This window comes from Equus quagga, chromosome 13 (genome assembly GCF_021613505.1).
Source record: "Equus quagga isolate Etosha38 chromosome 13, UCLA_HA_Equagga_1.0, whole genome shotgun sequence".
NCBI lineage: Eukaryota > Metazoa > Chordata > Mammalia > Perissodactyla > Equidae > Equus > Equus quagga.
In genome coordinates, this window is record NC_060279.1 from 3,769,415 (window position 1) to 3,913,272 (window position 143,858).

Here is a 143,858-nt window from a genome sequence, read left to right on the forward strand (position 1 = left end):
CTGGATAAGAAGATATGGTATGTATATACAATGGAATACTACTCAGCCATAAAAAAGACAAAATTGTGCCATTTGCAACAAAATGGATGGACCTTGAGGGTATCATGCTAAGTGAAATAAGCCACACAGAGAAAGACAAACACCATATGATTTCACTCATATGTGGAAGATAAACAAACATATAGACAAAGAGCAAGATTAGTGGTTACCAGAGGGGAAGGGGGTTGGGGTGGGTGAAAGGGGTCAAGGGGCTCAGATGTATGGTAACAGATGAAAACTAGATTATTGGTGGTGAGCACAATGCAGTCTATACAGAAACTGATAAATAATAATCTACACCTGAAATCACACAATGTTATACACCAATATGACCGCAATAAAGTAGTTTTAAAAAGAACATGCTTGTAGAGTCTTCCACCATGAGGGCTGGAAGGTATCTCAAAGTATCTAGAGGACTAAGAGATGGCCTTGGGTGAGATATGGTGACATGAAATATTATTCATTCAACAAACATTTATCAAGTGTCAACATGTGCCTGGCCATTGATAAGATTCAGTTCCTATCCTCACAAATCTTACAGGCAGAAATAGACCATGGTAATGACAGTACCGTGTGACAGGCACTAGGACAGGTGGGAGCACAGGGCACCACGGGAAGGGACATGGAGGAGAGGACCTTGAACACATGGCAGGAGAGACAACGTGGAGTGGGGAGCAACTGTGGAGCATGCTGCTTTGGGAGGATGAGCCGCCTGTCCTCGCTGGCAGCTAGAACAGAGCGTTGCTTCCTCTGCTCTCAGGAGGGGCACCATTTTGGGTATAACTGGCAAGACACCTCTCCCATCTTCCTTGAAGCATGTGGACTGACTCCCAGGCCCGCCGTGGTCTTTCTGACAACTGCAGGCACCTGGAATATACCTCCACTGCCAGGTGGGGTCTATCCTGTCCCCAGCAACTGCTAGAGACATTGCCTGGCTTAGCATGGCCACAAGCAATGGGACCCACGGGATCTGACCCTCTACGCCCCTTGCTGGGCCCGTCACCTCACCTCTTCCAGGAAGCAAAAGGGCCCACAGCAGGTAGACACGAACCCATGAGCACAAGGTCTCCCTTGGCAGGAACAAAATCCACATTAAAAGAGACACAAGAATTTCCACTGACAATTTTATTATTACTGACAGCATTTTGAATGAAGCAAAGAATTTAACAAAATATATAAAATATATATATATTTTAAAAATCACAAACGGACAATAGATTTATAGAATTGCTTTTCTGATCATCCAGAAAAGACAACGATGTTTATTTAATAAACTGCTTTTGGGTGAGACAGGCACTGGGCCATGAGACCTAAGCTTCCATGACACTGCCTGAGTGTCAAGCATGAAAGAAATGATCCGCCAACAGGGCAGAGGCAGCACGTGACAGCAAAGCAGAGCCAGCAGCCCAGCCAGGACAGGCTAGGCAGGGCGGTGGCTAGGTATCAGGACCCCAGGGGCATGTCAGTTATCCTGGCCTGGAGAGGAACCACCATGACGTGAGCTTCCTGGACGAGCTGCCAGCAAGCTCTGCGTGTGTGCACACGTGTGTGTGTTCACTTAAATCAACTCATCCTTAACTCACTAAACTAGCCGATGGGTTGGGTGGGGTCATCCTTGTGTCTACCACCATATCAGGGAGACCAGAGCAGGGATGGCCCAACCTATCAAAGCGGTTCCCCAAATTAAGGTGGATTAAGCACCGGCTAGGAGGGCTACGGCCGCCAGGGCTCTGGGGACAGCAGGGGGAAAGCAGGGGGAGGAGGCCCAGGCCCTGCCCCGAGGAGCTCAGACTCTAACACGGGAAGAGACACACGCTGGGTAACTGTGCCATGTGACCCACGATGGGTGCGGCACAAAGTGACGAGCTTGTTCCTGTGTGTGTGGGAGATCAGGGTTGGTTACAGAGTTCACTAGGAGTTGAGAGGGGCTGGAGGCACAGGTGGGATGCTGACAGGCAGAGACGGAGGCTGCATGGGCATTCCCAGCCAGACAGAGGAAGCAAAAGCCCCAGGAGGGAATGTGCAGCGCAGCTGGAGGCGGCCTTCGCTGGGGGAGTCCGCAACATACAGGGAAGTGGTGGGAGATGAGGCTGGAAGGGGAGCTTGAGGCCAGGCCCACATGGGTCCCGAAGCAAGGAGCTCACACTTAAGTTGGATAATAATAGGGAGTCCTTCAGGTACTCATTTATTCTTTCATTCATTCAACAAAAACGTTATGCGTGCCGGGCGCTCCCCAAGGTGCGGGGCACAGGGGTGAGCAGGCGGCCCGCCCTCCGAGGCTGCACTGCCCGCTGAGCATCCGCCGCAGGAGTGCCCCATGCTCAGTCCTGAGCTGCAGGGAGCTCCTGCCAGGCACTGGGGAAGGTGGAGGCTGCCGCCGGTCCAGGCTGAGGGCTGGGCCCCCAGCGAGGCGTGGCAGTGGGGAGGGGTCACTCCGCAGGTGAGGGCAGTTGGCAGGGTCAGTCACCAGTGAGATCCCCTTGGCCACCAGGCCGAGCCAAGTGCTCCAGCAGCCGACGCAGGGGAGGAAGGATCCCATCAGTGACGGGGATGAGGGTAAGAAAATGCGGCTCGGAGAGGAGAGGGGAGGAAGGGGGCCAGCGGAGTGAACCCCAGCCCTCCCACCCCCACGCCCGCCTGCAGCAGGCCCCGGTCACTGGCCAGTGTGGTCAGGGTACTCGTGCCCATCGCTCCTCTGGTCTTCGTGCCTGGAGCCGTCCTCCTCGTCCTGCCCTCTGGAAAGCTCTCTCATCTGCTGCGCCGGCTGCTGGTAGGCCTCGCGCTTCCTGCGGCGTGAGGACAGGGCAAGGTTCGCCCCGGTTCGGCTCGGCCGGAGGGAGCTGGGCCCCGTGCTCACCCTCAGACCCGCCCTGCCCACCCGTCCAGCTGCACAGGGACACGAGGCTGAGGGCGGGCCCCGAGAGGACAGACGGTGGCGCAGACCAGCTCCACTCCTGAGCGGGGCCTCCCGGGCCGGGCTGGCTCCAGCAGACAAAGGAGGACGGCGACCGAGGCTCCACCGCGCTCAGCCCCGGGCCCCCAGGAGCCCCAGCCTGAGAGCAGGGACCGGGACCCACGGGCCTGGAGGCCCGGCCAGGGACTGCGACCCGCTTGGTGACCTCGGCGAGTCGCTGCCTGTCCTCAGCCGCCGCAGGCGGCGACCCCGGCGCCGGGGCATCTCCCAGCCTGCCCACCCGCCACTCACGGCCTGGCGTCCTCGGCGTCGGGCTCCTCGCTCTTCCCCCGGCAGCAGCAGCAGTAGACCAGCACGCCGAGGAAGATGAGGGCCGCCGCCACGCCCGCCGCCACGCCCGCGTACAGCGCCACGTTCATGGAGGCTGCGAGAGACGGAGCCGCTGCAGCCGCCGCGCGCCCGCCGCGCCCGCCGGCCGGACGCGAGCCCAGGCTCGGGGCGAGCCCAGCGGCGGCGGGAAGCCCCAGGGGCCTCCTCCCGGCCCGCCCGGGAGCAGCGGCCACCTGCTTCTGGCAGCATTCCATGAAAGGCATGGCCTTGTAGGAATGCCACCACACGGGCTGGGGATGCGCTTCAGGAGGGAGGCGGAGATGAGGACAGATGGGCCACCGGCTCTGCATCCCAACGCTCCCTGAGCTACCCAGGCTCCGAAAAGTCCTCAGCTGTCAGCCACGCCAGCTCCTACTCTAGCTTGCCCTGAGCTGGTTGGAGTGTCCACCCCAAAGGGATGGGGTCCAGACTCTGTGGCAATAGCTCTGAGCACTTCCCTCATGTCCACTGAGTGGTCCTAGGGGCAGGCCAGACTGAGCAGGTCTGCAGAAGCCAGTCCTAAGCGCTCTTCCAAAGAACCAAGGGACTGGACTGGCCTCCAGGCAAGGGGAGCCTGGGACAGGGGGTCTGGTCGAGGTCACCCCAGCCACCCTGCCAGGGGTGACCCTAAAGAGGCTGACCAATTCACCTCCACGGTGGTCTCTCTCGCCTGACTCTTTGGACCCCAGCCAGTCATCCTCTGGTCTTTGTCCTTTCCCCACCTCTCCTTCCCTCCCTCCTTTCCCCTCCCTCACCCTCCCCCATCCCTCCTACGCCCAACCTTCCACCCTCCCTCCCTCCAACCCCTAGGCTGCTCTCACGAGGTCTGACCGCCACGGTGATGTTGCAGGACTGCGACCCCATCTCGTTGCTGGAGGTGCAGATGTAGTAACCGGACATGTCTGTGGAGATGTTCTTCAGAGAAAAGGTCTGTCCTGTGACTGGGGAGGCAGAGCAGACAGGTGAGGTGGGCCCCGCGCTGGAGTGGAACAGCTAGGGATCCGGAGGCCTGGATTCCTGGAGGGGCCCCAGCCCCACCACTGAACTTCCCCGAGCCCCGTCTGTAACGTGGAGAAAACATCCACCCCCAGGCTGTAGGCAGATTAAAACGGGCAGGATGCACAAGTCTGAAGAGCTTAGAATTCAGTTAAGCTCCCTGAATCTGAAGCCTGCTTCTGCCGTTTATTAATTTTGTGGCTTTGGGCAAGAAACTCAGCTTCATTGAGCCTCCGTTTCTGTATTTATAAGTGGAAATAATAATAGTGCCTCACGGGACAACTGTGAGCATAAAATGACATGCTAATCCACATAAGCCCACAGCAGAAAGCCCGACGTGCAGTACGTGCCCAGGCGACATGATATATGTTACATGTTACATGACAAGGCTTTCTAACTAGAAGATATTATTATAACCACTTTTATGATCTTCAGAAACTGAATCCCTTAGCTTGTGCTCATGTGGAAGAAGGCTTTAGACATCAAGAACTCTGATCTCTGGATTTTCCTGCCGCGAGTGGTGTGTGTGTGAGTGTGTGTGTGTGTGAGTGTGTCTGGCGGGTGCGGTGGGGAGGAGACAGGCTGTCAGTCTAGACTCCTCCTCTTCCACCACTGAAGCCGGTTACCTTCTTTGAGCTATAGCTCCCTCATCTGGAAGTGGGGGTGAAGGCACCTGATCCTACTGAATTGGGGGATGGTCTGCATGTCCTCATGAGAGGCCTTCCTGCTAAATCGATGATCCTATGAAGTTCTTCACCTTGAAAGGGGGGGCTTTATGCTTCGACATGTTTATATGTCCTGTCTTCAAAGATGCTTCGTCGTAACTGCTATTTTGAGAGAAGAGTTAGAGACCTTTGTCGTCTAATGTGCTGCAGAGCCAGCCTCATACGGTGGTTACACATCATCCCAAGGAGACCCTCTAAATTGTAAACAGGATCCGGTCACTGCCCTGTGTGGACATTTCAGAGGCAGCCCATGAACTTCAGTAACACGGCCAGGCTTCTTAACACGGTCCCAGAGTCACAGAGCTGGCCTGGCAATTACTCCACCTTCCTCTCTTGCCAGTTCCTCTGGTGTCCAGCCCTGCCCCGCCCCACCTCCACTCTCTTGCAAGGCTGTATCTCTGTGTGGACTCTCCTCGTCTGGACATGCTACTCAGTTCACTTCCTCAAACACAGTGTCCTCTGCTTCTTCCAACAATCTTGTATGGCAGATGGAACAAATATTTCAGTCTTCAATGTCAGAGAGGTAAATGGAGGCTTAGAGAAGTCAAGTGACATGCCCAAGGTCACAAAATTAAGAAATGACAAAGCATAACAAAAATCCTGTTTTAGGTCCAAAACTCCCTGGAGTAGCTGGCAACTTTCTTTTTAAAAAAAATTATATTATAAAAGCCATGTATACTCATTATAAAGATTTATACATGACATAAAACTATTACTTCAATCCAATCCAGAAAATCTTTATATGCTGGTCACAGTAGCTCTAAACAAGATGAAGAGGTCCCTGTCCTCTTGGGGCACCCAGGCTGCCAGGGAAGACAGACAGGAAGCAGTAGCTATTACCAGGGTGATTTGAGTTCAGAGCGGAAGTGCCCTCTGAGTTTAGAGCAAGGGAATTTAATCTCACCCGCAGGGTCAGGGAAAGCCCCTGGAAAGGACAGAGGAGAAAATAAAAATCATCCATAATCTCACCAGCTAGAAATAACAGCTGGTGACTTGGGCTAATTTTTAACAACAGAACTCTGAGAGCTTCGAATATGCTAAAGAGCACGGGGCGTCTCTAACAGTGGTTATGGCATTTATGGTCTCATTCTGCAAACTGATTGTTTTATTTTTAAGAGGCATCGTGAAGGAACACACTTTAGGAAATGCTCTGACCCTGGACACACTTAGGGGGTGTGGAGCCCTTATCAGATTATCAGTACTGTAGCGTGTGAAACTCGGTCTGTGTCAGGTGTACACCGAACACCGCAGACAGATCGAGGACTGAAGACTCCAGACCGCCTCCGGGACCTTGTCGGTCATCAGAGCACAGCCCTGGGCTCCCGGCCTTGTTCACGGCAGGGGAACGCGTGGCGCCCTGGTCCAGAGTTAGCACTATCCTTCCCCGGTTCCTCGAAGCAAAGAGTGGACATCAGGAGCTGCTCCACGATTAACCCGAGCACGTCCAGTGCCACAAGACCTGCTCTGAGTCTGAAAAAGGACCTTATGGTTCCTGAAATCCGGCTAAAACTAGTTTCCGCCGCCGTGGCGACACCTTGTGGTGACGAAGGACAATGCACAGGCCCGTCGGCTCCCCCCTCCCTCGGCTGGGCGCGGGCGGTCGCCCCCAGGGCAGCTCTGGGCTCCCAGAGGCACCCACGCCAAGGTGACGAGACTGGACTTTCCTGCCGCCACCCTCCATCAACAACCAGGTCGAGCGGCCCCCTCTGGCCTTCGAGACCCTCCCTGGCTGCCGGGAGCAGGGCCCATGCCCACCCTTCAGAAGCCGCTGCCCTAAAGCGTCTGGGCCCCAGATATTCCCTCTCCCTCCGTCTTTCATACCCAAATTCCTACTCCGTCAGTGCATGAAGCTCAGCTGACTGCGACAGGGTTTAAAACGATGTTCAGGGCCATGACCCACGGGATCTCCTCTCACCCTCCTCCAGGCTTGCGGGGAAGGTAGTGTAACGACCATGCCAGTTTTTCGCATGAAGATACTAAGGATCAGAGAAGCTGTGACTGACAAGTGGAGGAGTCAGGACTCAAATCTAGTTTGCTGATTCCAGATTCCTTGTTCTTTTCACTGATGTAGTGCTTCCACCGATTACTAAGTCAAAGGAAGCAATCTCTAATGTGGGAAATTCTGTCTCCAGATGTAAGAAGGCGGAGGAATTCCGCTGTCCAAATCTTCTACTGTGGAGCGGAATGTTTTAAGTCAGATACGGGTTTGGACTGACCCCCAGAGGAAGAAGGCGTGATAGACCCTCCAGGGGCGTGGAGACCCAAGGCTTTGAGAAGCCATCAGGTGCCAGCTTGTGTTATTACACTAACCACACTTCCCCGGCCTCCCAGACGCCACCTCAACTCTGCACAAATCGGACCCCGAGGCGGGATAAAGCTTTTCCAGAGCAAGTAGCTGAATCCCCCTTTAACCTCCTCTCCTGTCCTCAGGTTTCTCCTCACTGAGACCCTAAGTCTGGGCTTGTAACAACCCGAGGAGGAGACTTTCCTGACAGAGGCAGGGGCTGTAAGCGGGGCGCCCACTTGCGATGCGATGCTCCCCGCAAGCCCGCGGCCCACGGGGCAGGCCGGCCTCCCCGCCCACACGCAGGCTCTGCAGTCCCTCGCCGCCTCGCCGGGCCTCCTGCGCGTGCGCGCTCCCGCGCCGCCACACCAACGGCTCACCCTTCCCGCCCTGTGCTCCACGCCTCGCCTGCTCATCCCTAAGGATCCAGCTCACATAACTGCAAGTAATGCCCAGCACTAATTGAGTGCTTACTGTCTACCTGGTCTCGGCCCTTTACGTGTACTTTTACTTGATCTTCACAACAACCCTATGAAGTAAATAACAGTTTAATGCCCATTTTACAGAGAGGCGCAGAGAGGCTAAGTAACGTGCCAAGGACACACAGCTAACAAGTGGCAGAGCCAGAATTTGAGCCCATGCCACACTCTCAGCCACCATGCTATACTGCCGGCTTAAATGCCCCCTCCCCGGAGAAGACTTCCTTGATCCCCTTTTCCATCCTCTGGGTTACACCACTGGGGATAAACTCCAGTAGCCTTCACCACCTTGTAACCTTCAGCTTTGGCCCCCCCTACACACACTTTACTGGAAGGAAGGTCTCACCAGTGTCCATGGCAGACCTTGGTGACCAGGCTGGAGTCCCTGGGTCCTTCCCAGGCCAGAGAGGGGAGGCCTAGTGCCAAGGGTGAGCTGCTAGATGGTTTCAATGAAAACGTGCCAACCAGAAGTATGTAAACAAAACTGGGAGCTTGCTGAAGTCCACAGGGCATCTTCCACTTTACATTAGATTAAGTGGGTTCTAGTAATCCCTTTTTTTTTTTTTTTTTTTTTTACTTTTAAAAGTTCTTGTTTTCCCCTCAAATGAGTGAAGGGCAGAGTGACAGAGGTCATCCCGGTTTGAGCGAAGCCTGGATCTGTGCATCCATCCCTCTGCCCTGGGCCTCCTGTCCTGTCTTCTCAGCACAGCTGTCCGCACCCCCTCCACTCTTCACCTCCCGCGTCCTTCTCACCCACACTGAGCCGAAGGATCTCCCACAAGTTAAACCAACAGTCACCCTCAGGCCTTGTCTTTCTCGGTCTCCAGGAGCGCTGGGTGCAGCTGGCCCAGAAGCCGGGGGGCACTCGGGCCAGGATGCCACCCGGTGTTCCCGCACAGTTGGCTCCAAGGCAATGACAGTGGGATGTTTATGTACCTTCTTGTTTCAGTTTGTTTCCTGACCAGAAGCTCAGTTACCCAGTTGCCCAAGACAAAACCGGTCTCCTGGCAGCTGTAGCTGAACCTACCGTCTCCTTCCCTGACAAGGAGGGGCCCTTCCAGCAGCCCGGTCATGGAGCTGCTGTGGCCATAAAGGGGGACACGTTTGGGGACTTGGGCTCAGTGGAGTCTGAGGTGGACCGACCTAGATAGGGACGGTGACAGGGAACTCCCCCCATGAGTGGAGCCACAGCGTTAGACCTGGGGCCTCAAATGTGTCCTCTAGGACATACTCATAACCAAACCAAAATCCCCTTGGTGCTTTCGCACAAAGTGGTTACCCACACACACTCATTCAAGGGAACTGAATTCCGGAGAGTGAAGAACACACGAGTTTTCCACTGCGGGCTTCCACTAAGCGCGTGACATGAGTCCCTTCCATTTCCCACGACAACCTGTGAGGTGGGTGTTATTACGAGGCAACATTGCTTAAAGAGAGGATCTGAGATATCCCAGTGCCACAGCAGTGGGGGGACAGGGAGGCCTTCAGGGGACCTGACGGTCAGCCCAGGGTCTCCCTTGGCAGTCCTTGACGTGGGGCCCGCCTCCCGCCGACCCGTACCTGCCGGGCCTGTCCGCTCCTTGTTCGTCTGGTCGTAGCTCCTCCAGCTGTACTGAGGGGCCGGGGAGCCCTCCTTTGATTGGCAGGTCAGCTGGATGTCATTGCCAATCACCGTCTCTCCCTGGATGCCGCAGTCTGGCTTGGAGGGTGGCACTGTGTAGGGGAGGGACCAAAGAGACCGTATGAATCAGGTGGGCCTTGGGGACAGCCACCTCCCACCAAACACATGCACGTACAGCCTTGTTTGTTCACAGGCAGAGAAATCCATGGCCTGGTGGTGAGAAGTAACATTAGAAGACCAGTCCACCCCAAAATATGTCCTCGGTCACCGTCACAGAGAAGCAGCCTCCTGAAGGCTGGTTTAGAGTCATCACCATTATAAAGATGGGGACCCTGTGGCCCAGAGAGGGCACTTGACAGGGGGCCTGGCCGAGCTGAGAGCAGATCCAGTGCTCGCTCCACCAGCCCATGGGCTTCCGTTTGACACTGACTTGTCTGTGCCATTTTAGGTAAATCCTTCAGTCCCTCAGTGTTCCCACCTGTAAAATGAGGGGACAACAGACTTTTTCTGTAAAGGGCCAAATGGTAACATCTTAGACTTTGCCGGCACCTTATGGTCTCTGTCACTGCTGCTGCTTTTTCAACACCCCTTTAGAAGTGCACAAACCATTCCCAGCTCACAGGCCGTGTAAAAACAGGCTGCTGGCGGGTTTGGCCGTAATCCACTACCCGTGCGTTAAAGCTCTCAACTCTGACGTCTCAGGAATGTTCCCTTCGGGTGAAGCTTTGCTGATAAAATGCAACTGCGAGAGTCCTGGGTGGGAGGAGAGACCCCAGGCAGCAGCAGAGATGCATGCTGGGTGGAGAATGAGGATGGAAGGGATGGGAGTAGACAGAGGGGCGGAGATACGGAAAGGGAAGCCCACAGAAAGGAGGTACGAAAATCAGGAGGCCCCTCAGCTCACAGTCCTAACCTGATCTCCCCGAATTCCCGAAGCCTGAAGCCATGCCTGTCTCTCAGCATCCTTAACCGACCACGGTGCAGAGCGGTCCATTCCACAGCCATTACTGGGCCTGCTGTTCACCTAACCCTGCTGGGCGCTGGGATAACACAGTGAGTGAGTTCCTGTGCCCAAGGAATCCACTGGGGGCAGGAGACAAGTAATTGGACCATGACAAGGCAGGAGGCGAGGCTGCTGGGACAGAGAAGGCACGACAATGGACAACGACCCAGTCACAGCGTGGGCTGTGACCTGAAGGAAGAGTGAGTAAAGGAGGCCAACAGTGGGGGTGGCGGTGGTGGTCAGAGAAAGAGAGCTGAGGGCATTCCAGGCAGAGGGAACAGCATGTGCAAAGGCTCTGAGGCAAGAAGCATAAAGTGTGCCTGGGACTTCAGGCAGTGTCCTCGGGGGTGGGAAGGGGAGGACACAGTGCAGTGGGCTATTACTGGAATCCCTCAGAGGCAGGCCTGTCCCCTCGCTCCTTTCTTTACCTGACCGCTGGGTGGTTTCCTTCCCCGATAAATAGTGCTGCCCACTCTACAGCCCAGATGGCAGGTGAGCGGTCAGGGATCGTGGAGAGTCAGTTCCTGTCTCTGCTGGGGGCAGGGGGCACCCAGAGTTGCCGGGGGAGTGGGGGAGCTGTCAAGGACGCAGCTCTCCCCTCTAGCCAGCAGCCCGCCGTACTTCCTCTCAGGAACAGGCATGTGGTTGCTGCGTGTGCCCAACACCCCCTCCTGTTTTAGTGGGTGTGGGGCGAGCAAGGGGCAAGACTGGAGGCATTCCCCCACTGCCACCCCCAGCTGGACAGTCCCTTAACCTAAGAGGCCCAAGGTTCAAGGACAGGCCTCAGGCATCCTGGCCCAGGCCCCCCGGAACGGGAAAACCTGGGGAGGGAGAGGCTGCTGCCCGCGGACATCGCTGACCAGCAGCCCCTGCCGGCTTCGCCGCTCGCAGGGACCTGGGGGCGGAGGGCTGGGGGGCCCCGCTTCCGCGCGGATCCGCTCTAAGTGAGGGGTGCTGAGCCAGCCTTTGTCTCCTGACCTCTCCAGAGGTACAGGAGCCCCGCTCTCCACCCCTGTTCCCGGCGTGCCTTCAGCACGGGGCGCAGCCTCTGGCCCCAGCGGGAGCGCTGGCCTGCCCTGTCACCCCCGCGGGGCCCGTGCGCACGCCGGCCGGGCGGCCTCCCGGCGCAGGCTGCTTGGGAGGCGAGCCAGAACCGGAGGCACCAGCCAGAGGCACCGAGCCCTGGAGAAGCACAGCAGAGGAGGCTGGCCATACCGAGACCAGCTGCGCGCGCTGAGCCATTTGCTAAGGGAAAGAGACTGAGAGCAAACCCTTCATTCGCGCCGTAGGCAGCGGGAGAGATCATGGCAGAGGAGGGGCCAGCCACCCCCAGGAGACCAGCCTCGTGGAGGAAGGGGTCAGGTTCCTCACCTCACCCCCTGCGCCCCTGCCCTCACGCTGTCCAGACCCTCCCTGAGGTGTCCCCTCAGCCCCAGCACCCACACCGCGCGGACCTGGAATCAGACAGCTCGAGTCCACGTGGCCCCTCGGCCCGCCGCGGGGACCGCGGACCTGCGGGACTCGTGGAGACGTCGAGTCCTCAGCTGGCTCGTCCTGCTTCCCAAACAGAATGCAGACGCTCCCGGGATATCTACTGAGGGCGGAGTGATGCGCGGGAGCAGGGGACCCGTGGGCTCCGAGGCCTCTCCAAAGCCTGCGACTCCAGCCGCAGCCGTCAGGGGGCGCCAGAGGCCGGGAGACAACCGATCCTGCTCGCCACCCGTCCGGGGTCCCAGGGCCACCTGCTGCCCCGGGTGACCAAGACGGCGCATGCTCCGCCTGTCCGCGAGCTCCCTGCTCGCCTCAGTTTGCTGTGAGGTCACCGAGCCCGAATGGGCGGCCCCGTGTAATTAAAGATCTCTGCCTAAAGATAGCCTAGCAGCAAAGCAGTTTGGAAAGAAAACTTTTTTTAAAAAGGTTTTTACTGGAATTGTTAACATGTAGTATAAAAAGATCTCTCTGTCTCCCTCTCCCTCTCTCTCTCCCTCAAAACAAAACATTGGTTTCACCGAGTTCCATAATCTCAGATTAAAGGTGTATCCTTTGCCCTTCGAGTTAACTAGTTCCTCTTAAAGTGCAGCTGACCTTGAGAGGGGAGGGGAATCAGACAGTCACATCTGAGTAGGGTCCTGCTGCCTTCCAGCTTGTTGCCAGAAGAAAATGGGAACTACTTAAGAGAAGCCAGAAGGAGACAGAATTAGCCAGAGAAGGACCAGGGGAGACAAGAGAGGGATTCAGCTGGGGTGGGGGGAGGGGGGGGACCATGGCAATGGAAGGAGGAGGAAGTGCAGCAGAGAAACAAGATAAAAATGCTCATTCTCTTGGCGTGGTAACATCTCTCCAAGGACCTAATGCAAATAAAAATTAAGTGCTATGCACATAAAACAATTTGTTGCAACATTATTTATAATAGCTTTAATGGGAAACTGCCTGAGTGTCCAGCCCAGGGCCAGGGGACTCTGCATCCACCAGCTGGAGTGGCATGGATCTTAAAGAACAGTAAGTGCTAAGGCAGCAGGAAGTGTTACGTGATGTGGAATGAAAAGAGAAAAGCACCAAGTTGCTGGACTACAAATTCAATTATGTGCATAAATAAGTATGTAGATGGGAGCTGGAAGAAACAGAGAAACAGAAAACCTGGTAATATGGGTGAATGTTTTCCTGTTTAGTTTCTTATTTTTTCTTTAATCAGTGTTTTTAAAGAGGCAAGGGATCACCAAACACAGCTGTTTGTTTATTTGTGTTTGGACTAAGGTTGCTACAGTGGGAGAAGGGAGAGCAGAGCAGAAATGGGCTCATTCTAACATCCTTCCGGGCATTAGAGATCTTGACTCAGGTGCCCTCCGCAGATAGGCAGGCCCCTTGATTCAACCAACCCGGGTAGAAAACCACATCACAGCACTCCACCTAGAAGCTTGGCAACAAGCACACAGCTGTGAAAACGCTGGAAGACGATAAAATGTGGTGGTGACAGCCTTGTCCATGAGATGACAGAGGGTGGAAATGTTCCTAAAGTGCTAAGACCATCAGAGCCCACCCGGGAAAACCCAGAAACAACTGTGCAGGCGCCCATAGGCTGGCGAGGCTCCAGCCTCCCACGCAGACCTCGGCATGGAAGAGCAGTTACAGAATCTCAGTTATCAGTGAGCCATGTGTCCGAGATGCGGGGTTCTGTGGACCAGTGAAGGCAAACGGGCACATCCAGGGCTGGTGTGGCTCTGCCCCTCCAACCTTCTGTCGTTGGCATGGGTGCAGGAAGGGCAAAACACAGATTAACACGGCGGCGAGATCAAACACAATTGGCAAGCTTACGTCGGCTACAGTGAAAGAGAAGGCACACTGAACAGTTAAGTAGATCTCGGAGTGGGGATGCTCCCGAAATGAAAGGATTGCTGGTTGGGCGTGGCAGGCTCGCAGGGCGGAGCGGGCGAAGGGCTTTGGATCCGGGCAGCCCTGCTTCCATCAACGCTTGGAGGCTTTCTAGTGCTCATTTAAGCTCTCGAGCCTCAGTGTTCCCCTCTGTTAAACATGGATGTTCGCACCCAGCTTCACGGATGGATTGCAAAGACTGAATGAGATCGTATCCCGAAGCACCTAGTGAGATGGCAGGCTCATAGCAGGTCCTCAGTAAATGGGAGTCATAATGATTATGAACTTGCTGTTACCTGTAACAACTCACACAGGCAAAGGGCATGCAAGTCGATGGTAGTTTTCTCTCTGTTTAAGACAAAGGCCCTCGGTTTGCAGAGCAGGAGGCCCAGAGAGACCAGCTATTGGGCTCCGTGGGCGGTGCAGGGTGTGTGTGGGGGGGGGGGGGGGGGGGGAGGTGGTTGGGGAGATAAAGCAGAAAAAAAAAAGGAAGATTGGCAACAGTTGTTAGCCCAGGTGCCAATCTTACAAAAAAAAAAAAAAATATATATATATATATTAACACTGACTATAAATATACTGTTATCGAAACCATATGATATCGGCATAGGAATAATCAAAAAGAAAATGAACAAAATAAGGAGTAAAGAAACCAACCATGTATATGTAAGAACCTAATATGTGACAAGGCTGGCATTCCAGTGTGAAAATAATTGTTTCTTTGGTACAATAATGATGCTGATGTAATTGGCTGTCCATTTGGAAGAAAACAAAGTTAGACTCCTAGCATCCTATGTACAAAAATAAATTCCAGATCACATAAAGGTCTAAGGGTAAAGAATAAGACTTACAGACACAAGAGAATAACATTAAGTTCATTTTTATAACCCCAAACGTGGTGGTGAGAGACCCCGTGCAAGACAAGAGACCAAAAATTCACAACAGAAAACATCAACAGGATCCGGAACAGGGCTTTCTCGTGCCTCAGTTTCTCCACTACAGCCTCCAGGGGGAGGACCCTGGATGGAAGCATCCTCAGTGCTGAGGAGAGGCATGAGAGGCACCCCCCAGCAGCCATCCCAAGAACAAATCCTCTGATTATCAGTTTCCCTCCTCCAGCTCGCAGAAGAGAAGGCTAGTGAATCACTGGGGAAGAGATTTCTTTGCAGAGGATTCTCAGGAATAGGGGTTCATGAATATTTCCCCTCCTTCTCTTGGGGGAAGGGAAGGAGGTATCTCCCCCATCTCAGGCCAAGCCAGGGAGGCACCAAGAGAATCCCACATGGAGACTGGGCTGGTCTTCTGTCGGGAGCTGGCTCTCTCTCCCTGGCTGAGACTTGCTGAGTGGCAGAAACCTGGAAGTTCTCACAGTGCCATTCCTGGATGTGATGATGGAAGGGCTTTATATGTGTCCCTGGGTATGTGGGGACCCACCCAAGGGCAGACTCTGGCTCTTGCCTCTCGCCCAGAGGGGCTGGCTGGAGCAGGCTGCAATGGCAGGGTGAGGAGCGAGTGCAGCAGTGGTGCAGGGCTTAGTGGGGTAAAGATCAGGCTCATTCATGTCACTCTGAAGGGACTCTGTCCCAGGGAGCTGCTTGATGGGCCAAGGGGAGTCAGAGGGGGTGGCAGAGAGCAGGAGCGAGTGGCCGTAAGCAGGGGCGGGGTGGGAAAGGACGGAGGATGTGAGAGTCCAGCCAGCAGGTGCACACGCCACCTGTGTCAGGCAGGGGTCCATGGGGGTTCTGAAGAACCTGCTAATGCACCCCCACAAAAGAAGCAGTAGTGGGATGTCCGCTGTGAGGACTATGTGATACCAGGAGGGAGCTGCGGGTGGCCTGGCCTTGCCTTTCCCCTTTACTTTCCCCTCCCGAGGCCGGCCGTGACCCCAGAGGAGCCAGAAATTGCGGGGAGCAGGGGCTAAGGAAAGTGAGCAAACAGAAGCGAGCCCTCAGTCCCCAGCGTTGGTCCCCGAGCTTTAGGGGTTAGGCCCAAGCTGGGGAGCGGCGTGAAGCTGACTGGGGATTCCATTAAAATTTTGATTTAGACTGCACTGAGTTTTTTCACCTGGCGAATTAACAAAATTTATAAAAGTTAAAACATTGATAGCATTCAGTACTGGTGAGGATATGGAAAAACAGGCATGCTCGTATAATGCTCATGGCAGTGTAAGTTGCTTCTGGGAAAGTAATTTGCCAGTATGGATGAACGTTTAATGAAGGTATAGTCTTTGACCTAGAAATCCTACTTTTAAGAATCTATCCAATAGAAAATAAAAACAACACAGTGAAAGAATATGTGTATATATATTTTTTATATGAACAATACGTGTGTGTATATATACATATATACATGTTTCAGTATTGTTCATACAAAAAAACAGAAACAGCCTGAATGTCCATCAGTATGGGACACTGGAATAAATCACAGGACATTCGTGTGACAGAATGTACGCTGTTATTAGGTAGATCTACATGTCTTGATCTGGAGAAACATCATTAAGAAAAAGGAAGTTGCAGAATGATCTTTATAATATGGTCTCTTTTCTTTAAAGGAAAGAAAGAAAAAGTGTGTGTGTGTGTGTGTGTGTTGAAAGGACGTGGAGAGAGTGTGCAGGAGCAGACACCAGGGTCCCCATCGACTACTTTGTTGGCAGTAGGGTGGAAGAAGAAGACAGTCAGATATTCTTCATTCAGGGCTCTACTGTTTGACACCCTGGAATGCTTCCGAAAGCCAGGCAGCCACCTTACGCAATTAAAAATAAAATTCCACTAAGTAGTGTAAAGGGAAAAAAATAAAGGAAAAATGGTCCACTGTTTTGCTTTAAAGTGCTGCTGCCGCCCAGGGGGGGCCATTTCCTGTTTTGGACAGGAAGCAGGTGCTCACTAAAGCTTGTCCAATGACCGTCGAGTCAGGTGCTGTTTTCTCCGGGCCTCTTCTGCAAAATGAAGGTACTAAAGTAGATGACCGGCCAGATCCTTCGAAAACTATAAACTCCAGTCAGAAGTTATTTGTAGGAAAAGAAGGTCGTCTTGGGACACATTGCAAAGGCAGTTTGGATCTGCTCAACAGCGTGTTGTTGGGGCCGAGGGGTGGGAGATGCTGATGTGAAGACCCTCCTCTGATTCACTGAATTTATGACACAGAAGGACGCACCACCTGCCAGAGTCACGCTTTGGCCCTCAACATCAAAGTAAGGCACAGTGAGGCTCTTTACAAGAGGATCCAGGATTTCCCTTTTTCTTCTCTTTAATAAGTTTGGCAAGAAAAAGAGAAGAGTTGGTGTGGGGGAAGGAGCACTGGACAGAGCATGGACAGAATCCTCAAGGCTGACCCCTAGGGACCACTCCAAATCGGCTTCTCCTCTGCCCTGGGGACACATGGCCCTTCCTCAAGAACTCAAATAGTCTTCAGCTCCAGAGGGAGGAGCAGCGCCCCTGCCCTGAGACAGCCTGGATCAGGGGAGGAATCTTAGCTCCTTGGCAGGCATTGCTGCCTCTGGTTTTATCTTGCCACCAGGGCGCTTCTCCTCCTTGCACCCCATCGCTGCCTACCCTCTTCCTACCACCCCAGGAAGGAGATGGAGACACTCACCGAGGACCAAGAGGCGGACACGGGACTTGGAGGTGCCGGTCAGGTCTGACACCAGAGAGACTGAGCACTCGTAGGTGCCGTTGTCATCCATGGTCAGCTGACTAATGGTGATGGAGGCATCTGACTGGTCGACTTTGCTTGATATGTTGACACGGTTCTCATAAAGCTCACCGTAGACGGTGCTTTTGGAAGAAAATATCCAGACAAGCACCCTTTCCTAGGAGGAAGAAGAAATGCCACTTGGTCTTCATCCTAAGGCCCCGGCATGGTGCTTCCAGCCCCTCCTGACCACGTGCATCCACCATTCCCAGGACCAGAGGTGCTGACACACCAACGTCTCAGAACAAACAGCTCTAATACGTGGTGCCCATTTGTGGATTCCTTTGATAATGTTTATATGTTTTCAATGAAAATACTGACAGACTGGGGCAGGCAGGCCATCCACACCACAGGAGCACATGTGGGTAAATGGGGCTTTCTCAGACCCCACCCGTTCACCTCTGGCACCTCTCTTACCCATTCCATTTCAGTCCATTGTCTGTTCTCACTCAATCAGTCAAGCAATATTTATTGGCCACCTACTGTGTGTCAGGTATTATGCTAGGCAGCCACCCTTGGCTTCCAAGCCCACTTTATTTACTTGACGCTTGCCTTTGGAATGTATTTATTCATTCACTGGTTCTCATTATTTATCAAACAGAACATGGTACTGGCTAACATCACTGCTTTGGAGCCAGCCTCAATTCAAATCCCAATTCTGCCACTTACTAGCTGTTTGACCGTGAGCAGAATGCTTGACCTCTCTGTGACTTTGCATCCTCTTCTACATAATAGACATAATAATAACAACTATCTCATAGGATTTTGTGAGATTAAACTAGATAATCTATGCAAAGCAGTTATGGTGTTGCTTGACATGGGAAATTTTCTGTAAGTGGTAGCCTTGATTATTACTGAGCATCCACTAAATGCCTGACATTCAAAGATGAATAACTCATGACTTCTGCCCTCAAAGAGGAATGAGGGTGACAGGCCACCCAACATTAAAACATCTTGTGATTAGCTATGAGACCCCAGAAAAGAGCATTACCTCTACCCTGGGAAGTCAGGAGAGGATTCCTGAGGGCTCTTGGAGGACAGTGCCTTGAATCCTGAGGGACAAATAAGAACCAGCTGGGCAAGGGGCTGGGGGGATTGGGGTGGCGAGTGTCGGAGTAGGATAAATGTATATGGCGTTTCAGGCAAAGGGACAACCAGAGGAGAGAGACAGAAGTGGGAAGCGACATGTCAACCCCAAGTGGCTCAGTGTGAGTGGAGGTGAGTGTGTGGTGAGGGACTGTGAAAGGTGAGCCTGGGCAGGTAGCAAAAAAGATCACAGCTGCTCTTTCCTGAGCGTGCGCTGTGTGCCGGGCACTCTCCTAAGCACTTTGTGTGTACCATCTCACAACATCCTCACAACATCCTCATGAAGTAAATATTACGATCACACCATTTCACACATGGGAAACCAAGGCGCCAAGACAGGGTTAAGGACCTGTCTCAAGTTCAGAAGGTTAGCGAGATGGCAGGGCTGGGACTCCAGTGGGGCATTCTGGATTCAGAGCCCGAGTTCTGGAGATTCTATGTTGCCAGATCACAGACACTGTGTATATGGGACTAAATAGTTTGCATGTTATCCTGAAAGCAGTAGAGAGTCATATATTTTAGGAAGTTATTTCTCAGCACAGGGTGAGAAATGAATTAGAAGGAAAAGGAAAACTAGTTAAGAAATCAGTTTAGCAGTTCAGGTGAAAAATGATGGATCTTTAGATAAGGCTGTGGCAATGCAGATAGGAAGAATGGAGTGAATTTGAGGACTGCGAAGGAGGCAGAAGCAGCGGGACCTGGAGATGGAGTCAACGTACGGAGGTCGGAAGGGGCAGGCCTCAAGGATGAGTTTTTTGGCCTGGATGTTTGGGTGAATGGTAGTGTCAATTCCAAGAGAGGAATCACCTAGAATGAGCATGTTTTACATGTGGTGAGCCTGAAGTGTCGATGGGACACCCAGGCAGAGGGGTTCTGTAGGAGCTGGACAGCTGAGTGCAACTGGAGGTGAAGGTTTGGGAGTCAACGACATGTTGATGTTAACTGAGCCATGGCTAGATGAAGCCATTCTAGGAAAATGAGGAGAGAATTTGCTTCATTCAGAAAGATCAAGGAGAGTCAGAGAGATAAGAGGAAAGCCAAGATGAGGCTGCTGAAAAGCCGAGGGAGGAAGAGTCCAGGATGGGAAAGTGGTTGATGGTGGGAAACGCTATTGAAAGAAGACATAAGATGAGGACTGAATGAGCATATCGAATTCAGCAAAAGAGAAGGTGCTGGTGATTTCAGCGGAGTGTGAAGGGTGGAAGGCAGACCATGCCGGGTAGAGAAGAGAGTGTGGAGACACAGAGGCCAGTCTGTCACCTGCACATGCCCTTTGTGCAAATTAGAAAAAGGTGCTCTGCTCTAGTTTTTGGACAGACACAGCCTGTGCCAGGTCACGCAAGTTGGCTAACAGAGTGCAGGCCCCCTGCTACCTTTGTGCAGGGCATAATCTGCCCCACCACATGCGACAGCCCTGGGAGGGACCAATAACCCTCAGGAAGCTTGGCTGAGGAGGGTCAGAGCAACAAGCTGGGAGATGAGGGGGCGTCTTGGACACTGGACCAGTCCGTGGATGCTGGTCTTTCCCAGCTCAGCTCCTGTCTGACCTGTGGGCTCTGCCCAGGACTCTCCTTGCCCCAACCCTCCTCCCAATCCCAGCTACCCTAAGGCTTCCGCCCTAGAGTGCCCCTGGCCACTCCCATTGCCAGGACCTGTCACAGTAATCTCCACGAGGGCACGGATTTAACCCCTTTCTCTGCACCCTTGCTTGCTCTCAAGGGGATTGCCCCAAATCATTTTGGAAGTGAAGGATCCATCAGTCAACAGAAGAGCTTCAGTATTGACCTCAGCACTTAGAAAAGTGCCTGGCAGAGACCTGACGTCTGGTTTGCTGAACACATGTGATGGTGAAAGATGTCCTTCAGTTTTGGCGGGCTAAAGGCCGCAGCTTCCCTCTCCAGGTTTTTACCCTGGGATTCTGGGAATAGACAGGACATGCGCCTGTGGCCCATCAGGGTCCCTCAGGCAACAAACAACAGGGTGCGTCAGGCCACGAGTTTCTCTTCTTCCTCACTCATCCTACTGTGCTGAGACTTGGGTGTCCCGGCCATTCCATCTTTCCTGGCAGGGGAAAAGCTAAAGGATTTCACTCTGAGTGTCCAGGGACCTAACACTTACCTCTACCGGGCATGCTTGCTCTTGAACAGTAGATCTTACTTTTAAACTGAAGAATAGATTCTCCACTTCTTATAGTTAAAGAAACGTGAATTTGATCAATCATGAGACACTTTTTTCACTTATCAAATTGGCAAATATCAAACAGTTTGAGAATACTCTGCGTTGGAGACATAGGTACCCTCACTGTTGCTAGTGAAAGTGAAGATTGGCATGACATCTAATGACAGCAACTTGACATTATTTATCTAAATTTCAAATTCACATATCCTTTGACCAAGAATTTCCATTTTTAATAATTTATTATCTCTATATACTGTATATATAAATCTCAACATATATAATATACACTCATATACCCAGAGGCATGCATTTGAAGACATTTACTGCAGCATTATTTGTAGCAGCCAGATACAGGAAACAAACCGAATGTTTCTCAGTGGTACGTACGGGACATTCATAAAATGGGATACATAGTGCAAATATTAACAAACAGAATGAGGTCGATATAAAGGTCCTGACATATAGAAAGAGCTCCTTGATATGTACTGCAAAGAGAAAAAAAATGCCAGTGCAAAACAGTGTGTATGTAGTGTATGTAAACATACATACTCATATATGTACTGTATAATAAAATTTATTGTATTAAATATTTATGGAGCACTTAATATGGTAAGGAATTTTAAGAATAAGATTAAATCAAGGTAAATAAGTGGAGAGTACTCCCAGGGGAGTTTATCCTGTATACATTTAACAGAAAAGGTGGGGAAAAGAGTGCAGCCACACCAGTCTCTCCCATCACATATACTCTTCTTAAATGTATTGAAGTAAAATTATAATAAAATATACTGGAAAATAAAATTTGGCTGGAGGCAGAGCTCTATGCTAATCAAAAGGAATTTGAGATCGGCCAACAGAAAGATATTCAGGGAAGGCAACTTCTTCAAAATGAAGGTGGCATAAGATGGCCTCCCTGGGTCCAGCGCTCAGCACTCCCTCCTCAGCCAGCCCAGCTGGTGCTACCATTTATTCCAGCTGCCATTTACTGAGAGACTTTGTCTTCCAAGAGGTCATGGGCAGGAGATACTCATTCCCATGAGGCCCCCAACCTTTTAAGGACCCTTACCGTATGAGTCATTAGAAGCTTGTCCCACTGTATAAGTCCCTGTCGCTCGGTGGCAGTGGTGAGGTAGGCGCATGGCAGGGTAACGCTCTTGCCCCGGGCAGCCCGAAGAACATCCGTTGGGGTTTGCACAGAGATGGCATTGACAGTCACCCAGACTGGAAAGAGAGCGGGAAGTGGGAAGGAGAAGTAAATGACATGGGCATACCCACGTGCTGCCCACAGGATCTCTGAGCGCATGCCCAATGACGTCCTCCCTCCTCCAGCCGCAGCTGGTCACACTACAACAGTAGCCTTGGCCATGGCACACCAGCTGTTCTCCTCCCAGGCTGGGGTGGAGACAAACACGTGTACCTGGGTCCACTCCATCTCAATCACAAAGAAGTTAAGTGCATTGTGGTGGCTAAAAGCCTGGCTTTCAGCCTCAGCCCCACCTCTTACCAGCTGTGTAAACTTTTCTCAGCCTCAGTTTTCTCATCCATAAAATAGGAACACTAGTACTTCCCAGAGTTGGTGGGAGAATTAAATGAGATAATATGTGTAAATACTTAGCGCCTGGCACATAGAAAGCTCTCGATAAATATTCCCCACCATTTTTTTGTTGTGATGATGATTTTATTGATCTATTTAGCAAATGTTTATGGAGCACTAAAATATGGTAAGGGATTTTATGAATAAGATTATATCAAGGTAAAGAATGGAGGGTACTCCCTGGGGAGTTTATCCTATATACATTTATCAGAAAAAGGTGAGAAAAAGAGTGTGGCCACACCAGTCTGTCACATCACATATACTCTCCCGAGAGTGTGATGCTGTTCCCATCCAGAGGTGGAGCCTGTGTTCCCTGTCCTTGAATCTGGGTGGGCAGGTGACTATAGTGTGAGTGTCGCCATGTGGCTTCTGAGGGAAGACATAGAGGCCATAAGCTTCACCTGGTCCTCGTGAGACCTCTTTGTGAGGAAGTGAAGCAGCCACCTGGAAAGGTCAGGGGTAGGTGTTGGGGATGCAGCCCCAGCTGAGGTCCCTTGGCACGGCCACCATCAACTCCCAGACACGTGGGTGAGCAAGCTCAGCTGTCTAGGGGAGCAGAGCTGAGCTCTCCCTGCAGAGCCTGCCCGTATTGAAGATTCATGAGCAAAATACATATTGGCATTGTTTTAAGCCACGAAGTTTAGGGTGGTTTGTTTCCCAGTAGTAGGTGGTTGGAACAGAGAGCTGTGTAGACGCCTGTGGCGAGAACTGTCCAGGCAGGGGCACAGCGAGGGCAAGGCCCGGAGGGTCTCAGGTTGCACCGGGCCTTGTAGCCTCCATTTAAGACCTTTTATTTTACTCTGAAGGAGAAGGCAAGCCCTTGGAGGGATTGAAGCAGAAGTAATATATTTAACATACATTTTTAAAAGATGGTTCTGGCTGAAGTGAGCTGAATAGACAGGAGGGGAGTGGGGAACAGAGTGGACGCGGGGAAACCATGCAAGAGGCTATTTCAAGAGTTCAGAAGAGCCTTGACGGCAGCTTGGGCGCGGGTCATGGAAGCGGACGTGGAGAGAAGTAGTCCAAGTGGGAATGTATGTAGGAAGTAGAGCCGCCGGGATCTGATCGCAGATTAGATTTGACACGTTAGAGGAAAAGAGGAGACAAGGACAGATACAAGGATTGAGCAACTGGAGGGATGGAACTGCCATCTACTGAGATGCCAAAGGCTGAGGGAGGCACGGGCTTCAGGGGGAAGGGTTTGTTTGTGGAAGCGTGGAGTTTGAGACGCTTATTAGACATCAACACGGAGCTGTTGAGGAGGCAGTTGTGTAAGTCTGGGGTTCCATGGAGAGGCCACATAAGGCCAGATCCTGGGCAGGGTCACCCAGGAAGTGCCTGAGGACAGGGAAGGTATCTGGGACCGAGCCCGGGGGCACTCCATTGCTTAGAGGTGGAGAAAATGAGGAGGAACCAGCAAGGAAAAAGGAAAACTGGCCGGGGAGATAGGAAGAGAACCAAGAGAAAGTGTTTCCCAGAGGCCACGCAGGACGAGTGCTTCCAGAAGACGGAGGGGGTCACTATTCTAATGCTGCTCATCTGTTGATTGGGGAGCTGGGGACCGAGAGACGACCCCTGGATGTGGTAATGTGGAGGCGGCCCTGGCATGAGCAGATGCTGTGGAGTGGTGAGGATGGAGCCTGCGCAGGATGGGTTCAAGTGCAAATCGGATGAGAGAAAGTGCACAGCTTTTGCCAGAAAGGGAAGACAGAAAAGGGGCTGTAAGAGCTAAAGATGTCAGTAGGGTCAAGAGAACTTTGTGCCTTTTTAAAAATATATGTTTGATGATTTAAAAAATGTTTTTGACACCATGTTGTTTGATGATCAGAATGAACCAAGAGAGAATGGGGACAGGAGTGATGTCCTTGTGGGGCAAATGAGGCCGTGGCCAGGGTGCCAGGGGAGGGCAGGCCTTAGAAAGAACCTGGGGCCATCCACCCACTGTAACAGAATGAGGCTGAAGATGCAGGTGGGTGGGTGGATTTGGTGGGTGGCGTGTGGGCTAGTTCTTTCAGAATGTTCCTACAATGAGGTTCCAGCAGAGACAAGGAAAAAGTCTTGCTGACGACCATCCTCCCTCACCCAGCCCGGAAGACTCCACTATCCAATCAAAGTTCCAGTTTGATCAACTCGTTTCTCTTTTCAAGTGCACACAGCTCCCAGGGAACAGTTCAAGTGTTCCAGTTGCTCATACTGCAGTGTGCAGGACTTCATTAGAACTTCATCGAGTGAAAATGAGCTGCCCTTCTAGCAGGGGCACTGTGCATTGAGGGCATTGTGAGCTCCCAGGGCTGGTTTGTAAAGTCAAACAGCACTGGATATTGGGACAGACAAGAACAGGAAGCTGTCAAAAGCCAGCTGTGCCCTCCCTGGTATTTGCATATATTCTGTATGGTGACCCCAGTGCCAGGAGCCACGGAGAATCAGTCCAAAGGCTGGCTTCTCTAGTTGCCCCTGCCTGCTCCAGAAGGTGCCTCCCGCATGGCCCAGGTCTTTCAGATGACCCTCAATATTCCCAGCGGTCTTTCCGCCACCCACATCTGTCAGAAAATATATTCAGCACAGTTCCTAACTAGTTACCCTTTGTGACTTGCGTGTTTGCCCGAGGTCCTCGGGTGCCATTTCCCCAGCTTCCAGCTGCAGCGCCCTGCCCTGTTCAGACAGCCCGTGTCTATATCGTCCTCCATATTCCTGGGGGTCCTCATGGCAACTGCCTCTGAGCCCACCTCACCTCGTCCATCCTCACCGGGAACAGGACGTTTCCCTGGAACCTGGCTCAAGCCTCATCCCTAAGCTGCCCCCTCTCCAGCCTCTCCACGACCTGTGTAATCTGATTGCCTTCTTGTCTTACACTCTACTCAGAGTTTGCCAATCAAGGGACTGTGGCTGCTGGCAGAGCCCCGACGCTGCAGCACATTCTGTCTGATGGCACTAATTCTCACCCTCAAATCAAAGAGGACCACCGAGGCATTCCTTCAGACAACCGAACGCCTAATCACCGGCTCACTCAGGACGAAAGAGGCTTGAAGCCAACAGTCAAGAGAAGGAAAATGAGCCAATATTTTGAGTCAATATTTCTCAGTTCCTGTTAGTCCCATGTTGTGTCAATTACAACTTGATGATACGGCACCATATAGGTAATTTGTAGGTATTTTCTCATTTATTCTCATATTCCCCTTTAGTAGACATTTGTATTATCCCTATTTTACCATGAAAAAATTGGGGGGTTCAGGGAAGTCTATCTGGATATGTGAGCTAACCAATGGCGGAGCTGCGGGAGAGTCTGTCTGATAGGGGCAGCCCCGAGGGTAGTGGGCTGCTGCCCACCCGTCAGGGCAACTGTTGCCTGTAGGGGCTGAGCGGGGCAGGTATTCTGACTGCCAACGAAATCCGTTTCCTGTCTAGTCCCTTATCCACATCCCACTCCTGACGGAAACTCTCCGATCCTTTCTCCAGCCCATCGACAAGTATTTAACACGTGCCTGGCATAGACGACCAGCTCCCTGCTCTGTCCTGGGAGATGACATAGATGCCCATGAAGTCATCTTCCTACCTGGGCGAGTTCCTGGACCGAGACTGGACTCACACACACGGTAATCTTCTGAACAGAACCTTAAGTACAGGATTTTCTCACAGAAGAGAACTCAACGTGGACTTCATACAGGAGGAGAGCTAGAGGTGGTAACTGCAGAGAAACAGCACACACTGTCTGCGGCACCTCACAGTTCCCAGGTGCTCCGCATCCCCAACAGAGCTGAGCCTCCGCCACGTGGAACAGGCCAGACCGGCTGGATTCAGAAGGTCTCCGAATATCCCCTTCCAGGAAGGCAATATATGTCAATCAACAGCCCAATCACCCACTCTTTTCCTCTCCCGACTCTCTTCTAATTCAGAAATGTCCTTTTGATCCTTTTATTCCCCTGTCTGTACCACTCTATGTCTAACGCGCACCCCCTCTACGCTGTCTCAGGAAGTCCCACGGCAGAGAGGGTGAGTGCGCAGGCTCCGTAGCTGGAATGCCGACGTGGGAATCTCAGATCCTTTATTTACTAAGTGTATGACCTTGAGCTCTCTGTGCCAGAGTTCTCACTTGAAAAATGAGAATGACATGAAATGTGTACTTCGTTTAGAATAGTTCCTCACCCACACTCAGTGTTGCAGAAATGATAGTTACTATTATATATATATTTTTGTCGTATTGAATCACTTCTACTTTCTCATCCCACAGTGTGCTGTTGAGGTGCATCCTTGGGTAGAAGTTAATCACAAGAGATAACCACCCCCCATCACCACCGGCGAAGTGTCAAAAAAGAATAATAATTGCTAACGATTACAGCTAAAGAATAAACCAATTTTAGAGATAATTACGACAGTGAGTTAAAATCATTTTATGTCAATAGATTTGTGAGAGAAGAGATTGTAATGAATGGATGAGAAAGAGTTCATAAAGAAAAGGAAAAAAAATTGAACAAATGTAGAGACTATTTAAATGCTATTTGTAAACCTGAGAAGGACCTTTAAAGGTTGATCCTGTGCCCTGGGGCACACTTACATTTTCCATAATCCTAGATGAGAAATTATCTTATGTTTAGAAACTTCATGCCAACAGCCAGGCTGGGAATCCTCCAGGGCTATCTGAATCCTCCCCGAGGCCGTCAGTACCCTCCTGTTCTGACATGCCTGGCAGCCATGACTCCGGGCGTATTTGCTCAGTTTCCCATGTGTACTCAGAGGCTTCTGCTGTTTGTAAGCACTAGCTTTCTCACCTCCATCTGGGATAAACCCGGCTCCTTGCACCTCTTTCCTCAGGCTTAATGGTTATTAGCTCTGCAGCCCTCATTCTTCTCTTCTACGGGATCTTTGCATCCCTACTCGGTTGGTGAGACAAAAGCACCGGATGGGACATCCCATCAGTGATCAGAAAACTAGAAAGTGGAAAAGTTCATTTCTAGGGCCTTCCAACTACCTCCCTTTCTACTTCCTCGTGTAGTCAACATTGGGTACCTTCTTTTGAGTTGCCCAGAATCCGCCCTCCCCCGAGCAGTCCTGTTGCCGCCTGAGAGCTGTCTCTTGTGCTCCAGAAGTCTTCTTTCTTCCCCCCTCACTCCCCTGCTCTCCTTTCTTCTTAAGGCCGAGCTCTTCTCGTGCTCAGAAGAGCATCTGTCTGATAAGCTAATTCAACATAAGGTGTTAATAACTAATAGTTCAGTATGCGTGAGCCTTCCCAGGTGTGCACAGTTGGAAGAGAAAGTGCATTCACCTGCAAGGAAGGGAGGACTCATGGACTCGTGCGGCCCTGAAGTGGGTTTGCTGAGAAAGACATTCTGAGTACGTATGTTGTCCTAGAGAAAATCTCCTAACTCTCCCAAGCAGAGCTGATTACTGTGTCCTTTTTGCCACCTACTACCCACGAGTACTCTCTCTCGTGAAAGTTTAGCACACAATATGGCAGAGTGGCCAAGAGCACAAACACTGGAGCCACACTGCCCAGGCTGGCATCCTCATTCTTACTCTTCCTTGCTGTGTATCCCTGGGCAACTTAATTAACCTCTCAGTGCCTCAGTGTCCTCAACCATAAAATGAGGCTAATAAAATCATCTAACTCGAGGTTGTTGTGAGGGTTGAATGACAACATAGTTAGCGTGCACGGCCTTTACCCAGGCACATAAGCGAGAACTATACCAGCGTTCTGTATGGCCATGTCTTTGTCCTCTGCTACCCCGTGTTGTTTTCATCTTCAGATCCCCAGTGCTCAGCAAAGTGCCTCACACATAGGAAGTGCTCAAATAAGAGCTCTTTGACAGCAAATGAATGAGGAGTTATAAAGAATTTAAGCTTAAAAGATGGGTAGGATTTATAACCAGAGAAACTTGGTTGAAAAACCTATCCCACATATTGCTAGAAAATGCCAAAAAATCAAATAAAGACCAAAGAAGCCCCAGAGAGGGGAAGCCGAGTCTGCAAGATGCCCCAGATGGAAATGGGAGAGGTCATTTAACCTCCCCAAGGGCCAGTGGTGGTGTGGAGACCCAGCTTGAAGCCTTGACGATTGCTTGTAAATAATTAAGATTTGTTAAGAAGATAATAAACCGTCTCTTGAGAGCTAACCGGAAAGTAATACATCCAAGGAGGCTAATGAAATGCTTGATGGAACTGGCTGCTTGAGGCATACACAGCGCATTATGGGAACCCTTGGGAAACTGGCAGTAATGCCTCCACTTAGGAAAATCCATTTGCTCAGAGAAACCACATTCTCAGTTAGGGGGGAGGTGCTAGAGGCCGAAGGGGCCTGTCCTGTCCCAGAACTAGCTGCACGCTCTGGTGTTGAGAAAGTGCCTGTCTCTAGGGAGAGAGGGCAGTTTACACATGCAGGTTGGCTTGTCCTGCCTGCCCAGGTGGGAAAGGCCTCTGTAATCTCTCAAACTGGCAGCTGGGGAGGGGGTCCAGAGGGATGGGGTGGGGTGAGAACTCAATGAATGTTTGTTGAACTGTTTGTAAGACATGGATCTTTGGGAATCCATAAATTCCGATCAATTATTCTGATCAATTCAATGAAGTTTTCCTAAGGCCCTAGTTTAGTGCAAGGCGCTGAGTAAATGATCAGAGGCTTGTTTATGCCTCACCTCCTCCCGAACCCACTGGGACCACCCCGACACTGATTGCTTGCTTGCTTTTCTGAGCCACTTCAGGCAGTGTATATTTCACACGCCCGTACCTAGTTCTCATGTTGATGTGGGTCTGTGCGTGCAGGCCCCCCCACCCCATGGCTGCTCCTTCTACCGGGGTCTGTGTCTTAGACTTCTCTTGAATCCACCACTTGCCAGTTCCCACCCCAAGGTGTCTACACAGAGCTGGGTGCTAACAAGACCTTGTTGATTGACTGGTTTGTGGCACACTCCCTACCCAGGGAGCAGTCAGAGGTCACTGCCAGCCAGAGTCCTAATGGAGCCTGGTTAAGTGTTAAATACAATGTTCAGGGAGAGAAGTGTTGGGGGAGGAGAGAGGACTGTGTTAGGACCCAGAAGAGGGGTTTTAATGGAAAGTCTTATTGAGGAGGTCGGACTTGAAATAGCCCCCAAAGAGTTCAGTTCAATATGTTGAGCTTGTGTAGAGAAGGTAATAAAGCAGGATGCAAAACTCTGTGTATACAACAGCTTCCCACTTCCACAGTCACAGAGAGAAAGCAAATTCTAGAAGAATAGATACCAAAATACAGTTTTAGTAACAGTTATCTCTGGATTCTGGGATCACTGGGCAATTTGGAGTTTCTTCTTCGCATACATTTATTTTCCAAATGTTCTGAACAAAAGTGCGGTGCTCTTGTCACCATAAAGCCGTGTTACAGTTCTGTAAGTCAAGTAGGAAGTGGAGAAGTACCAACAGTGGCAGCAGCCTATTTTGTCCAGAAGCTCACCTAACACAGGGAGATGAGAAAGCTGGACCCAGAAGGCCATGAAAGATGTTGAGAAGGTCTCTTTAGTCCCTTCTGGGGCAGAGGAAGATGGAGAGATCTGAGCGGGCTTGTAGGTTATGGGGAAGGAGCTCCTAGAAAGGAAGAGACTGAAAATAGAGGGGCCAGATGGAGCAAGACCCAGCCTGGCTGGGCAGAAGAGGGGAGGGGAGGAAGAGGCGGGTCAGGGCAAAGGTGGAGGGCTAGCCTTGCTCACAGCAAATGTCGCCTGTGCCCACGTGTGCAGAGCGAGATAAGTCAGTGAGCAGGTGCGCGGCAGTGAGCTCTGATCAGGGCCCTGCCCTCCATATTTTCTGCTTCTCTCCCTGTGAACTTTGTGACGGTCCTAAGTGAAAGCGCCTATCTGTTGCCCTGTTCTGCCCATGCCAGGTGTTTATGGCATCCCTGACTCACCCGGGCAGAAAACCAGAAAGAAGCCTAAAGGTCACTGGGTGGCAGAGGGGAGGGAGGCACCTCAGGAAGGAGATGGCCTCCAAGTGTGACAGTTGGTGCCCCAGGCAGAGAGGGCTGCTCCAGGGACAGGGTGCTCTGGGAACAGAGACAAGCTCAGCAGGCAGAGAAGAGACAGGACGAAACCCAAGCGCTGCCAACGTGGGGTGGTTTGAGGGGCAACTGCACTTGACCTCCATGTCGGATCCTGCGTCCCCCACCAGCTGTCTCAATCCCTAAATCCCCAGCACCGAGTAAAGATGCTGAGGCTCTCGCTAAGATGCAAGTGACAGGGGAGGCAGGGAAGGACTCTTGAGCGACTCTCTTCCTTTAACCTGCAGGACAAATCCATTTTCCTAATTAGTCCCTCTTATCCACTGAAACCCCCTAAAGGGACTCGGGATGGGTAAATTTCAATAGAAGCAAATGAAATGAGGAAGTTGGGACTTGGAGAGAAGCAGGTACTGCTTAGAGAGAGAGGGAAGGGAAGAAAGGCAGGAGAGGAGACAATGAAAGCAAACCAGCTCGCAGCCTGGTGAGGTGGAAAAGGGTAGGTAGGTACTCATTCATTAACACCCATCCAGCAAATGGCCAGTGGACGCCTGTACTCCAGGCACTGGGCTAGACTCTGAGGATAAAACGACGAGCAGAGACAGACGCAGTTCCTGCTCTTGCAGCGGTGGGTCCTCTGGGTGACTCAAACGGTAAAAATTAATAATCCCAGAGATAAATGTAAAACTACCATGGTAAGAAGTTTTACACCTTCAACGACAGGCTATAACAGAGGATTTGGGGACAAGGAGAGGCTGTCCTGAGGAAGGGCCTTTGGAGCTGACACTGGAGGATGAGCAGAAGCCCACCACGAGAAAATGGGAGACGAGGTGAGTGGGAGAGAGAAGAGCACTGTGCAGAGGTCAGGGCATGGGGGACGGGGGGCATGTTCCAGAAACTAAAACGGGCCAGTAGGTAGCAATGACACCAATGGGTTGGTTGGGGTGTGTGATTCCCGCTGTATGATCCTTTAGACTCTCACTGACTCCAAATAAACATACAGGCCCAGTACAAACAGCATACTTGTTCCTTCAGAGCAGTTTAGGACAAATCTGCTATCTGCCCTCTTTCCGCCAGATTGCCTCCCTTTGCCCGCTCAAGACTCCTACAAAGCAATTTTTGGGTTACACCACTGCCAGGGTGGCCAGAAATGTGGGATGGGCCCAAGTCTAACAGGCCATGATAACGATGAGTCTTTTTTTTTTTTTTTTGCTATCTACATTGATGGTTTATTTGAAACCGTTCTTCTGAGTATGAGGGTTCTTTCTTGCATCAAATCAGTGAGGACTCAAAGGGAGGAGGGAAATAAAGCTACTTGTCAGTTTGAAAGTCACAGCCCATCTTTCTACCATTAGATTAGGAGAAAAACGAAGAACCCCCTGACAGCAGGAAAAAGCAAGGGTCTTCCAGGGTCTGGCATGTGCCGAGATAGATACTCAGTCCCCGTGCATGGCCACCGTCTCTCCCTGTGGAACGTACTGCAGGGACCTGGGTACGCGCACGCCTGCAGCCGGGGTAGTCTCACCTTTCATGACTACCTTGTTGCCACAGCAGTTGGCCGTGCCCCAGACAAATAGGGTGCTGGTCTCTTCCCACAAATGTTCATCCCAGTCCTCATTGCAAGGAGGGCGCTGCCATGTGCTCTCAGCCAATATCCCTTGTCCGAGGTTCCTGGTTTGGTTGACAACATCCTACTCAACGCAACTTTTGTCGTTGCAGCTTGAGACGGGACTGAGGAACCCGGTAGCGAGCACTGAAGGGACAAGTAGCCAGTTTGTTTGCGACATCAGGATGATTTGTAAATTTCTACCACGTTGGAAATGAAGGAGCCGAATCCAAGCGCCCTGTGGAGATGTGCTGGCCCCATATCCGCCCCACCAACGCTCACTTCAGACCCCTGACGTTGGGGGTGAGGCCCACTTTCTGTGCTGTGGTGGGCCTCTGGCCAAAGCTTGGGGTTGTGAGGAAGCCCACGCTTTCCTGGGGCGAGATCCACAAAGAGAGGCACCAGAGTTAGCACCAGCTTGCCAGCCAGGCAGTGCACCATCTTGGAAGAAGATCTTCCAGTCCTGGTCATGTCATCCCACGCATGGAGCAGGGACAAGATGTCCAAATTGCAGATTTGTGAGCAAAATAAATGATTATTATTGTTTTAGGTCACTAAGTTTTGGGGTGGTTTATTACATAGCAATAGAAAACTGTAACAGATGACTGCTAGTTTCTGGCTTTTTTTCCTAGATGAATGGGGTGTCATTTATCGAGGTAGAGATCACTGAAAAAGACCCAGGTTTGGGGACAAAGATCATGAACTTGGTTTTCAGCTTGTGAGTCTGCAGTGCTCTGAGACATCTAAGTTGAGAAATCATGTGGGCTGTTGGATTTATGGGTCTATAACTCAGGAGAGAGGCTGAGTTTGAAGACAGAAATTTGTGAGTCAACTCCGAATGGGTGTCAACTAAAGACATGCTCATGGATGTGGATGTGGATGTAGAGTGAAAACAGAGGAAGGTCTGAGTGTGAGGAGCTCTGATATTTCATGCTGGCTGGAGGAGAATGCGGCTGCAATGAAGACATGAAAGGTTGAGGCCGGGGGTGCAGGAGGAGAACCAGGAGGGGGTGTCTCGCAGGAACTGACAGAAGAGAGTGTTTCAGGAAGGAGGGAGGGAGGGATTAGCAGGCTCAGGCACTGCCGGGAGTACAAGCACATGCTGAGACAGGCCTTTCCCCCAGGCCTCCTGGTGACCACCATCACAGCAAGGCTGCGTTACCAAGAAGGCCTGAGATGGGACTCAGAAGGGCAAAGGGAAGACGAGGATGGCACCCGTGCCCATGAACCAAGTTCTTCTCTGGAGCCTTATTTCTCAAACAGCAGTCCCTGGACCAGCAACATCATTACTTGGGAGTTTTTAGAAATGCAGAATCTCAGGCCTTGCCCTAAACCAACTGAATCAGTCTGCATTTTAACAAGATCCCCAGGTGACCCGTATGCACATAAAAGTAAGAGAATGCATGCACTTGGGCCCCCTGAGTTGAGGCACCAAATCAGAGGCTGGGCAGTAACTCAGGGAAGCAGCCAGATGGTGCAAAACTGAGCTGCAAGTCACACGCAGAGGATCAGCCCCGGTAACAGAGGCAACTGTTCATTAAACCTGCTTTTCCTCAGGTTCGGGTATGTAACCCTAAACCTAGACTGCACACCAGAATCACCTGGGAAACTTTTCCCAGAGAGAGAGAGATGCCCAGATTCTGTCCCTCAGGATTCTGATTCTGGGGGAGCTGAGCGCCTGTATTTTTACTCCCCAGGGGACTCTGACGAGCAGCCAGGGCTGAGAGCCACTGCCCTAAGCTGTCACTCCTCCCCCTGTGCACACACATGGCTCTCTAGGCTGGCCATGCATCGTGTCCTTCCCCTTTGAGGCAGGGCTGGGACTGGGGCATTTTAACGCTGATTGCTTCTCTGACAGGCACACAGTGTAGTTCCCCAGGCACAGGAGCCCTCCCTGCGAGTACCGGTTGGTTTCTGACTTGCGCCCAAGCACCAGCAGGTGGTGCCCAGGCCCCAGGTGGGAGCCAGGCCCTAGGGACTGGAGTGGCAACAGGGCTGAGCCACGGAGCAGATGATAGGCTGGCTGTCCATCTTGCAGGACACTTGCAGGCTGACACCACCGTGGCTCTGGCCTGGATACCACCCTCTCAGGGTTGAGATTAACCAGGCACAAGACCATTTTCTGATCTGATTCTCATCAGATGTGCATCTCTGACGCCGAGCCCCATAAACCTCACAGCCTCAGCCAGGACACTGCACAGAGCTTAGACATGCAAGTGACACTGAGCTCAGATATGCCACACTCTGACAGGGCAGCCTCCAGAGAGCTCCCCTAGCCTGTGTGACCAACAGAAACATGGTCCTTCAGAGTGGGCGAGTGTGAGGCACTTAGGGAAAATTATCCCGCAGGGGACTGTGGATCTAACAAAGACCCCGAGGGAAGGACTCTCAAACGGCATCATCAGCCTGGAAACGTCAGGGACTTGGAAACTTAGTTCCCACCAAAACCCATTTGGATGAAGCATCCATGAGTTTATTCCAGTTTTTTTTAGATGGAGGAAAAAAAATATATGTTCTCATCTAGTATATTTGGGGATGATGGATTCCTTTAGTTCTCTGTGTAAAGCAGTACTTTCCTGAGTTTTTCTAATTTAAGCTTCAAGGAGGTTTCCTCTAGGTCTAGGAAGGTGGGGCTTTTTTTTTTTTGTTTGTGTTTTTTATCAAGTCTTCAAAGATTTTAGCAACTCTGGGCAGAGCTGCTTAGGGACTTTTTCCCCTTGGTGGGTTCCTCTTTATGCATCTTTTTTCCTGCACCTGCACCTTCCATCACATCAAGTCTTTCCTGGAGTCTGGTGGCTGAATAAATTCCCAGAGTGGAAGAGCCTTGGGTTTTGTGCCCAATCTGGAGCATTTTCTCTAGTAGCCTTTGGGAGGGTGATGACATAGGGCTCATTCACAGTGACTCTCGTTCTTGGCACGTTCTTGGCATACATGGGTCAGATCAGGGCTTTCAGGCGACTGATTACCCGAGTCTAGTTAATTTCCTGTAACTTACACTTCACTACACAAATAATAGCAACAACAATAATAACTGGTATTTACTGAATGCTTTGTACATGCTAGGCACTGTTCCAAGATCTTTACATTTATAAACATTTAATATGCATAGCAACCCTACGAGAGGCACGATGGGCATTTTTACACATTATAGATTGCCCTATCCATTTCACAGATTAGGAAACTGAGGTTTATCGAGGTGAACTAATCTGCCCTATGCTAAAGCCAGTTAAGGAGACGGGCCGCCCTCTGGTGCCTGCGCAGGCAGCGGAGCACCACGATGGGACGGGTGAGAGCGTCTCCCCGGAAGGGAGACTCTTTGGTCACTGATGTTGTTTAGGATTGTCAGGCTGAATTTTAGTGCCGTTTTTAAATTTTATACTGCTCTGCCTTCTGTTTGTGTCTCCTCCATGTGACCTTTTGTGATATCTTCTGCCTCCCCAGGGTCCGATGAGTCCTGGGGCCTATTCTTTTCAGCTCTGTGTCACTCTGCCCAGAACATGAGCAAAATCTAAGTTATTACTGTGGAGGTTCAGATGGAGAAAGGAAGAAGGGCAAAGGCCAGTAGGTCCTCTGAAACCCAACACAAGCTCTACCTCCTCCAGGAAGCCCTCCCTAACTCACCCGCTCCTTCCTCTGGCGTCCTCTTCTGAAGCACAGTAGAGAGGGCCACCAGGTTGCTTTTAGTTTTGACCTTAGAAGGCCTGCATTGCTCACCTGCGCATGGCACTGGCTATTGCACCCCCAAATGTTTCCAGTTGGCAAACTGTCCATATGCTTCGAGCTGGCCACCGAGCCTGGCTTCCCTGCCCCACTGCTCCAGCCCCTCCCCCTTCACATAGGTATGGAGGCAAAGGTGGCGGGCACACGGCGCTGGGCTGGGCAGGCTGGGAGGGTGGAGGGAAGGGGGCGGGGGCAGAAGACACACTTCATCAGTGTCTAAACACACGCTCAAGAACTGGTTCCACTGGATGAGTTCACCTAGGGGTCACGGGCCTTCTCACAGGAAGAGGCAAAATGTGCTGCTCCCGGCAGTTCAGAGTTAAGGCCACTTTTCATTTTAGGGTGGGTGAGTGTTTTGTTTTGGGGTTTTTTTCCTAACCCAAAATCCCTTATTTTTATTCATGCATGGGTTGCAGCCGGACTACACATGCAGGGATGCGTCCTGGGCGGGGGGAGGAGGAGGTGGGGCGTGGGGCAGACTTCGGACTGGGAGAAGAGGATCAGAGCATCACTGGCCCAGCCCGGGAGGATGGTCATCTCCTTCCAGACTCCCTCCCCCGGGGCTTGAAGCTTCCTTCCCTTCTGGATCTAATGGCTGAGACATGTTCCCTCATAACTGCAGTCATTCCAGAACCCCACTCCTGCAGCACCTGCCCAAACTGTGTGCTCACTGAAGAGCTGTTTGGCTGAAGGGATAAGCCAGCCGGGCCCTCTCCCCTGATGATCAGGCCCCTGCGCCCCAGGCAGATGGAGCTCCTGGCAGGGCTTGAGTCAGCCTGAGCTAACCCATCTTTTCCAGGTCTACCTCTAAGCCCTGAGCCAGCCATTCCCCAGCACGGGCTGCCCTCCACCCAAGTGCCCAAGGCCAGGCAGTGAGAGATGGGGGTGGTGGGGGATCCCACCTGCGGACCTGGGGGGCGGCCCTGGGCTGGCAGCTCCCGCTGGTCCGTCACGCTGAACAGTGAGCCCTAAATCAGAGCCTCCTGGGCGAGCTTCCCAGGCCGCGGGCTCCCAGGTTTCCTGGTACAACTCCTCCCCTCCTCCCGATTCCTGCCAGCTCCCGGAAGCCCGCAACTGTTTCTAAAGTGCAAGCGGAGGGATTCCTCAGCGTGACCGGATACACTGAACTCAACGTTCTCCTAAAATTCCCGCAGGCCCCATCTCTCCACGTCCTTTCTCCGTCCTGTTCCTGCCGGTGCCCAGGCCCTAATGCCAAGGCGTCCATCCTAACTCTAGACACTCCCGGGTCCCCGCACGACTTATTTGGATTCAGCCGCTATATCCACGAACGGCTGGCTGCTCTTTTGTGGGTTCCCATCTCCCGCATTTTCAATGAACAGTACCAGAGGGCTGCGGAGGGTTGGCCTTTGGAAAGGGCCTTTCTGGTTTTGTGTGTGTGTGTGTGTGTGTGTTTGAAGGGTTTGAGTCTTCTCTTGCTCTAGGAATGATATTGGGTAAGTTGCATTGTGTCTCTGCCTCAGTTTCCCTATATGTGATACAGACGTTAACACATTGCCTCTCTTTCTGGTTTTAAGGCAATGGTTAAAATCCTAAGTAGTGAACATATCTAGATTCATATATCCTGGATTTTCCAGTCCGACCTCAATTTCAAATACTTCCTCCCTGTTGTCAGATCTTGTGGCTGATCCTATGATCTGAATTGGGATCAGAAAATATGATCTTGAGAATTCATGAATTCTTCATTCCAGAAATGGGCTGGAATTTTATTTACTAATATGCAAATAAAAGCCATTTTGATCCTAGGTGTTGGCCTGGAAGCCACTGCCTGAATGACAGAACGTGTCATTCTGCCCAACAGGAACACAGCTGTGTCACTGGCGACCCTCCCTGGGGAGGCTCTGGGAGACCCTCAGCACTCAGTCCCCTGTCTCGCGCACCCCCGGGCACTGGACGGGGGAGGGGCCTACTCACCTGCACAGAGAATCCACAGCACAGGCCGCATCTTCCCCGCCATGGGCTTGCTTCCTCTCCACCCCAAGCCCAACCTGGCTCCGGTGGGCCCCAGACAGGTCTGGGTTGACTGGTTCAAGCTACAACAGCCTCTGGCCTGGCCCAGCCTTCCACCCCCCTGGTTCCCTCTTCCGGTCCACCTCTGCCCAGCCCGGCCCCACACCCTGCCCCTCAGTGGGACTGGCAGGTGAGCTCGCCTATGGGCCTGGACTCGCGCTCCACCTGCTCCACCGGAGCCCCAACCGGAGCCCTCTTCACGTTCTCCTTGAAGCAGTCACCCCTCCGCCTTCGCTCCGGTAGCAGGTGTACAAAGTCCTGGGCTTCTCTATAACAGAAAGGAAACGCTGCCTCTTAATAAAAAGGGAAATGAGCTCAGAGGAAGGCTTCCAAAGCCAATAAAAGGAGGGTCTTGCCCACAATTGCTGAAACCTCCAAGGCACGCATGGTTCCCTCCCTCGTCTACAACCCCACCCCACTCCACGCTGGAGACCCGGTCATAGTACCCTCAGAGTTGGTAATCTGGTAATCTGGAAACACCGAAGACGGTTTTAGAACTACCGTGACCAACTCGTCCCAGTTTTAAAACAGAAGGTCCCATGTTTCGGAACCTCTCAGTCCCAGGCAAACGGGGGTGGTTGGTCGCCCTACTAAAGAGTGCTGGTGCTCTGAGAGACACAACTTGGGAAACGGAGCCGGGCAGGGCCAGGGGCCCACTTTAGGTTGGGTGGTCAGGACAGGCTGGGACATGAGCATTATGATTCTCTATTTTACAAACAGGGATCCGAGTCTCAGAGACATTAAATGAGTTCTCCGAGGTCACGCAGCCAGTAAGAGGTTTTCTGATTTCTAGTCCACTACTCTGGTGGCCCAGATGTGCCGTATGCAGGTGGCTGAGGGTACAGAGAAGACAGAGCCCTCTGTCCTCTCTCCTCCTAAGTGGTCCCCTCCTTATCTGTTGCCCTTCTTAAGGTGGGTGGCTCTCCATCTTTCCCTCTGCACCTCCCCTCCACCCTCTCTGTCCCTATGCTGGGGCTGTCATCTTGAGCCTTGCCCTGACTGATGCCACCTTCAGTCCTTCCCTGCCCCTTCCTGCCCTCTCTCCATCCATCCCTCCCTCATCTCTCTTCTCTCTCATACCACCTTTCATCTTCATGGAACCCTGAAGTCTACGGATGTGAACTGAAGCCCCATGTTTTCTCAGTTGTGGTCATTCTTCAGCAATCACTTACTGAGCCCTTATTATCACCCCCCCAGGATGGTGGCTTGGTGACTGGTCAGTGGTGGTGCCATGTGCCTCCTCAAAGCTGCCTTCCTTGACCACTCTCTCCAAAGGAGCCCCCACCCCAGCCCTGCCAATTCTCTGCCCCATGACCTGTTTGCTCTCTTCACAACTCCAACCACTATATGAAACTAATTTGCTACCTTGAAACTTCGTCCATGCCATCCCCTCTGGAATTTCCCCCCGCCTCCATCTGCTGTTATAATCCAACTTGTCCTTTAAAGCCAGTGAGGGCTCTCTCCCTCTTTGAACTCACACGGCACTCTGGATCTCCCTCAGGATACTAACTACATTCTGCCTGTGCTTGAGTTATTTTTGATCTGTATGTCTCATTCCTCCTAATAAACTGTGAGCTCATTCATTTATTCAGCCAATTTTGAATGATACTATGTGCCAGATACTGTTCCACTGAGCCACACGTAATGATGTGTCTTACTACCTTTGGTCAAGTATAGTGCCTCACGCATAGGAGGTAATCAGTAGATATTTGTGAATGGATAGACAGATGGATGGATGGATCGATGAATGGATGCAGGGGTACTTATAGAACGTGAGGGTTGAGGGGGTGAACTATTGGGCTGTTGGGCTTTGCTTTGAGCATAGTGATGGTGGGAGGTGGTGAACTGGAGTAGGGTGGGTTATGAGCTCATCTGAAGTTTATGAAGACTATAGAATTTTTATATCACCCAGAATTGCCAGTTGACCATCACCATGGGGTGTGAGTGTGGGGAAGGGATTGCAGAGGGGAGCACAACCACCCAGTTTACCATCCAGAGCCCTCTCTGTTAAAAGAAATGTAGCCCTGGCCGCAAGGTTAGTCACACCACAGTGCTCTCCCAGCTTCTATCAGAGGTCCCTCCCCATCTAAATAGCAGGTGTTTTTTTCCACCCCCTCTAAGCTGACTTGGGGCTGAGGTACAGTTGGTTTCATTCTTCTAGATCCTTGACTTTTGACTATGCCCTGGAGGGACTTTGAATAGGCAGCCCCAAGCAAGAGGTATGGAGAAGAGTGTGCCCTTCTCCCAGCCCTGCTGCCCAGTGTCAGTGTCCGAAGAGCCAGCCAGGAGGGAAAGCGTTAAGTGGGGCCTGCTCTCGGGCCTGGGTCCTGAGCCTGCATTCCTTCCTCCCAGAGATCTGCCAGGCCGTGGGGCCAGAGGCTAAATTTAGAAGGTAGCTAAGGTTTCCTGTTAACAGCTGTCCTGCCCCTCAGAGAAGAGGCACTGAAGAGAGGAGAGAGACTGGGCCCTCTCACTGGTCGGAGCTTCTGGCCATTTTGTCTGGGCCCCTCAGCCCTTGGGTGCCTGCCCCGTGGTGTGGAGACATAGGAAGATCAGCCACGGTGAGTGCTTCTCCCTTCATTTTGTCCTGTGAGCCCAGGACTTCAAGCAAAGGGGCAGCAGATCTGCCTGCGTGTTGGGGCCCAGCCATGTCTGGAACCAGCTCCTGGGGGATTTCACGTTCTTTAATAGGCTGTGGGATGGCGCCAGAGCCAAAGGCGACAACTCCTGTGGCCTTGGTTAGAGACACTGAAGGCGGCTAGCTGCACTTCCCCGAGTAGAGTCAAGAAGTGTATGCACATGTGCAGGTGGAGTGTGTGCTTACGTACGTGTACGCGTGTGCACAGGTGTGTGTGAGTGCGCATGCCAGGAGTTTCACCCGAAAGATCTTTCTGGTCTGGGGAATTCACCGTCTTTCAGCTGTTTTAGCCACAGTTAAGGTGAACTTCTGGTTCCCCTCATTGCTTCCTTGCTGTCATCTGTGGAAGGAGCCAAGTTGTCACTTCTTAAATATTGTGACTCCAAGGTGGACTGGTTACATGGCCAGGGTGTGTGTCTTGGTTCCTGGTGACAGTGGCTGGGCCGAGTCTGACTAGGTTTCCCCCGTGGGTCCTTCCCCACCAGGGTATTAGCATGTGGTGGCCTTCCCATTCCTAGCTGCACTGAGGTGACGTCACTGACACACCTCTTCCCCTGCAAAACCTCCAGAACCAAAGTCCCTAACTGCCTTTTTCATACCAAACTTACAGAGGCTGACAGGCTGTCATGGCGACAGGTGGGGACCCAGAGGAGGAGCAGGTAGTCCCAAGTGAAGAGGATGAAGCCGACGTGCGGTCCGTGCAGGCCCGGTACCTCCGGAGCCCCTCCCCAAGCCAGTAAGTGTGCCCTTGCTGAGTTCCACACCCCTCCAGCCATGGCGGGAGCGGGCTAGGGAGCATGATGAGGAGTGGGCCCAGGGAGCCTGCAGCCACCACCTTACATTCGAGTAACATTACCTAGTACTTTTTGTGTGTCATTCTTTCTGGAGGAGGCAAGCCTCCACACGGACTGCATTGCAGTGTGGCGTGGTAAGTGCTAGAATTAGTACTCCTGGGGTCTAGTGCGGGGTGGGCCAGGGAGAGGAGCTGGGTCAGAGGGTTGTAGGAGGCTCCCTGGAGGAGATGATGCCGGGTCTCAACCTCGAAGGATGAGGAGGAGTCTGGCAGGTCTACCTGATTGCCTGGGACTGAGGCCGGATAGGGGCGGTAGACCAGAGACTGTAGGAGAAGGCGTCGGGATAGGAGGCGGCCTGTAGCCAGGCCGTGGTACTGAGACAATTTCGCATCTGTGATCAGCTGTGTCTTTCAGACTGGGATCTGTACATGCCTGGGAATAAGTGGCAGCGTGCCCAGGGGCAGATAAACGTGATGCATCTTCCTGGAGAGTCCTCTTTATTTTATGACAGGTTATTTAAAACTTTCTTTTACATAAAATCACTGAGGATATATTATGATGTACAATAAAAAAATTGCATGAAATCTTAAGAAATACCACAGGACATCAAAGAGAAGCTTAACTTCCCGCTAAAGCAATGGTGTGTGTGCCCATCCATTTTCTTCTGCCATAAATAATAGTAGTGGACCCGACTTCTAATCTTAGCCCTGTCACCAAATTTATGTGAGAATCACTTTAACTTTTGAGCCTGTGTCTCCTCATCTATAAAAAGGGAAGGAAAGCCCCAGCCAGACTCTCTGAGGTAACTTTCCCTGCCGGGTCTCCTGGGGTCTCACAGGCTCCTGCCTCTCCGGGCTGGGGAGGCCTCCCCTCTGGAGTGAACTGGGAGCGCGGGCAGGTGCTCATCACTCACAGGCTGGGGCACTTTGTCCAAATGGAGCTCGGGGGCATTTCCTTGAAAATTCAGCAAAATGTTCCTACTTAGAAAAACTGTCAGGATTGAGAGGTTTAAAATACACCCCTCCCCCTCTATGCTCCCAGACAAGGCGGAGGCAATTTTCTGTGGTTGGGGTAGGTGACGGCTTTGTGTCATAGAGGGTATTTTTAGCTGCTATAGCAAATGGACTTTTCCTTCTCACTCAGATAAACGCCAAAACAGCTACCCGAGCAGGGATTCAGGAACTGAGGCTCCTTCTATCTTGTTGGTCCTCCATTTTGAGGCATTCTCTCCTTAGCCTCCCACCTGCTGGTCCGCCTTCTAGGCAAAAACAGGCTCAGCCCGAAAGCCCCACTATGTGGAATGGGTTGAGCGTCCTAAAAGCATGGTCCCACACCCAGAGCAAATTTTCTCCAGGTTCTCCGTGACTCCTGCTGAATCCTCTTGCTGCTGATACCCTTCTTGGTTTGCGCATACTCCTGAGCAATCAGTTTTTAGAAGCTCATCCCAAATCGGCTAGTCCTTTTCAGAAATTTTCAAAGAAGGCAAACATACGGTGACACTTCATAGACTATCCCGCCCTACAATGATCATCATAAAATCTGAGGTATAAACCATTACAGCCACACTGGCTTTGAGTTATCCTCCAGTCAACCTCACTGCATTACACAGAACAGCCCAGATGAATGACTCTAGGGTATCTTTAAAAATGAAAAGACAATCCACAGACTGGAAGAAAATTTACAAATCACATATCTGATAAAGAACTTGTATCCAGAATATATAGGAAAAACCCTAAAAACCCAATAAAAAGAAACAAACAACCCAATTAAAAAATGGACAAGAGATTTGAACAGATTCTTCACCAAAGAGATATGTGGACAGCAAATAAGCACGTGAAAAGACGCTCAAAATCCTTAATCATTAGGGAAATGCAGATCAAAACCACAACGAGATACCATTACATCCCTGTCAGAATATCTAAAGTTGAAAAGACTCACCATACCAAACGTTGGTGAGAATGTGGAGTACCCGGAAGTCCCACTGCTGGTGGGAACAGAAAATGGTACATTATAAAACTGTTTGTCAGTTTCCTAAAAAGTTAAACATACACCTATGCCTGTATAACCAGTCATTCCACTCCCAGGATTTACCCAAGAGAAATGAAAGCATATGTCCATCTGAAAACTTGTACACGAATGTTCACAGCAGCGTTACTTGCAACAGCCTAGAAACAACCCAAATGTCCACAACAAGTGAACGATAAGTACAGTGCGGTATACTTATACGCTGGAATACTATTCAGCAGTAAAAAGGAATGAGCTCTTGATTCATACAACAACACAGATGAATCTCAAGATAACTATGCTTAATGAAAGCAGTCAGACAAAAAAGAGTATATACCATATGATTTGATTTACATAAAATTCCAGAAAATGCAAATGAATCTCTCAAGTGACAGAAAGCAGATCAGGGGTTGCCTGGGGAGGATAGGGCAGGGAGGGGGCAGAGGGAGGGTTCAGAGAGGCCCTGAGGAAACTTTGGGGGACGATGGGTAAGTTCACAACCTTGATTGTGGTGATGGTTTCCCAGGTGTCCACATATGTCAAACCTCACCAATCTGGACATTTTAACTATGTGCAGTTTGATTAACAAGTGTACCTCAAATAAAGCTGTTATTTTTTTTTAAGCTATGAAAGGAGAAATAAGCTATGAAAGGAGAGGCAGTATGGTACTGTGGAAAGAACTAAATGGTGTAATTGAGGCCGAAATTGAGGTCAGGTCTGCTCTTCCACTTATTAGCCATGAGAGCTTGCATAAGTTACTTAATGATAAAATTGGAATACCAGTTTTACCCAGTGGTAGAAATGAAATAATATTACATATATTCTCGTCCCTTCTTCCCGAGAAGGATACTTGACAACCAATTCCTCTCAGTAACTCATGATGTCAAGATGCTTTTATTTAACCAGAGTCCCACATACTCCAGTTAAAACACCATGTTTCTCTAATTCTGCCAAAAGCAAAACTGTATTCTAAGCAACTGACCATCACCCATTGCTATTGGGCCCCAGCCTGAACAGTCTTCCCTGTACTTAACAAATGCCTGAAATTCCATCCTTCTTGTCTTATCTCTTTAGCTAAAGGCTTGAGCCTTTTTAAAATTAAATTATGCACTGAGTCAGCAAATACCCCACCGACGGATTCTCAATCCTAGTTTCCTAAGGCTGCTGTCACAAATTGCCACAAACTGGGTTACTTAAAAACAACACAAATATATTCTCTCACAGTTTGGGAAGCTGCAAGTCCGAAATCAAGGTGTTGGCAGGGACACCCTCCTTCCGAAGGCTCAAGGGGAGGCTCCTTCCTTGCCTCTTCCTAGCTCCTGTGGGCTCCAGGAGATCCTGGGCTTATGGCAGCATCACTCCAACCTCTGCCCCCATCTTCACATGGCCCTCTCTGCTGTCTCTTCTCTGTGTCCTTCTTAAGAACCTTTGCCATTGGATTGTGGGCTCACCCTAATCCAGGATGATCTCCTCTCAAGATCCTTAACTTAATTATATCTGCAAAGATCCTTTTCCAAAGAAGATTGCAATCACAGGTTCTAGGAGACATATCTTTTTGGGGGGGCCGCCATTCAACCCACCACAGCCTTAGATCCAGCCCCGGGAGACACAACTCTTTCCTATAGAACCAGGACAGAGCCTTGCAAAAGCCAGCCACTGCCAATCCACCAGAGTTCGCATGGGGATGAAGTCTGCTTGCCGTCCTGGCAGGGAGTCTTGACATTTCCAACTTCATCTGTACATCTCATCCCAGGGTGAATTAAGAACCCGAGAAAGGGGTGTAGACAGGGGATAGTAGCGTGAAGTCTTCATTTTTGCCTGACTCAGAGACTGACCTCAAACACCTTAAATTCAAACCTAGCCACTGTGATCACTCTCTCTAGAGGAAACCCTGTGGCTAGAGAATCACCCATCTCCCAGCGAGGCAAATTTCCCTAGGTAATTCATGAGTTAACTCTAAAACTTAAAACCCTCTGTGCAGTGGGGCAACTTGGTGTGGCCCTCCTGTACCTGTCATCTCCTCCCAGTCACCCAGATGAGCACACTCTGCTTGTGATGCAAACCAACCTCAAGACAGGCGTTCCCTGCCCTTCCTCGCGAGGAGACTGTCACGCCCAGGCCCTCCCATGCAGGTGACCTGGGGCCCACCTCTGCCTCTTCTCTTCTTCCTTTACTCTGACCAGTTTTCTCTTCCTTTCCAAATAAGGACCAGACTTCTTTATCCTTCACTTGTTCTGATTCGAAGAATATTTTTCTGTTTTCCTTTCTTTCTTTCCAAGTCAAAATCCATTTCTTGCTTTGGCTTTTTGGATCTGAATTTTTGAAGCCTCTGCAGTGGTTTAGAACTCCTTGGTGATCTGGTCAGACCGTCTCTCGTGGTGGCATTATCGCCCCCCACCTCCCACCTCCTTCAGAGATTTTCCGGAACGGTGTTCTGCTTGCCTTTCCTACAGTGAGGCCTGTGTGCCTGGTGGTGGCGGGGCATGCAGTGTCAGGTCTGCGTGTCTTTGGAAATGGCTCCTCCTAGCTACCTTTTCTCTTTTATGTTTCTTTTTCCGTGAAGATTTTTCTGCCTCAGGTCTTTCACGAGGGCAGCTGGAAGCAGCTTGCTAAAAATCGATTTGCTTTAGTTTACTGACTTCTCTCCTTCCTTGGAGCCTGCACTTTGCCTGTGTGGTCACTTTCTCAGAAACCTGTTTCTTTTTTGCAAAAGCCAAATGAGGACACCCCCTCCTGGGCCTCTGCTTCCATTCCGTCTCCAAGGGACTACTTGAAGGGAAGTGATCTGCTGTCAGGGGACCTGGGGGGAAGGACCTTAATTCCACTCCATTCTGGGTCTTGACAACTTGACAATTGGTTTAAAGTGTTGGCTTTCAAACTTTGCTGACCATAATCCACAGTAGGGCATACCATTTACATCTCAACCCAGACCATGTATAAGTATGTATAAATTTTTTTTTTAAGTTTCACGAAATTATACATATGCTTACAGTGGATGATGCTATTCTATTTTTCTCTTCTTTCTTCCTTTTTTTCCCCCAGATGCTGGGCACAACTCATTGAATTGATTTTATAATACACTAATGGGTCACAGTCTGCAATTTTGAAAAACACAGGTTTAAAGAAAGCTGCACCAGTCTCTTGCTCTTGCTTAGGAAGTCCATCAAACTCCGCTTTATTGTTTCTTTCAATTCACCCTCAGGGCTTTTTAGCTGCTTCTTCCTGATCCTATGATGAGGTGTGTATCGATCCCGGAGCCTCTCTTTCCCTGCCTGTCTTTTTGAGCAGCCAGCGCTCGCTGCGCGCTCGCTGCGCGCTCCGCTCGCTGCTTTCCAATCAGGACGTGTGTCGTCCCACCCCATCTCAGGTATGGAGGTGGAGGCACAGACGCCCGTGGCCATAAATCAAAACCAGCAGGGCCGCCGCCTCACTGACCTTGTAAATATAAACAGGGCCAGTTGTCCACGTTTCGCCCTCCTTCCTCCTTTCTTTTGGCAATCCAGCTTCTCCGTGGAAAATGAGGGACCAGCTCCTCAAAGCCTGGACGTTGTTCTCCACTTGGGTCCTTTCAGATCCTACCCCCGCACCTGCTTTATTAGACTTAGTAAACTGCGTCTGTGGCAAAACGATTTGGTGACTGTTAGGCTAACATCTCCTCTCATAGCGGTTAACTCCTAAAAGCGCCTGTAATTTACATCCTCCATTCGATGACAACGCTGGGTAACGCAGGGGCTGTGCTTCCTGTTGCTCGCATTTTTGTATCAGCAGCCAAGAACAGACACACTGTGACGATGCGGAGGGACTCTGTTCTTAACCCTCCTCTTTTCTCAATCATATAAGCACCAGCTTCTCAGAAGTGTACTGGGTTGAGTCTTCAAATGTGATTTCTCAAATTTGCTGACTCATTAGCCAAGTTCATCCTTTACCGCCCACAAGAAAGGTGGATGTTTTTCAGTCATTTCTTTTTCAAATTTTAATTTCAAATTTTCCCCGTCAAACCTTAGAATTTAGGTGTATTTAGGACAGATTGTCAGTTCCCAGTATTTGTCACTTAAAACCAAATCCACACCATCTGCAGTCAACGTTGTTTAGGGAAGGTAGCTTGACTGATCCAGGGCTCGCGGATAGATAGCACCAGGCCAGGATCCCGGGACACCCCCGCTGGGAGTCTCACAGGGCCTCTCTGCACACCTGACGGGTGAGGGCTCCTCTTGCGTCTCTTTTCAGTTTGCGCCCGCTGCTTGGAATACTGATCACAGATGTGAGAAAGCCTCTGCTGAACGCAGGCCTGCAGGCTGAGAGCAACAAAGAAAAGCGCCTGACGAGGTGGGAGAAAGGAGGCCTCGCAGGAGGAAGCCCTTCTTAGGCCCAGAGCAGCACAAGGGCTCTCAGCCAGTTACCCTGGCAGGGCTTTGTTTTGATTTTTTATCCCCAAACCTCATTTTACATAATACTGACCCTTAATAAGCAAAATGATTATTTTATTAATCAAAATATAAATAATATTATTAACAAATAAAAGGATAAAACTCCCTTAATCAATATTGTTGAAATGGAAATGGGACTTACATTTATATAAAATTTGAGGCTCTGACTTGAGTGTTATGAAATATTGCTATTTTAAAGCCGAGACTGCCCTGAGTCTGGGCCCAGCACGGCCACGGGGTCCAGCGTGGTGGCCGGGCTCTCTTGCGCATATTGGCATTACTTGTGTTACTTCCCAACTGCACACATTTGAGTCGATCGCTGATGCTTACCAGGTTCACTATCACTACTAGGAGAAGAGCGCCTAGGTGTTTGCTCAGAATTCCCTTCTTAGCCCTTGGAATGCCACTGTCCCGTTATCTATTGCTGCTCAACAAATTACCTCAAAACGTCATGACTTAAAACAATGATTTTCTTTTGCTCCCCTTTTGGTGGGTCAGGATTTGAACAGGACTCCACTAGGCAGCTTGTCGGTGCCTCACGTGGCGTCAGCTGGGGTGGCCTGACGGGTGGGAGGATCCACCCCTAAGAGGCTGGTCCACACAGCGGGCTGCTGGCCAGGAGCTCAGCAGGCACTGTTGACCAACAGCCTTTCCAATGTAGTGGTCCTGGGGTAGCGGGACTTATACGGCAGCTCAGGGCTTCCACAGAGAGAGCAACGAGAGCAGGAAGGGGAAGCGGTCCTCAGGGTGGCTCAGAGGATGGCACAGTGCCACTTCTATTGGTGAGAGCATCACAGAGACCATCCAGATTCAAGGGGAGTGGACATAGACCCTACCTCTCTGTGCAAGGGGTGCCACGGATCTGGGCCACATTTAACCCACCATAAGAAAAAACTGCTAATTGCCAACACAGGCCTTCCAAGATTGTGCCCATCTTGGCCTCAGGCCAGACTTTGTGCTAGATGCTGAGAACACAACAGTCAGCAAGGTACCTGCCATGGTCCCTGCCCTCAGGGAGGACATGGTCTAGCACAGGAGACAGATGTGTATCAAGTGATTTCATAAATAAATGTAAAATTGCATCTGATGGAAGTGCCATCAAGGAAAGGGGTATGGCACAATAGGAGGTGGAGATCAGGGAAGACTTCCCTAAAGAAGCAATGATCCCACTAAGATCTGGAAGATGTGTGAAGAGGGGGAGGACTGAACATCCAGGTATTGGAAATGGGCTTCTGCAAAGTTCCTGGACAGAAAGAAACTTGGTGAGGACGGGAAGCCAAAAGAAGACCAGTGGACTGGGAAGGAGTGAGCCAGAGGAAACCCAGGGCAAGCTGAGGCAGAGAGGAAGAAGGGGCCAGAGACTGCGGGGCCTTGGAGGCCATTGGGTTTGATCCCCAAGGTGGTATGTGGACACCTTGCCCAGTGCCTAGCATATTCCATCCATTCATCTAGCCATTCGTTTGTTCATCCATCTACTCATCATAGCCACCACCCACTTGATTAGTCATCAAACTCTGCCTGATCATTTTCCATGTGCTGGAAATACAGGGGTAAATAAGACTACCTAATCTGTACCTTTACAGAGCTCACCCCTCTCCCCAAGGTGTTCTAGTCTTTATTACCTTCAGCAAGCAATGAGATGTCTAAAGACTTCTCTAGTTCTAACATCCAAGGATAATGTCCCACAAACCTCACCCTTCATCCACCCCCACTCCCAGTCATGCTTATTAGAAAATGTATCTTCTGGTCACAAGGTGTACTCAGTGCTAGAACGGGAATGATTCAACACACTGCTCTCCGAAATCACTCAGGAACCACCAATGAGGGTGCGACATTGTGCTGTCCCTTATACTGCATGAGCAGGTCTAGCCACATTCTGGGTAGAGTAACAGGCAGCTCCTTTCTTGTGGCAAAGATATTTCTTTCTCCATAGCCTTGCTGGCCTGAGCACACCCAAGGGTGTGCTTCTCCCAAGGGTGGACTCTGATGTTGTGGATGTCCGCCACAAGAGAATTGTTCTGCTAATCATTTCAATTCAGCTAAACTTATTCTAGCTCAGGTTAGCTCCATTCAGTTCAGCTGGACGCAGGTCAACTCACCCCAGTCCATCCATCCATCTACGCATCCATGCTTTCAACAAGTATTTTTAAAGTACTTTTCTGTATCAAAGTCTCTACAGGGCCTGGGGATCCAGCTGGGGTTGCTCCCACCAACCGACCCACCTCCCCTTTCTAATCTGAATGGTGTCAGCATATCTTGGTGGGGAGAAGATTGGACTTAGAGCAGGATTGCTCTGTCTTTGCAATTTAGCCCTGCCACTTACTTACTGCCTTGGGCAATTCTGTTAACCACTCCAAGCTATAGTTTTCTTATCTTAAACAGGAATAATAATACCTACTTCGTGGAAGTTTTGTCATGATTAAATTCATAGAAGGCACTCAAAAATGGTATCCATTCCCAACACAACGGATGAAAATAGACCAAGGAACATCAACGTCAAATTTCTAAACACTGGGAACCAAAAAGAGATCCTGCAGGTTTCTGTAAAGATAAAATAGGTCAATTGCAGGGATCAGGAAACATATTGGTTCAGACTTTTAAAAGCAAAAAGACAATGGACAGAAGTTCCAGTTCTGTTAAGATGAAAAATGCACCCTCACGGACTCTCCCATGGATTGCCCTTATAAAACCTGGACAGACAGATACAGCAGCTGTTGAGGACTCTGAAAAGTAAACAGTAGCAGGCAGAGTGAGGAAGAAGACCAGAATCCAAAGTACCAGCAAACCAGCAGCGTGAGCATCATTTCGTCTTCTGGAATACCCAGCCTTGACTCAAGGCAGTGTGACAGTGATGGCAGCAATAGCCCGAGGTGCCTAAAAAGTGGAATATGACTCAGCAATAAGAAGGAACAAATTATTGATTCATGCAATAGAACAGATGACTCTTAGATGCATTTTGCTAAGTGAAATAAGCCAGATCCAAAAGATTCCATTTATAGGATTTCACTTATATAACATTCTGGAAAAGGCCACACTATAGGGACAGAAAACAGCAGTGGTTGCTAGGGGACAAGGTGCAGGGAGAGGTTGATTATAAAGGAGCAGCAAGAAGGAATTTTTGCGACAAAAAAATGGTATTCATTAAAGCCTCTCACTTTTTTCATCCTCTCTGGACCATAGGAAAGACTATGTCAAAAAGACCCAAAGCTCACCCCAACCCCTGGAAAGGAGGAGAGCCCCCTAGGGGCACCCACCGCTACAGTGGGGTCCTAACGCTTGTTTCTGCTCTTGATTCACCATGCTCCTCCAAGGTCCCTTTGGTCACCTGTGCTGAATTCTTTCTGGAAAATTGCCTTGACATGTACCTAAGTTACTTTATTGAATCCCTGGGCCCAGGCCGACCCTTGACTTCTTGTGTTCAGGATCAGGGTGGTGCATGTGAGCACATCTTCACGTTTCCCATGGCGCTGTCTGGCCTTTCATTCTTAGCCCACTCCCTCACAAGCAGGAAGAAGATGCTGAGCGTGGAGGGAATTGGGGCAGTGGACCCAGCCCAGCAAGGCCCAGAACCCAGTAGAGGTACAGTTAGGGACATCCTATAGTACTGATAGCAGAGGAACAGGGACAGGAGAAAAAAACTAGCAGCAGGTGGGAACACAAGGGTGGGAACACAGTAGAGAAAGTGAAGCCACATCAGGGTGAGTCCCCCAACCACAGACATATCCTCTTTCCTCCACAGCCTGGACTACCATGTTATTAACATCAACTCACATGGGGGCCAGCTCTGGTCTGAAAACAGATGGACGACTGAACCACAGGGACCCAGCATTCTGCATTCTCAGGTTGCCTAAACTTAGGAAGGCAGTCCCTGTGTCCCTCACTGTTTTTCAGTTGTGGTTAACCAGAGCCAGATTTCTAAAAAGAATGCCTTCCATTCAGATGCTGTCCAGAGTCATCTCACATGAATACTCCTTCTCTTAGGTACTCACTGGTCTCAGACGCAGAAACAGAAAGCATCTTCATGGAGCCCATTCACCTCTCCTCAGCTGTGGCAGCTAAACAGATCATCAATGAAGGTAATGCCGTCAGAAGCTGGGTGGGAGCAGGGAGAGTCCAAGGGTCATCTGGAGACCCTGGGAGGGAGCCCATGGTGTGTGTCGGGGGGGGGGGGGGGGGGGGGGGGGGGGGCGTGTGCTCCTCAGGTGTTGCCCATCACGCTAAGAGGAGCAGATCCAAAGAAGGCAGTTCTGCCCACGCATCTCATCAACTTCACGGGATGGGGTGGGAATCATTACGCATCCGTGTGAACAGTTCTCTAGAGTCCACAGCCAGGGAGGCAGGTCTGATCTGCCACGAGGGTCTCCCATTCAGTTTCTCAGCTAATCTCGGAGGCCTGGGCTGGCATATGCTAGAGACACAGACCTGAGAGCCCAACAAATGGCTAGGAGCATCCAAAGAGTTCTGTTCAAAGGGACGTCTGCATTTAGATCTGCGTTTCCATGAGTGCTTAAAGATGTTTTCAAACTGAAGTGTGTGGGGAGGAGGCAGGGAAAGGGGGTTGGGGAGAGATGTCAATATTTACACAGGAGATTTTGGAGTGGAAAACAGACTATATTTCATTCAAGGATACTCATCCTGATTGGATGGATTTTTTTCTAATCAATTTTGGGCAAATAATCTTTCACGATTTCTTTCCTCCCCTTTCTCCTCCCTTTGCCCTGGTGTCTCTCTCACTTCTGCTGGGGTGGGGTGGGATAAGGCAACGCTGCTGATGACACAGTGCCCAGCTTTGGGCTTGGCTTGGCCTCCACTGCTGGTGGCCATGATTCCTTCCCTGGCCTTCAGTCAGAGAACCACACGTGCTGCTCCTTGTCCATATAACTCGAGGTCTTTCTCAGTCCCCTGGCCTTTGGGTCCCCACCAGAGTCCCTGAGGACGTCCTGGTCTCCTATACACTCCATGAGGAAATAGAAATTCTGCCTGCTCTTGCTTGTTGATCTGGACATCCCAGGAGGCCCTATCTTCTCAAAGAACTCTCTAATTTTTTCCATTTTCTGTTACCACCATACCCACGCTCTCTGTTACCTTGCTCCAAGCAAGGCCAAGGTGTCTTCGCCCCTGTCTAGCTCTCTCTCAATTGCTCCCAGCACCACCCCAGCTCTGGAGGCTCTTTCCCCTCCTGTGTGGTTGGGAATTTCCTTTACCTTCCATCCTGCATCATCGCTGCTCTGCGCTTCACTCTCTGGACCCCTCTCCAGGCTTTGGTTCTTGATGAGTAAGAATCCAGCTTTAGGAGTTGAGAGAAAAACATTTGTTCTCTTTGAAAACTTCACTGTCAAGTCTGTAGGATGCTGTGGACATTCAATGTTTAGATTGAACCCTAAAGCTGAGCAAAGCCTTTTTTATTCTAGGTCTTCTCTACCCTCCGCTTCTTGGGGGCATTAAGCCCAAGTTTCATTAGTCTTGGTGGCCAAAGGGTGGGGGGGGGGAGGAAAAAAACAATATATTACAGAGAAAGAAAAACGATCAGGTGATATTTCTAAACGATGCCCTGCTCACTGGAGATCAGAAAGGTAAAAATTTGTGTTGAGCCCTCTGTTTCCATGAAAGTCTGCAGAGGCTACACCTGCAAGAATGCGGAGCAGACGTTGGGGTGCTCCTCTCTTGTGAAGAAACCCCAGGTGGTAGAAAGAGACTAGAGGAACTGATGCAGGGAGAGAGGTGGAACTGACAGAGGCTGAGGCGTGAGCCAGAGACCCAAGGAAAGCAGGAGCTGCCAGTGGGAGAGGGGACATTTATTTTAATCCGAAAGGGAGGAGACCGAAACCATTCTGTTATATAAACAGCTGAGGAAGACAATGGTTCCCGGAGTTTTATTTTTCACATGGAGTAAAGGGAAAATATGGACGGCGAGGGGCTTTTACGTTTGCTATGTCAGCCCCCGGGAGAGCAGGGAGCAAAGCGAGCAGGAGAGAAAATAGGAAGGCTTCATCTATTTTTAAACAGAACAGGAGCTCTGGGATTGCAAAGGCTTTCTCTTTCTGCTTTTGAAACAGAGATCAGAGAGCGTTTAGAGCTGAGACCTCATGCAGGGATGTGGCGGCCCATCAGGGGCTGTAGGCGGGGGAGAAGAGAGGAGCTCTAGGAAAATGGAGTCCTCAGGCCCGGAGAACCCAGGACCTCCGGGATCCGCAGGCCGGGAGCAGCAAGCCCGGCCCCCAGAGACCTGTCGGAGCTCCTTCCGGGAAGGGCCAGGCGGGTCTATTTGCCAAATGTGGTTGCGCTCTTCACCGGCCAGGGGAGGAGACGGTGCCAGCAAGAGGTTAGGGCCGGCGCAGAGGACACTCCTTTCCTAACTTCACTTCTTTCTTCTCTCTCTCTATTCAGTGTTTTGGGCTACTTTGTGGGAGGAAAGGTTTTGCTCTCTACTGCTCTTGTCTACCTTCTTGGAGAAAGGAAACATCTTACCACCCCCCCCCCCCCCCCCCCCCCCCCCCCCCACCATTTGATAAATTGGAGCAAATATATCAGGACAAGGAGATAGAAGTTCACGCGAGACATGGGTGAATGGAATTTGCATTCATTTGGAATTGAAGCTCTTCTGGCCTGTTGTCATAAAGGCCCTGAGTCCTGTGTTGAGACTGGCCTCGGAGCTCATGGCAAACCTTTGCCACCTGTCGGAGAGCTGGGAGGCTGACAGCCACAGGCGCTACGCTACACTCCAGGGGGAAGAAGCAGACAATAAATGAAACAAACAAGTAAATTAAATGTGTATTAGAACATGACCTTGCATAAATGACTGCAGAAAGTTTTACTTTTCCCAGCATTATTTGCATTCCATATGTAACGGAGTCAATGAAAGAATGCCATTTATTCATTTAGTAAATGCTTCTGAGCATCCACTTTGTACAGGCACTATGGGGGTTATAAGTATGAGTCAGGCTTATACCAGGTATAGACATAAGGACCTCAGGCTACAAAATGATCAGCCAGCTTTAGAGAAATACGGGAGGAAGTAAGGGAAACAGGCGTCCCTTTACCCACACCTATGCACCATGCTGCTGCTGATCCCGACCACAAAAGTCCAGGCAGCACAGGGCTCCTGGGCCCCATGAAGTCCTTCCTGGAGGCCCTGCTGGCATTTCACCCTATGCCCAGAGTCCTGGCAGCAAACTGGGCAAGAGTGGGTTCTCCCAGGGAGCAGGGAAGGCCACGGTATTCCTAATTCTTTGATGAGAATGCTGCCTGTCTCCTCTAGAACTCAAGCCTCCGGGGCTCAGAGCCGAGGCAGAGTGTCCAGGCATGCTGGAGTCTGCTGAGCAGTTGCTGGTGGAGGACCTGTACAACCGCGTCAGGGAGAAGATGGACGACACCAGCCTGTACAACACACCCTGCGTCCTGGACCTACAGCGGGCCTTGGTCCAAGACCGCCAAGAGACACCCTGGAATGAAGTGGATGAGGTCTGGCCCAACGTCTTCATAGCAGAGAAGTGAGTCTGACTGCTGGGTCATGACCCTTTGTCCTACCCCTCTGGATAGTGCCTGAGAGAGATGAAACTCCCCCAACTTCCATTAAAGGACCCAGTAGCTCCATCCAGCAAACTGAAGCTGCCTGACCACTCACCCAGCCCCTGCCTTGGAGAAAGGCCCCACTCACCCACCTGCACACAGAGATTCAGGCAAAACACTGGCACGATTGCTCATCCTCCCCCCTCCTGCCAGGCTCCTGTCATAGCCTTCCCCTCCAGGTGCCTGCTCTGGGCCTTCTTTCTTGCCGCAGAGACTTGCCAACACACACCCCACTATCGCCATCATCCCATGACATCTGTAACAACCAGATAATGGGACATCCGGAGCCATTGACAATCTTGATTTTTATATGTATTTGCCAAGTTATGAAAACGTTCACAATATAGTAAGAGGATAAATAGGTTACAAAACAACATATATACAGTATGATGCTAATTGAGTAATATTTGGATGTGTATACGTGTATGTGTGCATGTTTACAAAGAGAACAAATTAGAAACAAATGTGATAAAATGGTAACAGTAATCCTCTCTAGGAGGTGGTTCTACAAGTGATTTTATATTCTTCTTTTGGTTTCTTTGGAATTGTACAGATTTCCTAGAGTAAACATTTATTGTTTTTATAACCAGAAAAAAACGTCATTTTTAGAAAGTTTATCAGTGGTTTCCAGAACAAAACCCAAACAATCACTCACGTCCTCTTCCTTCAGGGTCTTGCCAGTGTGTACTTGGTACCAATAGGTTAGTTTGTGAACCTAATTTTGCAGATCCATTGACTAATTACTAAGACATTCTCCCAGTGTACTTACTAACACATCCAGAAGCAAAGGAGGGAATTCGGGCCCCAGGGCAGGCAGGCAGTTGAGAAAAGAGCTCGGACATCGGGTCTCATACTCCACCACGGAATAATCAGTTGCCCAGAACCTGATTCCTAGAGTGGGGCACCAAGTCCTGAGCGATCTCTAATTACCTCTGTTGACCCAGAAGCATTCACATGGTGGGTACCAGGGACCCCAGGCATCTCCAGATAAAGTCCTCGCTGCTTCTTGGGCAACCCTGGTCTCAGGGCCTCATCAAACTAAGCTCCACTTATTCCACTGCAGAAAAAAGAGCTCTGAACTAGAAACCAAAAATACCAGCTCTTGTTCAGAATCTTTTTCTCCTTTCAGTCTCAGAAAGTCACAAAAGCTCTCTGATTCATTTTTATAATCTTCAAATGGAAATAAAAATAGTTGCCCTATCTACCTCTTAAGTTTATTATTAGGGTAAAATAAAATAATGTATGTGAAAGGACTTCAAAAAATATAGCATGCCATATCAATGTGAAGCACACTTAATTTTATTATTATTTTTGTCTGCCACTTTTGGGTCTTTATGAATGTCCATTCCCAGGACATGGGATTTTAAACTAGAGATCTTTGGACTCTTTGAAGGTTTTCTTACACATCAGTCTTGTTCTCCTCTTCATCCTGCCCTCTCCTGCCTAGCTCCCCACCCCTTCTCTCTCTTGCTGTGGCCAAGTCACTGCACCCTTTTATAACCGTGTCTGCAGTGAGCACATGGGGGAGCGGAGAAGGAGGCCCTTGCCCAGCTGTGGCCCTCCTGACCCGGCCGAAGCAGGCTCCCAGTCTTGGTGGTAATGCCCCTTTCTAGCTCTGACCCTTGCAAAAATGTCCCTGCCTTTTTCCCCCCAGGAGTGTGGCTGTGAACAAGGGGAGGCTGAAGAGGCTGGGAATCACCCACATCCTGAATGCTGCCCATGGCACTGGCGTCTACACTGGGCCTGAATTCTACACTGGCATGGAGATCCAGTACCTGGGTGTGGAGGTGGATGACTTCCCCGAGGTGGACATCTCCCAGCATTTCCGGAGGGCTGCCGAGTTCCTCGATGAGGCCCTGCTGACCTATAGAGGTGAGGCTCTGCTTGGGGAGAAGCGACCAGGGAACATTGTGAAAACCTGCCCATTGTCTGCCGTGGCTGGAGGTTATCTGTCTTAAGAAGACTTCATCTCATTCTAAGAGGAGGGGAAAGGAAAGGACCATCATTCATCCAATAAGCAATTATTGAGGGCCTGAGACCTGCCAGGCCTGTTCTAGGCTCGGCGGTGAAAGAGATAGACACAGATTCAGCCTTTGCCTCTTACAATGTAGTGAAGGCAGAAAAAAAGAAAAGTCAAATTCTGATAAGTGTGAGGCAGAGATCGTAACTGGGACGATGCGTTAGAGTCACTGGCGAGCTCCTTGGAAAGGCTGGGTGAGAAGGCCTCTCTAAGAAGGGGACATTTAAGCTGAGTGACAAGAACTAGCCATGGACAAGTTGGAGGAAGAGCATTCCTGGCCAAGGGAAGTGCTGGTGCAAAGATCCTAAGATGGAATCATCCCGGTGCGCTCAGGAAGCCACGGCGAGCGTTCTAGGGCTGGGTTAGCACAGGGCGAAGGTTAGAGGGCAGGACCCCGACATGCAGGAAGTTTAAGGCCAAGGTAAAGGGCTTCAAGGCACCTTGATCTGATCTATGTTTTAGAAAACTCCCTCCCTGGACGTTAGAGACCTGTGAGGAGGTGAGAGCGGGAGTGAGGAGAGCAGGGCTGAGGCTGCGGCTGCAGTCCCACTACGAGAGGAGGACAGCAGTCCACAGAGCCGATGGGGCATCCAGTGAGGAGGGGCAGGTGGGCGTTCAGCACCTGGTCTCCAGGACCCTGGCCTTGAGGCCAGGATTTGCTGTGCTCTCTCTAGACCTGGGACCCTGGGCCTTTCCTTTGTCCGGGGGAACCTCAGTTTCCTTGCATGTAGAACAAAGATAAGGCGATCTAGTCCTCCTACAATTGCTGTGAGGATTAACATTTTAAAAACGCATGTAAGGGCTTTCTTAGCACAGCACCTGGCAAATAATAAATGTTTAAAAAGTTATAGCCATTACTATAATAAATAATATCGTTATTGATTCCTGGGAACGACATTGCCTGTCATCACCAGTGGCCATTGGTGATGACAATGGCCAATGGCCATTAGCCACCAAGGGTAACTTCTAATGGAAAAAGCCATGTATCTACAGAGAGGGAATATCTTTATACGTATAGATTTTTATTAAAATATAATTAATGAATTTATAAATTTCATGTATATGAACTTTATATATATGAAACATTTTTCTTCTGTTTTCAATGCTTAAAAAAACACCCTACTTTTAAAATGCGTCCCTCTGACCACGTGGCCTTGCGTGTGTCTGCCCCCGTCCGTGGGAGACGGGGCGCGAGCGCGGTGGGGACGCGCGCGGACTCGGGCGGCCGGCGGCCCCGGGCTCCCGGCGGCTGAGCGCTCGCAGAGCGGAAGCGCGTCCCCGGGGCGGGAGCAGGACCCGAGGGTGGAGGGTGCAGGGTGGAGGGTGGAGGGTGCAGGGTGGAGGGTGGAGGGTGCAGGGTGCAGGGTGGAGGGTGGAGGGTGGAGGGTGGCGGGTGGCGGAGAAGACGGCGCGGGGAGCGGGAAAGTTTCTTGACGGGTTGAGGAAGGCGGCAGCATCCCCTCTGGGACGCCCACGTCGGGCTGGGTCCCCCGCCAGCAGCGGTGCAGCAGGGCCTGCGGGCGAGTGCATCAGCTCCGCCCTCCCGGACGCTGGTGGGACCCAGTGAGGTCCCCGTCACCTGCAGCGTCCGTGCGCCCTGCAGGCCTGTCTCCTGTCCCCTTGCTGCCATCAGCTGCTTTCAGCCTCACCTTCCCTTTTCTCCGCACCCCGCGGGCAGGGGAAAGTCCGTGTCCTTTCTGTCGTTGTTCCCTTTTGGGTACTTCCTACTCGGCGGCAGAGAGCTGTCACCGCCCCTAGACTTACCCCCGGAGCCTGAGTTTCTGTGATTTCTCTACTCCAGGATGCTTCGGGGTCAGTTCTTAACTAGGAGGAAGGCGAAACTAACCCCAGGTGCTGGCGCCGTACACAGTTGTCGCAATGACCTCGGGAGAGAAGGTTATTTACATTTTACAAACGGGAAAATTGAGAAGGTTCAGTGACTTTGCCACGGTGTGATAAGGGAGGTTCTCTTGGTTGGTAGTTAGTAGACAGCATCTCAAACTACGTAGTGATTAGCAAAGGCATTAATTATAACAAAGATGAAGAAATGCAAAGACAGGAATGTGGTCCCAGGATGATTTAGAGCAAGGACTGGACGGCCTCAGGACTCCCTGTTTCCATCTTGTCTTCCTCTCTCTGCCTCGGAGAGCATGGCCCTCCACGGGCCTGAATAAACGGCTGACTTCCTGCCTCAGTCCCATTTCCAGATTCCCTAGGGAGAGAATTTGTCTGGCAGACTCCTGTCCTTTGTCTACCCTGAATTCTATCCGTGGGGGCGAGGGGGTGGCCTCTGGGCAAGTACTTCTTGTTTTCCTGGTGTGGAGAGGGGGACAGTTCTGAGGGAAAGGAGAATTACAAACAGGGAGGATACGACAAAAATGCCTGCCGTACAAAGGCATCCTGAGAATGGAGGCAGAACTTGAACCCGGTCTGCCTCAAGCCCCGTCGCTCTCTCCACCACCTGTACCCTTCAAGTTTTTTAAACAGAGGGACCACATCTAGATAGACCCCCTAAGCAGCCCGCTGCCAATAAAATAGTGACTGCGAATTGGAAAGAGACTACCTTCCTCAAGCCATTTTGCTGTTGGAAATTTGTTGTAAACGGAAAAAGTCTATTTTGCTTTCCACGGGGAAGGCGCCCCCTGGAGCTGTGCAGAGACACTGGGGAGGCCCGTGCCTAAAAGAGAGGATAGTGAGTCCTGTGGCCCAGACTCTCCCTTCTCCCTCAGGCTGCCCCTAGGCTTCTTGGAGGAACCCCAGGGTGCAAGGACCACAGCATAGGAAAGCCTGGCGCCCCAACCTGTCTCTGCCAGACAGAGTCCAAGGGGCATTTGCTGCCCTTATGAGGAAGCCCGGCTGCTTGTGTCCTGATGTGACTGGTCTGGTAACTCCACCTCTGAAGGAAGGGAGCGAGACTTTGGTAATAATTTACAGGGATGAATTATGGCCTGGTCGGTCTGCTAAGGGGAGGTCCTTGGTGAGGCACAGCTGGGCCGTGGGAGGAGAGAAGATGGCGAATCTGTAGATACTCCTTGAGCGGCTTTGATTCTGCCCACTTCCTTCCCTCCAGTGACTGCTGGCCCTTGGCAATACTGCCTTTCAGCATTACTAGGCCTCAGGTCCCCTCAAGTCTTGTCTTGGTCTCTGATCTGTGTGACACAGATGTGGTCTTCACTGGTGCAAAGATATACTAATAAAAGCCGCCCTCCCCATCCCATACTGTTAGATAGGACTCAACCGATTTAACAAACATCCCCAAAGATGGCGGCAAATCGAATGACAACAGCCTGGAGGGAGGTCTCCAGTGGTCCCCAGCTGCATTTGACACAGCCATTAGATGCAGGCATAGAGGGCATGTTTGTCACATTTATGGAGGAGGCAAAGCAGAGGGGGCCTAGGGGAGAACCCATCTACTGAACGGCAGAGTTGAGACTTGCAGAAATTTCTGCTGGGCTGTAACAAAAGGTTACATCTACCAAAAATGTTAATAGGAATTTGTAAAGTTATCCTTATGTTTAAAAAATGCTACAAGATAAGAAACATATGACTTAACGACAGTTTTTTAAAAAGCTTTATGGGTTTCAGTTGATATTAAAGATAATTTGAGGTCACTGTGTGACATGTCCACCTACACTGCAAGCTTAGATGGCATTGTTGAGGGCTCAGTGCCCAGACAGGGGGTGCTGAGGGGCCCACTCTTCTCTAGGTGGGTCAGTCCAAACCTGAAGTAGCTTGCTCCATCCTGACACAAACTCCTAAGAGAAAAACTGATAAATTAAAGTTTGACCTGGAAGAGAGTGGCTAGTGTGGTAATAGAACATGAAAAGACGTTCAAATAATGATTGAAAGACCCAGCATAACAAGGAAAAGAAAAAAATTAGCAAAGAATTTGACAGTTATCTTCTTAAAGATTTTTGTATGAAAGACCTGGTTCATACAGATGTGTTCATTATTGACCCCAGAATGTCAGAGCAGGAGCACTGGATGCCTGTTACAGAAAGTTACACGTTGGCCTAACGTGAAAAAGTTTTCTAAAAATTAGAGTGATCTAAATATGGAGTGAGGGGGTGTGTGTGTGTGCGCGCGTGTGCGTGGCTGAGATGCTGAACTCTCTATCACTGGAAGCATCCAGCAGAAGCTGGATGATGGATGATCCAGCACCAACGTTGTTGTTGGAAAGGGAATTCTCAAGTTTCAGCTGTGACTCGTGGTGTTTTCCAACACTGAGATTCCACGTCTCTGTGATTCATTCATCTTAGCCTCGTTTCTTTTCTCCTTTCTTCCTCCTTCCCCCATTCTTTTATTTCTCCTCTCTCTGGTGCTCGGTTTGGTGAGGAGAAAGTAGAAATACACTCTAGTGTTTCAAAAGTGGGGACAGTAGTCAGTTCTTTTTTCCCCACCCACTCCCCACTCCCTGACCAGGTTCAGGCAATGCAGAAAACGTTTCCACAAGCACAGGGCAGCCTCAGTGTTCTGTCTGAAATCTGTAACGTGGGGACAATGATGCCCATCCCTCACGGGACTTGAACATGGATGAATACCAGAGGCAATGTAAACATATTCAATCCAGCGCATCAAAACAGTGCTTAAAAAAAAACATACAAGGAAGCCACTGTAGTTACATCATTATCTCTTGTGCTTTCTTTCAGGGAAAGTCCTGGTCAGTAGTGAAATGGGCATCAGCCGGTCAGCAGCGCTGGTGGTGGCCTACCTGATGATCTTCCACCACATGGCCATCCTGGAGGCCTTGATGACTGTGCGTAAGAAACGGGCCATCTGCCCCAACGATGGCTTCCTGAAGCAGCTCCGGGAGCTCAACGAGAAGTTGATGGAGGAGAGAGAAGAGGAGGAGGGTGCAGACGAGGCTGAGGAGGGTGAGGATGTGGGGAGCACTGTCGGGGCCAGAGTACATGCTCTCACAGTGGAGGAGGAGGATGACACCACCAGCCACCTGAGTGGCTCCTCCTTGGGGAAGGCCAGCCAGGTCTCTAAGCCCCTCACCCTCATTGATGAAGACGAGGAGGAGAAACTATATGAGGAGTGGAAGAAGAGGCAGGGCCTCCCTACAGGCAAGGTCCCCCAGGGTGGAGAGGGCAGGCGCTCAGCCTCCTCTGGCCAGGGTGGGGAGGAGCCCGAGGATGAGGATGTGGAGAGGATCATCCGGGAGTGGCAGAGCCGAAATGAGAGGTACCAGGCAGAAGGGCACCGGAGTTGGAGTAGGGAGGAGGAAGTAGAGGAGGAGAGCAATGCTGGCTCCTTTGTGGGAAGAAGACGGAGGCACACCCTGAGCGAGAGCAGCACCTCAGAGAGTGTAACCAGCCGTGACATACGCATCCTGAAGCAGCAGCTGGAGATGAGCAGCCAGAACCAAGGTGGGAGACGCCGCTCTGACTCTGTGTCCACAGACAGCACCTGGGACATGTGGAACCAGAGGCTGCTGGAGATTGAGAAGGAAGCTTCCCGGAGGTACCACTCCAGGAGCAAGAGAGAGGAGGTGGACACAAGCTCAGAGGTGGGGAGCAGGGTGCGAGAGGATGATGAGGACAGTGTGTCCTCTGAGGCCAGCTCCTTCTATAACTTCTGCCACAGGAACAAGGACAAACTCACTGCCCTAGAAAGGTGGAAGATCAAGAGAATCCAATTTGGATTTCACAAGAAAGACTCAGAGGCAGGAGACAGCAGCAGTGAGCAAGGTGCAGAGGAGGCAGAAGGGGAGAAGAACCTCTCTGACGCCAGCCTGACGGCCTACCAGACCTGGAAGCTGAAACACCAGAAGAAGGTGGGCAGTGAGAACAAGGAGGAGGTGGTGGAGCTCAGCAAGGGAGAGGACACGGCCTCAGCCAAGAAGAGGCAACGACGGCTGGAGCTGCTGGAGAGAAGCAGGCAGACACTGGAGGAGAGCCAGTCCATGGCAAGCTGGGAGGCAGACAGCTCAGCTGCCAGCAGGAGCATCCCCCTGTCTGCATTCTGGTCTGCAGCCCCCTCGGTCAGTGCTGATGGGGACACAGCATCAGTACTCAGCGCCCAGAGCCACAGCTCCCACCCATCTCAGGCCGTAAGCAACGAGAGGGGATGCATGGCCTCCAACCCCACCACACCACTGCCTAACCTGCCAGTGGGGCCTGGAGACACAATTTCCATTGCCAGTATCCAGAACTGGATTGCCAATGTAGTCAGCGAAACTCTTGCCCAGAAGCAAAATGAATTGCTGTTGTTGTCCTGCTCGCCATCCGTTGCAAGCATAAAGGTAGCACCAGCAGTGGGCTGCCTGGGGGATGACCAAGTCTCCATGCTCAGTGGACAGAGCAGCTCCTCCCTGGGCAGCTGCCTGCTGCCTCAAAGCCAGCCAAGAGCCAGCTCTGACACACACTCCGTGCTGTCCTCCCACACTGCGCTGAGCTCGAGGACCGAAGGTACTGGGAGCAAAGTGAAGGGGACCAGCAAGCCTATCTATAGCCTCTTTGCTGACGATATTGACCTAAAGGAACTTGGCAGGAAGGAGCGGGAGATGCAGATGGAGCTGAGGGAGAAGATGTCTGAGTACAAAATGGAGAAGCTGGCCTCTGACAACAAACGCAGCTCCCTTTTCAAGAAGAAGAAGGTCAGGGAAGAAGAGGATGATGACGTGGGTGATAGGGACGAGGACACTGACAGCGCCATAGGGAGCTTCCAACATTCTTCCGGCAGTAATTCCCAAAAGCCTGAAACAGACACCTCCTCCTCCCTGGCTGTCTCTGATGGCTATGCAAGTGGCAGCAGAGCTGGCAAAGAGATGGATAGCAGTATTAACAGGTGGCTTAGTGGCCTCAGGACAGAGGACAAATCTCCTCCCCAAAGTGATTGGTCTGGAAGCTCCCGGGGGAGGTACACCAGATCTTCCCTGCTCCGGGAGACGGAGTCTAAATCTTGCAGTTACAAGTTCTCCAAATCCCGGTCAGAGGAACAGGACACCTCCTCCTACCACGAGGCCAATGGCGGCTCTGCAAGAAGCACCTCCCGGTTCTCTTCTTCCTCCACCAGAGAGGGGAGAGAGATGCACAAGTTCTCCAGGTCGAAGTTCAGTGAGACCTCAAGCTCCCGAGAGGAAAGCCCGGAGCCCTACTTCTTCCGCCGGAGCCCTGAGCCCTCGGAAGGGGAAGAGTCCCCGGAACCACGGCGTCCGAATTGGGCCAGGCCCAGGGATTGGGAAGATGTGGAAGAGTCGTCCAAGTCAGACTTTTCCGAATTTGGAGCCAAGAGGAAATTCACCCAGAGCTTCATGAGGTCTGAAGAGGAGGGAGAGAAAGAGAGGACGGAAAACAGAGAAGAAGGGAGGTTTGCTTCAGGGCGGCGGTCCCAGTATCGGAGAAGCACTGACAGGGAGGAAGAGGAAGAAATGGACGATGAAGCCATCATTGCTGCCTGGAGACGCCGGCAGGAAGAAACCAGGACTAAGCTGCAGAGAAGGAGGGAGGATTAAGCTGGGTCAGGTGGGCCTGGGCGAGACTGAGAACAAAGGAAGGAGCCATACAGCCCAGCACACGGCTCAGGGCACACATTGCCACTGCCCTTCGAGGGACAGGGATGTGGAAAGGGTCATCCAGAAGGGCAGAGCTGAAATGAGGGGTAGCAGGTAGAAGGGCACTGGAAGTAGGGTAGGGAGGAGGCCGTGGAGGAGAGCCATCCATGTGAGGTCTGCCTGTGGACTAGCTGACACGGTTTTCTGTTGCCCCACGTCCCCTAAGCTCTGGTGCTTCACTTGTGTATTTGAAAGCGTTCACCGCGCCCGGAGAGGTGAGCTTGCAAAGGCGCTAGAGCTTGTCCGAGACTCCAGCTCACCTGCAGGGAGGCTGGGAACACAGGCCATGGTGCTGTCTGTAGCAGTGTCATAATGAAACCCAGGAAATCTATCCTGTGGCAAGTCTCACCTCTCCTGGCAATGCTTGGTTCTGGTTGTTTCTTTGTAATGCTTGGATCTCCATTAAACTGGTATGTTGTCAACTGTTTCTTCTTCATTCTGGTCACTTTTAGCTCTTTGGATATTAGGAGAAACCCACTTTTAAAACACAGATGGAAAAATAAATAAATAAATAAAAACACAGATGGGTTATCACGAGCCAGCCTCACCTTGTTCCACAAGAGCTGTGCCTCCAGACAATACCACTATCATCTCATTATAAAAAATAATAATTGAGGGGCCGGCCCCAGGACCAAGTGGTTAAGTTTGCGTGCTCCACTTTGGCGGCCCAGGGTTTCGCTGGTTCGGATCCTGGGTGTGGACATGGCACTGCTCGTCAGGCCATGCTGAGGCGGCGTCCCACGTGCCACAACTAGAAGGACTCACAACTAAAATGTACAACTATATTTTACTATATATAATTTTACTAAATATACTAATATACAACTATGAATTGGGGGGGTTTGGGGAGAAAAAGCAAAAAAAAAGATTGGCAACAGTTGTTAGGTCAGGTGCCAATCTTAAAAAAATAATAATCATCATTGAGTATTTTGTCTATGATACAATGCAGTGGGAAGACACTAGGAAGACCCTTGAGAGTGACAGAGGGAACTAGAGAAAGAAGAGAGTTCACTGTGGTGAGCGTGGTGAGATGTGGATAGAGAGAGGCTCCCTCTGGGACGGCAGGAAAACAAAAGCAAACCATGAGAGAGAGAAGAAAAGAAGCCCAATACAAGGAGAGGGGGATGCAGCTTTATGAGATCTTGTGGTCGTTCTTGCTTTTCATTCCTTGGAGGATCCTTGGACAGAGCAGCGGGCAGTCACCCGAGCCTCGCCTGCACTCTGGATGGGCTCGGTGCGTGAGAATTCTTTCCCTTTTGTTCCTGAGAGTTTCTGCCCCTCCAACACATGAGTTGGGCTGCTGAAGCCAGCAGACATATTTGGAGCCCTGGTGGCCCGGTTCCTACAGCTCCTTCCGAGCTGCAGCACCTTGCAGGATTCTAGAACAGGCATGTGCCATGCAGGGGTCTGAGATGTCTTGATCAACCAAAAAGTCCAATTCAGGAGACACAATTGGCGATGAAATGATTAATGGGAGGGAAGAAGAATAAGGAGGAATCCACCAATGGGACCAGTGGTAAGTGACTGTTAATCACGTCATCACTTTTCATATAAACTGAGTTTCATGGGATGTGAAGATCCTGCAACCTTCCCGTGTGGATTAGTTCAGCATCACACATTTCAACGAGCACAAAGATAAAAATACCAACTCCAAAGGGAGTGGACTTGAGCTCAAACCCAGAACCTCTCATGGCTGCTGAATTAAGGTGAATTAATTCAAAGCTGCTGAATTAATGTGCTCGCCTTCCCGCTAGCACTTCAGTCCCCAGTTCAGTTGCTGGCGGTACTCATCTCCCCTGCACTGAGTGAGAGGAGAACGAGCTCTTGAAAAACTGCTCACCGTTGTCCCCTCCCCACCCATTCCTTCTTCCCTTGCTCATTTTGTTGTGGTCGGCCTCAGTCCCTAGTTTCCCATCTCGGTGGGTCATTCTCACCACACAAAGTGGTGTCATCCTAGTTCGGCCCACTGCGAGAAGGCGGTGGTGGCCCATTTTACCTTCTGGGCGAGCTCGAGTCTTCCTGTCTCACCTCACTCCTATGGGGAAGTTTCTGAGATGGGCGCAGACCATCAGTTGGGCATCCCTTCTAGAAGGTTGATCTTCTGGAGGGAAGAATGAAAACATCCCTAGGACAACAGCTCTCTTTCTTTTCCTGATCTTCTCACCTTGAATTATCTTACAGCTTGTGGGTAAATACTTAGAGAACCAAGCTGAGGGATGGATGATAGGCCACCAGACGATAGACCAGGGATGATGGACCAAATTAACTGACAGGCCAGCGGGGCAGCTGCCCCTAGTGCCCCTTGATAAGGAGCCAATGAACTCAGGCCTCTATGTACGTCTTTTGTTCTTTTTGTTAACATAACCGAAAAAGAAATAAATTGGTCTCAGTCATGTCAAGGTAGACAAGAAATTTTGACAAACCATTCCTAGTCAAGCCTAACTCATACCCCAAGGAATGGATGTCAGAGAAACATGCAAAGCATCTCGGTTGGAAGAATCACCTAGTCTTTCTCCAGCCCTGAATGTGAGCCTGGGGGAAACAGACCAGGGAGGCCCCCTGGTCTGCTTTTATGAGCTCATAGGCTAGAGGGGCAACATAGCCCTCACGGCCCACATGCAGACTAGCTCAGCTCATTGGAGGAGGAATCCAGAGAGGGGTCAAGGTCAAGACCTAGAGGAATGCCTTTCCTTGCTGAGTCTCCAGGGACAGCTCCTTTGGGATCCTGTACTCAGAGAGGTGTCTGCCTGAGAATTCAGGATTCTGAATTCAGCTTATTCCTGGCGTCTAGACTATATTTTGGGAAACCACAATAGAAATTTTATGTGATTTACGATGAACTTGAAGGAATAACTGGGATTTGAATGGTTAGGATCTCAAGTGTGGCTTGTGAATTAGACCCACCCTAGGATGATAGGCTCCACTCTAGCCCTGCAGTCTCTGAAAGGCGTTAAAAGGTATGTGTTGTGTCGGTAAAGTTCCCAGCAGGAAACAGATGGCACACCCAAGTGGTAACTGATGGCAGTTTAATGCAGGAAGTCTTTGCAGAGGCATGGGTGGGACTGAGGTAACAAGAAGGGATACTAAAGCTATTATTTGGGAGTGAAGCTCCCCAGGTATGAGCAACAGTGAGAAACTGAGGCCACCCTAGGACTGAAGGGACGAAGTGAGGGAGTTGTTTGCAGAGCCCAGCGAGAGCCATAAGCACGGGAGAAGGGCCACCTGGCAACCTGGCAGGGAGCGGGGCAGTGAACGCCCTGACCTCTCTCTCCTCCTGGTTTTTTATCTCATGCGAGTAAATTCTACAGGCCAAACCCAGCTGGAATCCAGCGAGTGGGAGAGCTGGGCTCCGTGGTGTGGAGAAGGACAGAAGTGGATCTGGAGGGGCAAACAGAATCACCAGCACAGAGGTGAATACACTTAAGTGAAAGCCCGTCTCCGGAGAGCTTTCCGATGATGTTGTTTTAAATGACTGAGAACGCTGCGCACCGACTCAAGATCGATCCACTCTTAGGAATTAATTAACGATTGGAATAGGGCTTTTGCTACACAAAACCAACTACTCGAGTCAATGATTTTGTTTCACAGGAAAGAAAAAGAAGAGACAGATCTGAATCTATGGGCTTTGTCTACTCCTGAATTATATAGAGTTCACTAGGAGAAAACTCCCAGGAGAGGAGAGAAGAGTGTACAGAAAGGGGTTCCAGGAGTGGAAATCCTGCACAGAATTCTGAGGTGACGGGTGAGAGGGAGAGGACAACAGATTTCTTTTTACCTTAAAGGTGAGGTTCTGGAGGGGAAATGAAAACTTGGAGGCTGTGAGGAAACAAGGTGGATCAGAAATGTCCCAGAGGGAAGCAGAAGGCCCACCCAAATTAGGGTAATCCAAAGGGGAGTTTCATAAAGGAGCCACTTACCAAGGTGTGGGCAGGAAGTAGAGGCTGGGGGCACATCCCCAGGCCTGAAGAGGCAAGAGCAGAGAGCTGCTCCTGGAACCTAGAGACAGAGGGCTGCGTGGAGGGGGCTGTCCTACAAGAGCCAAGACCTGTAGTCTACAGAGCCAGCCTGACAGGACCCCACAGGGAATGAGGCAGAAGACTTCAGCCTCCAGTCTCCTGCCCACCTCCCCACAAACCAAACTCCAGGGAGGAGGGAGCTGGTGCCTGCAGCCCACTCGGTCAGCCTCACAGGGTGCAGAGGGGGACGGGGAAGGGTGGACTGTGGATCCGGGAGGGTGAATGGAAGATTTCCAACAGCAGGGGCGAAATTTCAGGCCCGTGCGCCCTTCTCTTGTGACATGCTGTTGACACTGGGTTACGAGGACTCTGCTCTTGGTGTTTGGAATGTTACCAGAAGAGGGAGTGTGAACTCTGGACTCCCTGAGACTTTTATCCCTGGCGTTGCTTTGGAGAACCATTAGCCAAGGACAAATAACAACTTCTTGCCACAACCTGCCATAAAGCATGCTACACAGAGTTGCCCTTGTGAGAAGAATCTTGAGTACAAATTCATACTTAGCTTTAGGATCATCTCCTCTTAGGAGTTTTGAGTCAGAGCTGGTGTTTGAAAGCATCGTCTATTTCCTGTGTCAACTGCGACAAGTTTTCCCTCGGCTCCCGGCTCCCGCTGCTCTGCAGGATGCTTGCTGTCTGTTTCAGGCGCCAAACAGAAACCACCTCCCCATCCCCACACACACTTTCAAGTGAATTTCATGTAAAACCTGTATTTTAACCCATACCATCCCAAAAAAATCCCTCCAAAGTTAGTGTAAATCCATCCAGCCATTTTTCCATGTGAAGGTAATTAGCAACATGGTTTTATTTGTATAGGTTCTAAACATCCCAACAGTCATTTTTGGACATTGTGGCCCCTGCTAGCATCTGTGAGCAGGTGTGCATACAGACCAGCTGCCGCAGCAGCCAGGCCACCTGACCGCCAGCCATTGCATCACCTGGATCCTGGGTGGACATGGTCCTTCAGAGCAGGAAACAGATCCACTTGGTTTAGCTTCGTCTGTTTCTAGGCTCCTAAAGACAGAAGCTGGATTCAGCTTTGGAGATAACCAAGACAGCAGCCTCAACCAGCAGTTCAATTCAATTCAGTTCACTTGGATAAATGTTTCTTGAATGCCTACTTTGTACCAATACTGCCCCAGGGCACTGTGCTAGCAAGAGAACATGCCATGTGAAGTAATGGAAGAGAAAGGAAATCTCCAGTAAGACAAAGTTCCAAGTCCCTCATGAGAACAGCCTTTCGAAAACTTGTCTGAGTTAGAGAACTATCAAGCTCTCTGGGTTGAGCTTAGCAGTGTGCCCGGTGTGCCAGAAGAGCATCGCCCCCTGAAGCTTCACACCTCACCGCTGGGTTTGACACCTCCCTTTCCCTCTCCCTGCGCCGGGCCAGGTAATTCCGCCCACTGCATTTGTTCTCTTCATTCCATTCTCACCTTCCCCCAGCCAGGCCTCTTCTATCCAGCACCTGGCTATGGCAATAGCCTTCTTAACTAGTTCCAGCCTCATCTCCTTTCCAGACAGCGTAGAACAAAATTAATCTTCCCAAAGTTCACATTTCTGGTTCTTTTTATTCCTCTGCTTAAAAACTTTAATGGTTCCGTATTGTCTGTGAAATAAAGCTTAAATGTCTTCACCTGGCATTTGAGGGCCACCTTGCCCTCCATTTCCGGCCCTATCCTTACTCCCTTCACATATCATACCTTCCAGCCACGTGTGAACAGCACACTATTCCAAACACTCCTCTGTGCCCTTTCTCAGGTTTCCCCCTCTGCCTCTGGCTTCCCCTCCCACCGGCTGTCTCCAGGTGGTGAGCCCACCGCCCTCCCCGGCTCACCTCTGTTTCATTCTTCCAGCCACAGCAGTCTCTTCCTCCTCTGAAGTCACACGGCAGTGTGTCTGCTCCTGTCTTTGATGCCTACCACAGTCTGCCCTGTATTTTGGGAATTTGGTACATAAGGATAAAAATGTCTACATTTTAGGATTATTGTGTGGTTAAAATTAAATAAGATATTATTTTACTATGCCTACACAGTTCGTGGAATACAGTAGAATCTAGTGAGTAAATTGTACATTGTTATCTGTAATTCTATAATAATAATAATACATTATTATTGTTATAGTTATTATTATAGACACAATGTGGTCAAGTGGTTAAGAACACATCTTTGGATTCTAACTGAAAAACAACCAACATTTCATTAAGTTCCAGGCACTATGAGAAGAGCTTTAGCATGGATTGTCTACATTATTCTCTTTAAAGACTTATCTTTTACTTATTTACTCCAATTTTTTAAGCATATGATGTACTAAACAGCATGCTAGGCACTGGGAATTCAGAAGAAATCAAGAGAGTTGAGAACTTGCCCTCCAGGAGCTAATAATTGTACTGAGGGAGACGGGCAGTAAACAAGGAATTTGAATATTATTTATTACCTGCCTGCCTGTCCAGTTGTCTGTCCGCCGCTCCCACTAGAATGTGAGCCATGGGGTGGATGTAGTTCATTGCCATACCCCTCGCACCTAGAAGCCAAGCCCCTCACAAAGGGCACTTCCAACAAACATTTGTCGTGGCCGAAGACGACGGTGCTCTGAAATAGACAATGGCGGCTGGGGGTGGGGGGGGGGGGTAGTACCTTCTATAGAATGATCAGGGAAACATCTCTCAGAGTAGAGGATGGTTAAGCCGAAACCTGATGGATGAGAAGGCAAAGGCCCAGAGGAAAGGCAGCCCTCACAAAGAAACTGATGGGGACACTGAGGCTTAGAGCGTGAAACAATGAATTACCCAAGGCCATATGGCCACTCCATGTCAAAGCCAAAATTAAAATTGAGATGGTCTGATTTCAGAGCCCATCACCTTATGGGGTAAGTGACATCTGTTAAGTGCTTAGGGCAATGGCTAGCGCATAACAATTGCTCAATAAGCAATCCATTACATCCTCTACTGGCTTGTATATTTTTAAATCATTTTTGTTTTAAAAGCATGGAATTATTGACTAGCTAATTAATGATTCAGCATAGATCATTTTTAGGCTCCAAATAAGTCAGTTTGTGTCTGTTTAGTTGCAGAGTGATCTTTTTCCTTTTTTTTTTTTCTTTCTCTGATGAGCATGCAAGACTTTTAGGGTATAATGGGAGAGAGAATGTCACAGGACACTCGAGGTTGGAGGGAATTCCAAGCATCTGTGGGAGGCACAGCAGTTCAGCCAATCGCTTGGAAGAGCAGCCCTCACTTCACCCACACCGGCTGCCGGCTGCCGGGCCAGAGTTGCTGAAAGCGTTTCTCTCCAGGCCACGGTGACGGTGACGCTGCGAGCGCTTCAGCAGAGGCCGGTCTTGACGAACGTCCGTGCTCTCCAAGGCAGAGCAGCGGCTGGGGTCGGGGAGAAGGGAGGGGTCAGGAAGGGCGCTGCAGAGTCGTGACTGGTCCTGGCCCTGCTCTGTGCCCGCTGCAGCCAGCCCTCTGAGCTCCTTCACGTGGGGCGCTCAGAGCTGCTGTGGGAGAGCCAGGCGTTCCTCAAAGGAGCAAGAGCAACAGAGGCCCTGCAGCAGGCAGACGGGCAGACAGCAGGCGGGACTCACTGCCTTCTGTAGCACTTGGAGGACATGGGGCTTAAACGGATCATTGCCTTATTAACATTCTTGAACAAGAAGACAATGCAATGGCTTCCAGCTCCGGCCCTGTTGGCCCCAGAGAGAGGCATAGCAAGGGAGGCCCCCAGAGTCTGTCACTCTTCTTTTTGGAATTCCATTCAGAAAGGCGACTGACCACTATTCAGCCACATTCCGCTTAGCCTGCCAACCAGTGCAACTCTGCCAGGCTAGTGTTAATACCCCATTTTACAGATGGGAAAAGTCGGACTTGGAGGGGTTCAATGAAGTGCCCAGAATCGCAGTGTGAGCAGGGAAACAAGGATTTGAACCGAGGTGTGTCTGACTTTTAAAGCCACTTTTTCTGTGGCCCCATTTTGCCTTTCAGAAAGACCCACATCCAGGGAGGGATTAAAACCACAATTGCAGAGAAATCTGAACTCTGACTGCAGGGCTGCTGATGACTGGCCGTCAGAAGATACAGTCCCTGGACAATACAGAAGATACAGTCAGGCTGGCCTTCCTCCAGCGTCCGTGTCAGCTGTCTCCCTAATAACAGTCCAGTGCGAAAGGGTGTCAGGGAGATGGCAAGCGCAGAACCCCCAGGGACCGCACTGAAATAGGGGCTTTACTTACAGGATGGGGTGCTCAAAGAGGTTGAGATTTCCTCACGCTGTCTCTTCCTGACTCCCCGGAGACAAGCTTTCCTCCCAGGGAGTCACAATATTTGCGTGTCTTTCGGACAGCTTTCTCTTTTAAAGCTGCACAGCACAGGTAGTTATGTAGCTCTCAATTTGTTACAAAGGCTTCGGGGCAGATGGCAGAGAGCTGGAGGGTGTGTGTGTGAGAGAGAGAGGGAGAGAAACAGACAGAGACAGAGAAACAGAGACAGACAGAGATAGGCAAATCCCTCAGCCTTATAGTCTCTCAAACAGAGGAAAAGGCCCCCTATTTGATAGCAAGGGGGTCAGGATGAATGAGGACTTCAGATACAGCCAAAATTTAGGCACAATTTAGGCACATGTCTAATACTAGACCTATTCAGTTGACGTGTACTATAATATATTTATTAATTGACAATAATTGGGACCTGCCATAAAAGAGCTCCTTCGTTGGTTTCCCCCATTCATTCCTTCTTTCATTCCACAAGCTTTTACGAAGTACTTAGTCGGGGACAAGAGTGGCTCTGGGTGCTGGGAATGTAAAGATGAATGAAACACACGATGTCTTTCTCTGAAGAGTCTGAACACAAGCTAGTGAGTCCTTTCACAAAGCAAGGCACCTCGGAGCCCAGAGGCGACTTCGGCTTGAAATCTCGGCGTTAGACTCATTCCTTTGAGTTAAGGCACCGGCTACAGTGAAAATGTCTGTGAATTAGGGGTAACTCAGTGGCATGGATTAGCCAGTGTCTCTTTGAAATGAGACAGACACTGAGAGAGTAAATTTTGATGAGGAATGATATCAAAAGTTCACAGAGCCGATGAGTTGCATCAGAGGAATAATGAGGGCAACGCGAGGCAGTTTGCAAATCAAGAAGAGAGCCTCCTTTTCTGCCTTTCTTCTCTATTGTTTTAAGCCCCTTAAGACCGACATCTCTGCACAGGCTGCACTGAATCACAGCACAGAGCAGAGCTCTCTTTCGACATGCTGGCCTGCGACCACAAAAAAGTTTTCTCCTTTGTAAAGTCTGTGTGTCACCAGTTCAGCCAAGCCGATCAAGGCTTTTTATTTGGTCATGAAAACTGTGGAGTTATAGGTGCTAATGTTTACTGGACAACACACTGGAAACACAAAAATGGCGTTTCTGATATGATTGCAAACTGGGTGATTCTTTAAAATTGCATTTACTATAATAAAATATTTCCACCACCCCTAACAATAAACAATCTGAACCAGGCACTCTAAACTCTGGCCTTGCAGACCTGATTCTCAGTGAAATCTAAGCTTTGACTCAGTTTTGTCCAGACGAATGTCGTATGACTGTGAGTGGGTTGACCATCAGATCCCCCACAGGACCCCCTTGTCTCTGATAACACCTGGTGAAGCTAGCTACTACGGAAGGCAAGTGAGCAGAACAATTTAATTCCATGGAGAGCATTCAAAATTTCCTTCTCTTCAGCCCATAAAATGCCATTTCATTAACTTGTGCGTCTATCTATATAAGATGACTGTCATGCTGTGTTTATTTCATTATGATAAAGTCAGGAAGTGACCAAGAAAATTTTAGAATAAAATGACATCAGACATTCTACTTTCATCTTTTTGTTGTTAAATAAAATTATGTTTTTCCAAGTCTGAAGCTTTAAGTCAATTTTCAGAAATTTCCCCCTGGGTCCCTGAGGACTTAGCTGCATTGGTTGTGCCTGAAGCTTTCCCTCCATTTCTCCACAAAGTCTCCCAACTCACCATTGAGATGAGCATTCCATCCGGGTCTCCAGGACCCCCCAAGACCTCTTTGGAAGCTAAAGCCAGCACGTCTCAGCTTTTGTGACTTTGTAATCTCAGTGATAGAGCAACCACCAAAGGTAGGCATTTTAATCCCATTTTACAGATGGAAAAACAGGTTCGGCAGTTAAATAAATCACTCAAGTCAACCAACTAGGAAAGACAGAGCAGGGAATCCATCTTGTAACTTGAACCCTAGATCTCATGATTTCTCCCTGTGCCACCCTGATTGATTTCAGTTCTAGATCGAAAGCAAGATGCGAAGGCATTTCCATTTCTTAATTAAAAAATAATTTGTTAGTAAAGTGTGTCTATTACAACATCATAGACTCTTTTTTTAATGTTATGGGTCAGCAACATGATTTTCCACTTATTTTGCTTCCATGCCCACCCTCTAGCCATTAGGAACTTTCTAGAAAATTATCAATTTCTTTGGGGTTATTTTTAAAATTTTTTCTTTAAATGCAATTCTGGTTTTCCTCAAGAACATCTATAAAGTTTCTAGACAACACTTTTTTTCTCCCAAGCCTTTTCTGGGATGGTGATATCTTTTTGCCACATTTTGAGTGTGGACTTCAATGTGGAAGAGTTGAACTCAAGACTCCCATGAACACATGAGTGTCAGTTTGATTAGATACAGCTGCAGTGCATAGGCATCCCATGGTCTGAGCCAGGAGTCGTCTTAAACAAAAGTGCTCTGTTACTGTCTCCAGGAAGGCACTGGGTGCCTCTTTAAAGCACTCAGCCATTTGTGTGTGTTTGTTTATCAGTCTGTCTTGCTTCTCTCTATGGTATTGTGCAGGAGTTTCTGAACATTAGCAATAGTGTTCAGTGCCGCTGATGGTGGAATGTCTACAGACACTACACCAGATATTTTTTATACGTTCTTCTATTTCCTGTTCACCACAATCCTATGAGATAGATATTTCTGTATCCATTTTACAGATGAGGAAATGGGTTCAGAGAAGTTCGATTACTTTCTCAATGTCACACATCTAGATTGGCAGCACTGACCTTAAAACATGTTTCTACCTGACTCTGGAGCCAATACCCTCTCCCACACCCTATTTGGCCCCTCAATTACAAAATGCTCTAACAGGTATGGCATGGGATTTTGGAAGTCCACAGACTTTTCCAATGCCCTTAATTTATTTTGTCTACCATTCCCAGACCCCCAAATCAAGGACTAATATCATAAACAAACCCTGAGCACTCAGTTTTAATTCAATGGTTTATAATATTGATGTTTCCTCCGTTGGATGTCCTGATCATGTCTGGGGTTATTTTCTGTTTGTTTCTTTTTCATCTGGGGAGATATATTTGATCTCAGAGCATCTGTTATTTTCTGGAACAGCTTTCTCGTTGGCTTTAATCTAGCTCTAGGTATCGGATGTGCTTCCGCAGATTTGTTGGTGCTTGCCACAAATATTATTAATACCTATTACTTGAGAATGTTCGCGTAAAGTGAGAATGGCCTTTGTTGGTAATGCCACTATGAGCTTTCTTAATTAAGTTGCTGGTACTCGATGTCCTAGGTACTTTGCAGGAGACAGAAGAGAAGTGGAGTCCTTGTTAATGCTGTTCTCCTGCAGAGGTACACTCTTCACATTGCCAATAAAAAAGATGTGTACCCGTTGCAGACAGTCAGTTATTCCATTATGGAATTATAGGGGGCCTCAGCCAGAGGATGTTGGTGAGATTTAACTTCTGCTGTCACTGGGAGCAGACCCATTGTTTAAAGGGGGGTTCATTGCTCTAGTGGGAAAGAAACATTGAGAAAAGGGAACACCTCCATGTCAAAAGGGTTTCCTGGAAGATGCACAGTTTCCAGGTTGGAAAAGACAACACTAACACTCACTGATCAATTAGAGAATCAATTAGAGAATATTAAAAGAATAGATAATGAAGTATGAACTTGGGCAATATAGACCTTTATACCTTTTTCGATCACGTTATTGACTTTTTTCCTCCATTACCAAAAAAGGAAAAAGAATAGAAAAGAAAATTTTACCTAAGTAAATTTGAAACATACAGAAAAACACAAAAAGAAAAAAAGCAACTGTCATAATCATACTTTCTGGAGATATCACTTGATATTTTTCTATGCATCTATAAATATATACTTTTTATGTATTTGAGATCATATTATACAGACTTTTTTTTTTAAGGTATGCTTTTTGGTGAGGAAGATTGGCTCTGAGCTAACATCTGTTGCCAATCTTCCTTTTTTTTCCTCCCCAAAGCCCCAGTACGTGGTTGGACATGCTAGTTGTAAGTCCTTCTAGTCCTTCTATGTGGGACGCCGCCTCAGCATGGCCTGATGAGCGGTGCCATGTGGGCGCCCAGGATCCGAACCAGCGAATCCTGGGCCACTGAAGCAGAGCACGCAAACTTAACCACTCCGCCACAGGGCTGGCCCCCTATACGGACTATTTTTAAACTTAACTCTCAGTTAATATTTTTCCATATACAACATTTCACTACAACATGATTTTCAATAACTTTAAGTATTCTATCTTTGGGCCAACTAATTTATTATACCAATCCCTGTTATTGAACAATTATGTTTTCTAGTTTTTCCTACTGTAAACAATGAGATGAATCACATTAGACATACATGATTGTGTATTTGTTTAGTTATTTCTTCAGAATAAACTCCTATCAAGTTACAACCTCAATGCATACGTACTTAAAAAAACAAGAACAAAAACTTCCTTGTAACATATAGTCAATTTTCTTCTAGAAAGTTTATATAAATCCAGTATTACCTGATTCTCCACAGTCCTACCTGTGCTGGGTATTATCAAGTACACTCATCTTTGTCAATGCAGTAATGGGATGCTCATGATGTAGCTGAGGTTATTAAATGCTTGCTGTGTGCCAGGTGCTATGCTAGAATTTGTGGGAGTCTGTCATTTTGAGGTCCTCCATCAGCCCAACCAAGGAAGACTAACCTTCTAGTCCTGGCCCATGGTCCACTACTTTCAAAGAGACTGGAGACTAAAACCCCAATGCCTTTAATCCCTCTTTCATCTGAGAATGCTCAGGTGTCAGCCACCCTGGCCACGCCTCCTCTATACCATTATCCCCGGGATGCTCTGTACCTCCTTGCCTGTGCCTGCACACCCACTGCTCCTCACCTCCAAACCCTCCCTCTGCAAATGTTGTCTTAGAGCTAGTACTCCCTACAGATCCACTGTCTTCTCTGAGTGCCCCTATCCTCTTCTGGCCTTAACAGAAATCTGGCTCTTCATTCAGGACACAGCTTCAGTTGCAGATGTCTCAAGCAGTGGCTATTTATTTCCTTACTTGTCACCTACCTTAGGTTTGCATGTCATATTTGCTAGAAGAAACAGCTGAAAGCGGTTGTTCACAGAAGGCAGAAATCAGCAATGAGGAAACCAGAGGCAGGTGTCTGCTGATTTTTGTTAATAATATTTTATTATTTTTCATAATTTTATTTAACTTTAAAAATGACCTACATGCAAAACAACACACACGTATTACTTTGATAGAAATAGAAATTAAACTTTAAAGAAGAAAGAAAACAGGTATAGAAAGTATCAGTAGGGGCTGGCCCGGTGGCTGAGTGGTTAAGTTGGTGCACTCCGCTGCAGGCGGCCCAGTGTTTTGTTGGTTCGAATCCTGGGCGTGGACATGGCACTGCTCATCAAACCACGCTGAGGCAGCGTCCCACATGCCACAACTAGAAGGACCCACGGCGAAGAATATACAACTATGTACTGGGGGGCTTTGGGGAGAAAAAGTAAAAAATAAAATCTTAAACAAAAAAGAAAGTATCAGTAACTTGCCTAAAATCACAAAATAAAATATCTCATTTTCTGCATTTTTTGTATTACTGCTGAATTTGACGTTTTTCCTGTATGTTTACTGACTGTCAGTATTTCAGAATTTATAAGTTGCATCATTCACAGTTGCTAAGCTCTTTTCACTTGGGAGTGTTTATCTTTTGAGTAATTTATGTGCGCTTTAGTTACAATGTACTTTGACTCTGCCATATGTCTTGTAAATCATTTCCTCAGTTTATTTTCTTATAGTTTTATTAATGCTAATTTTCAGATATACGAAGTTTTATGTTTTCATATAGTCAAAAATTTCAGTCTTTTTCTTTATGGTTTCTGCTTTGAAAATCGTTTCCTATTCAGTAATTTATAGACATCCATTTATATTTATATACACAGTTGTACACACAGTTTTTCATAGTGTTCCTGTACAATCTTTTTTATTTCTGTAAGATTAGTAATGAGATCCCCTTTTTCAGTCTTGATTCAGCAATTTCTGTCTTCACTGTTTTTCTTCTTGCTCAGTCTAGCTAAAGATTTGTTACTTGAATTGATCTTTTCAAAGAACCAACTTTTTATTGAGTATCTGTTGTTTTTCTATTCTAGTTCATTTGTTTCTGCTCTAATATTTATTATTTCCTTCCTTCTACTTGCATTGTGTTTACTTTGCTCTTCTTCTTTACAGTTTCTTAAGGTGGAAGGTAAGGTTATTGACTTGAAGTCATTTGTTTTTAACATGCATTTGCGGTTATACATTTCCCTCTAAGAACTGCTTTGGCTGCATCCCATAAGTTTTGGTATGTTGTAGTTTTTATTTCCATTCATCTCAAAGTGTTTTCTAATATCCCTTGTGATTTTTTTCTTTGACCCATTGATTACTTAGCAGTGTTGTCTAATTTCCTTCTGTGTCCATCTGTTATCGATTTCTAATTTAATTCCATTTTGGCCAGAGAGCCTATTTTGTATGATTCCGATCTTTTTAAATTTGCTGTGTCTTGTTTTATGGGCTGGTCCATGGTCTATCCAGGAGATGTGCCCTTGGGAAGAATGTGTGTCCTGCTTTTGTTGGGTGCAGTGTTCTGCAGATGGCCATCAGGGCCAGCGGGCTTGCAGGGTTTCTCAAGCCTTCTGTCTCCTTGGTGGTTTTCTGTCTAGTTAATCTATGTAGTATTGAAAATTTATGGTCTTCCATAGGTTTTGGCTCATTATTTTGTCATCTTTTTGAGGTAATTTTAGTTGTTTATATTTTCCTAGAAACTTTATTTAATGCAAGTTTTCAGATTTATCGTGTGAAGCATACTTTTTATAAATCTTAAACATTTCTTCTGTATTTATGGCTATATTCTCTTTCTCATTCCTAATGTCTTATATTTGTGTATTCATTTTTATTTTAGATTAGATAGCAGATTATCTACTTCTTATATATTGTCAAAAAAAACCTGTAGTTTTACTAATGGCTTTCCAATTCATAAACGTCTTCCTTTATCTTTACTAATTCCCTCTTCCTACTTTCCTTGGGTTTGCTCTATTGTTCTTTTATTGACATCTTGAATAAAATGTTTAGTGCAGTTATTTCTCACTTGTATATATTTCACAATAAACATCTTCAAGGTCACAAATTTGACTCTGAGTATAACTTTGGCTATTTGTCATAAGTTTTGCTATTTACTATTCTTATTACTATGATTTCTAAGATATTTTACAATTGTAATTTTGATTTCCTCTTTGACGCAGGAATTACATAAGCGAGTATTTTAAAATTTCCAGTTGTTTGGGTGTTTTTTTTTTTTGTGGCTGAATATGTGGTCCAATTTTTGTAAATATTCAATATCTACAGGGTATAGAGCCGGAATCAGCAAACTAGAGCCAAATCCTGCCCACTGCCTATTTTTGTAAATAAAATTTTATTGAAACATATCCACACCAAGCACATTTATTCACTGCCTATGGCTATTTCATACTATGCTGCAGACTTGTGTAGTTTTGATACAGGCTGGATGGCCCACAAAGCCGAAAATGTTTTCTATCTGGTTCTTCACAGAAAAAGTTTGCTGATCAGTACGTAAGAGTAGAGTATGCAGGGTATAAAAACAAACAAGATAGTCTAAATAGAACATCTATTTTTCTAAATAAACATAAATTACTGCTATACAATATCGTTTAGTAAACAAATACAGCACAATGAAAGGATTTACCATCCGCAGAAGTGACCATGTTCTTGCAGGAAATCTTGGGAAGGGTCCTAATCCAGTCAAGGTGACCATTACTCAATAATACAAGGTAACAAGAGAGCTCAGACGGGATCAAGTATATCCTGGAAGTACACAAATAATGTGGAAAGTCACCCTTTCCAACTTCCTGGAATACCAATATTACTAGAAGCTTATTGAGTTAAAAATATTAATGTAAATACAGCAATGCCAAGGAGTAAAATGTAGAATTTGTACCCATTTTTAAGATAAAGCAAGTTACTAAATGATACTACCCTTGATTGCGGTGGATTGATTAAGCTGCGCCCCAGACCCCTAGGAAGACGCCTTCATTTACTCCGCCTGGGCAGGTTGCTGTGGAATTGTGGTATGAGAGTAATAATTACCGGTGTGTGTTGATGCGAAGCCAGCTCATCTCTGTCCATACCTAAGAGGCTGGCCCAGAAAGCATTAAGCTGAAAACATTCTGACGCTGAAGCAGAAATGGCAAACTGGATAGCAGCCAACGAAGATTCAATCTAATATGAAGTAAAAACTGCATGTCAAGTCAAAGTCCAAAGTATCGAAAAGGCAGGTGGAGCACCCCCCAGGACGAGCAGGAGCGACAGGTCCCCGTCCTGGGTGCAGAGTCAGGCTGCTGGGACCTGCAGCCTGGGCTTCTGCTGTCGCTTATATCATACTCCCCTCACCTGCGTGAGCAAAAGCTCTGAGCAGCTTCCCAATTTCCATCTCAAAGAACCACAGGAGTGTTCCTTTTGTCAGCTTTTCCCAGGAATCCAGAATTCTCCAGCACCTTCTCTTCCTCTTGGTATCCTTCTCTTCCCTATCTTCTCTGAGTCTCTGAGTTAAAGGTAGAGAAAAGAAAGGATAAAACTTCCTCAGAGAGTCACAAGCCTCTGCTTTTTTCTCTCCTTTCCTAGAGTGAAACTGTCAGCTAGAGAGGGAACATCAGAGCTTTCGTTAGTAACTCAATATTCTTTTTTTTTTTTTTGATGAAGATTAGCCCTGAGCTAACATCTGTTGCCAATCCTCTTCTTTTTGCTGAGGGAGACTGGCCCTGAGCTAGCATCCATGCCCATCTTCTTCTACTTTATATGTGGGATGTCTGCCACAGCATGGCTTGACAAGCAGTGCATAGGTCCACACCCGGGATCCAAACCAGTGAACCCTGGGCCACCAAAGTGGAACGTGTGAACTTAACCACTGCACCACTGCACCAGCCCCAACTCAACATTCTATTCACAACCAACAGGCGTATTTCAGTGGAAACATTTGAGCAGCAACAGCAGTGTAAGCTGATGAGTCCTACTGTAGCGTGGGCTGCAGGGACTGTGTGAAGGAAAGAGTGTTGCTAATACTCTATCAGTGTTTATTCAACCCCAGAAAAAGGAAATGGACACTGCATTCCAGGAACGAACACGCCTGGGTGGGGCTGGGTTGTTCATCAATCTTTTGCAAAGCTGGAATGAAATATCACTCAAGAGTATCTCATTGGCTAATCTCTGATTCTGCAGTTGCTATGAAATAGTCAATCCTGTTTCCCCCAAAATGGCAGAGATTGTTAGTTGTCTTCTGTGGGGGATCAGAATTTGCCACCTCAAGATGTGTCTCTTTGGCACGAGGATTATTTTTGGCTGAATATTTTTTTAAAAACTGCAGACATGGGGAAAGCTCTGAAAACCAAGTAGAAGGTACCCTTTGTAAGAGACATTTACATTTGTGAGGGAAATCTCCATTTGTAGAGATGTCTCCCTCTCTGTACCAGGAAGAGGGGGATGACCTTCTCTCTAGAAACTCTTACCAATGTGGAAAGCAAGCACTTAATCTGCATAATAACCTTACTCTTGTTTACTGTACTTTTTCTGGTAATCTCCCACAAGTGACTCCCCCCATCTCAAAAATCCTCCTTTGTCTTTGGTGAAGATGGTATTTAAGGCGGCGACCTCAGCCACTCTGGGGAGTTGCTCAGTTTTCCGGGGTCTCTCCCATGTATACGTGTTATAAAGCTTTGTTTGATTTTCTCCTGTTATTCTGTCTCATGTCAATTTAATTCCTAGCCCAGCCAGAAGGACCCAGAGGGTAGAGGGCTTGTCTTCCTCCCCTGCTCTACCCAATATTCATTCTCTCCCCTTCTTTATGACATAACTCTGATTTTGGGGGGAGGGGGAATGGTGAAATGCCTGGCTGAAAAACTGAACTTCCCAGGTCCTCTTACAGAGGTCGAGTAACTCTGTGATGAAGTTCTGGCTTCTAATACGTTGGGCCTTTGAGGAAAGCCCCTAAAAAAGGAGTGTTGAATCAGCTGGGAGTCCCCTTTGGCCTTCCCCTTCCTTTTCTTCCTGGATTGGAGATGCAATGTCCAACTTGTGACCCTGAAGTGACCTTACGAATGAAAGACACACAATAAGGATGGCTTCTTGAAGGAGTCAGGACCATTGATGACTCTACAAGGCCAGCATATCAATCCTTAATCCAAACTTCATTTACGTGAGAGAAAATAAACTTCTATCTTTGTTTTTTTTTTGGAGGAAGATTAGCCCTGAGCTAATCCTCTTTTTCTGAGGAAGCCTGGCCCTGAGCTAACATCCATGCCCATCTTCCTCTACTTTATACGTGGGACGCCTACCACAGTATGGCTTTTGCCAAGCGGTGCCATGTCCGCACCTGGGGTCCGAACCAGTGAACCCCGGGCCACCGAAGTGGAACATGCGCACTTAACTGCTGTGCCACTGGGCCGGCCCCAAATTCTATCTTTTTTAAGCTACCGTTATTTCAGAGCCCTGTGGCTCACAGTGGAGCACAACTCCTAACACCCTATATGCCAGGCAGGATGCCCTGAAGGCCGCTGGTTAGGTCTCTCTCTCTTTGCAAAGGAAAAATTGGTGACAGATTTATGCACCACTCTCCTGTCAGTTTGGTTAGAAGGAAACAAGCTTCTAAAGACTCTGTAATCCCAGTGAGGTACAAAATTAAATTTCTGGGTCCTGTGGTGAATGGAGAAGGAGATAAGAAGAAGCTTCTACTTAGGAGAGCAGTAAAGAAAACAGGTCCCTGAATTGGGATCGGCTTTTAGTTAAGGGAAAGTGGTAGAGAGAAGGTTCTGTGAAAAGTTTGAAGATGAAACAGAATTAACTCATGAAGATAGGAAGGTTCTAGATGACTAAGGCAGGAGGTATTTCAGCATTCTCCATGCAAATCCAGACTGCCATCCGCCCATCCCTCCACTACTGTATTTACATACCCCGTGAGCCGAGAATTCATTCACGGTTCCCAGCTGCAGGAGTCGGTAGCTCAGACACCACCGACTTCCCCAATGGGAAGTAAGTTTCCTTTCCTGCCACCAAAATCGACATTTGGTGTGTCTGAAGTAACCTGAGAGGCCACGCCTTCAGTCCTAGGACCAGACTGTTGTCCAATATGTAACCCGTGCTGGTAAATGTCAGTTGATTAATGGAGGACAGAAAAAGAATTACCAAATGTAAAGAGGGTGAAATTTCCAAGGGCAGGTGGAAAGGTTGAGGAGAACAGCACTTACAATAAATGCAGGAACCTGCAGTTAGGATTTGCGGTGGTAGTTGATGGAAGGTAAGGGAGAAGTCCCATGTAGGAATATTCTGTGGCTCTGACCCACGATATCATCACTTTGAAAGAAAGAGGGAGGGGCGTGGGGCTGAAAGGGGAAGCAAGAGGACACTGATGACCAATTTCCCTGAGCCACAAGTTTGCCCAAACCATGGCTTGACCATGGTGACCATTTCCCTCCTAGATGACCCCTCTCCAGTCCAGCTGCCCACTCTGTCCTGCTTCTGCCACCACTTCCTGGGCTCTCTTAAAGCCGAGCTAGTCCCATTTATTTGTTTATTCAGGGCAGGAGAGGAGTGGACCAGGATGTCCGAGGCACCAAATGCCTGTGGTTCCCTAAAGCGGGAGACCCAGGCCCAAGGTGACACAGGCAGTGACCACCTCAGAGCTCCACTCAAGGCCTGGCTGGTCCAGACCAAGCCCAGAGAAACCCGCTCTTCCAAAGTGACAGTCACCGGGGCTGTTTTAGCTGCTGAGCACCGCAGTGCTCCAAGTGCATTGGCTCATTTAACACCCCGACCCACTCTATGAAGTCAGTTCTATCATTATGCCCATTTTGCATTTGAGGAAACAAACTTAGACGGGTTAAGTCATTAGGCCCAGATCACGATTCCTCAGTGGCAGCTCTGGGACTCACGCCCAAGCGTGTGACTGACGAGCTAGACTCCAGCCAGCATAGTATGTACTTACCATTTTCTATGAAATATAGAAAAGGAAAAGGAAGAATAAAAATCCCCTCTGATTCCACCCACAGAGATAACTGTTTGTTTTACTTCTGGCTTGCTATCCTTATTGCAAACCCCCCTTTTATGTGGCAGAAATGTCAGCTTTCCAGGCGCAGTCCTGTGGGAAGTGGTCTCTCTTCTTCCCTGTCAGTGCATGTCTTGAGAGCAGCCTTTGACAATCCCCTGGCAAAGTCTGTGCCCCCCGACCCACCAGACTGGACCCAAGGCCTGACCCCCTCTCCCTTCCCCCACCAAGGCCCTGTTTCTGCGAAGGGCTGCCCTCTCGTGCATATGACCTGGCTAACCTAATAATCTCAGATAATAACGCTGACGCTTCAGCAGGCTACTCCTCACAGGTGTCACATTTCTAAACAGACAGGAATTTTTGAAAGATGCTGTAGTTTTTAGCTGAAATTCCAGTGTAGAGCTCCGTTGGGCTTGGCCGGGCTTTTGACGCCCTCTTAAAGCACACCCTCCTCCTTCGCTGCTTTCCCAGCGGGGGAGAAGGGTTTCCACAGCGAACCTCTGGCTGCCAAATTGTGATGGGGAGGTGTTGGGCGGGTGCGTGGTGAAGGGGAAGATGTTTCGTGTTGCAACACAGGAAGTCTCAGGCAGCCAATGACCTCGGAGCCCCTGAGGACTCTGGAGAGGTCAGTTCATCTGGGAGGTGGTTGTTTCCTGCCTGAAAGCCGTGGCTGACTACAAAGCTGCTTCCACCGCCAGAGCACAATCAGAGAGACAGAAAGTGGGGTGCCAGGACCTGGCGATGGAGCAGCGCAGGCAGAACGGAAGGCAAGGACAGCCCTCTCACACACAACACTTCCCTTTGACAAGGAATATTTCATGGTATCCCTTCTACCATTTTACCATTCCCATGGTATCTGGAAACGAAATTCTTAGACAATATAACCTATCTCCACATATATATCTTTTAAATCAATATAATGTCTTACCTATAATAGAAAGAAAAAGTAAAAGGAAAGTAATGGATAATAAAATAAAATACATTTAAATGTGTGAATACCAGCACACAACTACTTTAGAAGACACAGCAAGGACCCGGATGCTTGCACCTTTACTTACAATCATTGTGAACACAACAGCTACAAATACAGATCAGTACAGTTGTTGTTAAATTGGTGATTCAATATCACGAGAAGCATTGCTGTCAGAAACATGCATTTCCAGAATCGTGAACAACGTTTGGTAGAGTCCTAAACAAAACAAAATACCATCTTCCTTTGATTCACACACTTAAATTCTAGGCTCAGATAATTATCTGTAGGATTTTCAGCTACACAAATGTCTAGTGAGATTTTCCAAAGTCATATGAGACCCAGCACAGCTGTTGTTATTGGGAATTGCCTTGTGCGTTTCAGGAAGGGCAGCATCCTTCGTCTCCCTCCATAAAATGTCAGCTGTACCCTCCAGTCGTTGTGGCAAACTAAAATGCCCCCCAAAATTTCCAAAATACTCCCAGTGGCATGACCCTTATTGAGAATAAGTGTCTGGAGAGACCCCAGGAAACAATTTGCTGGAAGATTCCAAGTCCAGTTAGGTCAGGTATGGCATGAACAGTTCAGCAGCATGATGGAATCTGAGGCAAAATACTGATAAACAATACAGGTTGTGTTAGTGACATGTTTCCCAAGAAGTCAAAAATATGCTTGTCCTCAGAGTAAAGTATAAAATCAATATGGTAGAATTCAATGGGGGATTTGCTAAAGCATCTTAAAGAGCTGGGAATGCCTAAGACTAGAGATTTAATGCTTACCTAAGTAATGGTGGTAATAAATCCAAAGAACTTTAGAAAACTTGATGAAAATCAATTAGGCAAAGATCAATTTGCTAGAAGTCAGGTCACTAAACGACACATTCACCAAAAGCCAATGTGTTGAAAATAAATTTGCTGAATGATTAGTTCACCCCAAACTGCCAAATCCAGTACCTTAAACCAGGTCTAGAAGGGTTCACCATAGCCATTTCACTACAAGCCAGTTGGCTACAGTTGCGTCACTGAGGATGGCCAATTCCTGGTCTGTTTGGGACTTTGGCTCCAGTCATTAAGTAACAAGAGGATCTTGCGCATTTCAAATTTCATGCATTGCGCCCATCTCCAGTGTCAAGGATTTTATAAATAACAAGGTAGCTTTCTCTCTGCATTAAACTACATTTAGCCCACTGCCTTCCTATTACTTGTGAATAAGTTCAATCAAATAAATATTTAGTGCATGTTTCGAATTTCAGACTCCTTTCACTTCAGTGTCCATACGTCAAAGAAAGGTTTGCCGTTTAATCACAGTTTTGTACTTATTTGCTCTTCCCTATTTTTGTTGACTTTATCAGTCTTTTGAACAAAGATTGCTGTCTGCTTGTTAGTTTTACGTATCCACAACAAATGTGGAAACTGGTAAAATTCTTTTTCATGAAATGAGGTCTGTACACAAATTTAGGTGTGTGGCCTAGAAAATCCGTGTTAGGCATAAGGCCTCAAAACTAGAGAAGGCAACAATCCGTGTTTCACTTTAGAGAAGTGCAAGGAACTAAAAGGTGAAAACATAAAACAGACATTCGCCGGGCGGGCCTGGCAAAGTCAGGGAGAGCCGGGGTGGAGCAGCTCCCGTGAGCCACACCGGACACAGACTGAAAATCCATCCTCAGGACTATGCAGCAGCATCACACAGGCAATCTGTTATAAGCTCCATAAGTAGTTAATAGAAGCAAGGTTTTGGTGAATCAAGAATTTGATTAGTTGGTCATCTGGCAAATTGATGATCTGGTATGTTCCTTTTTAGCAAACTGGTATATTGGCTTTTGGAAGGGTGGTTTGCTTCCCTCAAGCGGTGATGTGACAGGCAGAAGGGGAGCTGGAAATAAAAGAGTGACAGAAGCAAGCACGGGAGGGCCCATTCTAACAGCCCATTAGTGATGATGTCCCATTCTCAGTGCTGACCTGCACGTGTGTCCCCGCTGTGGAGACGGAAGCCTCAGGCCAGCTCAGCCAGCTGCCAGTAACAGGTGATCATGTAACCAATTCTTCCTCTGATTCCACTCACCTGGAATGCTTCTGATTATGAGCTTCCCCGGTAGTTTTCCTTCAGAGAAAATTTGTAGGCCAAGGGTCAGGAGTACCTAGTCACCTCGGTGGATACAAATCTGAAGGTGCGTTAATAAATGGGTACCTTTGTTTTTACATCAGCATTTTATGAGCTTTGTAAGTGTGGATCAAGTCCACTGAGTCTGATCACCCCCGGGACCCTGGAAAGAGGCATTTTTCACAGCGTCTGTGAGTAATGCCGGGACCCAGGTCTGCTCTGAGTTCATCCATTTGGCTCTGCAGCTTTATCTTATATTTCTGTAATCTATAAAAACATAGTTGAGAGAGACTCTACATTTAAAGAGTGGACCTAAAATAATTGCCGACAGAGAGAGTAAAATATTTTGTGACGTGTTTTCTATAAAAGCCCTGAAGTGATAGCTTGTGTACCCACAGCCCCATCAGCCCGGAGTCTCAGACAGGGTCACACTCCCAGAAATAAACAGTGTGTCTCCGAATGTAGCTTTAACCTGCCATTGTGGGCCTTGCATCCTTCCATGCTTTACCCGCCCAGCCTCCGCCCGCCCCGCCCCCGGTTATTTAAGGGAGTTCCCAAGGGTTCTCGTGTGCTGATGAAGAGGTCCTCCGAGCTGTCCCTGCCATCGTCCTGCTCCGCGCCACTCCTGTCAATTCTATCTGCTGCTCAGGTCCTTCCTCGTGATGCCCACAGTTCGGGCTGGCACCAAAGGTCACCCTCCTTCTCTGGGCCTCTTCCAGCTGCTTCTCCGGCTGGAGCAGGAGCTGTGTGAACTGCCCCAGGTCCTCAGGCTCTCCTCACATGTTCTGCACTAAAGGGTGAGCGAGCAGTAACTTTTTCTTCTCCTTTGGATCCCAGGGGACACAGAGCTCTGCAGTGTCGCCTCATGTCTCCAAAGTGTTGCCACAACTGTCCACAGAGACTCAACTGAGGCTCATGCTAGGCCCAGCTGGGAGAGGGAGTGCCCACTGCTCTGCAGAAGTGGAACGTAAACAAGCTTGGGGGCAGCAGAGAATGAGGAAGCGATGCAGAACCACCCAACCTAGGGAGACAGAGGCCGTCAGCAACAGGGTGAAGGTGGGCCCTTGACGACCTCCGCCCTGTCCTGCCAATCTGAAGGGACATGAAAGTGAGGATGGCCATCAAAATCCCACTGAAGGACAGAGGTCACTTTTATAACCAAAAAAAGGGATAGCATTTCAAACCATTATTGTAATAAAAGGATACATTCATTTGTTCAGTTTGATGCTTAGAATCATGGATAGGAACCGTCAGCAGAAGTTCCCACAGTGTGGGGTTAGTCACTCTCAATGAATCAATTTAACGTCTCCATAAAGTCACAGGTGAACAAAACCCCTTAGTTGGTGTAGAAGGATACCAGCTAAGAGTTGTATCCAAGATTCCATTACCCTGTGTGGGCACGGCAGGTAAATAGCTTCCGACACACCTCTCCGTTTTCCTGCACCTTCGGAATGGGAGCTCGGTGGGGTTTGGTCTTGCCTGGGTCTGCCCAGCTTCCATTTCTGGTATCAAGGGCTTTTCAACCATGCCCTCTCTCGTCATGTATCTATGAATGATCATGAGCACACACACGTACACACACGTGCACACATTTTGCTCTTGACCCGGGTGATTTCCAAGGCTGCCGCTCAACCCTGGCGCTGGTTTCCTGTTAATAGTTACTCCATCCAGGCTTCACCTTGTAAACCTAGAGAATTTTCCCTGGTTCTGCTCTGCTGCTTCGGGAGGCAGAGAGCCTCTGAGCAGCCTGGAATCGCACCTTCCGAACATCCTTTCCTGACAGGATTCTTGGAGGACATCTGTGTCCTACGGGGAGTCTAAATTCTGCAGGTACCTCTCATTGATTTCAGCGTTCCCTTTCTTGTGAAATCTTTCTTTTATTGCTTGTGTCTTTCTCTCAGTCTCACCCTTCTTTCAAACCAAGATAGGAGAGGGACTCTGCTATTTGTGGGTGACCTTATCCTGTGTTTTCTAAGGTATGCTAAAGGATTTTCTCCCCACACCTGCCACTGGGTTTTAAAATTAATTTTAAAAGAGAACGCAATTGCTCAGGCTGTCCTTCCTTCAAGGACATTTTTTATTCCCTCTGCAGGATGTGTACTGGGGATTGGTCTACAGAAAAAAATTATTTCTGGGCCTCCGTTTTGCTTTATTCCTGGGGTTGTTTGGGGGACGGGTGACCTGGTGACACAACTAACAGGAAGGGAGCATCCTGACTGTTTGAGCTTAATTTACGACATAATCAGGGTTAGCAGTGGACACAGATCTTCCTGGACTTACAAAGGGGTTAGTCTGATAAACCCATCAGAAGTTGAAAATAACATAAGTCGAAATGCATTTAACACACCTAACTGTCCGAACACCATAGTTTAGCCTGGCCTCCCTTAAATGCGCTCGGAACACTTACGTTAGCCTACAGTTGGGCAGAATCATCCAACGCAAAGTCTGTTTTACAATAAAGTGTTGAAAACCTCATGTAATTTATTGAACACTGTCCTGACAGTGACAAACAGCATTGCTGTGGGTACAGAATGTTTCTGTTTATCGGCTGTTTACCCTCGTGATCGCGGGCTGACCGGGAGCTATGCTGCTGCCGCAGCCCACATCACGAGAGAGGATCTTACCGCACAACGCCAGCCTGGGGAAAGCCCAAAATTCAAAATTAGATTTCCACTGAATGCAAATCACTTTGCACTATCGTAAAGTCAAAAAATTGTTTAAGTGGAACCATTGCAAGTCAGGGACCATCCGTATTCTGAAACGCTAGAGCCCCTCTCTCCAAAAACATCCCCTGCCTCAGGCCGAGCCTGTTCGCCTTTGTGCTTACTCTAGCCAGCGTCTAGCATCTTGCTCTCAACTACTGCACTTGAGTGAGAAGAACACACAGGGGCTTGCTCTACACACACAGGCACACACACAGACTCTGGGAGACGCGCGCCTTCCGGAAGTGTTCCTCTTATTGCTGCCCAAACCTGAACCTCTTCCTCGAGGAGAGAAGGGCAAGACGAGAGAGAGTGCACGGTGATGTATGAACAGGTCCCCTCCGAGGGTAGGGCTGGGGCCCCTCCACCTCTCTGCTGGAGGTCCCGACTCAGAGTGGGAAGTGGTCAGAGGAGAGGAGACAGCTGTGTTGGAACCTGGCTGCCACAGGAGAAGCAGCTCACTTCCTCTCTGCGCCACAGTCCAGGCTAAAATCCCAGAGCGCACAGGTGGGAAGTGGAAATGGACAGTGCTGCCATCCTGTTGGGGATCTTTCTATATCCAAAACCAAAATATAGGACAGGGCCTCTCCGGGTTCATTCTAAAGAGGTGGCAGGACCATTTCTTCATGAAGATCCTCCTGGGTTGACTGTGAATCACGTTGATGTTGGTTTAAGGTGAACCTGACGTCGACAGGCGTGCTCCTGCGTTTGCTGCATTTCCTTCGCATCCCTCTCCTGCTCTTTGTCCTCTTGTTAACTTCACACTCGGCAGTCGTGGTAGGGGGAGGGGCGGTCATTCCCACTTACGACCAAGCACAAAGTGCAGAAGACTGAGTGCAGACCCCTCCTCAGTCACCAACCACTGCTTCTGTCTCACGGGGCTGTTCCAGGATGGGGGTCAAGATATCCATCACTCACAGTGACCCTCAGAAGGCCACCACTGTAAATATATGTGAGTATCTGACTATATTTTTGAAAGCAAATAAACTTAAAAAAAAAAAGACAAAAAACTTCAGGCCGGCTCCGTGGCCGAGTGATTAAGTTCCAGCGCTCTGCTTTGGCGGCCCCGGGTTTCGCTGATTCGGATCCTGGGCGCCAACATGGCACCGCGGGTCACGTCATGCTGAGGCAGCGTCCCACATGCCACAACTAGAATACACAACTACGCACTCGGGGACTTTGGGGAGAAGAAGAAAAAAAAGATTGGCAACAGATGTCCGCTCAGGTGCCAATCTTTAAAAAAAAGAAAAGCTTTAATTAGCTGGAATCCAACTAATCAGAACTCTTAATTAGGATTGTAAACTGTAAAGAAAACAAAGAAGCAAAATGATAACAAAAAGATAAAAATAATAGCTATTTATTGTGTCGCTTCCATGTGCCAGGAAGTTACTTTGTGTTATGTTCACACCCATGCTCGGGAAAGCTCAGTGTCGAGGAGATTAAGTAACCCAGCCAAGGTCACCCCACCACTTTGCAAATGGCAGAGTCAAAATTCAACCCCAGGTTCTATGCTCCAAATGGCTGTGCTGTATTTATCTTGTTTGTTATTGTGTACCTTTCTTGGTTTTTGTTTTTAAGCCCTAAATCATGCAGTAGGTAAGAATTTTACACCTAAAACTTTGTTAGTCATTAGTGCCGTTCGCCAAATATTGCCAGGTCTCCACCTTTTGGTTGCAGAAAGGAAAGCTCTTCCTGACCCTGCTGGTCGGGCGGCCCGCGACGGATCCAGGCCCGTGAGTTGTGAGTGGAAGTAACAGAAGTGCTGTGTGTCACCTCTGGACTGGGGCATCTAATCGTTGATGGGAGACCTCCCAGAGCTCTCTTTTCTTCTGTGAGTGGCCAAGTTCCAGCTCCATCAGCTGACCCAAGGCAGATGTGTTGCGTGCCTGAGATTTCGGGGTTATTTGGTACTGCGGCATAATCTAGGCTCCGCTGACCGATACAGTCGCAACCTAGAGACTGTGAAAATGTACCTTTCTTTCCTCTTAACTGAACTCAACTATGAAGTCCTCACTTCCACCACTGTAGATAACCTGGCCTCGCCTATTCCGCTCACTTTTGATGTAACGTTCGGCCATCGTCTGAGGAGGGGATACTTGGTCGACTCAGGGTTCTGCCCCTTAACTTCCTCGTCCAGGGGGACGTCGGGGCAGAACATTTGAGCTTTGGGTAATGGAGGAAGTAAGAAGAGCAGTTAAGTGCTCCATAGCAAGGGATGCACTGGAGGGGACCTTTGCCTCATGGCTGTCGTCTCATCTGCAGGCCATCACGGCCATGTGACTGTCTTCTCAACCTTTGTGGTGGATGTTCAGCACTGCCAAGGCCTCCGAATGCCAGAGGCACCACTCTGCGCCCTCCTCATCCCAACCCCAAGGGCTCTGGGGTCTAGTAGCCCTCTCACAACATTTCTCCCCCCTCCACACCTGATCTTTGGACCTCAAGGCCTTTAGGATGCTGTGAGGTCATCCTCAAGTAATTCGTTCAACTACAGTGACCACTGCTCTGACACCATGCCACATGGTGGGGGTGGGTCTTTTTCTAAGATCCTGGGCATCTCCCTAGGCTATACTTTGGGGAGCAAGGCACAAGTGTCCGCTTATCCCAGGCCCCATCCCCGAAACCTGTCCGAGGTTTCTATCAATCTTGTCCTACACCCAGTTGCTGGGATTAAGCCCAAAGCGGGGCTGGGGGGCTGGGGGTAGTCCAGGCTGTGAACATTCTTACAGGGCAGCGGAACAATGTGGTCCTCTCTTGCTCTCCTTCCCACTTCTCCCCTTCCTCATCCTCTGGGATGGAAAGCTATCTCTTGTGTCAGTGCTACACAAAGTGCTGGTGTGCAACAAGAGGAGGACGTTGTGCCAGCATGTAAATCAACACACTGCTCCTTCATCAAGAAAGTCTTGCCAGTCGTGAAATAAAAGTGCCGCCTGCATTAAGCGGTGTTGATCCTGATAAAGCTGATTTGTACTGTGCTCCGAGCCCTTCGTCTCAGTAATAAACAGCTCTCAGGACAGCCCATTTCGTCCTGCCTGCCGACCTATTCTGTGCTCTGGATAAATGTAATGCCCAGCTTCCTTCCGGCTTTGGCTTCTGATGTCCAAAGCCAACTTCTAGAATTTAAAAAACCTTTCCACTTTCTGGTACCTTGTCTTTTAAGACTACTGTTTCAGCTGTGAGTTTAAAACAACCCCATTCAACAATCCAATTGACTCCTTTGTGTCTGCCCTTATCCTGAGAATAGGTTTTAAGAAATTGTTGCCCAGAGACTGATGAGGAAAAGCTAATATTTCTACTGTTGTGCTGTATAGTTTTAAAATTATATTTCCTGTTTCCCAGGTTAGAACATTGCATGGTTTTTGAGGTAAAGACTTATTCTATAAACGAGAATTAATTCTAAGCATTCAGATTAATCAAAGTTTGCCTAGCTCTTTGTGTAGATGATTTCTTTTTATTATCAGTCATTTTGAATCTGTTCCCTTCTAACAACACACATAATCAGAAAGTTTCCTGATTAATGTGATGTTTACCAAGAATTTGTAATGATATGAATAAATGCTTCTTATAACATGAACTGAAAAACGCGCTTTATACTCTTGGGTTACAGTATGAGAATAACTGAAAATAACCCCCAAAAGGCTAGGAAAAAAACAATAGAAATAAGTACATTTATTCATATTTTTAATTTATATAGTATTCTTTAATAGAGAAAATAACTTTAATTTTTTAAAAAAGTCACCGAATTTCCCAACTGACCTGTAACTTGAGTAACACATTATTCTTGGTTACATTTTGCCTTATGTTGTCCTTTAGATGGTTTAGCTCCCCAGCATCTTTTCCAAGAATCTTTTCTGTGATATTTTAATAACCCTAGAAGGTAATCACACCCTTCAGTTGCGGTATGTTATTATCATCATCAACGCATTTGAAATGCCTCCCCTCATCCATCATCATTCTGACCCAGCTCTCAGGTACCCATCTTCACTACGTGTCTAGGAGTATGTATGTGTCTATCCCCACACGAGGCATATGCATTCTCTTACCTTGCTCATCTAAGGCAGCGTTTTGAAGATTTATCCCATCACTAAACACTTCTTGTTTCCTATCTCAGAGGACAGTTAGGCATCTCGGATCCCTTACACAGGCTATGCAGGGTCTGGAGTTAAACTGTGAGGTGACCCAGACCCTGGGATCATACTCAGGTATCCAGTGTGCAGAATTTTTTTACAGTTTTATTGAGATATATTTCACATAGTACAAAGTTCATCCATTTAACGTGCACAATTCAGTGGTTTTTTAGTGTATTCACAAGATTGTGCAACTATCACCACTATCTATATCCAGAACACTTTCATCACCCCGAAAAGAAACTCTGTACCCATTAACAGTCAGTCTCCAGTCCTCTCTCCCCCAGGATCTTGGCAACCACTAATGTACTCTCTGACTCTATGAATTTGCATACTTTGGACATTTCACGTAAGTGGGATCACACAATGTATTGTCATTTGTGGCTGGCTTCTTTCAGCTAGCATAATGTTTTCAAGGTTCATCCACGATGAAGCAGTATCACTTCTTTATTTCTTTTACTGGCTAAATAATATTCCATCGCATGGTATTCAGTATTTTGTTTATCCATTTGGCCTCTAGAATTTAAAGCACGTCACTTCTAGTACATAAACTACAATTTGGAAATTGTTGTATTATATATTTCCTGTCGATTAATTAGAATAAATTGTGTCTATTTTCAAAACAATTTAGGCATCTCAGCAAGATGAAGGGGAAAAAGGAGAGAAAAGATTTGGGGAAAAATAGGAAATTTCTGTGTTTTTCTATTCTTTCCAAAAAATGGAATTCTATCCAAACCAGAAATGTTTTCCCATTTTTTTCTGTGCCTACACATTTCTCTATACTTTCCTAAGCCCTGAAAACTCAGAGCACACAGTGCCACGCGGCTGCGTGCTGAGTCCCCAGTACGTGTTGAGTAAAGGGTGATGGAGAATGAAAGCCACCAGCTTGCTCTTTCTCTCTCCCTCTGACTCGCCAACCTCCACCAGGCGGGTCTTCCTTTTTGCTGTGCTTTGCTGTGCAGGTGTGAGTGGTTGAATAGGCCGTAGAGAGGAGAGCTGCAGGAGAGGTCAAGGGCTAAGCTCAATTACAAGACTGCTGTGGGAAAGGAGAGCAGATAAGATCAGTGAAAGGTTCTGAGGGACTTGGAAGGCAGCCCCTCTACAAATATAGGATTGGCTTTTATTGTCACTGCTGTTAATAAAACAGATGTTCTCAGAGCATTCCTCCAACCAGTGACAGGACTTGGAAAATTGCTGTGCCTTTATTGGTTGCTGAAACCAAATAGAAATCAAATTAAAGTGTAATTCGCCTCATAATTTTCTTCATGGCAGTTCTGCTCGGCCAGCTTGAGGCAGAGCCAACTTCCTCCTCCTCCATGGCGGACGTCACCTTCAGCCTGGAGCCCCCAGAGGTCAGCCGCTCCTTTGGCCTCTCCCAGAGGCCCAGTGTGGGTGGTGTTCCCAGCTGGAGAAAGGACTACAGCTCAGGCCACCATGAAAGAACATGGGAAGCTGCTGGGAGACACCAGAGAGGATGCCCCTCCTTTTCTCTCTGGGGTCTCCATAGTAATGAGGGGACAGCTGCTAAGTACTCCAGCTATGTGACCTGGGCTATGAGCATTCCCTCGCCTGCCGAGGGGAGCTAGACAGTGAACTCTGTGAAGCCTACAGCACATATGCCATGGTCACTATATTCCTTATAGCCAGAACAGTGCCTGGGATGATGGGGCACAACTGAGAGTTCACACATTTATTCGTGAAATTTTCCTGTTCAATTCATACACAAATGAGTGAATGAACAAACGAAGTCATTTTCCAGCTGTTTCCTTTTTCAATAGTCTCCGTGCTTCTTTCATCTTCTTTCCTTGTTCCTGCCTGCCTTCTTTTTTCTATGACATACAAATAACCTAGGACTCCCAGGGCACCGTCCCAACTCCAGCAGGTGATTTCACACGTGATGGGACTTAGCCTGCCACCGACTATGTGAACTCAGAGCTGGGTTTTGCGATGTGAAACGCATCAAGGGCTCTACAAAGGCAAACCAGTGAGCTCTGCATCCAAACCAGATGGAGCCCAAAGATGAGAGAGGATCATGATGTAGCCAGCAGGGGGGTGCACTAGCACCAAGCAGAGACTTCAAGGTCAAGAAGTGGCTCAAGACAGTCCACTGCAGTGACGTCGGAACATCAGAGCTAAACCCGGGCACGGCTACAAATCCCCCTCAGAAATCAGCCTGGCTCGATGGCTCGTTCTGCCCTTCATGTCACATTTCTGGGCCTGCAAAGTGGGCTGGACGGTACAGAGATGAATGAGACCAGAGGGCTGACGGTGCGGGGCCTGCAGGCAAGGCCATGCGGAAATGAGTTGTCACCCTACAATGTGGCAAGGACTACTGCAGAGACATAAAGCACAGATGGTACAGAGGAGGCGGAGAGATTCTCAGCGGGAGCGACATGACTCAGGGTGGGTTTTGTAGAGTGGAGCCAAGATCAGAAAGGGACTTAAGAATATGAGAACAGAGAAGAGGAAGCAAGTTAGAGAGACCGTCTCAGTCCGTCTCCAGTCCCTGTCTGAGGCGGGCACCACCTCCCCCAGGCATTTCCCTCCTTAAGAGACTTTGAAGGCACCGCAAACTTAATGTTTACGGCAATGTTGATCTTTGCACGTATGAATGGGAGTTTTTCTTTAAATGTCAAGAGACTTAATCATTGCATATCTTTTGGCATAAGGTTAAAGAGAAGAGGATGTGGAAATCATGCCATTGTTAAGAGAGATTTTTCACTTCGTTTTATAAAATGGAATGCGTTTTCAGAAATTGTATGCAGGCTGAACAGCTTATATTTCCTCTGTCACAGAAGTAGCTGAGCAGAGTGAAGCATTCTGACTTTAATTCATGAAGCAGGAAATCTTTCGTGGCAGATCCTGGTGAGTTTTCAGTCTGGCTGCTGACAGATTGAGAAATGCGTTTTCTACAGTTCCTTCCTCTCCAGGCTATGTCCTGCTGCCCACGTTCCTCAGAGCTAGCAGCAGGCGCTCACAGAACGTGGGCCCGTGGCTGGAAGAGCTGCGGTTGGCTGCACGGCAGCCCAGAGCTGGTGAAGGGCTTTCTTGGCAGCATGTCATGGTCACATGGTGGCTACATGTAGACTGAGCGTCACTCACTGAGACAGATTTTCTCTTCCTACCCTTCTCCTCCACCTTTTAAAAACATTTAGCATTTTCTAAACAAGATTGGGCTTAATCCAAGGTAACGCGAGATAAGGGTGCTGTTAAGTTAAGAGAGAGAGAACCAGGAAAGGAAGGAGGAAAGGTGGGGAAAGACTGGAGGTAGGGGAGGAGAGGATGAAGAAACCAGAGAAGCGAAGAGTTAAAAAACAAAAAAAGGCAGGGATAAGATAGTACTGAGGATTGTTGTGAGGACTAAGGACTGCTACCTCAGGGCCTTTGCACATGTTGCCTCTACCAGGAGCTCTCTCTCCTCAGTGTTCTCACTTTCTCAATTTACTTCACATGTCACTTCACAGCAAGGCTGTCCTTTATCTCTGGATATAACACACACTCCTTTCCATTGCTCTCTCGTTGCGTTACCGGTTCTATTCTTCTTCACAGGCATTATCGCCATCTGCCATATTACATATTTGTTTTTTCTTCCCTCAAAGGAATGTAAACTTCACCTGCACAGGGACTTTTGCTCTTTCTTTTTTTAATTGCTATAAATTTTTATTTCCACTTCAAAAAAAAGAGGCCTAAGCATTTCCAAAACTAATTACTACAGAGTAGGAGCAACATCCTATGAGAAGAAATCTTTTTAATAGGATTATTTTACTTAACTAATATAAACATCTGAAACTCTTTGCGCTGTATAGTATTTTTTTTTGTCAGTGATTAACTCAGCTCTGTCTAGGGCATTTGCATAACATCTTGCAAATTATTAGAGTATGTTGTCTGCCATTTTCCTTCTTTTCTTTTAATTAAGGTATGATATATGACATTATATTAGTTTCAAGCGAACAATATAATGATTTGATATTTGTATATATTGCAAAATGATCATAACAAGTATAGTTAACATCCGTCACCATACACAGTTACAAAAATTTTTTTCTTGCGATGAAAACTTTTAAGATCTTAGCGACTTTCGAATCATGCGATACGGTATTAGCAACTATAGTCACCATGCTGTATGTTACGTCCCTGGGACTTAATTATTTTATAACTGGAAGTTTGTACTTTTTGACCCCCTTCACTCGTTTTGACCACATTTCACCCCCCATCTCTGGCAACCACCAATCTGTTCTTTGTATCCATGAGTTTGGGTTTTTGGGGTTTTTTTTGGATTCCACACGTAAGTGAGATTGTACAGTATTTGTCTTTCTCTGTCTGACTTATTTCACTTAGCATAATGCCCTCGAGGTCCATCCATGTTGCTGCAAATGACAAAGTTTCATTCTTTTTTGTGGTAGAATAATATTCCATTTTATATACTACAATGTCTTTATCCACTCATCCAACAGTGGACATTCAGGTTGCTTCCATATCGTGGCTACTGTAAACAATGCCACAGTGGACATAGGGATGCAGATATCTTTTCAAGTTAGTGTCTTTGTTTCCTTCAGATAAACACCCAGAAGTGTGATTCCTTGATCATATGATAGCTTTATTTTTAATTTTTTAAGGAACCTCTGTGTGTCTTCTTTGGAAAAGCATCTATTCGTATCTTCTGCCCATTTTTCACTTGGATTGTGTTTTTTGCTATTGAGTTGTATGAGCTGTTTATATATTTTGGATATTAGCCCCTTATCAGATATATGATTTGCAAATATTTTCTCCCATTCATTAGGTTGCCTTCCATCTTGTTGGTGGTTTCCTTTGCGGTACAGAAGCTTTTTAGTTTGATGTGGTCCCACTTGTTTATTTTTGCTTTTGTTGCTTTGCTTTTGGTGTCAGATCAAAAAAATCATCACCAAGACTGATATCAAGGAGGTTACTGGCTATATTTTCCTTTAGGAGTTTTATGGTTTCAGGTCTTACATTCCATTCTTTAAACCATTTTGAATTACTTTTTGTGTATGGTATAAGGTAGTGGTCCATTTTCATTCTTTTGCATGTGGCTGTCCAGATTTCCCAACACCATTTGTTGAAGAGACTGTCTGCACAGAGACTTTTTCAAATTCATTTCTTGCTGTATTCCAAGCATCTAGAACAGTGCCTGGCATGTAGTTGGTATTCAACAAGTATTTGTTGAAGGAATGAATGAATGAATGAATGAATAGGAAGTCTAGGGACAGCTTAAGAAAATAAAAAACCTTCCTCCTTCCCCTCCCATTCTCACAGTGTCTCTGGGAAGAATGAGAATTTTGATTTAAAATCTTTATCTCCTGAAGGAAAATTGTTTTTATTTGCTTATAGGTTGCACCTTACCCTCCTCTTCAGAATTTGTCCATACCAGTACCCCAACTCCCTACAGACAGAGAGAGAGAGAATTTGAGAAAGTGCACGTGCCGTCAAAGGAATCCTCCTTTCTTTCATGGCCGTCCCTTTGGGGCAAACTTTGTCTGCGAGGCAAGGACAATGATGGTTTCCTTCCCACCTCCCAGAAGAAGACGGGGCCGGATCCAGTGATGAAGGATGAGCATGAGGTGAGGCAGACCTCACATCGCAAAGAACCTAGGGGATGTTATTTTCTCTCTCCTTTCTAAAGCCTCTGTAAAAAGCTCCAGATTTTTGTTCCTGAGTTGTGACTGCTGTAAAGAATATAAAATCTGAGATACTGTGACTCCCACGTGATTTCACCTCTGGCTACGGGCGTGAGACAGCGGTGGGCGTTCTGTGGGTTTGCATCTGACGCGCAGCCTTGGGGACGAGGGCGGACAGAAAGGAGGATTAGCTGATGCATCGGTGCCTCCAGTGGGGTTTGGGGCTTTGTGCCCCGTAACCTTAAGCAATTCAGGCAGGGAAAATTGGAGGGACTGATGAAAAGGAACCGCAGGAAAATGAAGTGGAGGAAGATGCAAAACTGAGGGAGAGGGAGAACAAGAAAAGAGGCGACCCATGCTGTCTTTAACACACGCTAAGCCGAGCTGCTACCCCATCTTCAGGGACCAAGGGAAATCTTCAGCTTAGTTTGTGGTCAGTTTAGATCAATGACCCTCACATCTACACTTGCAGCAACCCTTAATCGTCTGATGGCATTTTCTACCCAGCATACCTTGTGTTGGTATAAAGAATTTGTCTGATTTTTTCCCCCAGGTTCCTGGCATGGAGCTTCTAACACCCTTGGGATTTCCTGAGTGACAGAGGTGCCTTTTTGTTATTTACGAGCCCCTCAGATCTCTGTGCCATCATGATGGTAAGGAGGTGACTCATCCTGGCCCCTAGATAGCTTCAGAATGGGAGCCTGGTCACCAGGAATCGACCGTGTGATTGGAGGGTTGGGTCTTCGAGCCAGCTCACCCTCCAGGGAGGGAAGGGGGCCTGGAGAATGAGTTTAATCCTGGGGCCACTGATTTCATCAGTTGTGCCTGTGTGATGAAACTCTGGAGACCGCAGCTCGGTGGAGCTTCCTGGTTGGTGACCCCTTTGATGTGCTGGGAGAGCGATACACTCCCCTTCCTGAGCAGAGGGCATGGGATCCGCCCAGACCTCGCCCTGTGTGTCTCTTCATTTGGCTGTTCCTGGTCTGTAGCCTTTGTGATAAAACTGTACTCGTAACACAGGGCTTTCCTGAGTTCCGTCAGTCGTTCTAGCAAACTGTCAAACTTGAAGGCGTCATGAGAACACCTGAATTTATGGACCATCAGCCAAAGTGCAGGTGGCCTGGGGACCCTCTGAACTTGGAGCTGGTATCTTAAGTGGGGGCAGTCTTGTGGGGTCTGTGCTAACTCGAGGAGGTTAGTGCCAGAACTGAATTGCAGAACACCACTGGGTGTCAGAATACCCTACCTATTTAACTTAGCATGAATGTCACCTCCTTGGTGAAAACGTCCGTGACTACAACAAAATTAGGCGCTCCGTCTCTGTCCTTTCGTAGCAATCTGTTGCAGAGGCATCTATTACAGCACACTCCCTGTTTTTGCACACACATAATTTTTCTGTTAGAAGTCTGCTCCCCCTCCCATCCAGGCTCCTGGAGGGCAGGGCTGCGTCCGGCTCCTCTCTGTATCCCCAGCACCCACACCACGCCTGGCACACAGGAGTCCCTCAACAAATGTTACAAGAGCAAAGGGATCACGAAAATAAACGTTTGAGTCATCAGCCCAGAGTAGATAACTAATGACGGAAGACTGAACTTCCTGTAACTTCATTTAAAAAAAATCACCTATTTTTAAATAACAAAGTTATACATACCAAGTAAATTTCTTATTTCTGACCACGAGCCCCAGAGCAAAAACACATCCTTCCTCAAAAAGGGATTCTGGATTGTGGGGCACCACAGGCACGTGGGATAAAATGCGAAGTGGAGCTTCAGCTGTGTTTCTTTAATGAGATGGGAACGCCTCGGGGGCAGGTGGTACCTATTTCAAATACCTCAATGTGTTTTCAGGTGCTGGAGCCAGGTAAGGAGATAGAGTGAACAGTCCTAGGGAAATTACCCCAGCCTGGTCCACAGAACAGACTCAAAGCTACTCTGGAGAAAATGCCAAAATTGTAGGGAAAATCAACAAACCTTTTCGTTAGTTCTTAATCATCAGTGCTGCAATTCAGTGTGGTTGTACACAGTTTCACAGCCAGCCCAAGCTTTCATAAATCCCTTTGCACATTCCATCTCTTCTTAGCCCAGGGCCCTGGCCCGGCTCTCAGCAGGGCCTCCTACCAGCCGTCTCTTAATTCATCCTCCTGGGAACAGCAGTAGCAGCAGCCAGCTTTCTGCGTCATTAATCGGCTACAAGGTGGAAGGTGTGAGAGGGAGAAAGGTTATATTCTGGACGCCTTTGCGGCCTCAGGTTAGACTGGGATGGCTGGTCTCTGGAAAGGGACCAGGTTCCAGAGAGAGCAGGTAGGCAACTTAGGGGCAGAGGCTTTCGAGACTGTGTTCCAGCTCCGTGAAAGAGTGAGGGAGAGAGCGCTCAGGGGATGGACCCCACAGGGAAGGCTGCATCTGGGGATGACTAATGCAATTACCCATTTGGAATTTAGCTTGGGAAGCGAAAAGAAATAGACCAGAGGTGACAAGCTTAAACATTCTTTTGTTTGTTTCCAGTCCTCTCCTGGTCAGGAGCTGGGAAAGGAGCTGGGGTTGGGGAGTGGAGAGAGGAAGAAGGGGTTCTAAGAGAGCGGGTAGATGAGGCACCAAGTGTGGCTAACGTGAGTAACTTGGCCCCAGGGCAAGGAGGGTGTGGATTGTGGGCTCCCCAGGTTTATGAAGGCCGTGGAAATCACGGATGGGGGCAGGGAAAGCAGGAAGCAGCCTTCTTCTCTCCACTGAGGGTGGGCAAGGGGGGCGCAGGGTAGCCCTCCCCTCAGAGATCAGCGTCCCTGCTTGGGAAGACCTGATGTAAGAACTGGGCAAAGAAGCCACCTGAAAACTGGCCTAATTAGACCATCGGCTAACGAGTAACAGCTATGTGGGGGCTCTAAGCTGTGCTGGGGCCCCCGCCTCCTCCCAGGCTGGACATTCTTACCACTAGAAGGTCAAGAGCTGTGCCCTTTAATTCAGGTTCTTCCATCAACCAGCTCCTTAACCTTCTGAGGCTTCCTCTGGAAACCCCTGTCAAGGAGCGCGCACCCAACTTGAGCCGTGGTGGGGAGAATGCCCTGATCCACACAACCAACTAGGCATTTTTCAGATCTAGAAAGACTGAGAGAAGGTCCCAGCCAAGAGGAGCCTGAGGAGACGGAACATAGTGTGGCTCCTGGAACAGAAAAAGGACATTAGAGGGAAACTGAGGAAGCCTGAATAAAGTGTGGACTTTAGTTGATCATAATGTATCAATATTGGTTCATTAATTGTGACAAATGTACCATACCAACGTAAGAGGTCAATAACAGGGGAGACGGGGTGCGAAGCATGTGAGAACTCTCTGTACCGTCTGTGCAGTTTTTCTGTAAATCTAAAACCATCCTAAAATAAAAAGTCTATTTAAAAAATGTGTGTCACTGATAGTATGGGCTTAAAGATGAGATGCACAATATTCTCTCTCCTTCTCTCTCTCTGCATATAAACAGGTACGTTTTCCATAATAAACATGATGCTTTTGTAATTAAAGAGTAATTTACAATAAATTGCATATTATACACTATCTGGAAGAAGAAAGGATGTGGAGTCGCCATTTCCATGAACATTTGCATGAATTCATTTATTAACAACATGTGTTAAGCGTGTGTATATTTGAACCAGACCTTCTCCTAGGGATACAGGATAAAGCGCAGTCTTCACAGGCAAGAAGAAGCTGGTGGCCTAGGGGAGAGCTGACGCACCAGCCCACAGTTGTGAGACAGCGAGCCCGTGAGACAGCGAGCCCGTGAGCCAAGCCCAGAGTACGGAGGCAACGCGGAGGAGGGAGCGCCCAGCTCTGCCAGGGGCTGGTAGAAGCTGATAGTGCGGTAGGTCTCGACTCAAGACAAGAGTTTGAGCTCTGGAGTTGGACAAGTCCCTCAGAACCTCCTAAGGCTATTCTGAGAATTAACACAGTGACGAGCACAGGATAAGCTGGCTCCTCTTACATGGAAGGCTTATTATGTGCCAGGGACCGTCGTACGCACGTTAGATCAGTGAAACTCATCTAAGCCTCACACCCACCCTAGAAGGTAGGTACTATCATTTTTCTCCGTTCTGGAGATGGTGAAGCTGAGGCACCAAGGAGTTAACAATTTGCCTGTGGATACCAGCTAGTTCTGGTGGAGCCAGCCCAGGACCGGGGAAGTGCAGCTCCAGAGTCTGGGCACTGATCTCCACTGCCAGCTGCCTCCTGCTGTGGCTAATACTACTACTGTTTTGAAGAGTGGGAAAAACCAGCAGGCAGGCGGGGTGAGGAAAGCGGTTATAGGTCTTACAACTTGATGGCCTAGACACAGGAGAGGCTCACAGAGGCTCAGATGTGACGCAGATCTGAGGTCTTCAGCATTTGGCGGAAGGTGAGTTCTCCAAGCTCACAAAACGGCCTGGAAGAGCACCCAGCCCAGTGATGGTACAGGGCATCCTAGAACCCTGAACCGAGTTCAGCAGGAACCGTCCTAGTCGGTTCAGGCTGCTATAGCAAATTACCTTTGGCTAGGTGGTTTAAACAACACACATTTATTTCTCAGAGTTCTAGAGGCTGGGAAGTCCAAGGTGAAGGTGCTGGCAGATCCGGTGTCTGGCAAGGGCCCTCTTGCTGGTTTGCAGACAGCCATCTTTTCTTTTATCCTTACATGGCAGAGAGCAGAAAGCAAATCAAGCTTTTGCAGATCTCTTCTACGGGCTCTAACCCCGTTCATGAGGGCTCCAACCCCCGACCTAGCCACCTCCCAAAGCCACAGCTGCTAACACCATCACATTGGGGTTAGGATTTCAACATAGGAATTTGGGGGGCCATGAGCATGCAGTCCAGAACAGGAACTATCTATTATAGCTTGTATCCTGGGAAAGGAGCGGGGACCTATCACTTTTGAGTGACTATGACCTGCCAGGCACTTGTGCAAAAACCATGCGGCAGGTAGAAAGATGCTCAGTTGACAGGTAAGTAACCTGGGCTCTACGAGTATAAGGAACTTTCCTGATCACACAGCCGGTAAATGTGAGAACCACGCCCTAGAGCAGACACGGGAGGCGAGGTGGGGGGAGCACAGTGAACACAAGCTGGGGCCTTCCAGTGGGGGCTGAGCTGTGCTCATGTGAATCATAGTGGGCCGCAGCCCCTGCTGGACCACCACACTGTCATTTGTATCCCCTCCCTCATGCTGGCTCCGGTTCCAGCCCTAGGATGATGGTCTTGGGTAAGTTCTAAGATTTTAGGTCATTTTTGTTTTTCCAATTTTTTCTTTATTATCTGTATTTTTATATTTTTCTTCCATGAATATAATAGATATAATAAATTAATAAAGATCCTGCTCCTCTACGAAGCAGATGAATATGTAAATAGGTAACTATTGTATAAGATGGAGTAAAACTCAAGAAGTAGAGGCCTATATGAGCCCAAAGATAAAAGCAACTCATTCTGCCCGGAGAAATCAAAGATTCAAGGGGGAGGTGATGTTGTGCTGGGCATTAAAAGATGAACAGGATTCTGATAAACTAGAAGGCCCCTGGGTTGAGACTGCAATTGAGCTAAGGCCCAGCACCGTGCTGGGGTACCATATGCTGAGAAATCCAAGGTTGTAGAGGGAGGTCGAGGTGGCCAGCCCCAACCTAGGCCACCAACGATGCCCACCTCTTGGTACTCAAGTGCTTGTGTACTCCCTTCCCACATGGTACCAGGGTCAGTCTGCGTGCCAATAAATACAGCAGAACGGATGGTGTACTGCTTCTGGGATTAGATTATAAAAGAACTGTGGTTTCCATTGTGGTCGCTCTGTCTCATGCATTATCTCTCCTGGATCACTCCAGGGGGGGATGCTGCTGCTGTGTTGTGAGCCGCCCTGTGGAGAGGCCCACGCAGCAAGGAGCCACAGCCTCACCGGCACGAGAGTGACCAGGAGATGGATCCTCCAGTCCCTTCAGAGGACTGCTCCTAGCTGACACCTTCTCTGTGACCTCATGAATGACCCTGAGCCAGAAGCACCCAGCTTAGCTATGCCCAGATGCCTGACCCTCAGAAACAGTTCAAAACAATAAATGTTTATTGTAATTGAGGATAATTTGTTATGCAACAAAAGATAACTAATGTAGGTGTAGTGGAAGCTAAAGCTGAGAGTGAAGGTTTTTTTTTTTTTTTAAAGATTTTATTTTTTTTTCCTTTTTCTCCCCAAAGTACCCCCGTACATGGTTGTATATTCTTCGTTGTGGGTCCTTCTAGTTGTGGTATGTGGGACGCTGCTTCAGCGTGGTTTGACGAGCAGTGCCATGTCCGTGCCCAGGATTTGAACCAACGAAACACTGGGCCGCCTGCAGCGGAGCGCGCGAACTTAACCACTCGGCCACGGGGCCAGCCCCCTGAGAGTGAAGTTTGAGTCCAGATTATAACCAGCCTTGAATGCCCTGTCAAGAGAGCGGACTGATCTGTAGACCTTAGGGAGCTGTTAGACACAATTGGGGAGGAAACATTGCCATATGGGTTGAAATAAAACTCCGAAAGCTGCGTGAGGGATGAACTGGAGTCAAGTCAGCAGACTCACACAATAGTCTGGGTGAGAGACAGTAGGGGCCCGGAGGAGGCAGCGACAAAGGGGAGAGGAAGAAGGTGGCAGATCAGAGATATCCTGGAGGTACGACGGCAGGGACTTGGTTACTGATAGAGAGGTGGACGGTGAGGGTGGGAGGTGTGTCAGACTCTGGGTTGTGCAGAACAGATGCCCCAAGCAGGGGTGATTTATTGTTACTGTGCTGGGTCACTGAGGACAGAGGAACAGCCATAAAAGAGGCCACCACAAACATTGTTTAGGAGCTGAAGTAGCTATTGAGGAGGTTGCCCTGCCACCCGCCAGCGGCAGCTACTCATTGATCGTCTATTGCTCTATAACTTGTTACTCAGGACTCCTCTGACTTGCTTCCTCTTAGCTTCCACAGGCTCGTGTGTCACAGCCTCGTGATACACGTGACTTCATGATATCTGCCTACGATCTTTCCTCTGCGTCTTTTAACTCCTCCTCCCTACTGACTAATTGACTTGCTCTCTCAATGTCTAGTTCAAACTTTGGGAGGGGAGGTCTCAGCAATTTAGCTTATATCCATGTCTCTGTGAGGCAGCGTCCTCAGTGGTTTGGCTGCTGGGGCCTCTGGTCTAACCAACTGTGGCCAAGGAAGCAAGGTCACGTGGTACTGGCGGGGCCCCCTGTTTAGAAGAAAGGTTTTGGAGAAGGGCTGTGAGCATGACAAGCTTTTTGAGGCTTAGTCTACACAGAAACTCTCAGAGAGGACTACAGAGTTTCCAGCCGGGGTCACTACAAGAGCGGAAATAAGAGAACAAACGATAAGCAGCAAGTTGGTTTGGTGGATGGAGAATTCGAGGTGCATGCAGAAGAGACAGTCACAGAGGGAGATAGTCAGGAGAAGTTGGAAATTCAGGCCCAGAGTTCAGGAGAGGTCAGCCTTAGGGAAGAAGATTTAGAGATGAGCACCAAAGTGGTCACGGAAGTCTTCAGAACGGGGTACCTGGATGGGGGAGATAAAACTGGGTCACCTCTGGGGATGGGAGGGATGGGGAGGCATTGGCTGATCCTTTGTCCTTCTCTACAGGAGGCTGAAGAGTTCCTCCCACAAATTCCCAAAGACTTATTATATCAGTGGGCAAATGGCTTCCCACTTCACTCTCTGCCCCTCAAAACAGTACTGTCTTGCCCTTTCTCAAAGCACCAGAACATGGGAGTCTGGATCTGGCAATGCCCGCTGCCCCTCACAAATGAGCTGAGACAAACACTGCAGTAATGCTCATATATTGAGGCATTTTTGCTGTTTGATCTCTCAGCTAGGAAACTGACACACACATGGTGTTAGAGACCACTCTTAGGAGATTATGTAAGCAACAATTCCTAAACTTGGAGAATTCATGCAACTTTGCAAATTAGTTTGAACTCTTTTCTCCCTCTTTCTCCTGCTGGTTCCTTTCCTAAGAGGATATAATTAGTAGCAAAGCCAATAAAATCTGGATTTTTGCAAATGCATTCATCAGCTGGTACCCAGCAGTGTTGAATGACTATTAGCCCTCGTTGAGCAATGGCCACTCACAGTTTGGAAGGCACCTGCATTTTCTCATCTCAGCAGCCCAGGAAGGATGACTGTTGGTAGCCAATTATGTCCCTCATTTAAAGGCAGAACCATTGGGCACACACCACCCATTCTCACCAGATCACACAAGCGGCTGTTCTCAGATCCAAGGGCATGCTGCAAGGGAGAACAGGGCTCAGATGCTCAGTTCTCAGTCGGTGTGTCTGGACAGCCTGGGGCGGGTGTAGAGAGGGAGGACAGGACTGTTGAATCTCCAGCTTGCTCTTCCCTGCACAGACTATCCCAAATATACATCAGATCTCTCTTCTACCTCCAGTAATCCTCCATGAATCTATATCTTTAAAAAAAAACCAGTTTGAATTTAACTTGGAATATGGGTAATCTGTAGCTGTATCAGCCAGGATAGGCTGGATTAGGCTGTGGTAATAGCCCTGAAATCTCAAGGGCTTCAACCGTGAAGATTCATTTCTTGCTCATGTGTCATATCCATTTTGGATCAGCTGTGCTTGAGCACTGTGTTGCCTTTACTCTAGACACCAAATTGGTGAAGCAATCTTTATCTGGAACATAGCTGGCGTCATGCTAGAGAGAAAAGAGACCTTGGCAAGCACAAGCTGGCTCTCACCATTTCCACATTGTGGGAAACAACCCACATTACTTATACTCATTGTATTAGCTATCTATTACTGTGTAACAAATCACTCCAAAACACAGTGGCCTAAAATAAGAACCATTTGGTATCTCACAGTTTCTATGGGTCAGGAATTCAGGCCATGGGGTTCTGCTAAGGTCTCTCATGGGATTGCAGCTGAGGCTGCATCGCCTGAAGGCTTGTCTGGGGCTGGAGGATCCATTTCCAAGGTGCTTTACTCCCATAGCTGGCAAGTTGGTGCTGGCTATTGGCGGGTCCTCTCCACATGCATCTCTTCATGGGGATGCGTTAGTATCCTCACATAGTGGACGACCTTCCTCAGACGAACTGATCCCAGAAAGGAAGACAGAAGGTGCCATGACTTTTTTAACCTAGTCTTTGAAGTCACACATTGTCACTTCTGCCATATTCTATTGATCACGAAGGCCAGCCCTGACTTGGTGCAGAAGAGGATTACATACGGGCATGAATACCAGAAGGTGAGGATCACTAGGAGGCATTAGGCTACCTCGCTCACATTTCTTTGGCCAAAATAAGTCCTGTGGCCAAGGCTGGCATCAGTGGGATGACAATGCACAGCCCTTCCATGGAGAGGGAACTGAAATATTTAGTGAGCTGAAATACCATCTGCCACGGAAGCTCATGGATTAAGTCTGTCTCTCTCTCTGTCTCTCTCTCTAGCACATCACTAACTCAGGGAGCTGTCTTTTTCCTGCTGCTGCTTCTCAAAGTTCTTGCCTGTACCAACAGCACAGCCTAATCCCGCTCAATTATTTTCCCCAGTGGGCTTAGGGACCACTTCCATGAGAGCCATGGAAATGTAAAACCAAAAAGTCTTCGGTGGAATGAAGAAGGCTAAAGATCACTGGTGTGGTGACTCGGAGGCCTCTTCCTGTAAGCCAAGGTTTTGGGAAGGTGTGCTAAGGCCGGCTACATCGGCGGAGAACAATTGGACAATTACCGCAGGGCCTTGAGGCAGAGCTGGAGGAGCTGGAAATAGACCACGGCAGACTCCCGTGTGCTGGCCAGGAGCAGCCAGGCGGGGCTCTTGGGGTTCAGGGCAGGAAAAAGCAGCAAATCAACCAGGAAAACACAACATTGGAACCAGGAGGATGCAGACCCTGAAGGCCATGGCAAGTGCAATGTTCATGTGTCACGTCAGGAAGTCAGGAGTCAAGGGGGCCAAGGACCAGATTCACAGCACCCAAGAGACCTCCGTTCTCAGATAAATTCCTGTCTCAGATCTTAGAATAGTATTGCCCTTGACCTTATCTTCTAGACACATCCCCTTCACATTCAGTGTGGCCCAATCATAATTAACAAAACTAAGATTGTGGTTTCTACAGTTGTTATTACAACATTGATTTCTGTAATTGTTATTACAATACAAAGCTCTATCTATCAGGGGTGCTCAATAAATGCTTACGGACTGTTAACTATCGCCATCAATTTTAAAAACAAAATATATTAGAAAATGTAGCAGTTCAGCATTGCCAGGGATCTAGGTCCTGAGTTTTGAGTTTCCCTCAGCAGCCAAAATTCATGACCTCACCAATGAAAGAAAACTTGGCGAGGCAGATTAGAGGTGGCTGCAAATTTGTTATACTCCTTCGGTTGCGAGATGGGGTTTATTTCCGCCTCCCTTTGGATCAGGGAAGGCTTGGCAGCTTTGATTAAGAGCATGGTGGAAGTGATGCTATGCCAATTTGGGCCTGGCCAGTAAGACCACTGACAGCTTCTGCCTTGGTCTTTTGGAGCCCTAAACTGCAATGTCTGACTCCCCTACTGGAAAGACCATGTGGAGAGGTCCTGAGAGGACCTGGAGTGGAAAAGGGGCCCATCTGAGCCCACTCTGCCTTCCAGCTGGCCCCACCAGGATAGCGACAAAGCTGTCTTGGATCCCACAGAACATCCCATACCAAGTGACCTCCTTCTACCGCAAGGAACACAAACCCAGCTGAGTCCTCCTAGAATTCCTAGCCTACAAAATCATGAGATATAATTAAACGTTGTGGCTTATTTTTTTTTAATTGAAGTGAAATTCATATAACATGAAATTAACCATTTTAAAGTATATTATTCAGGGGCATTTAGTACATACACAATGTTGCACAACTACCACCTTTATGGAGTTCCAAAACACGTTATCACCCCAAAAGGAAGCCCCATATCCATTAACCAGCTACTCCCCATTCCTCCCTGCTTCTAGCCCCTGGCAAACACCGATCTACTTTCTCTCTTTGTGGATTGACCCATTCTGGATATTTCATAAAACTAGAATCATACAGCATGTGACCTTTTGTGTCTGGCTTCTTTCCCTTGGCATAATGTTTCGAGGTTCATCCGTGTTGTAGCTCATATCAGTGCTTCCGTAGCTGTGTTTTGGGCTGCTAACTTTTGGGCTTATATGTCACACAGCAGTAGGTCACCAGAACATTCAGTTTGAGAGTTAAAGCTGTAGATCTTTTTACCAAAAGTTTCCTGATTTGAAGCCACAGAGCTAAGGCTCCTCATGGAACCTCCTATACATGAGTGTACTTAGTTTATATTTCCACATCATTCTCTCCTTTCAAAAGTAATACAAAGGAGCAAAGAGGAATACGGAGGTGGGAGGTGGCCATGCCTGCCTACGCAATAATAGCTTCAAAGAAATAACCGGCTCTCAACCCAAGGGACCCTTGCCTTGACCATGCCTACAGACGTCAGGTGCGCATTTGAGAAAACACACACTTATTTATGTATTAGAAATCACATTAACTTCTCAAGCTCTTACCTTTTACTACTTATTTTTTATCTTTTCAGAATTTTGGAAGCTGGTTTAATGTAACTTAATTTTAATGTTCTATTACATTTCCAATAGTTACATTTTCTTTTCTTTCCTTAGGGTCTTTGGAATGTGAAAGTAAGAACACGTTGTAACAGGTATATGGCAAATTTTCACCCAAAGTTCTTTTTTTATTGATGTATAATTGACATACGTGATATTAGTTGAAGTAGTGCTTTAAATGAGAGGACAATTACGAAGTGTCCTTACTGTTATTAGCCCCAAGACGTGAGGTCCACAAATCTGGCCACTTCCGTCTGTTACAATGGAGCTGCATGGAAGGCTGGTTGGGCAGTCATGTTTACTGCTTACCACTGTGGCATCAAACGAAATTAGAGGAGCCACCTGCGGGCAGGTTGAGTGCAATTCCCACATGGGATTCCACCAGGAGGCTCCTGGGTCTCCTACTCTCAATCTACTCCCCAGTTCAAGAAAGGATAAGGGGCAAGATGGAAAGCTTTTGGACTATAACTTAAGATAATGTAACTCGGAAGCTGGCGTCTCCTTAAGACCCTTTTAAAACAGCTAAGCAACCACTGCCCACCCTACCTCAGGTGTGGGCCATTCCCGATGGTGGTGTCGTGGTGGTATCCAAAACTCTGATTCTCAGACCACTGCCTGCCTGGCAGCAACAGAATCACCCAGGGAGCTTGTAACACGGTCTGCCGCCTCCCCCTCTGGTAACTCTGACTCTGTGAGTCTAACATGGGATCCAGAGGATGTGTATTTTTCCAAAAGCAACCCAGATGGTACTGATGCACAGCCTGATTTGGAAACCACTGGTCTAGATAAACATCGGTTCGATTTAATAGATTAAAACCACATGCTAAGATCATATGATGCACCCGACGTATATCAAACCAACTGACACACGGAGGAGTCAATGTTATTTATACTAATGCTGAGTAATAATACTGCCCTTTGAACTAGGAAGAAGAGAACAGACACCCGCAACCTTTATCAGTGATTGTGTGTACTTAACAGAAGCTTAAGCAAAAAAGGTGGTTTACTATAAGAAAATAGGGGTGTCCTAGAGAACGCAAGGTCCAGAAGTGATAATCTGGAATAAAAAACTAGAGGGCCATCAGGAATCGAGGTGACTTTATACCACATTTTTAAAAAATCTCTGCTTTTGTCATTGCCACCCTTCTTTCTCTGCAGTTTGGCTATCTCTGCTTCTCTGGACACATGGACCAAACATAGAAGCCTTGGTCACTGGCTGTCCACACTGCTCTGTGCTTGTTTCACAGACCGGCTGGAGCAGGCAGGGCTTGCCAACTGGTGTTCTATAGCAGATATGGCCTGCAAATGAGTTTGCTTTGGACATACTTTTTTTTTTAATGAAAAGTAATTTCAATGTTGTTAAATTGTGAGATGTCATATAAAAACCTGAAATTTCATCTTCTTCTGTAAACATCAGAAAACCTCGCACACTGGCCTTCCATGCAGCAACAACTGGCTGGAGTTGAATAACACCATCCGTCTGCATAGAGAGTGTGCCTGGCACCGCGCCCCAGTTCTCCCCGCTCTGTACTGTACCTGTCTTAGTCAGCTGCTATAACAAGAACTCCAGAGACTAGGTGGCTTAAACAAAAAACATTACCTCTCACAATTCCGGAAGCTGGGAAGTCTGAGATCAGGGTGCCCGCGTGGTTGAGCTCTGGTGACAGCCCTCTTCCTGGTTTCCTCACATGGTGGGGAGAGAGAGGAAGCAAGCTTTCTCGTGTCTCTTCTTATAAGGACCCCAATCCCATTCATGAGGACTCCCCACCCTCGGGACCTAATTACCTCCCAAAGGTCCCAGCTCCAAATACATCACGTTGGGGATTAGGGTTTCAACATATCAGTTTGGGGGGGACACAAACTTTCAGTTCATAGCAGGATCCCTGACCCCAAGATCATGGGTCAGATGCAGCCTACCCTAGAAGTTGTGCTGTTGGTTTCCTTGCACCTGGCTAGCATCGCTCATTGTGTTACCTGTTTGGCCCTTACAGGCATTTGAATTAGCAACTCCACTGAATTTTCTACGTGCATGTGCTAAAATCCCAGAAGAAGAATTAGATTGGCCCAGTTTTGATCATGTATCCATCCCTGGTCCAAGCAGCTTGGCTATGGCGGGAGTCACGTGGCTCAGGGCCCATTCAGCAGGACCTGCGGGAGCAGAAATTCTGAGAAGGGGCTTGAAGGCAAGTTCTCCAGGAAGACAGCACAGGGCGGGAGGAAATGGTTGAGGGCTCTTGTACAGAGGATTCACGCTCTTACCCTTCCACATTTAATCTGGTTTCCCTTATGCCCAGGGCCCAGACATTTGCAGAAGAGTTGACAGAGTTTATGGGTGCAATCTCAGTGGGTGCACAGTGCAGAGGTCTGGGTGGGTTTTTGTTTTGTTTTGTTTTAATAAATGCTACAATGTAAGCTGTGCAAGGGCAGGAATTTTGTCTGCTTGGTTTTCTGATTTATTCCAGGCACCTAGAAAAGAGGCTGACTCACAAACGTGATCTATATACACATGTGAACAAGCGAATCGATGAGCTGAGCCCGTCATATGCTGGAAAGTGCCCTTGAAATTACTCGGAAAGTTTTTAAAAGTACAGACTTCCTGGTCACATCTTAGACCTACTGAAATAAACTTTCCAGAGATAGGGCCAAGGAGTCAACATTTTTCAAAACCCATCCCAGGGGATTCTGATGAGGGGGGTTATTTGAAAAAAAAAAAAGTTAAAAAAAAACCCTGCAAGATCTTTTCCAAGGTTTCAAACTCTTTTCCAAAATTCTGTGAAAAGCAGAAGAAAGGAGATAGGTAGAAGAAACAGGGATAAACAGAAAAATTAAGAACAAAGGAAATAGAGAAAACAAATTTTGAAGCTTTTCAAGCCAGCATTTTTATCTAACATTGTTTATTTAGTACAAGCTAAATTAGCACGTTGGATTTTAAACAGCCCTGGAAAAAATTTCTACTATTTTCATTGTGAAAAACCAAGCAGTCACTTTATAATTTGTAAAAATTTCACTTTCAGGTGAAAGTTTTGTTATGATAACTGTCTAAGAATGTCTAATTGGTCAACAAGATTATGCGTTGAGTCTTGTCTTGAACAAAACTTGTATTCAGGTATTAAACTTTAAATAAGTGTGAATAGTTATTAAGGCTGAAAATTAATCTGCCTTCAGTTGGCCCACTGTGGTTTGTACAGAGGCACAGACAATGCATGCTATGGCCTCAGTGTCGGCATCCTTGTGGCAGAGTGTGTTTTCAAATGATGCTGCTGAATCCACAATGAAGCACACACTGATCACGTGAACCCCAGAGAATGTCTGCAAGAAGGTCACTAGCGTTTTTAGGCAGTGATAAAAATGGAGTTCTACATTCTCAGCACAGCCTGTGAGACGCGAGGTTTCACTTCCGTCACAACACATATGCAAGGGCACTGGGCACAGGAGTGGGGGGGGTTTGCCTTGCTTGGGGTAAACTTCCCCACATCCCAGAAGGCTGGGGAGCGCAGGCTTGGACAGGAAGTTCGCAAGATGCTGAGAACTAGAGTCTGGGTCACAAGGCCTCAAAGTCAGATGCAAAGGTTTCAAGCAGGCATCTGAAGAGGTGGCGGTGGATGCAGGACTTTCCAAGGGATCAAAAACAGTGACCCAGGACCGCGGGCATTTGACCTCTCTCCCTCTTTTCTCATGTTGTATGTAAGTACGAGCTGGCTGGAACCCTATACAGCATTTGTGTTAAAAAAGCATCTGCATGTATATGTGTACATATTTGCTTCCTTATGCATAGAGAATCTCCGGAAAGACATGTAAGAAACAGGTAATAATAGTTGCTTCTGGGAAAGGGAACTGGTAGCTGGGAGGTTTACTTTCCACTATATCCTATTGTGATTTTGCATGTTATATCATATGATTATTTATCTATTCAACAAATTTTGTGATAATTTAACATTGTACCCATGGGAAGAATGTACTGGAAGTTGACTGGAACCCAGAGTTGGCGCCAAGCACTGAGAGCCCGACATTCTAAAGAAAGCAGCCAACACTGGGGGACAGACACCTTCCTCAGGCTCGCCAGTCTGGCCCTGCTACCCCCTAACCTAATGCCAGCATGTGTCTCCCCCAGGTTGATAGGAGGGAGAGAGAGTGAGGGTCATCGGGAGTGCAGGCCAGAGGTGATCCGTCCCTTTGGTGGTTGGAACCTGGCTGGCCGGCCAGCCTTCTGGGGCTGGCTCTACAGCCCAGGTGGTCTCAGTCCCCACCTCGACTCTGCTCCTCTCCTCTGCTGCCAGCCTCAATGTGTGCAGCACACAGTCTGTGACCACCTCTCCTCTGGAAGGCAGACACTGTGTCCTGTTCGTCATTTAACCCCAGCCCCCAGCACAGTTCGTGGCCCATAGTGGGGCTAGGTATACTGTCTGTTGAATGAATGGACAAGTGAATAAATGAATGAATAAATGACATTAAGCTCTTTACTGTCCAAAGTTCCTAGAGAAGAGAGAGATGTTTCCCTCGAAGCTGACAAATTTCCTGACACTATCCAGTGTTTGTAGATGGGGCCTCACAGCCTGTACAACTCCTTTGCACAAATTAGGAAAACACTCTTCTGGGCAAATGCAGCCCCATCGGCCACAGCTTGATGGCAGAGGAGCTCTGAGAAGAGGTAAAGGTGCCTTCCTCTGGCAAGACAGCTGGATTGCTGAGCTCAGGTTAGATTTTAAGCCCTACCCATCCGTGGGCTGGGCACCTCTGTGCAGGGCCCAAACCACACAATCTTGTGTGGCTACAGAATTGCCTCCCTTTCCTCCTCTACTCTGTTTTGCCACCTCGTGCCTCCATTCTCCTTCTCCACCCCGGCTGTGTACTTCCCCACATCTCTTCCCCATCTCCTCCACCCAGGGGGTCCCTCCCTGGTTCTCTCTACTTCATCTCTGTTACTTGATTCACTTCTCAGTCTCTCTTCAAGAGTGACTTTCTCTTCCATGTTTCCTGGCTGTTACCTTCTCTTTTTTCAACACATACTATATGCTAGACACATTTTCTCATTCTGCCCTTGTGGCACCATATTGAGGAAGTTTGCTTACCCCATTTAACAGAAAACGAACTGAAGCTCAGGCAGTTTATATAATTTGACTGAGGTCACACGAGTCTTAAGGAACAAAGTCAGCAATTTAACCCAAATCTAGGTGACTTCAAAATTTAAGTTCTGACTTCTGCTTCTGGCTAAGATTGAGTAACAGAGACTGGATTTCATCCTCCTGTCTGAAACAGCGACAAAAAAGAGAAAAAAATACGTCAAACAACAGTTTCAAGACACTGAATATCAGGTAATGAAGGACCATGATCCTGGGAAACGGGAAAGAAATTAATGAGCCCTGCAATTACCATCACTTCCTGCCTTGAGATGGTTTCCAGACTGTGACACAGGGAGGGGAAACTGAGGCAGAGCCCAGTGATTTCCTGGAGTTGAGGAGACAGACTGAGTCCAGGGAGATCAAAGCAGCCAGAGTGCAGAGGATAAAATACGAGAGAGGAGAAAGCTGCACAGAAAGAGAATCCTGGAGATCTGCAGAGGGAGCATGCTGATCAGGACCCTGGACACGGGGAAGGAACCTTCTGCAAGGCTTAGAGGGAACAGAGTCTGGTTCTAACACAGGACCAGGAGTTGTGCCTGAATTGTGATTTGTCAGCCAGACTGGGTGGAGCCCTCAGGAAAGTCTTGTCTCAGGAGCGGGGAATATCAGCACTAGCTTGAGCACTGCTCTGGACTCAACTGACAAATCATAAAAGCAAGACCCCCCCAAAATCAAACTGTTTCCAAGTAACTGCATCCCAGAACAAAGCTCAAGAAGATTTATAGTAATACATGAATATCTAGCACCCAACAGTATGTAATTCACAACGCGTGGCGTCCAACGAAAGATTACTAGGCAGGCCAAGAGGCAGGAAAACACGACCCAGATTGAGGAGAATAATCAATCAACTGAAGTTGACTGGCCCGCTCCAGAGCCAACACAGATGTTCAAATTAGCAGAGAAGGACATGAAAACATGTAGTAAATACTCAGTAGATTTAGCTACTATTATTATTCAATTTCATCCTCCAAAAACGTTGCCTAAAAGAGGGCATTCTCATTCACACTAAGAGAAAGCAAAGCTGAGGCTCAGAGTGGTGGAGAGGCAAAACCAAGTTCCCAGAGGCAGCTACCCACAGATCAGGGGCTATGATGAGTTCCTTCACTTATATGTTGCCTGGGAGCAGACCCACAAGATACAGCCCTGCACCCCACCCCACCTCAGCCTCCCTTCTGGTAGTCAAAGTCTCTCCTCTTAGCCTGGGCTGAACACAGAAGGATAAGCAGTGCACCAGCTGCTCCAGTCCCCAGAAGTCATTGGAGCTACCAGGGAACCTTTGGCTTCTTCAGGTCAGGCTGTGCTGTGCTAAGGCAGCTTCTGGAACCAGCAGCCTGCATCCATCCAGCCCCAGCTGGACACTGATTTTCCCTGGGGTAGGATGAATGCGAAATTTGATTGAAGCTCTTATCCCAAAATGAGGTAGGCTGGGAGGGCCTACTAGTTTTAGTACCTCTTGATTTAACATAAATTTGCAGTAAAATCCAGGGGCTGGGGCAATTTGGCAACTCAGCATTGTTTCTGCATCACTTACCTATGAGCTTTGGTTAAAGGATCTTCACATGTGCTGGCAGTGCAAGCATCCAGGGAGTTAGGCAGCAGGAGCCATCCAGAGCTAGATGCTATCATCAGCCTGGAGGGGAAAAATACAACTAACCAAACAAGCAAATGAACAAAAGAGAGAGAGTATTTAGCTTAAAATACTGATTTGTACAATTTGTAGAAAGGAGTGAGAATCAATTAATATAACCAATTACAATCAAACCCATCACTGAAGGCATTGTGCATATGGAAATACATTAAATGATTAGTTTTAATTTATTTTGACTATGTGTTTCTTTAGGAGCATCAGGTATACTGGTAAAAATTCACGCCACTAGCCCCTGTTGGGCCACTGGAAACCCATCCAGTATGGGTTACACCTTGGCCTTGAACACGTTACTCCTGTTACCATGATTATCTCAAAAAGAACACCCCTCTTGCAGCTTGTGGCCCACTAAAACCATCAGGCCTTTCTCTTATGTTATGTCTGCTTTTTATAAGGAGTTTGCTTCCTTATTCAGTAGACATTTTCCTCTCCATTTTTAGAAGATAATATTGCCTTCTATTCAAATCTTCACAAACAACGCTACTCAACTTATCCTCTGGAAAAGTGATGAGCGTACTAAAAGTCCATCATCTAAATCGTTGATGAAGATCTTCGATGTCTCGAGTCAAGCTCTGTGGGCAGTCCTTAACGTTACCTGCTTTTGTTGATGGCTTCAAACCAATTGGATACCCTCTAACACAGTCTTCCCAATAATTCCAAACTAATGTGTCATTAAATTTTGGGGGGGAGGGGAGGATGCATGAGCATGGAGTTATTCTTAGATTTCTATATAGCTCCCATTGTTTGCAGATTTTTATAAATAATATTTTATATATATGCATATTTCTATTTTTTAATGTACCTGAAGGCTATTATGAGTAATAAATCACAAGTCCATTTAAGATTATTACTAAATTCATATGAGATTTTGATCATTGTGCATTTTCTCAATAAATAGATATCCTAGAGTACATTAGCTACATTTGCTAGAAATCCTGAGCAAGAGTGTATATGCCCAAAGTTTTTCATTATGATTTTGTTTAAAATATCCCCAAACTTGGAAATAATCTGGCTATAGGTTGTTAAGTAAATTATAGTACATAATACAATGGTATATCCTTCAACTATTAAAAATGGTTATATTTATATTTATTTACATGAAAAAATGACTAAAACATTTCCAAGTGATGAAATATTGTTTTTTGTTTTACTTCTTTAATGTTTGTAGATTTTTTTAGAAATATGAGATATAGTTTTTCAAAAGTAAAGGAACTATTTTGGAGGGTTCCTACATATTAAAATGTTCAGTATAACTTGGATAAACCACATCTTCCTAGTTTGGCTATAAGAAAAACTTAATAAAATCCCAATTTTCATTGTATATCTGTTTCTTGCCCTTTATATGGACCCATCACTCAGTCATGGAAATACATTATTTTGGCATAATTTGCTGATTATGACCTACTTTGTGTGGCTTTCTTGCAGCTGACATACTCATCCATTCAGCCTTTCATATGTGGAATTCAGACACGTGTACTCTGCTAACAGGAGGACGTTTCGAACTCTCAGATGGGAGTGGTGCCTGCCAGCCACTTCATTCAGTTCCAATAGCAGCATTTTTGGCTCTGCAATTGTTTTGGTTGTCAATTATTTGAATTTTTTGTTATTTTATAAAAAAAATAGAACATTAGAGACTTCTACTTAAACCTGAGTGTTTGAACACAACTTTTCATCTGTTTCCTCCTAAAACCCAACTAAAATAACACTGAAAAAAAAAAGGTATAAACAAACGAAGAAAAAGAATATGACAACAGTTTAGAGATATCACTAAACTTTTGGAAGAGGGACAATGAGGCAATGAGTGGTTTCTGACTTAGCAGAAGAGAGAATTTACCAAAAGAGCATACTTATTCTACTGACAGAATTAAGGAATTCAAGACGACAGGTAGTTGTAAAGGCTAAACGTGGGATGGAACACTCAACTAGGGTATTGGTTGAAAGTCTACAGAAAGAGCAGTCAGACCCCCAGGTCTCCTTCTTCGGTCTAAGTAGCTGTGTGGCATCCCTCCCTGACCCCAACAGCAAGGAAGTGGTTGCTGCCCAGGGATAGACGCAGAGCATCTCTGAACTTAGGGACACCTAGCGCTGCTAAAGGTGGGGGGAAGGCACCAAATTGAAAACAGAGGGATTAACTGAAAGTCATCCGACTGAATGGTAGGCACCCCCATATGCTTTGCTTGAGTCCCAGAATGCTACCACCTAGACATATATCTTGGACCCACCCACCACTCTCAGAAGAAGTTGAGAAGATTCCCCTCTGGGGAAACTGACCATCCCAAGAAAAAAGACCTATGGATACTGACATTTGGGGGTCTCCGAATGAACAGTAGTTTCTTATGGTTAGCACATTAGTTAACAATTCTGCCTGTGCACATAGAACTTTCAATCAGATTTTCAGTGTCTCATTCTTAAATATGAATTGACTACCAGATATTCGAGGAAATCCTATAACTCTAAAGACAAAAAAACAAAATAAGCAAAAAAAAGAGATCTTAGAAGAAAGAAAGACAATTCAGGGAGCATAAGTAAATTTCAAAATAAGTATAAATAACATGTTCAGACATATAAAAATATTTTGCATCTATTAAGTATGAATATGATGTCATGGAAAAAGAATGTTTAGAAAATGAGAAAGAAAATACTAAAACCCAAAATTAAAAGCCCAGTGGAAGAGTTGGAAGACCAACTTGAGAAAATATTACAGAGAGAGGAAGAAAAGAGACAAACAAATAGAAAATAGAAGAAAAAAGACAAGAATTTAGATTAATCTGTGAGGTACAAAAAATTCCAAAAAGATGAAGAAAGAATAAAGGAGAGGAATTATCAATAAAATAATAAAAGAAAACTTCCCATACAATAGGGGGAAAGAGAAGATTTGAAAAATTTCCAGGGAGAAAAAATAAGAAAGATTCGAAGGATCAGGAATTGTATTTCTCAAAAGCAATGCTAGAAGCTGGAAGGCTTTGCAACAATGCCTCAAAATTATGAGAGAACATTATTTCCAACCTGGATTTTTATTCCCAGCTAAATATTTAATTAAGTTAGAGGGTAGAATTAAGACTGGTTATGGTCTCAAAAAATAAAATAAAAAGTATTTCTTGTGTACACATTCTCTGGAAGCTACTGTTGAATTTGTTCCAAAAGAATGAGGAGATAAGCCAAGCAAGAGGAAAATGTGGGCTGGCGAAAGGAGAGGACACAGCACAGGAGCGGAGTGAGGGGGCTTCTCGGGCTGCTGGAAAGGGAAGCCCCAGGATGGTGGGCTTCAAGAGCAAGCGGTGCGGGGCGGACGGATGGCGAGGACCCTGGAGGGAGAGATTCAAGAATAGGAAGAAACGTAAAACCGATCAACTTACTGATGTTGACCATACTGAGAAGACTATTGTATTCCTCTTAGAAAGTTTGGGGATGAATTAGTAACAAATACCTGGAAAACTAAGCAAACATAAACCAAGATAGTACCTGGGAAAAAAAGTAGTACCTGACAGTAAATAAACTCAAAGTTGACTCAGTGGTTCAACTGTGACATGTGTCTACCTAGCAATAAAATGTCAATTCTGATTTTTATGTTGGTTAGTATAATTCTGAACGTTGATTTAATTAAAATAATAGTGACATAGCTCTACTGGTAGACAGAAAACGAGGAAAGATGTATATGGTGGCCGGGGACGGGGGAGAGTGGCAAAGAAATTCAATCCTCCTCTTCTATCATTTGAAGGAAATAATGTCTAAAATAAAAAAAATTGGGGGCCAGCCCATGGCGGAGAGGTTAAATTCCTGCGCTCCACTTCAAGGGCCCAGGTTTTCTCCAGTTTGGATCCTGGGAGCAGACATGGCACCACTCATCAGGCCATGTTGGGGTGGCATCCCACATGGCACAACCAGAAGGACCTACAACTAGAATATACAACTATGTACCGGGGCGCTTTGGGGAGAAGAAGAAGAAGAAAAAAAAAAAGAAGATTGGCAACAGATGTTAGCTCAGGGCCAATCTTTACAGAAAATAAAATAGAAAAATTGGAAAAAATTAACAGTTTAAACATATTTAGAAATGTAGGAGTAAAAAGACCAGAAGACATAGCTAAAAGATTTTTATATGGTTGGCACTGGGAGCAAGCATTGGAATGGGGAGAGATGGGGCATATGGGTATATTTTTTAAATTCTAAAACTTATAGTACTATTGAGTATATATGTACACACGTTTTACTTTGACATACATAAAAAGTTTTTTAATGACTGGAGAACAGAGAAGGAAAGTGCTTTTATTAATGATAGAAGTCAAAGTTCTCATTAATTTAACAGACTTGAGACAAAGATGAAAATCATTGTGCTGAAGGGGTTAGTCTTTAGCCTAAAACAGATGTTCATTGAACTTAATGTAGTCAACATAAAAAAACCCCACAATTCAATGTGTTAAATTATGAAGGAAAAAACCCCATCAAAATAAAATGCTTAAAATAGATCATTAAAGATTCTGTCTAAAAGGCAGGGTGAAATTATGGTCTTTAGGAGATTTTTAATACTCTGAAAATGAAACTCTCATTATACACATAAGTCCATTTATTCTCTCTTATATGTCTACTTTCCACGCAGATTTTTCAGAATACATTATGTGGGGGTGGGGTAAAAGCATATATTAAAGTCTAAGTAGCTTGTTTAAAATAACCAGATCATCCTAATTTTCCTCTTCGATGAGAGACACTTCATTTTCTCTTTCCAAGTTCTCAAGGACACATTCCATCAAAGCCCTATTCTGGTGTATTTTTACTGCATAGAGGCCCTTGCAATTATTAGTTACTTTGGGTTTGTACAGCAGAAGACTCTCCTTTTGGTTAGGAGGGCATGTTGTATGCTTTCAGCCTGGAAGAAACTATCTTTCTCCAAACTTTCAGATTCTCCTTCACATCTGAGATCACGGCCAGGTAGTGCACTACTGGGCTATCGCCAACTCCAGATTATGTTCAGATCATTCCCTCTCTCTCTGCCCCAGCACCCTCACCATCAACACTGTGGATAGGCTATTCTTTTCTTTTTATAAACGTATGAGAGCGAATGTCCGATGTGTCAAGTGTCTTGTAAAAGAAAACATGCTCTGTGAATTTACAAACTGTTGATTTCCAACAAACCAAGCTTTCCCTTCTGATTTGTCTTGGTCCCACCGGTAGGCAGGTTTCAGCTCAGCTGGAAGGCCGCTCGCTCATGGCATTCATTGTGTGCCATAGAAGTGGACTAAGCTTGTCTTGTGTTCAGGCTCTAAAAACACGCCAGTTAAGAGGTGCGGTGGGGAGAAAGGCAGCAGGGAGTGCACTGTGCTGAGATGACGTGGGCCACCAGAAGATGGAAGGGGGAGGAGAAGGAAATGTGGTGAGTAATTCGGCTATTTTTTCCTGAGTTCCTTTTTAGCCAGAATTGCGCTCGGGCAGCTTTTTAGGAGCCTTTCACAGCGAGTCAGGGAGAGATTCATCGTCCTCCCCACGGTGTGAAGGAACACCTGCCGAAGCTGGGTCTCCTCTCCCTCTCTATCACATCAGGAGGTGAGAGCTGGCAGGCTTCTCAGGATCAGCCGAGATCTCCAAAAAGCTGCCAGAAGTGTTTGTCTGCATCTTGTGAACTTTGAGATGTCTTCACCCTGAGCGCAGAGATCCAGGTCGTTTCCCTAAGGGGTCCTCCCTCTCTCTCTCCAGGAGGGGAAGTCCTCAAGAACGGAGAAACGTCACATACAACTTGGCACTTGACACAATGCCCAACAAGCGTCTTGTGCTTGGTGGCCACCCAATGTACACATGGTAAAGGAAGAACTGAAGATGCCAGGAGAGATGTCTTCTTCTTTGACTGTTTGAAAGCGATTATTGTTCAGGATATGCATTTCTTTTAAGAATACGAAAATAGTGATCATTCTTGTTCACAACCAACAAAAATAAAATCCAAGAAGTGATTTTTACAGTTTTTAAACAAACAAAACTGTACCCAATAATAAATTTTCTTCCCAACTGAGGCTAGCTGGAGAATATTTTAAGCCAAAATTAAAATTCCAGAGACATTTCTGAAGGGCAATAAATATCATTAGGCCAATAGCTCTCTTTTAGGCTCTGGGTTCTGTTATCTCTACAGGATGATTCTAATTTCCTAAACAAGAAATCAGGACACATACAGGCTATTCCTCTGCTTGGAATGCCAGGGGCCACCCCCTGATGCACCCAGTGAACTCCTATTCATCCTTTAAAACCCAACCAAGGAGTCACCTCTTCTGGGATGTGTCCCCTGCTACTGTCCCACCTCCAGACTAAATAAAGTTCTATGCTCCCTTGGGGTTGAAATGTCTTTTGATTGTTACACATGAATCACCAAATTATAATTCATTGTTTACTTTGTAATATCCTTGAGGGTAGGATTATTTCATATTTACCTCTAGATCCCCTTGACCTAACTGGCATATCATAAAGTTGTCAGTAAATGTTTGTTGAATTAAATTGGATGGTAATAGAGAATGTTTTCTTACTTGTGAATTTAATTATATGAAGCCTTACAATGATATAAAATGACTTCATATTTCATTATTTATTTAACAAATAGCATTTATTAAAAAGATTAAAATTACGTGAAATCAGAGTGTCCTGGAACATCCTAGATATATGGCCATATGGCTTCAAAGTCGCATAATACCAGCAGCTTGGATTTGTCTAATTTGACGAAGTGAGGTGCTCATTGGCATTTGAAAGAAATGTCAGACAAAACCATGGGGGTTGGGGGGGGGGTTGTTTAAATTAATTTCAGTTGCCAAAGGGAAGTGATTCACTTCCAAGTGATTTGTTTTGACTCCGATATTATTTTCCTAGCACCAATCTGGTCTTATATCTTCTAGTAATTGGTTTAATACCTTTGGGTGTTATTTGGCCCTTTTTTGCATATGCATTGAATAACACTTTTAAAATATAAGAAAACACTTGTTATAAGTACTTGCAAATTAAAGAACTGGATTCTCCTAGTGTTTAAATTAGGTTCTCAGAGAAATTAGGAGGACTATTAGTACAGAATTACTTCAAAAGCAGTGAAAATTATAGGGGTTAAACCAATTTGAATTATGAAAGAGTAGAGGATAATGGTGGGAGTTTAATCTTTCTCTGCTGGAGAAGTAAAACCTGCATTATGAAAGCATTTCGTTAATTCATTTGCTCTTTCCACAGACTTATACTGAGGCTCACCAAAAACCCTGCAGTGGCTGTGGCACACGGTAGGACCCTCCCCAAAAAGCGCTGGAAAGGATGTCCCAGCAGTTTGAAAAATTAAATGTCCTTCTTTAAGAACTCAACTGAACGCCCTAACTTACTTTGGTTGTTGAGGCATAAAACAAGCTATAATAGGGGTCTTTGAAGGACGGACAACATAAAGCTTAACTCAATCCCAGCCGAAGTGGATTAACTCCAGGATTCTATCCCTAACTACATATCACTGCAGACAGAACTTAATCTACAAAAAAGCCCAGGTGTTAACGAGATTTGCGTGTGTGGCATTCAAACCTGAGTTATTATTTTATTTGTTTTGTAATGAGCTGTACCCTTTAGTATGACAAAAATAGGTAATTAAATGCCGAGAATCTGGCTCCTTCTGGGCTTCATCCTTTGTTTTCAAGAACCTCAGAAGCAGATAATTGACAGTGGTGTTCCTCTGAACCAAGAAGCTATCGCATAAAAACACTCATTTTGTACCTATTATGTCTTCAAGGCACTAAGGATGCCAAAAAGTATAAACTATGGTCTCTGTCCTCACTAGGCTTATAGACTTTCAAAGGTGGAGTGTGTGTCTAAGAGGATAAATAACACTGGAGGGACATGCAAAATGCTAACTACAATAGAATTTATAAGTTCAAGAATGGATAGTCTAGTTGGGAAATGGAGGAAGGAAAACTTGACAAAGGCCTTGAAAGAAGGAAATTTAGGAGACAAGTGGAAGAACGGGAGGGCACAGCATGGGGAACAGCAGGGAGGAGGGACTTTGAGTGGTGTTGGAGAAGGATGAACAGACCAGTTTTGCTATGTTAGGTTAACATAGAACAGAGTTTACAAACTGGATCCTGATGCCCAATTTGGGGCTGTAGTATTTATATTATTTAGACAATTTAGTTTGAATGTGGAAAACTGGTAGAATTCACATCAGAATCTGGATTCCTAATATGCTCTTAAAAATTGGAAGGTCGAGCAGCTATGGACCTGCATTCCTGGAAGGCAAGAGTCACTTCAAGCAGAACCACTGCTATGCACTTTAGACCAGGGTGGGCTGGTGTAAAGCGTCCAGTTGGATGCAGTTCCCACCTGGCCCATTTTCTTGTTTACTCCCTCTGTCTCGAGCCACCCGTATTTAATTAGTCAGCTTTTGTGAGGTGACGCTGTAGTAACAAACATTCCCCCAAATCTCAGCAGCTCACAACTGCCAAGTCTTGTTTCTCGCCCTGATCACACATCAGCAATGTGCAATGTGTTAGCCCTTTGCTCAGACATGGCATATGTCACTTCCTCTGTGAGTACATTTGGCCAAACCATGTCACATGCCAATAGTTTGGGAAAATATAATCCTTTCAATGACTAATTGGGAACATAAATTACAATCTTCAACAGCATGTTAATTTATTCCTCTCCTGATGAGAAGACATTGTGGAGTAAGGTAGGAGTGAGAAGAGGGAGAATCAGAGGACCTTGAGTGCCGGTACAAGGCTCCCTGACCGACAGCAAGGCTCCACATGCACATAAAACAAACAAGCGAATGCACACCCTGGGAAGGCCTGACTCTGGGGAACAGGGCTTTCACACGCGCCCTCACAAGAAGCATGCAGCTGAACGAGACAGAAGCTAATGGAGGAGGAGGAAAGGGCTGGATCCCTTTGCTCCTGTCTTTATTTACAGCAAAGGACAGAACACTTTGTCACCTTGGAAACAGCCAACAAAGGCAGAGTGTAAAGCTCTAAGAAATCCCCGGCTGCTCTCTCAGAGGTGGCTGGGGCTAAGCAGAGGGGTGGGGTGTCCTGCCTCTCAACTGCCCTGGGTCTTGGGTATTGTGTAGTCAAGCAGGTTGCTCCAGCTGGAAGAAAAAGCTGTTTGGCCTTTGATGGCCACAGCTGACTACATAATATGTCCCTCCTTGTCTTTTGTATTCAAAGATAACGCTGCTGACAGAGGAGAGTGTGGCCTCCGTGTCTGAACCCGTGACCTACACTGGGGACGGTACAGGCTTTCTGCTGTATAGCTATTCTTTTCCAGTCTCATTGCACTCAATGGTTTTACAGCCGGTACCACTTTTACTCTGAATGAGCCATAATAACCTGGTAGATCTTGCCATCATTCCCAAAGGTCATCTTGTGTCACTCCTTGCATATGTATAGTTACTAATCTTCACTTACCTTTTTATGCTAAGTTGCATTAACACTACACTAGTAAAATTCTCAAGACACTGGATGTACTTCTTGCAAACACTGGAGGGAGACTCTAAATGAGCTAAAAGATTGGTCACACTTATTGCTGTGTCAGCTTAGAGACTTGGTGTGACCTCCAAAGCCATGTTGAGGCTACCCTGGCATTATCAAAAGGTCCTTGGCCTTTGAATAGGGTTTTGAGTTTCTTGGACTTTCTAGGTATTGTCAGTTAGGTAACAGCTGAAGCTAGCCTGGCACACGTTAGTTCCACCTGCAGTATGTACACCGCCCCCCTACCCCCACCCCAGCACTTGCCAGCCTGCGGCCATTCCTACATAACGAGTCACAAATTGTAGCAAGTCTTATTTGCATTTGCTGGAGAAAGCATCTAATTTTGTTCTAGAGTAAACATTACTGAGCTCAAAACTTTATAATAAATTCCAGTCCTGAATATTAAAATATTTAAATGTCTCCACTTATAACATGGTTTAATAACAATGACAATGGATTGAAGGAAAATGAGCTTTGGTTTCAGCTCAGCTGCTTATGCGACCAGAGACAAGTCATCTGTTCATTTGTGGAAAGAGTAGACTAGAATAGATAAGAGACAGGCAACATATCACTAATGTGCCATAACGCCTAACTCCTTTGCCATGGCAGACACGAAGAATCAGTCATGGCCCTGATACCTACTGATCCTAGAATGATCCTCAGGATTCTTTTCAGTATAGAATTCCAGGCAGCTGCTCCCAGTCATTGGAATTGGCATTCAAGTTGAAATCTATGAACTGTCTAGGTCTATATAATCTATACTATATGGAGACAACAAGTGAAAGTGTTGGTCAACTGTTCTATGTTGCACAAATTTAAGACGTCATTATTGTTATTACTATTACTGTAGCTATTCTTTCAGAAAACTGTGCAGACTGTGTTCAGAAAAATTCTGTGCTGATGGTGCTTTGTATCTTGCCAACACTACCTACAGTTGTTATTCTAACAGCACACACTAAATGCTCCTGGCATTTTTCAAGTGAGCATATACTATGAAAGCAGTTTCAAAATACAGAGCAAGGATCGCCTTGGCTGCCTGGGAAGCTGTCGGGGAGACACATTGACTTGGACTGGAAGCATGGCTTCACCTTTTAATGTGTGAACCTTGGGCTGTCACTCAACCTCTCTGAGCCTCAGTTTCCTCATCTATGAAGTGGGCTCTATAACTTTCTCTAGGGTTGTTGAAAAATTTAAAGGAGTTAACAGTCATAAAATAAAAATCAGGGCCAGCCACAGTGGCCTGGTGGTTAAGTTCTGTGTGTTCCACATCCACGGCCTGAGTTCAGTTCCCAGGCACGCACCTACACTGCTCATCTGTCAATGGCCATGCTATGGAGACGGCTCACATGCAAAAAGAGGAGGATTGGCAGCAGATGTTAGCTCAGGGCGACTCTTCCTGAATGGGAAAAGAAAAAAAAGCAAAAAACATGACTCATAAGCTGTGATCTATAAATGTCAGTTTCTGAGGCTGAAAAACAGGTTAGGACTTTTGACTTTATTTCTTTTAAAGATTGGCGCGTGAGCTAACATCTGTTGCCAATCTTCTTCTTTTTCTTCTTCTTCTCCCCAAAGCCCCCCAGTACATAGTTGTATATTCTAGTTGTGGGTCCTTCTAGTTGTGGCATGTGGGATGCCACCTCAGCACGGCCTGATGAGCAGTACTAGGTCAATGCCCAGGATCTCAACTGGCGAAACCCTGGGCCACCAAAGTGGAGCATTCAAACTTAACCACTCAGCCACGGGCCTGGCCCCCTTGACTTACTTTCTATCTTAGTAAAAGGTCGATAAACCTTAAGCATCAGGAAGAACATGTTTTTAGTGCAAGAGATAGGCACCTGCACTTGGATCACCATCTTCCTTTACAACAAAGGTAAGAGCTGGAGACAAGCCCTCTCGTAGCGAGGTTTGCCTCCTTTACCAAATGAGGTGTTGCAACTTCTTTTTACTTAAAGCAATTTAAACATTTCAAGGGAGCCATAACTCAAAAGCTGCTAATGCTGTGTGGATGACATTCAATAAGGGAAAAATGCTATGACTCAAAATAATGTACTCCTAACTCTTGCTAAGATTTGAAATTGTCAAATTATGCATGTACAGTGCTTGATCGTGTAGATGAGATTTATGCAAATCCCTGTGGGAATGCATATGTGACACTTTTCAGAGTAATCTGTGTCAGAGTTCTGAGCACCTCAAATAGAAAGCTTCTAATGCTCAAGATCTGGATACTTCTGCTATTTCCACCCCAAAGATTAGAAAGTCTTTTGAAACTGTAACCTTAGCAGTTTTCTTCTGCCTCCGCCATATTCCTCATCCTTCTACCTCCCCTTTGCAACGTTATTATCAGTACATACTTTTCCTTGCATTTGGAGTGCAAAGTCATTTAATTACACTGGAAGGAAATTTTAAGGGTATGAGTATATAAAGCAGGTTGAAATTACTAATATATAACTTAGTTAAAAATCCATTTAGAGTAGCTTGATTCACAAATCTTGCTTTTGTGATGGCCAATTTTGGTAGCAAAATTTATCTTCTCCGAAAGCAATGATCTGCTGTGGATCAACGACTTCAGAAGAGCTCCAGGCTGTGAGTATGCAGAGTTGCCTAGGACTGAGGGAAGACATTCTGGAGCATTTTCTAGTACAAATGTGTTTTTAAAAATGCAAATGAATATAATTAACCCCTGAATCCTAAACCAGTGGTAGGCAATCTTTTTATGTAAGAACCAATATAAAAGCATAAAATAAAAAGTTTACAACCCCCACTCTCGTTTTTTTTTTTCCAAAATGAAAATGGCTTTGTTTTTTTTTCTCTCCTCATAAAAATGGTATAAACTCAGGAAAAAATTAGGGCTGCTGTGTAGTCAATAAATATGAATATCTAGACCCAGTAAGGAAGCGGCGAAGCGGAGAACTCTTGCTGTCTTTTTATGAAATTAGATCAAAATGCAAGGTCAGAAGCATCCACCCACAAGCCACAAAGTGCTCACCACTTTTCTAAAAGTCTAAAGTTTTCTCCTTTAATTGTTGTCTTTTCTAAATTATTGTTATGGGCAAATAACATGACCGCATACCTGAAAATCACAGAAGAACTGCTTTAAAAATGACCGTAACTGAATTTAGCATGGAGACTAGTTTAAAAATAAATGTAAATGTGTGTGTATACACATACACACATACACACATATACATGCATATACACACTATATACACATTTATATAGATGTGCGTGTTGTGTATATATGTATATAAGAAGCCCTCCACTTCTGAAAGTTGGAATACTTCTAAAATAATTTTTATGTATGGGGAAGCAACTATCTCCAATTAGTCCCTTCTACTTATAGAAACTTGTGGAAGCAGGAGTGGTGAGAAAGGAGAAAAGGAGACAGAAATTTTAAATCATCACCACTCTCTTGCTAAAATGTACGACTCAGAATGGATGGTTTTTGTTTTATCAGAGCACCAACATGTGTCTTTGGATACATAAAGGTGGGCCAGAGTGGAGTCTAGGGGTGTAGAGTGAAGTTACTTGAAACACAGGATAAAGAGAGGAAACAGGAAAAAGGGTTAACTTCTACCGCGGGGCCCACAGATTGTTTAGGTTGTTGTGAAGAAGAGAAGAGATCCTGGCAGTGGGGTAAAAGTGAGATCCAGAGGTCAGGGAGAGCAGGGTTCAGTGCCAGAAGTCACCAGGTGACCATAAGCTTCCAGGAATTTGCAATATTATATTGAGGGAAGTAGAAGGACAGGCATTGGAGTTAGCACAAAATATGAGTTAGGAGTCTTAAGGCAATTATACTGAAATCTCAAAGGACCAGATCCCCTCTGCTGACAGATGCACCCTTTTATATTTGTTTAAGCATTGAATCGAGTCTGGAGAATATGCACCAAACTATTCCCAGTCATAACCACCACTCCCTCCTAGAGATTCTAATTCATTAGGTTTGGAATTTAGGTTTATTTAGAAACTTACTCAGGAGCCAGCCCTGATGGCCTAGTGGTTAAAGTTGATGCTCACCACTTTGGCGGCACAGGTTCATTTCGTCGTCGCAGAACCACACCACTCATGTGTCAGTAGCCATAGTGTGGCAGGGGCTCACATAGAAGAACCAGAACGACTTACACCTAGGATGGACAAACATGCACTGGGGCTTTGGGGCGGAAAAAAAGAGGTAGATTGGCAACAGGCGTTAGTCAGGGCAAAACTTTCCCTGCAAAAAAAGACAAAAAAACTTATTCGGGGAAGTTATTAAACGTAGATGAAAGAAATAAAAGACCTAAATATATATAGGTGTATAATCCATTCATGAACCAGAATATTGAGTTTTGTAAAGATGTCAAATCTCCCAAAAGTAACCTTGAGATTCAATGCAACCTCAATCAAAATTCCAATACTTTTTTTTTTTTTAAGATTTTATTTTTCCATTTTCTCCCCAAAGCCCCCTGGTACATAGTTGTATATTTTTAGTTGTGGGTCCTTCTAGTTGTGGCATGTGGGACGCTGCCTCAGCGTGGCATGACGAGCAGTGCCATGTCCGTGCCTAGGATCCGAACCGGTGAAAGCCTGGGCTGCCCAAGCAGAGCACTCGAACTTAGCCACTTGGCCACGCGGCCGGCCCCAGCAACACACTTTTTTTTTTTTTCAGGAAATTAGCAATCTGGTTCTAAAATTTATTTGGAAATGCAAAGGGTCAAGAACAGCCAAGGCAGTTAAAGGAAAAAGAAGAAAGTCAGAGGACTTTTATGCTATTGGATATCATGACCTATTATAAAGCTAAATAAATAGAATACTGTAATATGGCACAGACAGCGACAAATAGATGAATGGAACGCAATAAAGAGTCCAGACACAAGGCTGCACAACTGATTTATGACACGTAACTTATGACAAAGGTGTCACTGCAAAGCGATGGAGAAAGGTTGGAGTTTTCCATAAATAGTGCTGGGTCAGTTGGTACCCATCCATCCGGGGAAAAAAGGGAATGTTGACCCCTACCTCATGTCACACACAAAAAGTCAATTCCAGATAGATGTTTGATGTAAACGTGAAAGATAAAAAAATAAAGCTTCTGGAAGATAACACTGGAAAATATATTTGTGACATGACAGGACCCCTCCCCCAAAATAACAAGAGCCAACCAGCCTAAGGTGACCAACCTGTCTGGAGTCCCTGGGACTCTCCTTGTTTTAGCATTGACAGCCCATGTCCTAGGAAATCCTTTAGGAAACTGGGATTATTGGTCACCCTAACTTACCCATAAAGGAAAAGATTACAAAGTGGACTACACTAAAACTAAGAACTTCTGTCCATCAAAAGACGTTATTGAGAGAGTGAAAAGGCAAACCACAGGATGGGAGGAGATATTTACAATACATCTAGCCAACAAAAGTTTCACAGATAATGCACTCCTACGAATCAATAAGACAATGCAATAGTAAAATGAGTGACAGTCCTGAAAAGGCATTTCAAAAAATAACCAACAAACATATTAAAAGTTACTCAACCTTGTCAGGAGGGAGATGCAAATTAAAACTACAATGAGAAGCTATTATATGCTCTCTAGGAGCCCAAACACTGATCTGTCAGACTATAAGGAGGATCCAGATGGACCAGAATAGATAGGATCAAGATTCTCCTTTATTCACATTAAGGAGGAGTTCCCAAAGAGTTAACAATAGAATCATTTTATAGTAATCATAGAACATTATTTTTGATCAGTTTATACAAGTATGCATAATTGTTTAGAAAATTATACAGAGTTTCTGCCACAATGAGAGTTTGATTATTCTCACTTAATCCATTTGGCTGTCTTCCTCAAGTCCTGAAACAAAACTCAACGTAGGGGTTTTTAGAGAGAGATCCCTGCACACGATGGGTTCTCCAACTCTACGGGGTCAGGATTCTTGTGCCTGCAGTGACCACACTGAGCGTGCAGTTCCCCTCGCAGAATGACGTCCAAGCAAGCTCTGTTCCTGCGTGGCACACACTCCTGACCTAGCACGGAGTCCGGTCTGGTGGAGACAGAATGGGGACTGCCAGAGACAGTGGGCAAGGCGGGAGCCCAAGAGCATGCTCTTTTAGAGAAGGGCGAAATGCTATTTTTTAATAGTGATTAAAACGTATTTAGTGAAGTGATGAATAGTGAAATAGTGAAGAATGAATTGAGAATCCAATTGGTGAAAGAGATAATAATGGGAGAGGGGTCATGGTCAGATTTTACCAAATGACTGCCCTCAGCCTGGCATGCTGCTGTGTGGGTTAAAGAAACGTGGCAGTTCCCAGGAAAGGGCGAAAGGGAAGAAGGGAGCTGAGTTTCTGAGAAAGATTTGGCTTCAGGGAAAGCTTCCATGATTAAAAAACAAAAACAAAAACATTATAACTTTTTTTTTTTTAAGAATTTCAAACACACACTATGGGGTATGATACTCTAGCCAAATTCCAGGTCCAGCTTCCAGGCAAGTGTGTCTGTTGAACTCACGAGCTGGCAGCTCCAGGAATCTGTTTGTATTCGTGACTATGCATGTTAGGGAGAGGCATTTGAGAAGGTTTGGGGTAGATACCTCAAAAGAGAAAGGAAAGGGAGTTAAGAACGGTGGCTATTCCCCAGCCAGACCTTAAGGTACTAGGTGGGACTTGGGACACAAGCAGAGATGCTTCTGGGCCAGGTGACAGATTTCAACAGAGTGTGGAGTGAGATGCCCTCTCTCTATGTCAGCTGAACACCCAGCATGGCGAGATCACAGGGGTCCAGAAGCTGGTGCGCTCAGGGGCTTGTGACTGTGACAGCCCTAGGAGGCCACGTTCTTCTGGCTGGCAGGGTGGTTCCGTACAGAGAAGAACATGACAGGACAACTTCGAATGGGGTGTGTTGCTGCCCTGCAGTGATGGGGCTTGGTGCTGTGAATAGGAACTCTGGAATTACGGATGAGAATTTGACCTCCTTTGTACCCATAGGCCAGTAGGTTCTTGAGATATCTGAAGTGTATGATGCCATCATGGTTTACATGGCTTATTTTTTTTTTAACAGAAAAAAGAGGATTCAATTATAATAAATAAGAAGATCCTTACGTATTTCACATTGTTAGGAAATGTGATATTCCAAGTAAGTCGATTCTCCAAATGATTGAAACAGTCCTTTAAATTTATAACATTTTAATCTCTCTGATGGAAAGCCTGCCAAAATACACTGTGCATTTTGCTTCTTTCTTAAACAGAGAAAGAACATGAATGCAACCATTCTTTGGTGTCCCCAAGTCATCATGAGCACTGACCACCTTTTGTACCATAGTATGATGAGGCCCTCAGGATCTCCTGACATAGGTACGGCTGAACTCTCCGGAAATATTCTGGCTAGACTGCCATGCTTTCTGAATTTTTGTATCCACTTTTGGTAGGTTTCCTCTCTTTCACCGTACTAGGCTGTCAATAGACGCTTCTTGCTTCTCTCAGGGAGACAGATTCTAGGAATCTACTTTACCCCCATTATCCTTTTAATTTGATATGTAGTCTGTTTTGGATTTAGAAGTCACATGACTCATGAATATTCCGCCTAAAAAAAAGCGAAAAAAAAAAAAGGGAGTTCTAACTTTTGACAGAGGGTCAGAAAGTTTTGCCTAGGAATGAAGTACAAGTCTTTAAGATAGTTATTTTGTCTATCTGGAGACATTTTAAATTAACTTTCGTTTTTGGCTGTGTTCCTCCAAATTGAAGTTACTGGATGAGGGACGTCGAAAGAAGCGGTTTTTAGTGTACATATAATTGAGGTCCTGGGGCAAGGGGAAGAGATGATCACAGCCCTCCGTCTCACCCCGATCAACATCATCCTATTCATTTTATGGAAATTGTAGTTAATATTCTGAATTAATTAGATTGTACAATCAGTTTCAAAAGCATAATGCAGTGGTGTATAAAATTTAATAGTGCATAAAACTTATGGAAATTTAAAATTTTAGGACCTAGATGAAATTCAGACATGAATTTTGTATGAAGAAATGAAACAAAATAGTTTTATTAGAGTCATTTGCTTTATTATGAGAGCATCCACAGTATCATTTAAACTCTATAGCATTCATCACATGCAGTGCTTCCCAGCAAACTAATTTAAGATAGACTCCTTAAGATAAATATCAAGAGGGTCTATCACCGTCCTGCCTCTGCCTGTTTTCCTCTTGAAGATCAGCAGGCTTAGTAAAAACAGATTTCCTAAAATAAGCATTATCATATACAGAGAAGATGGGAAATCATAAATGATGTGAGCAACGTCCCTTGATTATGACAGGAAGCCTGCATATGTAATCTTTGTAGCGAATAAACATCTTCAATTTCTAGTATTATATCATCCAATTCCAGGAAAACATTATCATAATATGAAATAGATGAGAAAGAAATAGCAATCAGAACTATCTGGCAATGAGGAATACTAAGTTTTCTCTCTCCTGAATTGAGGCAGCCTGGCTTAGTGAGAAAAGCTGGTGAAGGATGGTCCTGGGTTCAAATCTCAGTGCCTGTGTGACTTTGGGCAAGTTACTAAATTTCTCTGAACCTCAGTCCCTCTGACCATCATATAGTGAGAACGATCCTTCCTTCCCAAGGATGGCATAGTATTTAAATGAGATAATGTACATTCAGCACCTTCCTCCACCCTCCCTCCCCTCTATTTGGAAACTGTCGTCCTATACTCAGTGTGCTGGGCATCACCTCCAACCCTGTCACCCCTCTTGAATGTCTTATCTTTAAGGGACTCCTAGCCACACAACCAGAAAGCTAATGGTTATCCAGGACTCCTCCTTCTTCCTCCCGCTGGCTCTGAATTTGTGTCTGAGTTAGGAGTCAGATGTATCTGCTTCGAGATCCCTGATCTACGGCACTTCATAGTATGTACTTAGCCCACAATGGTGAATGCTCAATATCCTAAAATTTTCCTGCGGCAGGAATTATAGTAGTTTTTACCTATGGAAATGATATGTATGGAACTGAAGTGAAATAAATGAGCAATAGCTCAATAAGTCCCACTTTGCTTTCTCCCTGTTTCTGCTTGTGCTCAAGAGCCTGACTCGTGTGGCTCTTGTGTCACTGGCTCTTGCCCTGCCAACTCACGCAGGACTAGCCCTGTGGGTATTTCTGGTGGGAACTTGTGGGTATATCCCATGATCCTGTCACCACCTGCAATAACAGAGAGCACGGAGAAAGCACTGCCATCCCCATTTCACAGAGGAGAGTCCAAAGCACGAGGCTTTCAAGTCCCTTGCCTGGTGTTAAACAGTGAGAGGCAGAATGGGATGGATCTCAAATCTAGCTAATGCCAGAACTCACACCTAACTGTCATACTCTATTCCCTCCTCAAATACATTTAATCAGTTACCCATGGCATCCCCCATTTTATCCCCTTTCATCTACGTAAGCTTCCCTTTCCACGCGCTGCTGTTGCGTTTGGTTGGTGCTGCTGGTCCCTCTCCCTAAGCACTGCAGTCCTTGATCTGCCAGAGTTGGGCAGAGTTCTCTCTCTCTGCTTTGTGCATTAAACTCTATCAGAGGAGTATCAAAGCTCCCTGTGCCTTGATGTCCTATAGAAAGTTTTGTGAAGTGGTCCTTACAGACAGGGCTGAAATTCATCAGGTGTGCCCTGGTAGAGCATAGGGCACAGCTGGCATCTACCCTGATGGGTTGATTGTTCTGTTTGGGCAATGCTTGTACCATCCCAGTTGTTAAATATTTTTAATATCACCTCTGATATTCAAAGAGCTTCCAGAGCTGCCTCTCCACAGGAAGCCATTAGTGAGTGCTCACAGGGATCTGAGCCGGGAGTTTAACCTGAGTCATGGACACCATGCTCAAACCCTAGCTGCCTATCCCCCTCAAAGACCAAGATGGATGTGGACGTGTGGTGAAGCTGTCAGTACCAGGATCATTTAGGCTAGTTTTTCTCCCAAAGTTTCCCTAGCCCTTTAAGCAAACAGACATCTGCTGATCTAGCGCACTCTGCTAGATATGTCCTGACACCGCTGGACATTAAGGGGACATACATTTTGGGCTCAGTCTGAGAGGTCTGACTCAGTTGATTGTAACAAGAGAAGAATGGGCATCGCGGTTAGTTTACATTTCTGGTTAAGTAATAGTAGGTAGAAACTCCTTTTGTATTAAAATCTATGCTTGTGATCTCGCCAATCTCTGTAATTTAGTCAGTTTTTATTTTACACATTTCCAGGTAGGTTGCTAGTTGCATACTAATTCATAACTGTTATAGCTTCTTGAAGGATTAGCCTTTGGTTATCATGTATTTTTATTCCTGTTGCCTTAAATTCCAGTGTTTCTGATAATAATATTTCTAAATAGCTTTCTTATATATAAGGGAATCCATTCATGTTTTCTTCTAGAACTTGTATTTTCTACATTTAAATCTTTGAGCCGTTGGGAATTGATCTTGGTCTAGGCTTACGGTACAGACCCAATTAAAAAATTATTACATCTAACTTTAAAATAGATTAACATAAATTTAATATGAAGTTTTAAAAGTATATGTAATACATATTACATATGCACATGTTTTGTTTCTGAAATAGATGCATATTTATATGCTACATATATATATACACATTTGTTTTGAAGTCCCTCTCTCTCTTCTCTCTCTCTCGCTGTTTAAAAACGATGAGTAAAATCTCCATGTCCTGATATGGCACCATCTTCTGAATATACAGTTAAGTGAAAAAAGCAAGGAACAGAACGGTATATACGGTATGCTATCTTTTGTGTAAGAAAGGGAGAGAAATAAGAATTTACATATTTTCAAGAAGAGATGTGGGAAGGATAAGCAACAAATTAATAAAAACGATTTCCTAGAGAGGAGGGGAAGTGGGGAATAGCCTAAGCATGAGAATTCTCTAGATCATAAAATGCAGTAGTTTTGATTTTTGATCTATGTAAGATAAAATTCTAACAAAACCCCACCAATTACAAAAGGGGTGTGTGTGTGTGTGTGTGTGTGAGCATGTGTTGCGACAGGGCAGGGATGCTCCCAGTCATGAGTCTGCTTCTGGTTCTCCTCTTTGTGGCACTAAAATTCCAGGCACCACTGCCTGATTCCAGGCCTGCAGCCCAACAGGTCCCAGCAGCAGACCCACTCATGGTTTGTAGTTTTGCGCTTTTCCTGAGTCATGGACATAACTGCGTTTGAGCCATTTCTTTTTGGTTTTCTCTTTCTTTTTGTATTTTATCTATCATGGCTGTATATTTAGGGCAGAGGAAATGCTTGGAAGTGTGAACCTACTGTACCCACGGAAGTCCCTTTCCTTTTGCTTTAATCTTTATTATTGAAAACCTCTTAAAATATTTCTTTTCCTGCCTTAGAAAGTCTAGTACACTGAGAATAATGAAATATTTCTTAGATGATAAAATATATTACAATGAAGTTTCTAAACCTTAATTACTATATTTCATAGAATTTAAAATGCCATTGATTGTAAGATGTATAATTATGTTATGTAGCATTAAAAAATGCTGCTAAGTAAACTATGACACAACGCTCTCTTATCACATCCCTTGTAAGATGTATCTTGATTTCCAAGATATTAAAATGTGAAGAAATGTGCATCTCAGAGTAGATAAAATACAATTATAGATATAGACTTGGAAGATAAAAAGGTTGAATTAAATGTGTACTGATCCCAAGATGGTCCAAAAACCAAAGGGAAATGCTTTTCCTAGAGCAACGCCATGTGTATGGTAAGTACTTGATGGATGCTTGTGAAAGAATAAAGCCTTCTTATATGACATTGGATGGCCACTAAAATATAGGGGGAAGTATGCAAAATATTTGTTTTTTAAAAAATTGCTAAGCATAGACTATGTCCAGGTCCTGTGATATAACATTAAGCATAAAAGGATAACAAAAAATGAGGACAATATAGCCCAGCCCTTGAATAGTGTATATTCTAGTGAAAGAGACAAACGTAACAAGCATAGCCTGACTTTGGGGGGGAGATCAGGGCTGAAAGTGTAGATGTGGGGGTTATCTTTAGAGAGATAACAGTTGAAACTGTGGGCATGGAGAATGACATCAACAGGCTTGAAGCAATGAGGAGACGGACAATGGCAGATCCTTGGAGAATACCAACATTAGATGGGACAAAGAGGAGGATCCAGTGAGGAAAACCAAGACATGGTCAGAGATAAGAGGAGATATTGGAAACAATTTGTCACTAAAGTCAGAGTTAGAGAGATGACTTTAAGAAGGAAGAAACAATCACCACTGTCAAATTGCCAGGAGATGGGGCGAGATGAGGAGTGAAGACGTTATCAGATTTGGCAGTTAGGAGGTCATCAGTGACTTCCAATAAAGTAATTTCAGGAAAATGATTGGAGCAGATGTCAGATTATAACGGGTTGATGAGTAAATGCAGGAAGAGTTTATCTAGAAAAAGCTTATGAGGAAGGATAGGAAGAGGCAGGAAAATACAGGAAGGGTAGAAATGGAATCAATGAATACAGCAAAAAAAAAAAAAAAAGGTAGCAAAACTTATGGAAACAAAGCAAAGGGCTGAATGTGTAGATGCAGGAGGAAGGCAGGTTGAGGAGGCAGATGGCAGCCAAGGCAGGGAGCAAATCTGAGGGCCTAGAGAGGATATGGGATCAGCAACCTGTGATTCAGCTCCTAGCTCTGTCCCTTACTGTATGCACTTGGGCAAGTTACTTAACCTCTGTCCTTCAGATATTAAGACAGAATCCTCAGAAAGAAGACAGATACTCCAAAAATCCCTGTACAATAAATACGATACAATTCTCAGAGTTCTTGGGTTCTTACGATTCTAATGTAAGCTGATGACGTAAGCCCAAAACATAATTATAAGAGAGAATCTTCCAAGGGGACAAAATGATGTATTTCAAATGCACAGCTTTCTGACAGTTTGGCTTTTAAGAGTATCTAGAGTTGGAATTACAAGTGGATTTCATCCTGCCTGCCAACACTGATGAGATGCCACTGAGTGCCTGAACAAATGGTTGGGAAGAATCACGTTTGAGCAAGAGTTTAGGTGCAGCATAAGAAAGGGCTATGGATTAAAGAAGTTGGCCAGGGCTTGGAAGGGATGGTAGTAGAGTAGTATCATAAATTTGCTGACCCTGAACCAGAGGGGAGAATGGACTATGTATCCATTAGATAGTTCTCCATCAACAATATTGAGCTTTTTGTTAAGTATTGACTTGTAAATATTTCAGTGTACATTCTCTGAGAAGTAGAAATACTCTGCATTGTACATTAAGGGTAGAAACGTAAATGGCAGCAGTCAGCTACAGTCAGTAGATTTGACACCCTTTTATGAATGTTAAGATATGTGATCACGATATATTCATTAATTTAATGTAAGGCCTCTCCACCTGCTCAAGGAGGAGGACCATGGAAATATCTAAGGCAGGATCAAAATCTTCCTTGGAAAACTTCTGGGTATATTATCAGACATGGAAGAAAAGTAGATCAAGGTCCCAATGCTTCCTATACAATGGTCATGATCATTTTATCTTGAAAACTTAAGTTACCATTAACAAGCTTGCTTTACTTCAATGAAATATCTATAGTATATGTACCTTTAAGCAGTGAAACACTTTGGTTGAATCTTCCAAGACAGCAAATTTCATATATATATATATATATATATATATATAATTTTTTTAAGTAGTAATACTATGTTTTTGAATGAAATCTTATCTTGAACTCCAATATAGGTAAAACAGAGTCATTTCAGCTGACGAGGAGGTAGAAGGGCTGGTTTCCATCCCACCTCAAGTCAGCCCTAAGGGCTTCAGGAAACGTGACTTGAAAGCCTCTGCTATAAGATTCATTTAGTTATGAATGCACCCCTAGGTCACTAAACAAATTGATTTGTTAGGTTAGAATGATAATCTTTATGAACAAGTGTAATATTGGAGGTATTTGCAAAAAATGATAATTTTTAATTTAGTCACCCACCCATTTTACTATATTAAAATACATTTCCCAGAGTCTGGATGCCTCAGTCTTTACCAAAACCATGTAGTTAACCTCAGTTCAAGGAAGGTGTGCCAGGCACAGGCCCAGGCCCAGGTTTCCCTTCAGCCCCCGGAGAAGATCTGATTCGCTTGTTGCCCCTAACACGGTCTGGTCTCTTGAGACCAATGGCACTCCACGGTTTGAGAAAGCTGCAGGAGTCTGTCTTCACATTTGCATTCCAGACAGCAGGAAGGGAAAACGGGAAGGACAAAGGAACTTGCTTCTTTTAAGAGCGCTCCCAGAAATTCCACCCAACAAACCTTACAACTCAGTAGCCAAAATTTAGTCCCATGGCCACACCTGGCTGCAAAGCCTTCTGTGCTGCACTTTAGCAAGACAGATGGATACATTCACATCAACACATTACCATTGCTAACTAAAGAACATCCACTAACAGTAACATCTAGACAGAATTACTCATCATGCCCCTGTACTACTTCTATACCTTGTGTGTGTGTGTGTCTGTGTATGTGTGTGGTAGGTGTGTTACACATACATACATACATATATATATATATATAAAATCCTATGTGTAGATTTTTGTTACCAACAGCACAATCAGGTACAGAACAACTCCATTACCCCCCAAAACCTCCCATATGGCTATCACTTATGGCTGAACCTTCTCCTACCATTACCTCCTGGCAACCACTGATCTGTTTTCCATCACTGCAGTTTTGTTATTTCAAGAATGTCATATAAACGGAATCATATAGTATGATTCCCTTTGAGACTGCGTTCTTTCACTGGCATAATGCCTTTGAGATTCATTGAAGTTTTTGCTTATGTCAATAGCTCATTCCTTTCTATTGCTGAATGGTATTCCATGGTGTGACTGTACCTCAGTTTGTTTATCCATTCACCTGTTGAAGGACATCTGGATTGTTTCCAGTTTTTGCCAATTATAATAGAGCTGCTATCTGAGTATGTGTTTTTGTGTGAACGTAAGTTTTCAACCACGAATATATTTTTTATTATGATGAGATTACATACAAACACATTATTTGCTAATATGTTCTCTTCCGACACTCAACTATATGCACCTCCAGGATTTTGCCTGAGCCAAAGCAAGCAGCAAAATGTAATGGTTAGAACAGCCTCTAACTTGTGTTTGAATCTCAGCTCTACATTTAATAGTAGTATGACATTGGGCAAGTTACTAACACCTCTATGCCTCAATTTCCCCCATCCTGGAAAATTGAAGCAGCTGGCAGAATCCCCACATTGATTCCCTGATCTGTGCAGTGACGGCTATTATGGTGGGAAAGGCCAAGTGGAAGCTACTAAACCTGCCTCTATCTAGGAAAATAGTAAACCAAAAGCAACACTGCATTCCTGGAGGGATTGCAGAGATTAGTGCCATCATCAAGGACTGGAAGGATACTGGGGAGGTCATTCCCACCACACCCCGGTTTAACTCTGTAGAGAAGACAGATGGATCTTGGAGAATGACAG

The 143,858-nt window shown here is 47.0% G+C and overlaps 2 protein-coding genes across 3 annotated transcripts; one reads left to right on the plus strand and one right to left on the minus strand.

Moving 5' to 3' along the window:
• Positions 1 to 1,253: 1,253 nt before the first annotated feature.
• On the minus strand, positions 1,254 to 37,875 carry GPA33 (glycoprotein A33). 2 transcript variants are annotated; one of them, XM_046680761.1, is made up of 7 exons: positions 37,554 to 37,875; positions 21,817 to 21,971; positions 17,391 to 17,607; positions 9,367 to 9,519; positions 4,144 to 4,263; positions 3,245 to 3,377; positions 1,254 to 2,825 (listed from the first exon to the last, which is right to left on the minus strand). In XM_046680761.1, exons 1-7 carry the CDS (start codon positions 37,594 to 37,596, stop codon positions 2,693 to 2,695), a joined length of 954 nt encoding a protein of 317 aa, XP_046536717.1. In that variant the 5' UTR covers positions 37,597 to 37,875; the 3' UTR covers positions 1,254 to 2,692. The 2 variants fall into 2 exon arrangements, with proteins under 2 accessions (XP_046536717.1, XP_046536718.1); XM_046680762.1 differs by lacking the exon at positions 37,554 to 37,875 and adding an exon at positions 25,898 to 26,035.
• Positions 37,876 to 40,087: 2,212 nt separating this feature from the next.
• Positions 40,088 to 65,083, plus strand: STYXL2 (serine/threonine/tyrosine interacting like 2). Its single transcript, XM_046680433.1, has 6 exons — positions 40,088 to 40,210; positions 40,898 to 41,023; positions 51,494 to 51,588; positions 54,771 to 55,002; positions 56,736 to 56,953; positions 61,751 to 65,083. The coding sequence occupies exons 2-6, from the start codon at positions 40,914 to 40,916 to the stop codon at positions 64,558 to 64,560; spliced, it is 3,465 nt and encodes a 1,154-aa protein (XP_046536389.1). The 5' UTR covers positions 40,088 to 40,210; positions 40,898 to 40,913; the 3' UTR covers positions 64,561 to 65,083.
• The last annotated feature ends 78,775 nt before the right edge of the window (positions 65,084 to 143,858 follow it).

Excerpts from the sequence above, each read along its gene's own strand:
- GPA33 (XM_046680761.1), bottom strand. The coding sequence starts at position 37,596 with ATGGCGGGGAAGATGCGGCCTGTGCTGTGGATTCTCTGTGCAG. Across the intron at positions 3,378-4,143 it reads CACCGTGGCGGTCAGACCTC|CCTCCATGAACGTGGCGCTG; the intron begins GTGAGAGCAGCC and ends CGTCTCTCGCAG. Across the intron at positions 2,826-3,244 it reads GACGCCGAGGACGCCAGGCC|GAAGCGCGAGGCCTACCAGC; the intron begins GTGAGTGGCGGG and ends CTCACGCCGCAG.
- STYXL2 (XM_046680433.1), top strand. The coding sequence starts at position 40,914 with ATGGCGACAGGTGGGGACCCAGAGGAGGAGCAGGTAGTCCCAAGTGAA. Across the intron at positions 51,589-54,770 it reads TAAACAGATCATCAATGAAG|AACTCAAGCCTCCGGGGCTC; the intron begins GTAATGCCGTCA and ends TGTCTCCTCTAG. Across the intron at positions 55,003-56,735 it reads AACGTCTTCATAGCAGAGAA|GAGTGTGGCTGTGAACAAGG; the intron begins GTGAGTCTGACT and ends TTTTCCCCCCAG.